Raw genomic sequence first — 143,735 nt, forward strand, 5'->3', positions numbered from 1 at the left:
TAAAATGACTTTTTAAGTGCACCGGCAGTGTTTTTTATCTCACTTGCAGTGATGAGGACCTTATGTGGACATGGAATCTCGAAAAATATCATCCAGTGTACACAAGTTAAAGAGTTGTCGTGTAAAATGTACAGCGTTGTATTGTTAAATCATGATCAACAAAAACATAGTAAACTTTTTTCTAGGAAATAATGTTGATTCGAATATTATTCCAATATAAAAAATATTATTCCATTTAACTGTAATTTTCTTGTGTCGAAGTAAAGCAGGAAATAACTAGGTAGCTTCGTCACCGAAAAGAAGTTCGGTTCGTTACCTGCAATTGTGATTACCTTTTTTATATATTTCGTGGCATTCGAAAGACTGCTGAAGCTGTGATTCTATCGAATGCACTGTGTAAGTGCATTTTGTGGCTGCAATCTGTGCAATTATCTTTCTTCTCGATGATAGTAGCCGCTGCAAATATTTCTAGCAAGCCATAACGAGAAGGTCGATGCAACCAAACAAATCCTCGGTAAGCATAACGGAAGGCGGACACGATTGCAGTTGAACTTTGCTTTCTTCAAGACGATAGCATAAATGTGCTGATACGAAAATATGACAAGAAAAAAGCCAAGTGTATAAAACTGATTTAATTTTGGAAAAGAAAATGGAGGTGGATTGTCAAAAGTTATAAACAGCAATTTTATTGCTTTTAAACTGTCATCTGTTAACTGTACGAAATAACTACACCACAAACACTAATCAGTTCGAGAACAAAGCAAAATCAAACAAGGTTAAGAATACCATCAATTTGTTACTGCCCTTTAGAAAGTTTTGGAAAACATAAAGTACCTTCTGTTCAACCATCTGCGGATCCTCGTCTTCTACTTCATTAGATCCCAATTTATTACGGTTTAACGTCCGAGTAAAGTGATTCTTTGATCTTTCGATTTGGCCACGTCCAAAGCTTAAGTACGTTCGTGGAGGGTGAACCCCCGAAAAACCCCAAATCACTTGCCAAGTCACTGGCTTTTAAATCCACTGCATAAACTTATTCATATTTTCAACGTATTCCACTCCAGCTTTTTGCCATTTGCTGATTTGAAACCTTTCTTGAGAATGATTTTGGAACTGCTCCACCAGTTTGTGGCGAAAGTAGAAGGCACTCTTACACCAGCGTGGTAGTTCTTTTTCTTACTTTTAGGAAAGCGACTTTACCTTCCAGTGAGCGAAGCAAAGCGGGACTCGGCGCTAGGCGACCTAATCGAATTCAGCTCATCACCATCAGCCGGAACAGCGAGTCGTCATCAAAGTGGTTGCCGTTTTCGGGACTCTCGAGCTCGGCTCATCAAAAATGGATCAGTACACCGCGGGACCGGCCAAGATTTCGTCCTCCTCGGGCGCCCTCACCCACACCCCGGATGCATCGCGCAGCAGCGACATGGAGTGCATCGAGGAGAATGTGATCGTAAGTGTGGAAGCAAGCAAGCTTTTCCTCCCCCACCCCCTTCAAGTGTTGCATGTGCATGTTCGGATCGGGCCATTGTCCGGAAAAGCTTTTCCGAGTGACCGTGAAAGCGAGCTGATTCGCTTCTAATGCTCCCTGGAGATCAAAGTCAAAGAAAGTGGAACCGGGTTAGAACATTCCCCAGTTTCGGCCAGGTGTGGTTGTAGAAGTTTCTGCTTTCCCGGCGAAGCAATGCGGAAAGGAATGCAAAGTTTCCTCCTTCGCAGGACAAACGAGCGGGTGCATTCTATCAACTTGCACCCGTTTAGTTTATCTCGGAAGTGCACACAAATAAAGAAAGAAAAATCCACCCTGGCATTTCACCCACTCGAGTGCCATTCTGCGAAACAATTCTAAAACAGCTTTTCGCAGCTGTGCAACTAGCGATAAGAAAAGGAAGCTGGAAGCTACAACCCGACCCGGACGATGAAGCGGATCCCAACGCTGGTGAGCAAATGTCATCAGGAAGATTGGAATAAGCTCTCCTCAGGTTCTCCCCCCCTCATTTCTCCCCTTACGAATAGTGTAAGATTGCACCAACACACTGTCGCCCATCGCATTTGGCATTGTTTGGTAAGGTAAAAGTTTCCTTCAAGCTGCCAAATCGTTTTCACTGCCGACAGGAACGGCTTAACCACCGTATGTTGAATCTTTCCCCGAACAGTTTTCTAATCCTCTCAGCGGCTCCTTCCTTCTTACTGACTGCTTCATCTACCCTTCACTGACTGAAACGCACTAATGAACCGGCAAAATGTTCGCAAACGCACTTTCATTTCCAGTTTGGTACGAAAAAACAAAGCGATGTCCTTCCTCCAGGGATGGACAACCTCGGGATAGCCATATGTGTAGACTTATCGATTAAGTTATTGTTGAGTACTGAGCCATCCGATTTTTATATTTGAAACACCATATTGAAAAAGTCTTCACTTATTTGTTTGATTCAACTGTTGCACAACCCTGGCTTCAGATATGTTGATATCCTTTTCTTCCTCTGTGCTCTAGTGAATGTTACTAGAGGGATTTAAGAGGCGGGAGAGGGGGTTAGTGACACTTTGACACACACTTTGAATTGTTTTTTGTTTTTTTTTTTAGGAAAAGAAACCTCGTATGAGAGAACAAGATATTTGGCCTAGTTTACCCTTTTGTTTGCTTTAAAAAAAAAATATAGTAAACGGAAACTCACACCTGGGAACCCGTTCCGCCGCTTTTCTTAACATGATCCTGCCCACGTTTCGTTTCATGTTTCGTAAAATCATAAGCTTAACACGTGTCAGCTGACTACCTGCAGCTGGCCGCACCAGCACAACGCAACAACATTAGCAAAATTGCTAAACGCTTTTGCATTTCTAATGCACAACCTCCATCAAATCAGCATAAATGCACTCGCAATCTTCCGCCGAAAAATGTCCGCCGAAACATGGTACGGAAAAAACAACACCAGCAAGCGCAAAAAAGCTCGGCTCCGATAACAACATCACCCTATAATCTACACCACCATCGACGCTTCCGACGCTTCACGGTGGTGGAACGTCGCGTGCAGCGGAGCAACTTTGGCGTGGGAAAACTTTAAAGATCAGTCCCGAACCCGAAGCGGGGGCGAAACATTGATTATGGAAGGGCGGAGCATCAGCATTATGCACGATGATGAACTTTCGTGCCTTTGTTTTCTCGTTAGTGAAACTTGTTTGCCCAACCTGGCTTATGCGTGGCTGTTGATGCCCGTTGTGCTCGGTATGGAACGTAGTTTGACTGCATGCAGCTTGCCAAACTGCTAGCTTTTTGTGCTTTCAATCAATCTCGCTTGGGCACGCTTGAAGTGATGCAGGAAGTTGTGATTGTATTTATGCTTCACAATTTGGCCCACCATTGAAGAGGAGTCCTAATTGAAAAGATTTAAAGTGATGGTTAGAACCAACCTTTACTTTCAACTACAACAAAACAATAACAATAAAGATACAAAAAATCGGCTTGTATGTTCATAACAAACCGAATGAATATATTTTAATGAATTGAATAACATTGACATCAAAATAATCAATCATAAACTTAACTAAAATTAAATTCACCGTGAATTTTAATGAAGCAATTTTTGTTTGTTCTTAAGTTGAGGCAATTATAACAGTTGTACAAGATATTTTATTAGTATATTGTTGAGTTCATAGGCGTAAAATTATTTAAAAATGAATTGAATGTTAATGCGCTTGAAGAAAGTAATATTTTTTTAAGAATTGAATAACATTTACATCAAAATAAACAAACCTAAACCTAACTAAAACTAAAGTCATCGTAAGTTTTAGTGAAGCAATGCTTGTTTGTTCTTAAGTCGAGGCAGTTTATATTTCGTGTCTGTATATTGTAAAGTTTATGAGTTTATAAGATTTTTAAGATGGTGAAATGCAGACCAAGAACCTGATTATATCTATAAATAGATACATTTTCTTTGCCTTATATGACATCAATCTCGAATTGAAACTTGTTTTATATAATTTTGAATTTACTTCCTGTAATATTTCTATCGAATAATTAAACCAAGTTATCCATTCAGTGAAGTATCTACCTGAGGAAATTTGAACGATTGCGTCAATATAAACCCAAAGCAGAGCGCTGCATTTCGAATGATCACCGAACTTACTGTAGATCTTTCCTGAAAGCGCTAACGTTTCCCTTCGAGTGTCAAATTTGTTCCGTCAATCGCCAAAAGGAAAACGCATCGGAGTGCAATTTCATTATGCATCTATTTTCGATATCGCAATACCATAGATCATCATCATCATCAACATCATCGCGACGCGCACGGGTACATCAACGTCAACGCGCGAAAAGGGAAATCAGTTTAAGTTTTTTCGATTTTCAACTACGGCGAGCGAAAAGGAAAAAGAAGCCGCACACTTTCCGGCCTCCAAGCGGAACGAAACTAAAAGGGCCATTCGGCAAAGAACGCGATTTTCCGCCGCGTTTCACTCGCTTTGCCAATGCCTGGGCCAGGATTGACGGTTGACACGGGGAGCAAAAAATAAATAAAACGCGAGGGGGTTGAAAAAACAGCCGATACACCCGCGCTTCCCGGTGGAAAATCCAGTTCGTCGTCCATCGATCATTCCGCTTTTCCCATTTGCATGTGCGCCCACCGCACCGGTGTCAGTTCGTGGAGCCCTGGCTGCTGGCATTGATTTATGGGATCGCTCGTCAAATGTTTCTTTTCGGGTTGTTGCTGTGTGTGCATGTGTGTTTTTTACCTTTACTTGCCCGACCCTTCCTTTTTCCTTCACGTCACATCGACCAATAACATCAACAACGCCGGGGGCCAATGCCGCTTGGGAAAAAGGCCTCGTTGAAATCTACCCAATCGCCATCGGTGACGAATTTTTCGATTGCAAACCGAACCACGTTTTTGTTTTCTTCTTCATTTATTCTGTTTCATCCGCTGCAAACCGATAACATGACGGAAAGACCGACCGCCGGCGACATTTCGTCCGTCCGAGGGCATGGCGTCGATGGCATTTTATTGAAGAGCGTACACGCACAGGAACCTGGAACCGAAGGCTGTGGTGATTGCAATTAGGCTAAAATTGAAAGTCAAAATAGTGATCGAAGCTAGTTATAGCGGCAACCTGTCACCTTCAGGGGGAGGGGGTTCGATTTCATTAGTGCACGCATAGGTGAAGTGATTGTTAGTAATGACGTGTAATTGGGAAAACGATTTGTCGTACCACTCAGCCCATCGATACTCATTAAAGCACACACCGTCGAACAAAGCCGTCGGGATGGACTTAAAATATATATGTACATGAAAAACAATCATACATCAAAGGGCTGTAATGTGGCTCAATTACTATTAATTACTGGTCTAGATGTTATAAGAACGAATGGGATAATATTACAGTGGCAATGATTATCCGGTAATAACCTACAATAGGTACGATAATTACGGCTTTTCTATCAATTTTTTTATGAGATATCCAAACAACAAACATTTAAATACATGTGTGGCATTTTAATCACAAACATCCACAGCACTTAACACAACGCCTGCAATTGTTCTTTTCTTCCATTTTATTTAAGAGAAAGTGTGGCAAAAAGCATCAATGGGATAAAATGCACTAGCACTTGTTTGATTGAGCAAGCCACTAAAAACAACATCAAGCAATAGAATATGTTCATTGACGTGTCTATTATATGGTTTGTGAAATTCACACCTTAACAATAAGGTTTACCAGAGAAAACAGGATAAAGCCTTATGCCTGAAATCATATATGATTTCCCTATGATAGTTCAAGGTATAACTATTATTAAAATAAAATATTACATTCAAACAGACATTCGTTAAGTACCTCAATATGTATACGAATACTGAAAAGAATAAACCGTACATTCTGGTTGTGGAGTCAAAAATTAAAACATTCTCATCAGAGGGAAAAAAGCACCGATTTATTTCGGGATTTATTTTTGGTCGTTCAATTTCCGTTATACGGCATTTAGCGAAAAACTATAGTACAGGTCTGACATTTTCACAACTTCATTGTTACTATTTACTAATACTACTAAAACTATTTCGGATGACGCCACTAGAGGCGCCACAGTAGCGCGCTTTCTTTGGTTCAATTTAGTTACGGTCAGACTTTATGTGAATTTCATTGCAATAAAACCAATGTTTATTTTGGGTTGGAAATACATTTAACTTAAATTTTACATAACCTTCCTTAACAATTGTTGATACTCTAAACATAAAAAGCTCTCGATGAATAGCTCTAATTAAATAATTATAAGCGGGTTGCGTTCTACACCAACATTTTGGTTCATTTTGCCCTACAGTTTTAAGAATACTTATTAAAAAAAGCTTTTAAAAACCTTGGTTTTGATAAGAATTTGAAAATTTTCATGTCGTTTTATTATTTTTGGTAACATAAAAAAAGGCTATATAATCATTCTGTGAAGATTAGGATTTTTTATTTTGAATGAATAGCGAGATGAAAAAATTTTCCGCTTAAGGTGAGCATATTGCCTCACATTACCTTACCGCAGTTTGTTAGCTACATTTGCAACACACACACGCACACATTCCAGTGTTTTGAAGCACGTAAACGGTCGTATTAGGTATCGAATGGCTCCAAACAGTCCGCTTGTTTTTCTTGCCTGCTGGAACACATCCTTCCGCCCGGAACTAACTCGAAAGAATGCATTTCCAACATCGGCCACCGAAGGGAATTCCCGTAAGAAGACAGGCAAGAAAGGCATCGTACCGCAGCCACCGGTGGGCTGCACGGTGCAACGAAATTGAATTTGAATATGCATCAGCACAAATTTATTTCGAAGGGAACGTGAGCAACTCCCAACGAAGCCTGCTTGCGCGGGTCGCCTTTGTAACGCAGCGTCTCCTTTGGCAGCCGGTTCCGAAGTTTGATTCCGTACATTTTCGAACCAGACCAGGATTACGGGTTTTTTCTTCATCTTTTTTTCGGGCGGTTTCTTCGGGTACGACCACACTTAGGGACGCCCTCGAGTAGAAAACGTTCACGGAGGCGAAGGAAATAACGGTGATTCGAATGGAACGGGGGAGCGTCTGGACCACCTCTGGTCGACATTTTGTGGCTCCGATTCCCACAAGGAAAGGCGAAAAACAACCTCTGCAATGGTTGTGATGCTGGCGGAGCGTCTCTCTTTCTTGGCACTCGACGAGGCAGTGTGGAAAGTTTCTAAATAAATTATAAGTTCTCGAAATCCTTAAGCGCTTTTGTTTTTCAATTCGACCTTTCCGAGCGCGCGTGCGTGTGTATGTAGTTTGTAGGGAACAAGATTTCCTCCCCACATAACAAAAACGTGGGTGCGGCATTGGAGAGGAAACATTTGTTTTTTACACCCACTCCCGGTTTCCATCCCCTCGATCGGTTTGCAGCCGACAGACATACACGTCGGTGAATGGCGGCGATGATGGAAAAGACAAAAAGCCCACCCACTTGCCGGGTCAGTTTTCGCACGGTCACTCGGGAGGATGGCATGCGTCGGTGCAGTCCCATCACCCCGGGTAAGTTGGTGGAAATTTAAATATAAATTGATTTCTGCTTTTAGTCGATCGAGTGCGTACGTGTGTGTGTGTGGCTGTGTGCGGATAAGAAGCGTCCCTCGGTGGACGGCAAGGTTTTCCCGGCCAAAAAGCTACTCGGCCAAAGTCCTGCGATGACACTTCGCTCCGGTTGTAAAGCTGGTTGTAACAAACGTCCGAACACGCCCCCACATGCATGCGAGCGGGTGGGAGGAAAAACCAGGAAAAGCACTTTCATCGGGGGCAATGGGGAACGGACAATGCGTGCCAATGTTATTCAAATGTGTTGGCACAAGTGTTTCAACACGGCGCTTCGGGAAATGTTAACGGAGTGGGAAAGTGAAAAGAAACCAACCTGAAAGCGTTTTCCCGACTCGTTGCGCAATGGCTTTCCCATAAATGTCGACTGAAGCTGGGCCATTCCAAGCAAAGCTGTCTTCCCAATCAATTGGGCGTTTACTAGGAGTATTTGATGCGGACTCTGTTTTTCCCTCACTTTCATTATTCATTCGAGTTCTAAGCAAACGATTTTAAATCGATACTTCACATCTATGAATTTTCAACATAAATTACCAGACGGGAAATACTCCTTAGAATACATGGTTTTAATTGTAGAATTTTAATTGGTCTAACTATGTTATTTTTTTTGTTTTCCAGATAGATGAAATCACAGAAGCAGAACCGACGTCAGTAACGTTGCGTTTTTGCAAACGAAAGGTGAGTAAAACTAACGTTGTCCTTTTTTCTTGGCTGAAATATCATGCACGACCGCAACGCACATAATTTTACTAAATATTCATTCATCATTCACCATCGCTTATCGGAAAACGTGAGTGGCTGCAACTTTCAAGAGACAAATTTACGTAGCAAGCTTTTCCACCGAAAGCAATCCCTTTCGAGATCTTACAATCTTCTGGTCTGCTTTTTTGGAACTCGAAACTTTTCGTTAAAAAGTTTCACCCATTACTGTTGAGCGAAACAAAAGTAGAAAACAAAAACCAAACGAAGCTCAGCACAGTTTATGATGGATTTTCCTCGAGCGAAAACAAAAGGTAGAGTAGGATAATCCTCCACTTTTCCACTTCTTAATTTGCAGTCATCCATCATAAGTAACTTCCGGAGACACGTGCTTCTTGCACACCAGTCCAGAGCTGGCGTGGTGGTAAAAGTGGGGAAAGCTTAAAAACATCAAAACTGAAGTTATACCACATCACTTTGCACACTTTGGAACGCAGAAGAAAAGGTTGCGACGCGCACTTTCGTGGGAAAACTTTACCCAACACATATGGTTACCATTTTTCCAAAGGCGTCGGTATGTTTGCCCGAACGAAAGGTTCTTGCGGTAGTTTAAGCTATATAGCCAACAACGCGGCAGGCAACTTAATACCCCGATTTTTGATTTAGTCACTTTTATAGTAAAATTTTACAATATTTTTTTTAATTTTTATATTATCTATTTACTTTTTCTGGTAGTTCGATCTTGAACCGTAAAAAATCACTTCACTTTAAAAATAAACTTACTATTAAACCCTTTTCAATAATAAGGATTGAGGAATATCATCATTGTAATCAAACCCACTGCGTTTTTCGCCTTGAAGTGCAACCCAGCGTAGTAAGATCCTTTCATTCTATTTTGTGCTCGTCTATAGTGGAAATGAAATCCCAGCTAAACTGCAGAATACTCGTTGAAGAGCTCTGCTTTTCTTTGCCGTTATCCATGCTCGAGTAGCGTCAGGAAGTGTATCGGTTGTAGTAAGATGCAACTTCGTTGATAAATCATACTTTACGTCAAAACACTGCAGCTCGCTTCTTGGTTAACCTTGTCTACTTTTTGTGTTGCCAGGATACAGTGCAACTTCATGCTAGAGGAAGAAATCATTCTCATTTTATTAACCGTGTTTCGGTTTTCATGATTTGTTGTGAATAATCCGTTACTTCATCAAATGCCCTTTGGTACGTTTATGTGCGCGTGTATTTTTTCTCTTATGAGTTTTTGTTCACATTAAATTTATCTATTATATTTATTTTATTATTATTCTTGAACAGAAGTGTAATGAAATTTTTTCATGGATAGTAGAGTACAGCCATCTTGCATGCATGGAGAAATTACGAGCAGCGTACGATCCTCTTAATATAACTCGATGTTCCTAAACCATCTCATACTATTTTCTTTTGTGCGCGAACAGTTTCTTCGACCATTTGTAATCATCTTAGCGTCCGCGGGACTTCGACCGAGCGCCACTGATCTGGAGTTCCTTGGCCGCTGGGTCGGACATTTACAGAGCATTCTAGTGCTGGTGTTGCTCATCGTCGGTTACGTTCTACAATTTCTATGCGGACTAAGGTAAGCTCATCTTTAGTTTTTGTTTGAATTCATTCTTGTTAATCCAATTTAACTCTCAAATTCAAATAGTGGTCGTTTTGACGACAACATAATTTTCGATTTTAATACCTCGAGATTTTTTCAAAAAACAAATAGATCTTTCTGTTCAGCCAGTTTCGAGAACCTACTTGATCACCTCATTTTGACCGTTTTATTATTTGAAGTAAAAACCTTTTCTATTTTTGAAGATTTTATACAATCTGTAAACGGCTGCCTTTTAGCATATTTGTTGACTATATTTTGGCGTTTTTGGGTTTTTATACACCTCTTCATCATTTCGCTAGCTTTATGTAAATAAAATAAGAACAAATTTAAGTTCTTTCTATGTTTATATTTACAAAATGCATAATATAAATAAGCAATATTTAAGAAATAAAATCATATTTTTGCGATAACAAGTGATGCCCTAAATTGACCTAAAAGATTGAAAATCAGGACAGAAACAAACCTTAGCTTTAGGTGAGAGTATATCAGCTTTTTGTTTTTGAATTCAAATTTTGAATTTTGAAAGAGAAAAACCAAAAAAAATGAAAAATAACAATTTTTGCTCTACACCATGCAACCGGGATGATGAAGAGAGAGAGAAAGAGAGAGAGAGAGAGAGAGAGAGAGAGAGAGAGAGAGAGAGAGAGAGAGAGAGAGAGAAGAAAAAAAATAGTGGTCAAAATGACGCATTACCACAAGATTTCAAAGCAATGTATTCTAGTGTTTATGGTTCGCATCGAATGGAGGTGCCTGGTGTTACGCTGGTTGATATCAAGCACTGGGCGCCTCCATTTCAGGTCAAGCGTATTGTAATGGAGGCGCATGGTGTTACGCTGGTTGATATCAAGCACTGGGCACCTCCATTTCAGATCAAGCGTATTGCACCCGATGAATTCATGCATACCATAAGAAAATTATACAATTGACGGTGACTTCGCTTTTCTTAAATATAATTACCTTATTACACAACTAAAATAGAAAACATCTTACATATCTTAATGTAATGGTTGACGTCCAATAAAGCAAAGTGATAGTAATGAAACAAACTGATAGAAAAAAAACTTCTCCATCGTATTTAATCCATTACAACCTATTGTTTACCGCCACCATTATTGTTTTCATTCACATACTAATGGAAACTGCGTGCATAGTGCTGCTGGGGACAATATATGTACTCGTTCACTTACACTATTGGTAAGTGACAGACACAAAAAAACGAAAAGAAAAAGTAAAAACTCTCCGACATGGGTAGGTTTTGCGTAGGGAAAAGTTTCCATGACACCACTTCTTAGCAGCGCGCCAGAAGAATGAAACACCGTTGGACACACTGAACCCAATCATTGCTGCCACGTGCGCTCATTCACCGTGTGACAATGACGGAAAAGCAGGCACACACTTCCAACTGGTTATCGCACGTACGCCCACACACAGACCAGCCCATCATTGTGGCCACCTTCGATAGAAACAAATAAGTCCCATCATTTCCGCCGGTTCGCTCGTAACGTGCGTTACGTGCGCCCCAAGCCCAAGTCGGCGGAAACCCGGAACGACGGAACGACGGTACATGAACAAAGTTTTTCTCTACAAAGGCACGCCACATTGGGATTGGGAAGAAGAAAAAACCAGACAACACAAAAAAAAAGTCGGTAAATAAAACAGCCACATGCGGTTCTTCAAATGGGATAACAAAAGGTTTCGTGCGCACCGACGGACACAGCAGGACGGGACGGATGGGACGAGGCCCTTTAAAATAGCTATCATTCCTCTCACACCTAGCAACCGTGACCGTCTGCGTAACGAAACTGGTTGGGAAACTGATGGACACACATAGATTTTACTCCACGCTCAGGTTGAGCCAGATTAAGGGAAAAAAAGGAGTAAAAACCCTATCCACCGTTGTGCCTCACTTTCAGCTGCGTTTCCGTGCGTGACCGGTTACGGAAGATTCAAGAAGCGGTACTGGATTTTTCCTTTCCAACAATTACAATCTACTTGGCCACATTTAGCTCCAACAAATTCCCCGCCACAAGGTGATCCTTTACTTTGGACCACGCAAAAGCGACCGAGTGAATGGAGCCCAACCTTGCACTGCACGGTCACGTCAAGCGAAGTGGAAATTTTTCGCGTGGAAACCGCCCCGGTTGTTGCTGGAAAACAATTTAAATTCGTTACAGACGTTGCCCGCTGGCGTAGGAAATGAAGGTGAGAGCATATGTGGCTTTGACGCCATCCCGTACGTAAATTCCGTGCATCCTTTTACCTTATCCTCGCTGAACCATGCAGCCCCGATAACCCTGATAAATCCTGTGAGTGCCCAGATATGGCCGGCCGTGCGCATCTTTTCCCTGCCGTGGGTGGGAAAATTTCTGCCCATTAAAATCCTACTTTATTAAAATAATAAAAGGATTATAAATATTTATGACGGTTACCGGATGATCCTTGAGTGAATAAAGGCACCGAACCCGATCGGCGAACCCAGCGACCACGGTTGCCATTATTTTCCTTCCAACAAAAGTTTGGCCGGGGGTTTTTTAACGAAATTCGTTCCGCGAATTCTGCACCTATGTTAATTCTAAGTACATTTACAAAATACATATTTTTTCTTCAAAAACATCATCCCATACATAAATCAAAAATGGAATAAATTATTCTGTAGGTAGAACCTATTCAATATTATTAATTTACACAAATAACCAAATTGGTTTCCTTATTCACCTATTTGTTATTTTGGATTTGAAATTAAAAAGTACCTTACGCTGGCAAATAAATGGTCGTGGTTCTATATGTCTATATAGCTAATATACACGCTGCTTATTTGGTATAAGAACACCTGGCTTTTCACGATTTTCAATGTTGAAAAAATGCAAAATGACATTATTTATGTTTTTATCAGCTCTATATATAAGTTTTCTACATCAAAGTCACGATTACATCATCAGGGGTTTTAATTATATTAAATGGACTTTCAACGTTTTATTGTATTATTTTCAGTCAGGTTAGCAAATCAGGCAGGTTTTAACCAAAAACTTGTAGAAAGCGAGCTAATTTACCAATATTTGCAATGAAAATCGTGAAAATCAAGGTGATCTTATAACAACTGAACTTTGTACAGTTTTTAATTATAAGCTCAAATTACGAAAACTGATTGAATATCACTATAACTATACTATTTCCATATCCCACAAGAGCAACCGTTACATTATTGGCCTAAACCGACATCCTGAAGGGTCATTTGTTCATCTCCGCAGCGAGATTTCTGCGAGCATTTTTCAATGTACCCACAGCTCAAAAAACAACTATCAGAAGCAGAGCTTAATTTCCAGTAAGCTAAGTTTCCCGCCGAAACCGGGCATTCTAATGTTTGGGGTCGTGTTCTTAGATGATAATCTATAATGGCGCTTTCCGGCACGGTCACCCGCACGATTACCGTCCCGGGCATGCTTACCACCGAGCAACCTAAACTCTCACACACACACACACACACACACACACACACACATGGACGATATGCCCACTGCGTTTGGTCGAAAAGCCAAAACAGTGTTTCAAGTGTTGGGGAGTAGGACACCAGCAATGGAACTGCAAGGGACCGGACCGCTCGAACACCTGCATGCGGTGTGGTGAAGTTGGTCACCGAGCAGGAGGCTGCGACAAGGAGCAGAAATGCGTCCTCTGTCCACCAGATAGGTGCAACCATCGCATGGGGGGACCGGACTGCAAGGCGCGCTGGTAACTGGGAAATCCATGGAGGTGATCCAGCTGAACCTCAACCACTGTGAGCTGGCTCAGCAGGTGCTGTGGCAAACGTTGGTAGAGGCGAATGTGGACGTGGCGCTACTTTCGGAGCCATACCAGGTGCCCGTTGGTGACCAAAGCTGGGTGGTAGACAAGACTGGGAAAGCAGCAATCCTAGCTGGGGGTAAGTACCCCATCCAGAGCGTCATCTGCAGGGATCACGAGGGGTTCGTCATAGCCGTGATAAACTCGATAGTGTGCTGCAGCGTTTACGCTCCCCCCAGTTGGTCCCCCGCAAAATTCGAAGAGTTTCTCAACACGCTGTCGATGGAGCTAGCTGGTAGAGGAGCAGTGGTCGTCGGGGGCGACTTCAATGCTTGGTCGGTGGAATGGGGTAGCAACTCCACAAACCAGCGAGGAACGAGTGTTGCAGAATGCTTCGCGATGCTGGACCTGCAGCTGCTCAACGACGGCGAAACAAGTACCTTTCGGAGAAATGGCAGGACATCTATAGTGGACGTGACCTTCTGCAGTCAACGGCTGGCAACTGGAGCAGATTGGAGAGTGCTAGAGGACGATACCCTCAGTGACCACCAAGCCATTCGCTTCTCGGTGGGACATACTCGTGGTCCATCAGGAAGCGGATATGGGGTCACGGGAGGATGGAGGACGCAGTGCTTCCACTCGGACACGTTCCTGGCGGCTCTAAGCCTCGGGGGCTTTGGCATCGCACCAACCAGTGCCGCTAAACTGGTAGACGTCCTATCGGACGCGTGTGATGCAACAATGCCGAGGAGGAGGCCATCCAGCTCGAAACGTCGGCCGAAGTACTGGTGGAACCAAGCCATCAAGGAGCTAAGGACGGCGTGCACCACGGCCCGCAGGAAGCAGCTGAGAGCCCGCTCCGAAGTGCGTCGGGAGGAGCTGAAGCTGGTGTACCAAGCTGCCAGATCGGCCCTGAAAAGGGAGATCAAAGCCAGCAAAAGGCGATGCTTCCTCGACCTCTGTCGCGAAGCCGAGAGAAATGTGTGGGGCAACGCGTACAGGGTCGTTGTGAACAAGCTGAAGGGCCAGCACCCGCCGGAAAGGTGCCCAACCAGACTTCGTGCCATCATAGAGGAGCTGTTTCCGCAGCACGATCTCACGGCTCGTGTCCTATCGTCGTCATCAGCTGAGGAGCTGTCTGCGGGGGTAGTGCCGGTGACCATCGAGGAGTTGCTGGACGCTGTTAGGCTGCTGAAGCTGGACAAAGCTCCGGGACCGGACGGTATTCCGAATGTGGCGCTGAAAGCTGCGGTGCAGGCGTATCCTGAAGTGTTCAGGGAGTCGTTTCAGCGGCTGCTGGAAACGGGAGAGTTCCCGGCTATATGGAAGAGGCAGAAGTTAGTGCTTCTGCCGAAGCCAGGGAAAGGCATGGGCGGCCCTCCCTCATTCAGACCTCTGGGGCTGCTGGATACAACCGGTAAGCTGCTGGAGAGAATCATATTGAACCGCCTCAGCGTTTGCACGGAGGGTCAAAATGGACTCTCCGACCGGCAGTTCGGCTTCCGCAAGAGGAGATCAACGGTGGACGCAATCCTTGCGGTAGTGGGGAAGGCGAGAGCAGCGTACGAGAAGAAGAGGACGGGAGATCGTTGCTGCGGAATCGTCACCATCGACGTTAAGAACGCTTTTAACAGTGCCAGCTGGGACGCGATCGGCTTAGCTCTGCGGAGGCACAACGTACCCGAGTACCTGTGCAGGATCCTCGCGAGCTACCTCAGCCAGCGTCGCCTAGTCTACGACTCAGAGCGGGGCCAGGAGTCCATGGCCATAACTGCAGGTGTTCCACAGGGCTCCATTCTGGGGCCTACCCTCTGGAACATTATGTATGACGGGCTGCTGGAACTCGACCTCCCTAAAGGCACAGAACTCATCGGCTTCGCCGATGACATCGCCTTGACTGTGCTTGGGGAGAACGCAGCCGAAGTGGAGATCCTTGCGGCCGAGGCCTGTAGTAGGATAGAGTCGTGGATGAGGCAGCACAGGCTCGGGATTGCTCACCACAAAACCGAGTATCTACTGGTGAGCAGCCACAAGCAGAAGCAGTCTTCGTCTATCTGGATGGGTGATTCCCAGATCATCGCTCAGCGGCAGCTGAAATACCTGGGAGTGATGCTGGACGATCGGCTTTCCTTCAAGGCACACGTCGAATATGCCTGTGAGAGGGCAACGCGATCTGCAGCAGCTATCTCGCGCATCATGCTGAACACCGCTGGACCCAGAAGCAGTAAGCGCCGCCTTCTAGCGACGGTGGCTACGTCAGCGTTACGGTACGCGGCACCAGTGTGGGCGGATGCCCTGAGCGCCACAACGTACCAGGAGAGGATTGGAAGGGTGCATAGGCTACTTGCTATACGGGTAACCTGTGCATACCGGACGATATCCTTGGATGCAGTCGCGGTGATTGCAGGGATGGTGCCCACGTGCTTGTTGGTGGAGGAAGACGCTGAGTGCTATCGACGGAAGGCGGCAGGAGGTGGCAGCTCCAGTGCGGTGAGACCAGCGGTTCAGCAGGAGACGATGCGGAAGTGGCAAAGCAGATGGGACAGTTCTGGCAGGGGACGATGGACACACACCCTTATCCCAGACCTCGCGTCGTGGGTAGGGAGAAAACACGGAGAGATTGACTTTTACATCACGCAGTTTCTCTCCGGTCATGGGTGCTTCAAGTCCTACCTGCACCGGTTCAATCATGCCAGCGCCCCGTGGTGTTCCTGGTGCAGCAAGATGGTGGAGGACGCAGAACATGTCCTGTTTGTTTGTCCGCGTTTCCACGTGGAACGCGTCGAGATGGTGCAGAGCTGCAGAGTGGTGCTGACGGCGAGAAACCTCACGCAAGTGATGTGTGCTTCGGAGGAAAACTGGGTGGCAGTTGGAGCTGGTATGCGGGCGATTGCGACGAAGCTGCAGATAAGGTGGAGAGAGGAGCAGAGGCAGGCCCGTGTTGGGCATTGACGACGGATTGGAGCCACTAACCAATCGCTAGCCGTGTGCGGGAGCACAACCCCCCCTGGAAGTAAAGCCTTGCGGCAGTTCCCAGGGGATGTGGTCGAGGAGAGGTTTTAGTGGGTAAAAGCCCCACACTACCCTAGTGTGTGGGGTGTCTTACTGAAGATTTCCTCTTCGCGTAACAAATTAAAAAAAAAAAAAAAAAAAAACACACACACACACACACACACGAGGCCATGTACTCACAAAAGCAGCAACCATTAACGCCGAGCAATTTTGCATTTTTCGCCCACCGACTCCCGCTTTCCCGGTTCCCTCCCTTTTTTCGACAAGGAACGATTGCATGTCTGGCAGGATTGTGAATTACAGAAGCATAAGCCCGGGCGCAAGCAGCTCGGACGTAACACATCCAAAGCAAAGCCGGCACAAGGGTCTGGATTTTGTGATTAATGTGATGGTGCTACTCGCATGCCGACACGACACGACACTGGCGGGGGGAGAGTGCAATTTTTCAGCTGCAACAACCGACCCCGAAAAAACCCGGGAAAAGTTCGTGCTGGGTTTGCTGCGAGGAAACCCGCGCAGGAAAACACACAAACCAAAACCTACCTACCTATTTCCCCTGCGACCCTTGTCCTCCTCGTTCTGCGTGTTTTTTTTCGTCACTGACTCCATTTCCCTGCCAAGCGCATTCTTTGCCCCATTTTCCCACCGACGGTGGTGATCCAATTGGGTGATAGACTGGAAGGAAAACACAGGACTAGCTCAACAACAAAAAAACGCCGACGGAGAATGGTACCCGCATCGGTTTCTCCTACACATCTCCCCTGCCCCGTTTGGATAATGAACCATTTCAACTCAATTTCCTCTAATGACCATGATTACAGTGGCATGGCATAAAATTTCATCATGTCGAGGTACGCCCGAACCGAACCTGGGCGATGTGTTTTCCACCCCACGCCCCGTACCATATGCTACACACGGGATGCAAGACAAAAAGAAAAGCTCGTGGATGGAAATGCACGAACCATTTCCCGATACCTACGTTCCACTTCGCAGCACCCTAGCAGGATTGAACTGCACCCAGGGAAACATTCCCGGTCCCGGTGCACTTCCAACAATGATCTTAACAGAATCGGTTCCCTTTTGCCTGTCGGAAACGCTTCCCTCTTGTCAGCAAGAAGATTTTCTTTCGTCGAAAAGAATCGACGACCCCAAAACCGTCTTGCTGAGCAAGCGGTAACACGCTGGCGCCCTTTTTTTCCACCCGTAAGGGCCAAACATCCATGCGAACCTTTAATCATCCTCACCCCTTTTGAGCATTATCAACATAGACAACGACAACGCGATGGGGTTTGTATGAGAAAGCAATCTGTACCATGATTCGAAATGAACAAAAACAGACGCTGAGAGCGACAAAAAGGGCGAAAGCAGTCGAACCCGAGTAACGTAGAATCGAATGGATTTTAGTTCTTCCTATCCTTATCCTCCTCCTTATTTGACATTACTTCTTGTCTAAACTTGTTCTCTGTTCAAATTATTATTCGTGTAGATTATAAACAAAACTGCTCTTTAATGCTTTCCTCTTTATCTTGAAATACATTGTGACACTTTTTATATTTTTCTTCTAAGATTTTTTCATTTAATATGTTTAATAATCCCATTACAGTGTTATTCATGGCCGTTTTATTGATATTGCAAACCTGTTTGGTTTGAACCACCAGAATAATAAGTGTTTAAAATAGTAACGGGTGAAAATAATTCAAGGAAAAATTGTCATCGTCAGAAGCAAAACACTGTATGTTAAAACAAGTTTGTCACATCACAGTCCACCTTTATTTTGTAGTGGTTTGATCACTCGGATAGAAGAACGTTAAAACTTTTACTTTAAAACTTGTAAGCGTGTTCCAGCTTCATCGATAAAGCTTTTATATTAACCCCTTCACAGTTCAGGCAAGTTAAGAAAATGGCTCAAAAAGTTGGCACACTATTTTTGCGTTTTTCTATAGTTTTTGATCTAGAAACGAAGAAAAAATTATATTTTAGAAAAAATTTTGACAATTTTTTTATTAAATGATGGTCAGTGGTGGTTTTATTTGTTATTGTGATCAGCAATAAATTACCGATAAAAAGCAAAACTTTAGTTCAATTGCATCGATTAGTGTTAAATATATGAATACAAGTTTACAAACAGGTAAGACCGTGTTTTCGAAGCAGGTAAACTCTAAAAACACGACGCGCAACGAAAGTACAAACAAAACGTGCGACGCTTGAACTGTGAAGGGATTAATTTGAACAAAGGCCTGGTAGCTACCCAACCTACAACGTATCTCTACCTAACCTAATTTAAATTACCTATCTGATTCAAGTATTTTCTATTTAATTTGTATAATATTTGAATTGAAATTTATGAATAGTTTATTATCTAGAGCGAAACAACTATCTATCTCGTTTTATTATGTTATCATTCTATCTATCTTGACTGCCTGGTTCAATTTAACTTCCATTCTTAAATTAACGAAACTATCTGATTCATTTCATAAATCTAACACCTTTAATCTATATACCTGATAACCTTGCCATAATTAATGGTAATCATCTTTGATCTTTACATCTATCAAGGTTGCTTTAAATAATTTCAAACATCTTAATTGTTTAATATTTTTTTATCATTCTATAATCAATTCTATTAAGGTCTATTACAATTTGATTCGACTGTATGCGCAATCAACATTTCCAGTTACTTACAAGTAAAAACCCCAAAAACCAACTCAAAAGAGCAAAATTTTGAAAACAAATTTTCCAAGCATAATATGGAAGTACCATTTCGATTCAACGATGGTCGGACGATTTCAAATCCGAAGAAGGGTGGATGCATTTTTCTCGCGTGCTCAAGCACATTCCGCAAGGCACTGGAGATGCAGGGGAAAAAAACAAAACAATCGGAACCCAACGGTAATCCAATGAGAATCTGACAATCATTACACCCAGCTGCCGCGGAGAAGAAAAACGAGAAAAAACAAGAGCGTGTAAAAACTGATTTTGGCTGAGAAATGAGTGAGTAAAGAAAACTGTACGAGTCATCAGGGAGCGAACATTTTCACGTTGCCCAAGAACGAAAAAAAAACATAGAAAAGGAAGGAAAAATGCGATTCAAGAGCTGAAATCAGGACAGAGTTGGCTTGCCGTTGGTAGGACTTCACTCGTAACCCTTTCAGCTGGTTTGTGCTGGTTGGGTGTTTTATTTCTTTCGCCTCGATTCTTTCCGATTTACATCTTCATCAGGGTTTTGCCCCGATTCTCCACCCCACCTCCCGCAGGGGTTTTGGGCTTTGGGACAATCTGTCCACGGTTCGACTTCGCGCTTTTGGGGTTTTCGGTTTTCGTTTCCCTGCCGTCCTTCGGTAACATCATTAACCTTTCCCCTCCCGTGAACGTAACGTGGCCCCATCCCTTTCCCGCCACAACAATCCTTTTACGGTATCCTTGGGATCCCCTGTGGATTGCAGTCAACCCTCTTCCTTCTCCTTCTCCTTGTCCACCGCCCAGAGCGTGGTGCAAATTGGTGCTCGGTCTGCTTAATTTGCTGCAAACATGAAACATCAAAAAGTCGTATCGTAAAAGTCACGGACAGCTTTTTTCAACCCACGCCACGGAACGGGTATCCCTTTACCGTCGTCCGCTGCTTTCCTTCCACCCTGCTCCTCCGTTCGCTTTCCCACGGTGACTAACATTGAAGAGAAAAAAAAGGAGCCGATGAGGACATACGCCGATGGGTTTCTGTGTCATCCCGTTTGGACGTTCCATAGGGACTCATTCTTTCTGCCTTCTTTTTTTTCCACCCTCGTTCCAATATCCTTGTGGTTCAGTTTCGCATCATTTGGATTGGAAAATGTTTAGAAAGTGTACGACAAGAAAAAAAAGAAGAACAAACCACAACGGGTGTGGTTGTCTTTCGTTTTTCCCGTTGAAACGGCTGTTCTTTCATGCCGTTGCAAAACTGCTTCTGGTTATGCGTCCATTTTCACTTGCTTCTGACCTTCGTGGAAAGCGCTTACCGTCTCGGACGTGGACAAACCGCAATCACCGAGCATAACGGTCAGCAAGTCCAATTCATTACGTTAAAGTGTTTATATCGTTGGTTGGCATGTTGTTTCTCGGCGCACAAGAAGCGAGCATTCAAGGGACGCTTCATTTTGCAGCGCAAAAATTACAGCTAGAGTGAAAGAAAAGGTGGCGATTGATGGAGTGTAATACAATTTAGAAAATGATTATTGCAATTAAGTCGCATAAATCTGAAGGGTGAAGTGAACCGTACGCCCTTGTGAACTGTTTTCCAACGCCAGAACGATGAGCTTTACAAATAATAACACAGCTCATTATAAATACTACACAGATTATAATCAAAATATTTTTAAATGAATCATATTGGCTTGTTTACAAACTGACAAATTGTAATTATGTCCTAAGCATACAATAATTAAAGTGTAGTGTAACTGACCATTATTTCATTTCGTAACATTTGACATACGGGTCAACCATGACTATCTGTATTAAAACACAACTATTCATTACCGGTAGCTCCATTTAACACTCATTAATAAACCGTTTCAAGGTGGTCGAACATTTATCATACCATTGGTCATATCATTCGTAAACCAGATGTATCGAAACACGCAATTAAACATATGGTTTCGACGTTTATCGGTCGTAGCTATGATATGTTAAAACCAGCACAAAAAACCAGTTCAATTATTTTAAATCAAATGTAAAAAACTGCTTCAAAATGCTCATTTCAAACTCGTAATTAACCATCAGTTATGGTTTATCATGCGTCAAACATTGACTGTTCGCTGGAATACGGTTGCACAATATTGAACTCTTATTAATTGCTATATAAACGCACCCATTTAATGGGTTTTATTTATTCACTACCAGTTCGCTCGTTGTTATTTGTGGTTCCAGCTCAGGTTTGTGGTGTTTTTAGCGTGTTTTTTTTTTCGTTGCACAATCCGTTTCCGATTTCGTAACTTGGCCTCAACCCAAATACGTTGCTCGCGAGAATTATCCCTAGTTTTGTGTACGCGATTTTTGTGCGATTTTACTTCCTCTCCCCAGTAAAATCTGGCACGTCGTCCGGTTTCAACCACGCTGCAGTTTTTCCTCTACCAATGAACATATAAAACGCGATGATGGAGTAAGAAATTCATCATTGTTACGTGTGTAACGTGGTGGAAAAACTTTAACCCATCATCGCCAGCGTGGCTGTCATCAGCACACTCGGGGCGCCCACCATTCTCGTTTCATTTTACAAACGAATGTCGTTTCGTGCATGGAAAAATGACGCAGGAAAGCAAAAAAAAAAATGAAACAGTTTATGATTTAAAAATATTCATTTCCAAATGTGGAGAGCAAAACATACAAGCCGGCAAACGGAACGATTTAACCGAGTTTCTCGTTTTGGTTATGACAAATGGCACAGAGTGAAAATCTAAACCAATATAAATCCAACGAAACGTTTCTATCTTGATTCTTGGTATTGGATCGTTTGGGATTTCAAACAAATTGTTGAACAAAATGTTTCTAGTTTTCTAACGTATCAATTTTTGTCTACTTTCGTTGAAAAAAAAAAACGGAAGTATGAAAAGGTTTAAATACGAAACTGATACGTCGAAATATTCGTGATGAAACCTGTGTATCGGAGTAATTCTCGGTATCAGTTCGTTTTGGATTTCCAATAATTGTCGAACCAAATATTCTACAAAAAATAAAAATATGTTTTACTGCATCTTTTTTTTAGAAAAATATTAAAAGAGTTAAACATATAACTGATATTTAGAAACATTCGTGGAAAAAAATATGCATATGGGTGAAGCGACTTGTTTGAAATAATTCTTATCGAATTTAATTTCACCAAACCGTCAAATTTATGTTGTTATGTTCATAGTTCAATCTTCACGTTTCTCGTTTTATTTAACTTTTCTATTGACTTATTATATGGCAAATATCGTTTTCATGAGGTACAACAAATTAGTTTGGTCAACCAATGTTATTTTAAGTGAAAAAAGAACAGACTCGCCAGTCACTTCTCCACACGTGTGCTGTTGTTTTATTTTTCCTATCCATCTTCCCGCAGACGTGACCATGGTTTCGTTGAGGCGAATCAATCTACTCCGACAACTTTGTCGCCCGAAGCCGTCCGACCGTTCGGTAATTGGACCGTACCGTCGCGTCGAATGTCGGACTTCGCCGCCGGGCGAACGATCCCATCCTCGGCCGGCGACACTGCGGGTCACTACGGGCTGCTCGCCTCCGGGGAAGCCATCTTCATCTACCTCGTCCCGGCCCTGCTCCACCTGAGCGGATACATTATGGCGGTCTTCATCTACCGGTTCGCCGATAACGAGCAGCTGCAGAGTCTTGTCGAGCGGGTATGTTTCCGGGGCCGTAGCTTCTTTCGTTACTTTCATTTACACCCATCCAGTCACTTGTGCCGGATGCACAGGATTCGTTTTTCTTTGCATCTTTTTTTCTGGGCTCATTAGAGCCCTTTGCACTATATAATCATTTCCGTGAAATATGTCGCAAAACAGGGTAAATCGGTTGTAAGAAGTCTTACCTCAAGTAAAAGATCATATGTTTTCTTCTCCCCGACACCATTTCCCTTGCGGGCCTACTCGGATGGTAAAGTGCGTCAAATTATAGATCGCTGTCAACTCCGATTTATTCCGAACACCGTGTCGGTGGGATTTAGTGAACGTGAAACATTCATCGCGTTTCCCATCACCCATAAATATCCTCCTTTGATCGATGCGCGAACGAGCGAACAAATCAATCTCCCCCATGTTGTCCCATGCTCGACAAACATGCACGAACGTGTGCGGTTTGGAAAGTGGGGGAAAAAAACATTACACCACCGGCGTCACAATAAAGAATGGGGAATAAAACACGTACACCGCAACCACGATGTGCAACAACGACACGATCATTATGCAGGGTGCTTTTTTTCTTCTTCCGAAGTTTACTTTGCGGCTCTGCAATGGTAAACAATTTTCCAAACCCACCAAACGTAAACGTTCGTGAATCTTTGTTTATCCGCCTAACACACCTTTTTCTATCCATCACACCGCTGACATTCGGCTGGAATGAAACGTGTAAATTGGGTAGAAAAGCGCTGCGAACTAACGGAAAAAGAGATAAATTTAGTTACACGCTTGGAATTATGTTTCACACAGAATGATGTCTTTCGCGCAACCGATGATCACATTGTTGAGTGAAATATATTTGTTTGTCAAGGAATGTTTCATTTATCTCCTTAAAGTATTGAAGGATACAAACTGAAAAACGAAGTAACGTATTTACTTTTACAACCTATAACACCACCTTTTACAGTCTAGAACACTGCTTCGAATACTGGGGAATTTGTTTTACCCATAAATTTATAACATAAAGCACAAGAGAGGTTTAAACAATTTATTGATGTAGCTGTAGAATATTTATACGAATACAATTTGTGTATATAACTTATATTAGATTGCGATAAACGGGCTTTAACTGTAGAACTAGCAGTGACAAAAGTAAAAAATATATATGTTTTGAAAATCTAAAAGTATCGCATTAAAAAGTTCGTTTGAATTTGAATTGAAACCATTAAATTTGTTACAAATACAGAAAACATACTCTATAAAGGTAGTGCTGTACAAGCAAAAACTGGTATGTTACATTTTTTAAATCCCCAATTTGATGTTTTAAATCGCTTCTTTTCCTTGCTTTGCGGTTTCCTTCAATGCATCCGGATTAAAACGAGAAGCTTTCTTTTTTTCAAGTTTTTTCATTTTCCTTTGAGTACGCGACAAAATTAATATCAGTTTTAAATTCCACGCCAGCAGCCAGCAGGTTTCAGCGATCCTTTCAAGCCCCGTTGGCATTAATTAACGTTACATGTTCGCCACTTTAAACGGTCTCTTCGTGGAAAAAAAGAAAATGAAACATTTTCCAGCGTACGCTATAACGAACATTCAATATTTAGCATCATTCATCATTTAACCAATTTTCCACCGGTTTCCCGTTTGCTCATCAAGCACTTTGCCGACCCGCAACGGAATCACCCGTTCGTTCGCGGTAATGTTTTACAATTTTCCCACAAACCCATTACCAGATCCGCCGGGAAATCGGCCATCGTGTTTTCGATTTCGGTCGAATAACAAAATACCTTCCCTCTACCTTGCACCAAGGGATAAAAAACAATCAATTCGATTAACGATGACAGCTACATATACTTTCTTCCCATTTTCGCCCGAGGGCCAGTGGGAAATCAATGTCATCGAGGGCGAGTCGGTCATCGATTGTAGGCCGTGATCCCTGATTTCGGTGGTGGAATTAAATTTACATCAAAAAAGGAAAAAACAAACAAACGATCGGATCAGGACCGTGTGATTTTTGTTTCACTCCGTTTTTCTCGGGCTCTCTCCCCGGCAGGTTTTCATCCTGAGTAACAACCCGCGTCGCCTGGTGCTGACACTTTGGCTGTACTTTGGGCTCGGGCTCGGCTGGCTGGCGGCTTCCACCACCTACGTGGCCCTGCTCGGCACAAACGGGGCCAATGCGTATGCCGAGCGGTTCGGCTCGTTCCAATGGACGACGGGAATGGCTAGGTGGACCGGGACGGGTGAGTTGCTGAAAGTGATGCTCATCGTCGCGCTGTTCTTTCACGATCTCGTGCAGATGGTGGTGATCGTGAGCTACGGTCTGATGTGCTACATGCTGCGATGCTACCTGCAGGCGCTGAAGGAGAAGCTGCTCCTACACACAATCGAGCCGCTCAACTGGATGAGGGTAAGTTTATTATTTTATAAAGCGATGGCATTACATATTTAAATTAGATTTCAAATTCATCAAACAACTTTCAAGTAACTGAAAATAGGTAAAAAGTTATAAATCAGCTACGAGATTTACATTTATCTACCGATCCAAACAATGTACAAATCTTAAACACAACGCCATCATGTTACTTAACCTTTGTTATGTTCAATGTAGAAATGTAAATCTGTAACCCATTGCTTTCGTTCGTTTCTCCAAGGCCCCAATCCTCCCACGGTTACAAAAAGTCAAACGACTTGTTGTCCATGCTTTGCAGACTGCACGTTTATTTTCTTTCCATTTTCCCAACAGGTCCTTTTTATCAATTTGAGATGAAATTGCAATCGACAAGTATCGAATGCATGCAATGCCCCTCCCGGACCATAAATACAGTCGTATGGGTTTTGTGAAGCCACCGGGCAGATAAAGAAACCGTTTGGCTCGTAAAACTTCCAGCTCAGGAAAACGATTCGTTCGGGGAACAAGAGAGGAATGGGAATGTAATGGGGTAGATGCACCCGCACTCGGGTTCTTTTATATTTATATTTGTTCGCTCCATCTTACATAAATTGGCAAGATTTATCGCAACATGTTCTACATCATTTAGGTGGATCGGCGAAAAGCTTGTTGTGGCTTGAGTTTTCGATTGGAGAAGATGGCTTTCCACCGGGCCCGGGGAAGATAACGAACATCGATACATTCCAATTAATGGGCGACAAGATGAAACAATACCGTTCCCCGGAGTGTGGAGCGATTTATATTTCTTCGACAAACTTTTTCACAAGCGAAATCAACCTTAATTCATTCTTTGTACGTTAAGGAAGTCCTCGGGAGGTTGTGAAAATGTTTTTTGTTTTGATTTTTGTACTTGGAGCGTAAAACACGAATTATAAAATAATCATTCAACATTTTACTACAATCAATTGGAGTCATTAGCTTAAATAACACACTTTGTCTTACTTAAGAACGAGAATTTCATCTGCTCTGCTTATAAATACACACATTTTCACACTGAAAATCAATTTTCCTAGCGAAGGCGCTCTTCAGAAGATAAGCTTATCGATTGGAGAATAAAACCAATTGACAAAACATAAAGAAAGAGTGCCATCAGCCAACAAACAGCTAGTTCGATATTGAACCGTCCACTAAGTGACGCACGGACGGGACGAAATTGATAAAGGAAATAATGGATGAATAATTTATCAGCATCATTTTGAATTTTGTTTACTCGAGCAATGCAAGAATGTCCGAGAAGACTATTCCAACGGTGTTTTCTCCATCATAAAAGAATCGAACAAAAAACCAAACAAACAAAATCTAGGTCAAAAGACACCGCAGATAAAGTGCAAGACGTGATGAAAGTTCGACAGACAAGGAACTTTTCCGCCGCCACGAGCTGCTGTTCAAGTGTTCATTAGATATTCCCAGCGGACAAAAGAATCTACGCACATAGAGCCGGGGAAATAAAACATCGGAATGGATGAACGGAGTAAAGTGTCCACCGCACATAAATTATGCCTTGATCGAAAATGGATATAAACTTGCTTTGCGCTCCAAACCACGATCCCTTATCGGAACACTAAATTCGATTTTCACACGACAATACGGTTTGCGGGAAATTTAAAAGATGAAATGCCAACATCAAACGACCACAAGCGAGTCGTAACAGTATAACGTAAATAATTGGCACGATCGGAAGAATCGCCAACCCGTTTCCAATTCCAGGAACGAGCTGTTAACTGGCCGATTGCTATATCGGTTTGCTATAAATCAAGGACCTTCTGTTAATCGAAAATCAATTTTCTTTCCTAAGTTCACGTTTGAAAACGAAACATGTACCGTCATATGGGAATCGAATACGATGGAGAACATAAATTAGTAGTTGATTGATGAGAGCAATAAAAGCAAAGTAACCTCCATTACGGCACACGTCAGGCGCCATTTTCCCAGGCGAATTCAAAAGCTACTATGGTTTAGATCGGGGGTCGGCAAAGTTCGATTTTAACCGTAATAACATTTTAGTGCTTCATACAAAAAATACATATATACATTGGATTTGGTCTCGATGTCAGGTTTGTTTTTTCCCAAAACAAAGATTAAAAATGTTGAACAAATCAGTATATTACCATTCAATACCAAGTGACTTTCTCGTATACTTTTTGTTAGACTTGTTCTATCGTATTGGTATATATATAATACCAATAACTCGTTTACTTTGCATCCAAAATAGCTATATTCAAGGAATATAATTTTCAATTCTGCGGGGGGGGTCTGCGACAGCCGAGCGGTAGCGCCGGTTAGAAAATCGGCCCATGAGCGCCGGGGCTCACCACCTCGACGGCGTGGGTTCGAATCCCATCCGAGACCGGACCCTCTCCTGTACGAGAGGACTGACTATCCACGTACAACAGGGAAACAAGTCTCGTAAGCCCTTAACGGGCAGGCATGACCAAGAGGTCGTTACGCCAAGAAGAAGAAGAAGAAGAATTTTCAATTCCATCACAAAACAAAATAAGCCTCGCAATATTGAAAACTTATAAAAGCGCAGTTACTTTAGTTACTACAGCAAGAGCTCCATTAAAACAAAGATATTTTAAAATAATGTGTGTGCAGGATCAATTTCAAGTACAATTTAAGAAAAATGATTAACAGTAAAATAAACCAAAATTCAACGAAAATAAGGATGAAAATATTTAAAAAAGTTTAACGGAAACGTTTCAAATAATTTAGCTTATACCACTTTGAATGTAATTTTACTATTTATAAAGTTGATACTCTATTCAAAAAGGTTTAGTATTAATTTAAAAACATTAAAGCATCTGGCCCTTTTTGGAAAACGTGTGCCGATCCCTGGTTTAGATATCCGCAACGGATAGTACGAAATCTAGAGGAATATGACTTTTCAAAATGAAACCGCACTTTAGACGCAAATGATTAGGAATAAAGTGTCGTTTTAGTGGCCGTAAATAACTTAATGGCATATTAATTCTTGGATTTTTAATGTATGCAACCCCTTTGCAAAAAAAAAAGATCCAGTAAGTAACGTTATTCAGATAAAGTTCGTGATCTTGATTTATACTTTTTTAATTGAATCGTTACGCAACGGGAACCGCATGAAAAATTATTTTCCGATATCATAACAATTAAATAATTTTCCTCCGAAACGAACCCGCACGACTGTTTGTACGACTTCTGCTGACACTCGCACTCCTGAGCCGTCTTCGCGGGCACACTTTTCCGGGCCAACCCATCGGGGCGGCCGGAAAACCGCCAATCCTGCGACCGCAGCGCGCGTATGATTTGTGGTATTGCATCCCCGGGAAGCAATCAACGGCCGGATCGCGATGCCCCGGCGATAATCGGGCATAAATATCCCCCCGACCTGCAGGAATTCAATTAAATGCTTGTTTTCGGAAAAGTATGCCTCTCAACGCCACGCCACGAGGAAACCCGGGTGCCAAAGGGCCCGTGGCCGAGCGGGGTGGGTGGAAATTTATCGAACTTTCCATGTGAAACTTGCTCATTACCGGGCGCGATCCACGGGTGGTAAACGGGGCTCTTTGTGGATTACGAAGTTGGCGCTGGTCGTCGAAATCCGTCGGGCGGTAGGGCAAGTAATTAACGACGGCTTTTGTTACTGTTTTTCCCACCGTCCACAGTGTCCCCTACCTCACCACTCGGCACCATTTTTCACCCCCACGATCCCGGGGTGCATGCATTACTAGCGGGAATAATTTCAAACCGTTGGACGCTGGGGTCGGTTGGGCGGAAAATTCCGAGCCGGGCCGTGGAAAATGCGGACGCACAATTTCGTCCATCCATTTGCGCCATTGCGATGGTGCGTAAACGATCGAAACGAGGGTCGACCGATGCGCTAATTCGCCCATTCAATTATAGATATTTTCCGCATAATCACTATCATAATCTATCGAATAAATAAATCAACAGATCATGTGCTTGCATTTTCTTCCCCTCTTCCCCACCCCTCCGCGGAGGATGGAAATAGCTCCCATCCTTCGCTGATTGCTTATTTGGCCCGTTGGGGAGTGGCTGGAAAATATCTTTCCGGAAGAAATCCGCCCACAACACGTCGACAACAACACCGACGCGACAAATTCATCCCGGGTTCGGTGGAGAAAAGGTGCTCACCACGTTCCGTTTTTCCAGCCGGCGTCCCTGCCCTACCCGACGGGAAATGTGCGGCCCAAGGAATAAATTGATCGCCCACACGAACGCACAAATCGCGGCCGGCCGATGAGGCCAATTTTCGCATTCCACCAGCGAGCCTTCATTCTTCGGTGACCGGCGAGCGTCGGTTCCGAAATCCGGTACAATCATAAATATTCAGGGAGGGTCCCGGGAATCACGGCCACCCCGCGGGCCGGCCACTGGCGTGATGCTGGCATTCGCGAGCAGCTCGTCGCCAGAAAAATCACCCCAAAACATGCTTCCATAATCCCGCAGACCCGTGTCACCTTCGGGTGGCTCCGAAACGGGGAGCCGGGGGGTTGAGATCAGGAAGTGGAACATTTGTTCCCGCACGCATTTTACGGGCCGATTCCGATGATTTATGGTTCGGTAAAGAGATACCCATGCGCTCATTCGAGCTTCGATTCGTACGCTTCGCAAATGGAACATGGCCACCAGTAGTGATCGGTTATGGAAATTGCGAAGATTTTCAATTACACTTTCCCAACACTCGAGGCTTGTAATTTAAGTAGGGATATATTTGGATAACTTGTTTGGAATTCGTTTTACGACAAGTCTGAAATTTAGGGAGAAAAAGAGATCTATTCTGTATACAAAAATCTAAGGTGTCGACAAGACTTAAATCCTATAAACTCTCTTTACTGTATTAATTTCGTGTACCAAACTTATAAAGCTTTAAATACAAAAAAATCGGTCAAGTTTACCCAAGATTATTGGTATCCCGGGGTTGTTTTTTTAAAAGAAAATTGAAGCTTTATTAATATTAAGAAAATATTTAAATGTGTAGAGATTTTCCTTAACAGAATAGCAGCTACTAAGCATTTACTTACATCTCTTGAAGAGATGATTAAAGATTATGTAAAGAACTGGTTGTTGCTTGAAAGCTTGAAACACTTTATATACTAATTTATTGCTACTTATATTAATCTTAACCTATTTTATTTACTTACGAAACTAAGTTACGAATCAATTCATGTATTGATAAGAGACATTTAGCTCTGGTTGATATATTTGTATTGGTCAACTGTATGTTTATTCGTTCCACTCCAGCAAGCTCCAGAACATGATTTGTAGGGGTCCTCCAGTGAAGGTTTAACATTTTTAGTATCTTGTTTGCTCTGATTTGCAATTTGTTTAAGCATTTATGAAAATTAAAATTTTACTCAAATATTTTAGATACGGTTTTAATATACTAGAGTTTTAATTTTCTACGGTCTATTATGAATAGACAGATGTTAAAACATACAAAATTTATCAATTTGCGTAGTTAGTCGTAGGCGTAATGAATGTTAAATGAAGAGATTGACAATTAATTTGCTTACATGTAAGTGATTGAGAAAATTTGGGTTTTCTAAAATGTACTGGATAAGGTTTCTGTACAGTTTAGTTTTGTTTTCATTTCCAAAGGCAAATAGACAAATTTTAACGATTTTTCACTAAAAAACGGAAAACGTTGATAAATTTAATTTGACAGCAAAATGAACAGTAGAATTTCGTTTGAATTCAGAAAAAAATTGACAATGTTATCATTTAAATTGAAACAAAAACATTTGATTATATGTTGCAACTTAAGGCTTTATCGCGGAACAAACTTGTTTGATGTTGTGAGACATTTCCTGTACACCGAACTCTCGCGATTTGAAGTTTTGTCTATTTGGTCCGTTTCCATAACTTAAAAAAAGGTTATAAAATCATTTGTCAGTCAAATCAAGATAAAACTCCTTTTGACACTAATTTCATAGAAAACATTCAAGTATAGGAACTTATTTGAAGAATTGTAGAATCACTGAATTATTGAGTTGAAAAGTAGCAAGACATACCCAGGATTCACCTTAAACCAAATATCTAAAAATATATTTATTTAACACATTTTCCGATCATTATCATTTTTATACAAATATATTTTTAAATAGTATTTTCCTTTGTTTTCATCCACATCCATCATATTAAACATTTCTAACAAGAAACAAATGAAAAGCCAGACGCAAAAAACCTCACTTCTCGCGAGTGCCTTGCAAAGCAGTAGAGTAGAGCAGAGCAGCTTACGTATTTGCAAAGCCGCATAATCCCCAGTCTTTTCCGCACTTCACAGCCCAAACCGTAACCATGGCACCTGCTACCAACCTTCCACACCCGGGGACGCAATCTAAACAGCTCCGGTTGTTACCCACGTTCCGTTGTTTAAACCCACGCAACCAACTCCCGCCCAGATTAGGTCAACTCTTTCCACTGTAATATTTTTTTCTGCCTTTTCCCTTTTCTTCTTCTATGCTTTTATGCTGCGTCATGTGCCCGCCGATGACGGTGAAAAATCGCCCCCTTCCGGTGACTGCTGCGGTTGCGTAACAGGAGATCTGCGAGTTCCGTAAGCTGCTGCACCATCTGAACACGAGAATCTCGCTGCCGGTCGCGAGCCTCACGGTGCTGAACCTGAGCTACACCGTCGCGAGCGTGGCGCACCTGTTCCGCGATATGACGGCCTGCCCGATTAACATATTCACCGCCAGCCTCGCCAACGTCCTGCTCTGGCTGGTCATCGCGCTGATCCCGTTCTTCCAGGTAAGCCGTTCGGCATAGGCTTCACCGACGGTGAACGTCCCAAAGCCGACTTGTAATCCTGCCGGATCATCTAATCACATGGTGCCGTTTGTTGCACGCAAGCACGTCCATCGTCCCCACCACCACACCACCCTTCCCCTCCTTCTTGAGCCCTGCTAGGGGTGGATTTACAAATTGATCCTCCCCGGACCTACCACTCGATAACACCGAGCATATAGGCGAAGTGGTGATATCCTAGGCTATCCGGCTACCCTCGACCAACCATCCTATTATGTGTGCAATTAGTGACCGGTGGGTGCATCAGGGTAAGTCCGATGAAAACCTCCCCCCACCCGGAAGCGGAACCTTCGCCCCGTCCGGGAACGGCGGGGTGATTCATAAAGCTCGACCCGGGGGCAGCTTTATGGACAGCTCGACGCACTGACCGCGAACACAGTCGTTGGGATGTAAGTCGCTGTGTGGGTGAGCCTTCGACCGCACCGAAAATTAAGTCCGTGCGAGTAGACATTAACTCGGAGCGCTGTGCGTAATTATTTAACCGTCCCTTAATGTGCTGCATCGAGGCGTGCTGGTGGCTCAACAGTATCAATTCATCTATTTTAATTAAAACCACTATGTACGATACTCGGATGCGTTTGAATTACTTGCTTTAACATTAATGCTCTCCGGTTTCGGCCGCGGAAAAGCATAAGCACATTTAATAATGTTTTCGAATCTTGTTTGTCTAAAGGTTAATTAAACTTTTAAAGCAACAAATTATGCACGGCACACTAAGTGAGTATTAATAGCAACAAAGTAAATTTTACTAGTAGGGGTACCTGGGGTAATACGCACCTCTTAAGGGAAACTGTTAGTTTCCAATGAACCTTGCTAGTGTATGTCGATTTTATCAACTAATTTAGTTCATCATGGTTCAAACTAGTAACCTGTTGAGGAGTTTATAGGTTTTTTGCTAGAAAAAATATTAATTTTTCAATTTCTGAAAAGCTCAATTTTTGGTAGATATTTATTAGTTAGAGGTAAAACGCAACTTCATATTAACTGTGCTGGGGTGAAATAAACCACAACAAAGGGGTAGTAATCACTAAAACAGTGAGGAAAAATGCATCCTTCCTCAAATAACCAAATTTGGATTTGTGAAAAGTTAAAAAAATTCCTGCAATTTGATCGTAAATAAAAGAAATTTAAGGAAAACATGCTGTTATTAATCAACATATTTTTTATGATAAAAATTCGTTTAAGATTGTTTACAAACGGATGCAGTTTTCTCGACCCACGGGGTGCATTTTGCCCTCGTCTGTAGTTGAATATATTTTTAATTAAAGTACGATTAAATATGCGTACCAGGTTTCTATTTGCAGTTTGCGGCTCTGATCCTAATTAATAGAACTATGCAAGCATGTATAAAAACAACGATTTTAGCTCTACTTTTTTCTTAGCGGACCAGGTCAGCAAAATTTACTCAGAACCAGCGATGTTCTTTTTTTTTGCTTTTATTTCACGTTTCTCTTCAAATAGAGCTATAAAACTCACAGAGTGACCATATTTTAATTCACTCTTGCAGGGACTACTTGACTACTTTTTTCGCGATCAAAACGCATTTTTTATTAGAAATTGGCAAGTGCGTCTTGCCTCAGGGGTGTATATTACCCCCTAATAGTACTTTAAATTCTTTAAATTTTAAAACCATGAAGCAATCTGAGAAGAACAAAATAAGTGATAAAAATAGTATGTCTGCCAGCAAACAATAAAAACATTAAAAGAACAAGCATTTTGATAAGTTGTCCTATTTCCATGAGATTCCAGTAAAATAAATCATAATGTTTTATTTGCAAGTAAGTTTTGGTAAAGTGCCATTTAAAGGTTTGAAAATCTTTCAATTCTTTTTCCTTTACTGCTCCAGGATGTTGGGTGCAATATCATGTTGGATGCTTTCAGATTTATTGATGAATGTATGCTTGTATCTTGTATTAATTTTCAATTGGTTTCAAATCGTATAACCATCCACGGATTTTTTAAATTAATAAACTAGACCTGCAATTGCTACCAGCGATAAGCTGATTTATTTCAGCCTAATTGAAAATCTCCTCCATTCACGGCGGACAAAATGTCCGCTAATCAGCAAAACCTTTTGCAGCGATTGTGAAAGGCTTTCATTTATATATATTTACCAATTCCGACCAGCTTAACGGGCGACTACACACATAATTCGGGGCTCAGTGGCGCAGTCGGTCGTCAACCGGGGCCAGCCTATGATCCGCTTTCAATTTGTGGCTTCGGTGACACACTCCCACAACCAGGCCCTAATCCTTTGCCAGCGAAAGGAAGAAGAAAAATACAAAGCACCCTACGATGTTCCGTTTTCGAAAAAGCCGGTTCTAACCGGTGACACCAACAATGACGTACGCCGGCAAAATGCTGAACCCGTTCGAAAATGCGTCGAATTGAATTTGCATAATGTCGGCCAAAAACACCGTATTAGGCAAAAATGTCGGTGCTAACCGCTTGCACGTGCATTCTTTCGTGGTGGTGGTGATGGTGCGCTCGTCTGAAGGGAAAAACGTTGGCGAGGATTACTACCTGTCAATCGGTGTACCGGGACCTTTTTCCACCCCCGTACCGTTCCCCGTTGCCAATTAACGGACAATTTAATAGGGACACATTATCGCATCCATAATGGGTGGATCCGTTGCTCAGAGTGTGCTCGGCCGTCTGACATGTTCCGGGTGGTCGGATCAGCAGATAATACCGGTGCACGGTTTCGCGCCAGCATCGGCCACGAAAATACCCCCCTCCCCCGCTCCCGTGCTGTCGGTGCTGACTAATTAATAGCTAGTTAAACGAAACCCATTGTTCCAGCGTTCGTGAACACATCCCGACATTGTACCCGAGTGCGCACTCCGGGACCGGGACCGGGTTTTCGCCTGCAACCAGACGTCACCATGCGATGTCCAACGTTTTGCTTTCGCTGCAATGAATTTATATCGCGCGCTGTGTGATAATTAAATTTCGTAGGTTCCTCAAGCCAGTGCGCTCTTGCAGTGCGTGGGCGGGATTTTGTGCGTGGAAAATGGCCGACCACCGTACTGCAGTGTCGGCAGCCAATTTGGGCGCACAATTATGTTTCCGTGTTGCATTGGCTTCGGCAAGCCTCCCCCTTTTGAAAAGTAACGAACGTCCAAACAACCGAGGGACCATTTCATCGTAACCTTGCAAAATAATTGACCGCACGCAGAAGGGTAATTAGTGTGAGTAAGATTGAATTAAAATACCCGAAAACGAAGCACACGACTGTCAGAGTTGGCAATTGCTATGACAACGTATTAAAAACCGATCCGATACCCATACGGGCTATAATAATCTAACAGGCAAAAATTTGGAAAGAACAGAAGAAAAACGCATAATAAAATGTGGTTGAAAGATTGAAATTTAAAATAGTTACATTAATTTTGAATTTTAGAATATTACAAAGTCTTCGAATGGTTAGAGCATAAGTGCTAATGATAAATTGAACAGGTACCGACAATTTTGCAATAAATTGAGCCTTCAAGAGATATGCATAGTGTTACAAACTTTAAACAAAATGTAAATTAAAAAAAAATGTTTTCGCGTATAGAAAATACCATTACTTTTACAATTCTCTCTAAAAATGTTTACATTAGTACTTAGGTTTATCGAAAAAACAACATCAATTTAAATCAATTGATGATTTTTTCGCTATTGACTGCGCTCGTTCTGCTACTTCCATCGTTCTTTTCATTGTTTCAGAATATTTTGAATTTACGAATGTTATAATTGTTTGTAACGATTTCGTTCCGATTTTTGTATTAAACATGGTCAATATTTTTATTAAAAAGAAATCCCACAAGAAAGATAAGTTTCAACAGATATATTTTTTAACATTAGCATAAACAAGCCCACTTTTTGATGCAATAATCGCCGATAAAAAAGCTGGTATTATACACGCATAAACATGGTATTTAAAATTTACTCTTAGTTCAGTAAGAGGTCTATAACAAATTCTAGTATCTTTAAAACAACACATCTGCATTGAATAAATTCAAATTTATTGATAGTTCATTGGCTACCAGAGCAATAAAATGATTTCAACACAATTTCACTCATAACGAAGTGTTTTGTGTCGCGACCTATGTCCATTAGACATGACAGAATACTACCGCCGAAAATTCGGAGTAGTCCAGCTCGACACGCAGCTTAGAAATTAAATTCATAAACGAAAATCAACCCGGTACTGTGGCGCTGTGATCCGCCAAAACGTCCGCCGTCAGAGCGAGCGTCCGGACGTTGTTCGATATTCCACCCACACGCACACACGGCAGGTGGCTTTGGGGCACGATTTTGGGTTCGGACTGACCTCGAACACACGGTCCCGTGCATACAAATCATGGCGAACGCCTTGCACACCGAACGCTACGTGGTCACGCGTAGCACACCGGAAGCGGCCCGGGAAAATCGTCCGCATAAATCCGCCAAAATGGCGCGGGAGGAACGAATGTGGTGAGCCAGAATAACTGGCCGGAACAGTTCACACGTTGCCTGATACGTAAAGGGGTTTTTGCGTAGCTCGGTGCATTTTCGCGCTTCGAATAAAGCTGGTGAGTTGGATGGGACAATGCCTACAATCGATTTTACCGTCTCGTGCAATTTCGGGTGTCGGTGATCAAGTTCCAATCAAATCGTGCCACAGTTGGAGGCAAGGTTGGCTTCGAACTTTAAATTCAAATCAATAACTCTCGCCGGATGCGGTTCATAAGAAGATGAATATTTAATTGCTCACCTCGAAGAATTTCGAAACGTTTTTCCATCTTAAAGGCGAAAATAACGATGCGATGCTTAAGAAGCTCCATGATGAAAACCCCAAACCGAAAAAGTAACCACCTATTTTATTAATTCTCGCTGTAGTGTACATGCTTCGATCAAAATTATGTTTGATATACGTTGATATTACTTAGCCATTGTTAATTTTCACCTTGGCAGAATATGTTAGCGTCTGTCTTCTTACCGTCGAATCTTTTTCGTTGGACTTAAAATGCTCTCAATTCACGTGCCACTTCATAAAAAAAATCATCTCTTAACACTGAACTAAATTTGTATTAATTAAAAAAAAAAAAAGAAACGCATGACATTTCTCGCAGAAAAGTATTAAAATGAGTAGTTTTCAATAGGTCTGTTTGGTTTAGAATTTCGAGGCCATAATTTACAGAACGAAAAGGATTTATTTTATTTTATTTTTTGTGTTTTTTTTATTTAATTCAGATTGATTATATTAATATAATGAAATATCTGATTTACTAAATACGCTGTCAAATTGTATTGTTGATGAATTTGTTTTTTTCAGATTCTCAGCCAGAATTAACAATTACTATCAGATATCTAACGAAGTTATGGATAATAACGGAAAGATGTGTAGAATTAACAAGAATGAAGACTTAAGCTGAATATAAAGGATTGCGAGCTGTTATAAAAAATAAGTCCAATTTCGGCCATATGTAGAGAAGAGCAATCTAAATGTCCGCAGGGCCCCGATTATTCCACTGCTTGGGGCCCTTCTATGAGATAGAAAGTGGTTCGCCAGAAATTAGATGTTGTTGATAAGGTTAAGCTACCAGCTGTATTCACATTGCATTAATTTGTTGCTGTTGATAAGGTTAAGCTACCAGCTCTATTTTTATTGCATTGTTTTAAACGCTTTCTAATAATAATAAACAAGCAGAAATATTCGAACAATATAACATTTGTAAGAAACTTTCTTCAATTAGAAAATTCCCAGACGATGCAAGGAATGCGTCTCATGAAATCTCAACAGAAAACGATCACGCGATTTCAAACGTGTTACATTTTCTGCGTGTCCTGCAAAAAATTCCATCATTGTCTCAACTTTACACTCCAACGCCTCCCTTTCCGGGTTTTTTTTCCGCAGGCCGCCAGCCTCACCGTGACCTGTCGCCAAACGCAATCCTGCGGCCACCTGATCAGCATCCGCCCGTACGTGCACCGGAACACATCATCCGAGGATCTGAACACGGTCCTGCTGTACGCGTCCTCGCTGAAGATGTCGGCCAAACTGTTCCGCATGCCGGTCAGCGCCCACTATCTCTGCTTTCTCGTGCTCGTCTGCTTCATCGGCATCGTGACGTTCGGAATGTGCCTCAACATTTCACTCGGGCGATTTTAGGAGAGCGCGAGAGGTCGGCAGGGTCGCAGGGGGGCACAAACCCGACGAACCGGAAGGAAGCGGTGCGTTTCCGATTGGACGTGAAAGAACGGGTCCAGATCCACTTAGCAGTAAATGGTCGAGATTCCCGGGAAGCGATGTGTGGTTCCGGTTTGCAGGAAGAAGGGAGCCACGTAAAAAAAAACCCAGTTAAACTAAGAAGACAAAAAGAACGTCGAAGGCATCCGGAACGCATCTCGCCATTCCCGTACCGGGAGCACTATTTGCACAATTTTCCCTACACACAACGAACAATGGGCTGGATGGGCGGTGGTATGCTTTGCGTTTCCGGGCATTGCGGGCCAAAGCGGAAGTGAATAATATCGTTACGGTGCCGGCAATCGACGAAAACTGTCTGACAGATGACAATCGGCTCCGGTGGCGTTCGCGCTCGTCGACAGCCGCCGTCCGTAATCCGATCCGGTTCATTGTGAGCAATTCGCATTTAATCATCCCTGGCACACAAAGTGCCCGGGACGGAACCCCGGGGTTGCGGGTTCAACGAGGCAAGCGGGGTAAAAACTTCCAAATGGGCGCAAACAAGCGCAGGGGGAAAAAACTTTCTCCGATTTGCCCAGCCACCGACAATTTCCGGTTCGATTTATGCACGAAAGGGGGAAGATATTTGCATGTTTCCCATGTTTGTTATGCAGTCATAGCCTTAGCTGTTTATCAACGCGCTTTCTTTATGTACCACGGTGTACATATGTTATGCGTCTGTTTGTCTTTTTTTTTTATATATCTGTCTTTTCTTATCGTTTGTTGGAGTTGTAAGATCCCACATCCCCTCTGTGCTCTAGTGTTTCATCTTAATGTTTCCTTGCGGCACCACTTTGCTTCACTCGCACGAAACGATTGTAAATATTTTTCAAACTGTTTGTATGCAAAGAAGAATAAAATCTTACTCAATCAACCAATGTGTCCCTCACTCCCTTCGGCGGGAATTGTATTGTCGCGTTACGACACGGAGCAGCTGCGTTTGTAAAAAGCAACAAATCGGGTGGAAGATTCCGCCAACAATTGCGCTAACATTTCGCCATTCGGAAAAGGGATATAAAACGTCCCATTTCTTTTATTGATGATAATTTATATGTTTTCGGATTGCCTAATCAATCATAAAGGAGTCGAACATTAGCTGCTTGTACGAGTACTTTTTTTATATTTTGCCATTTTTAGCCATTCGCATGTTTTCCTACCGATTATCAACACATGATCCTCTGCTCCATCGAATTAACAGTTTTACCGAGCGAAAAATATGTTTAGTAAGCTTTTCAAAAACATTTCAAATACACTGGATGGATTGTGTTATCTTCCATCTTTTTTTTTTTATTAATAAACCGAGATTGAGTTGACAAGATAACGCAAAATATGAGCTGTTCAAGATAATAATAGATTCCTCTTAAAATAGTTTAGCAAAATCTTGTTCAACATCTGTGACTTCAAAATGGTTCTACCAGTTCCTTCCTTGAAGTTCTTTTTCAACCTAACAATTAACTCATCGTAAGCGTGTCCGTTTCATGATGGCCCGTAGCACTGGTTCAGCACAGGAAACCATTCTGTCGTTTTTTTTCCTTTATATTTTACACAAAACAAAACCATGTTTCGAATATAACATTCTCCCCCAAACCTTCCGCCGATCCGGTGCTGCGATGGTAATGTTACGCGATTCCAATTTAGCATCGTTTGAGCTTGTTTCAGCTCAATTCAACACTACCGTAGCGTTAGTTGCCCACGAGTAAAGCTTCGACGAGCGGAACACGTTTTCCGTAATATCACATTCTAACATTGACCGAATATTTCCCGTCGGACCGTGCCCTCTGAAAGGCACAGGTTGCTGCTGTTGGTTCCGCTGCTGCTGCTGCTGCTTTGGCCATTCGGCCTCGTGGGAAAAGCGGCGTCGTTTAATTTATTCAACCCCAATTCGCACAACCAAGCGGCTCGGACGCGGTGTGTTGTATCGCCAGAACATCGATGACTCGTCCGGGTGGACCGGCAGCCATTTACCGGCCCTCGCGCTCTCCTCGGCCCGACTACGAGTCGAACACCACCCAGCGTTCGTTAATCTGCTCGATTTGCTTCGTCAGGATGGGATTACGGACACGTATTTTGACCTCGAGCTTGCCCCCGACCGTGCGTCTGCCGTCCATCAGCTGCAACAAAATGCGCGAGGCGAACGCGATGAGAATTGCAGTCTCCCTCCCCCCCCCCCCCCAAAGGGCGCTACCGGATGGGCTACTCACCGGAAATGAGTCGTGGATTTCGATCTGCGTCTCCAGCGGCTGCAGCTTGATCGAGACCGTCCCAATCAGCACGTCCGAGCGGAGGAAACCACTGAAACAGGAGGAGAAAAGTCCAGTTGATGCACCGTGACAGCAGCAACAGCAGCTGCATCTGGGCGGAAGGCGCGACGACCATCATTACAAGGCGCAATGGCCAAAAAACATACACACACACACATACGGAAACGTGCGTGGTAAGCGACATGCAAGCACGTGATGGTACGCGGCACAACGCATCGATTGCACACGCAAATATTGTTCAACACAAACGGTTGGCCGATGGAAAGTTAGATGCAAATCACGAGCAATACAAATGGGTGGTGGTGTGGGAGGAAAGAAAGACAAAAAATAAAATTGAACCTTCCCGAACGGTTTCGGAAGCTACAGTGGAGCATCCTAAAAAAAAAAGGACACACCAATCTACTCACTACATGCGTACAAATTACGGGATGCCCAAAAGGGAGAAGGTTGTGAAGGTCTGTGGAAAAATGGTACCAACGAATACTCCCACCGAACATTAACGATTAACAGTGACACAAAAGCGGGGATTCTTGTGGTTTTTTCGTTGCCATGCACTCTGCTACGGAACCATGCATTAACGTACATTGGGGACTGAGGGTGCAAAATGACAATCCAATGATCCCTCACGGAGGTACAACACAGGAAACAGCTTGCGTGCACAACTCCCTTTCCCATGGGGGAGTTTTTTAAGGGGAATGGGGGGAAATGCAACAGGATGTTCAAAGCTTTCTGGGGGATGTTTTCAAATAGTTCAAATAATATTTACCCTTTGGAATAGACTTCGCATTTGAGCGCCTGGCGTTTGAATATTCGCTGGCAGTTACGCTGATTGCGCTGGATCTCCAACGTCTGCTGGTAGTTGTACTCGGGGCTGTGAGTATCTTTAACGAGGTTCGTTCTTCCCTTCAACGGATCTTCCTGTATAGCATGAGGTTAAAAATAGAGTTTTGTAAATCAGATTCAGATTCATGAATCTGAATGATTCCTTGTATTTTAGAGATTCATTAACCTTTAAATGACAGCAAAAAATGAGTAGGGGGACCCCTTTTTTGTCGCATGATCGCACGCCGATGAAAAAATCATGGAGATTTGTGAAAGGTCCACGACAGACTCATGAAGATTCATTATGGTTTTGAAAGATTCATAAACGTTTGAAGATTTGAATTCCAAAAGATTCATGAATTCATCTGAATGAATCTTAGGTGAAAGATTCAAATGAATTAATCTTGTCAAAAGATTCATTAGGCACAACACTAGATAAGACCCTTCCAGTTTGTATCAGAAAACATTTAAAACCATCTACTGATCTGGCTATCCCAGCTAAAGTAGATGCCCAAACTAAACGAAGACTACAGATACCAAAAACACTATGTAGGACAAAGTGTGACAAGATGATATCAGATCACGATAAAAGTCTCTAAAAATTGTTGTTTTGGGGTTATTTTGCCCCATAATCTAAAATGCCGGTTGGAACAAAAGTGCTCCAAAAAATCTTCGTTTTGATAACAATTTGAGAATTTTGAAGTCGTTTTAATATTTTTTGTAAGTAAAAAAGAGAATGTAGTAAAAATCTGAGAAAATTACGAGTGTTTTTCATGAATGGACTGCAAGAAATTAATATTAGGTTGCCTCGACAGCTCCTCGACAGAGAGTTCAAGACTTAACGACATTTTCAACAATATGAACAGCATGTGTCTAAGGTTATGGAATGGGAAAAATGGAACTAGCATCTAGAATTTACCTTTCTAAATGGTGGGAAACCAGAATTTAGTAAAAAATTTTATGAAAAAATATTTATAACGGAACGAAACGAATCCGTGCAAAGTAAGTACAATGAAATGTCGATTATCCGGGACCGGATTAACCGGGGGCCGGATTATCCGTGGGTCAGCTAATCGATAACTGCACAAACGTGTTGAGCAGATGGTTAACAGATGAGTAACAATTTTCGTTACAGCAACTTTGAGACCAAATAAGTTTATTTGACAAATTTTAATATTTTAAAATTAAATAAATTAATTATTACCAAACCAATGTTGTTGAAGAACAGGTTTTTTGTATTGATAATCCTTCTTACAGTCAACTCAAGTCTTGTAAACGTATGTGGGACATACATTTGTATGAAGATCCGATTATCCTGGGTCCGACCGATCCCGATCATCCCGGATAATCGATGTTTTACTGTATTTAATTGTTTTAAAAATTGGTATGTACTAAAGAACTATATGAGGTTTCTATCGGATAATTTTTGAATAGCAATGACACTTACCTGAGGATAAGGAAACTCGAACTTAACGTAAGTATCAACATCCTTTGGATTGGGCACGTTGTAGTTAATTCCACGCACGACTTTAATCTCCACCTCGTTATCGGACAGATCGGTGTTGCACTGCACCACGTTGAACTGCAGCTTTTCGTAGTGGAACTTTGGCAACGGCAAACCCTGCCGGTGCCCAAGCCGCACCAGATCGAGATCCTTCTGCACGTTCAGTGCGAGATTTTCGAACTTGTTCATCCCGGCCACGTCGCCCATCGCCCGATGATGGTCGCGCGTGTTCCGGCAGATAATCAGCTGCTTCGACAACTGCTCCTCGAGGCGAATGCGCGTCTCGCTGTCCAGGTCGTCCCCGACCGGTGCACCACCTTCGACGACGGGCTGATCACAATCCTCCGGCGTTACGATGGTAAAGGAAGCTTCGAGTGCGTTGCGTTTCGCCAGCGGTATCGGCAGCGTGCTCATATCCACCCGCCCACCGGAACGTGCAACCTCGATAAGCTTTTCCAGACCCTTGAATACCCGCAGGCATTCCTTGGCTTCCTCGAGATCGCCCGCTTTCTTCGCTTCGATGGCCGCTTGTTTATACTCTCGATGCCGTTCGGTTAAAAGCGCCAATTGTTTGTCGTACAGAGTGGTCGCAGGTTTCGGTGAGGGCTTGCTCGTACCCGCAACCGATTCCGGCGAGCTCTGGGGAGCAACCGGTGGTTTTGGTGGAACGGAAAGAGCCGGTTTGGAAGGTCCGGCTGCCGGCGTCGAAGGCTTCGGTGGACCATCCACCGGGATTGGTCCGTAACCAGGGGGTGTTGGTAGCTCATCGAATGGGACCGGTTTTCCGGCTTTGTGTAGCTTAATAGCATCCTGATACTGCTTCACAATGCGGCCAATTCTTCGTGCTTTGGAACTGTTGCCTTCTTCCTTTGCCGCCTGCTCGACCGATTTATACTTTTCCAATCGCTGCTCGAGGGCCTCCAGGACCGTCGTGCCGAGGATGAGATTTTCTTCCGCAGCCTCCTCCTCCTCTCCCTCCGCTGGCACTGGAAGGGACGGTTGGGAAGGCACTTCGGCTTCCTGTTGCAGCTTCGATTCCTCCTTTGGTCTACCCCCGGAAGGCACTGTTGGTTGGTTCACTGAAGCCGTCGTCGTTCCGCTATTGAATTCCTTAGGTGGAGGGGGCATACGGCTCAAGTCAACCTCCTCACCATTCTCCAGGGCACGTATGACCACATCGAATTGCTTCAGTACCTTTACATACCCCATCGCTTCTTCGTTATTGCCAGCCTTTTTTGCGTTCAGTGCTGCCTGCTTGTATTGAGCTTTGCGCTCATTTAGGAGCCGCAATTTTGGATCATCTGGAGTGGCAGCTTCCTCCAACACTGGCGCCGGTGTCTGGGGCGGACCAGCATCACGTCTCGGAGGCACGGGTGGTGCAGAATGCGATGGTCCCGGTTCGACCGCCGCAGGTTTTGCGGCCGGTGGAGGTGGCGCTGGGCGAACCGGTGCTGTGTTCGGTTTGGGCTGCTCCTCCGAGGAATCTTTCTGATTGCCGGCAAGCTTAACGCTCACCTCCGGAGGTATTTCACTCTGATCAACCGCTTTACCCGCTTCAGCCATTCGCAACTGGTCTTTTAACGTTTTGAGACCACGGTTAAATCGTCTGGCCTTCCCCGAATCGCCCGCCTTCTTTGCGCCCTCTTCCGCCTGCGTGTACATTGTGATGCGTGATTTGAGCAAAGTGACCAAATCTACACTGGAGGAACTTTTTCTCGGAGGTGCCGCCGGTGGTGCTGCATCTTCCTCGTCGTCTGCGCCATCATCATCCAACGATACTCCCCCGGTGATAGCGGTCAGTTCGCTCATCAAATCCGAATCGTCATCACCATCATCGGAAACATCGTCGTCGCTACCTACGTCCCGCAAGCTAGCCGCAACCATCGCGTCCAGCTCGTGTGGTGCTACAATTCCTTTCGCCTTCGGTTTCGGCTTCGGCCGCCTTGCACCTCCGTGGCCCGCAGTAATGGCAGCCAGTTCCGCTTCCAAGGTATCGTCATCCACATCGCTGCCATCGTCCAGATCGTCACCGAGCCCGCCGATGTCGTCCGAAAGACCGAATATTCCAAACTGCACCAAAACGGAAAACAAAGAAAAAGCCAACGATGACTAATGCACAAGCTGTCGGATAAGCCTACTTACCTCGGAAGGCTCTCGCTTTCGCTCACGCTTTGGTGGCGTTGGTTTGTTGAAACTAAACATTATGAACCGCGATCACAATAGATGCAAGGACACCAGGAAAAGGACTTACTTAAACGGAACAACTAGTAATTTTCACATTAGCATTTTCTGGCAAAGGCAAAGGAATTTCTTTTCTGTTTCTTCGCGACGTACTTTCAATCGCAGAACGGTTGTTTTGCTTCAAATGACAGGTGCGTTAGGACAAAAAGAAAAAAAAAACACAATCGATCTGTCAAACGTACTGCCAGCACCAAGGTTGATAAAAAGAGAGGTCGATGCAAAGCTAGTTTCTTCACCGCCATTGTTTGAACAGTTAGTTTCAAAAGCGTTCCTTGTATTATGCAGGAGATCTCTTTGGCCGCTTCCCAAGAATCTCTTTGGCCGCTAATAGGCGGAGGGCGTCCGACGCGTCCGTGTCCCGCATGAAAAAGGTAACCGAGTCACAGTTTGACAGCACACCAGTGCAGTTGGCAATGCATGATTTTCCAGAAATTAGTTAGCGAGAAGTAGGGTTACCAATAAAGGCGCAGAAAACTGTGACTCACACAGAAAATTAGAATAATCATAATCTCAATTAATTGTAAAGGTCTTTCTCACGTACCACCAATCACTCAACACCTCAACAACTTGTTTAGTTAATAAAGTACAGGCTGGCGAAAACCGAGGCCAGCCTGTTAACTAAATTTTCTGTTTACCCAAACATTTCGAGACATTCATGAAAAATAAAAAATTCAAATCAACTGTCAAACATATTCCCACGTTTTTCGGCACTTACATAGTATGCTTTGACCTCTTTTTGCAACGACCTTAGCCAGCACATGTTGGATTTGTTTACCAATAGCAGCAGCATTAAGTTTCCTTGCTGCAACTAAATTTACATAAAACAGCTACAAGATGTCGGGCAAAATGAATAAAGTTAAGCTTTCTAAAGGTATTTTACAGATGAAATTCATGTCCCGAACGAAGGAGAAAGTTGAAAAAGAAGCCGATGCAGAAAAGGGCCGGTAAGCAAACGAGCAATGTGCACATCCAGCCCGGAAAAAAGGTAAACAACTAAACTCGTTCTTTCCAGAGCACTGTACGCCAGCGAGATTACGGACAAAATGCTACATGAATCTATCAAATACATACTGGAGCCAAGCTACGTCCCTTGTGAGGATCTTATCGACGGTCGAGTCAGCTACGGCGGTATGAATCCAGAAATTGAACGAATAATCGCTATTGAGACTGGTATCGACATTGCAAAACAGCAGCGGGAAGAAGCCGTCAAGGACGCAAAAATGACGACAGACGTGCCGGATGCGGAGATGGCGAAGTTTTACTCTACCGTAGTCAATAGTATGAACAAGAAGTACCAAACCAAGCCGAAGCGACTTCAACATCCGTTACCACTTAACATAAAGCGTTCGAAGTAGGTTCCCAATATAACTGAACTTCCATCCAATTTAGCTATGTTGTTATTTAATATTTTATTATATTACATATCGTTGCTTTAAGTCGAAAACCTTACATAAAACAGTTTAAAATTTATGCTTCTTTAATTTTAACAGCTTGAATAGCGTAGTTTATGTCAGTATTTTGTGTCCAGCACCACCGATTCGACCAAAACTGATAAAACATTCCATGCACTAGGATAGTGTTGCAGTTGTAACTGGTAAGAATTCTCTGTAGATCAAGGGGTGATATAAACTTATCCCAATCGTGTGTGCCTTCTGGCACAAGCTTAAAAATTTGTTCTGCCGCAACAATAGCACCCAACCACGAGGGCGTCGTTTTACTGATGGTGGTGATGAAAAATGATCCTCCCGGCTTGAGGTTGCTTAGACACTGCTCGATGAAAGCAACCTTGTCGTTAACGTGTTCTAATACCTCTGACGACACCACGGCGTCGTATCGTTCGTAATTCTTGGCTGCATGTTGTTCGACCGTTTCTACGTGGTATTGAATAAGGTCTTGCTTCAACGAGCGGTTCTCTTTGGCATGATCTCTAGCCACACCGATCAACTTCTCGCTCGGATCGATGCCAACAACATTCGCCTGGAGTCGGGCAAGCACTTCCGTAAGTATGCCTCCACCGCAGCCTACTTCAAGAATATTCACATTCCTGAGAACGTCCGGTTTTTGAATTCGATCACGTTCCACCACCCCCGTGGCAATCAACCCGTCACGGATGAGCGGGACACGGAGGGCGTTCATGGCGTGCAGTCCCCGAATGGGACCATTCGGATCCCACCATTCGGTTGATTGTTTCGAAAGGTTTTCCACTTCACGCTGGTCTACGTTGCTGTACTGCGTTCGAATTGTGTCGGAGGGAGAAGAAAAACTTCGAGATGTTCTAGAAGAAAAATTGCATCATATTATTTCATCATCAAAAAAACAACGTTTTCTCACCTTCGGAGGAAAGCTGTCTGTCGAAACAGCCGTAGGCAATGCTGAGGTATCATGTTTTTCAGAAACTTGGGCAAACCGCAATCTAAATTATTCCGGTAGGTTGCTGATACCGGTATTTGTTTCCAAACATTTACTTTTCTGGTGAACAATGTAGAACTGACATTACATCAGTTGGCAAACTAGAATAAAGCCCGGTGAAAATACAGTTGACATGTTGTCATCAATACGAAAAACGAAAATTAAATGTAATACGTTTGTTACATCACACTTAAAACTTCATTAAATTATGTTCAGCACTTAATTTTCCTTAAAAAAAAAACTAACAAAAAAATTATTTATAAATAATATTTAAGTGGTGATTCTTCGGAATGCAGTTTGGCAACCATTTGATTTTGACGTTTGCTTGATGCTGTCAAAACAAAGTCCAACAAACACGTGCGAGCGGTTTCAACGAAAAGAATTGTAGATTGTAACAACGTGCTAACTAGTGCTATCGCTGTAAATTCGATCTATTTGTTCGTTTTATTCTTCGTGTCGTAAAATACCACATCAAAATGAAGATCAAACAGTCAAAGAAAAAGCCGGATTTCCAGAACATGTCACTGGACAACTTCCTCGACAACATGGATGTCGATGCTGGCGAGGAGGAACCCGAAACGAAACCTAAAAGCAAACTCAAAGCAAATGGCATAGACAAGGCGAAGAAAAAGATAAAGGCGAAAGGGGAGGGCAGCACCAAGGAACAACTTCAACCGGCAGTGAGCGAATCGAATCCGAAGAAGAAAGCCGCAAAAACCCTTGAACCGGCGACTGAGGAGACACCCGTGTCGAAAAAGAAGAAAAAGATTGGTAAAAGTCAACCACTGCCGGCTGAGGATGAAAGTGTGAAAAAGTCCAAACTTGGAAAGAAGAAACAGAAAGCAAATGGCAAGGTTAAGGATAAAAATGCGTCTTTGGAGGAAGATACGGATGAGGAATACGACGAAGATGCCGCCATGGAGGAGGTAGAACGGGAGCATCAGCTGGCGCTGAGCAAGCTTGAAAAGACCGATCCGGAGTTGTTCGCGTTTTTGAAGAAGAACGATGAGAAGCTGCTGAAATTCGGTGCGATGGATAGCGATATTTCGGATTTCAGCGATTCGGAGGATGAAGCAGATAAGGAGGAAGACGAGGAGGAAGGCGTACACAAGCCGTCCGGTAAACTGGAAGTGGCCAGTGACGAGAGTGACTTCGAGCCCGACGAGGAACAGGGCGTCGAGAAGGATGAAGAAGACGGTGACGATGGCGACGAGGAGGAGGAGGCAGAAGCTGATGGCGGGAAGAAAGGCCCCGCGGAGCACGAACCAGGTACGAAAATAACGTTCAAGATGCTGAGAGCATGGACGAAGGACCTGACCACCCTGCCGGTGAAATACGTGCATCCGATTAGGAACATTTGCTATGCGTTCAGTTCGGCTATCCATACCGTCACGGGAGATCAAGGCACTATTCCGCCGTACCGAGTGGAGGGTTCGGCCATGTTTAATGCCATCGTGCAGACGTGCGTCCTGCACCTCGTACCGGCCGTACGCAGCTACCTTCGGCTGACCGATAAGCGGCAGTTTAAGGACATCAAAAAAGATAAAAAATTCATAAAGGTTCGCGCCTGCCTTAAAAATTATCTGGCCGATCTGACGAATCTGATCGAGAACGTGTCCTCGACGCACATCATGTCGGTGCTGCTGAAGCACTTGCACCAGTTCTCGTGGATCCTCATTCGGTTTCCACTCTGCACAAAACCGATCTTGAAGCGTATGATCGTCATCTGGAGTACATCGGACGAGGAAACGATTCGCGTCCTGGCGTTCCTTGTTATCCTGAAGGTAACGTACGCCCAGAAGCGTTACTTGAGCGTGGTCCTGAAGGCAATGTACTTGGCGTACGTGAAAAACAGCAAGTTTGTCTCGCCAAACACGCTGCCGAACATCAACTTCATGCGTCGTTCGCTGTCGGAGCTGTTCTTGATTGACTTCAACGTGGCGTACCAGCACATGTTTCTGTACATCCGCCAGCTGGCAATCCATCTGCGAAATGCAACGGTTCTGCAGAAAAAAGAAAGCCTCCAGTACATCTACAACTGGCAGTACATCAATTCGCTCAAACTATGGGGCGACATTTTAGGAACGGCCCACGGCAACGGAAACGCTCTCGAGCCTCTGATCTATCCCCTCGTCTCGATCACGATCGGTGTGATCAAGCTGACCCCTTCGGCGCAATATTTCCCACTCCGTTTCCACTGTTGTCGTATCTTGACGCAGCTGAACGCGAAGACGCGCATCTACATCCCGGTGCTTCCGTTCCTGGTGGAGGTGCTGAAATCGAACAGCTTCAACGAGAAACATAAGAAGCTGTCGCTACGACCCGTCAACTTGACCTGTTTGCTGCGTTTCGCGCCGGCCAATATTCAGGAGAACGGTTACAAGGATGCCGTGCTCGATCAGATCTACGAGCTGATCCTGGAGTTTGCTGCCAACGAGTCCGCCTCGGTCGCATACCCCGAGATTGTGCTTCCGATCATCCTACAGCTGCGTCAGTACGCCAAGGCGACCACGGTTTACAAGTACGCACGCAAGATGAAGCAGTTGAGCGACAAGCTGATGGAAAACTACGAGTTTATGGATAAGCGGCGCAGCAAGCTGGACATCCCGCTGGCTGATACCGATCGTATCCGAGGCTGGGAAGAAACGGTACGAGCTTCGGGCACGCCGCTCCGTACATTCTACGCCACCTACGCCAAGGAGGCGGAATCGGCAAAGCGTCGGTTGGCCACCGACTCGGAGAAGATCGGCGACTACAATCTGCCGACGTTGAAGAAGGTGGACCGAAAGCCGAAGGAGAAGCAGGACGGTCCGGTGACGCTGTTCCCTTCGGACGACGAAGACGAGGATGACGAGTCGGTCGGATTCGGAGACAGCGACGAGGCCGAATCGGATGATGGGGATAATGTTGACTCGGAGGCTGAGGATGATGATGCCATGTCCGGCACGGAGGATAGCGACGAGGAGGTGGACGACGCTGAAGTAAAGGTTCCACAAGGCAAGCAGAAGAAGAAGCAACAGACGAATGGCAAACAGTTGAAAAAACAGAAGAATCCGTCGGCACAGGAAGCCGACGATTATCCACTAGAGAACGTAAAAGATACCGATCAGGTGGATATCTTGCAAGATTTGAAGCTTGACGATTGGGACGATTGAGCGTCGAGTTACATATTTAGTTTGTACCATACCATCTATAAAACTTGAATAAATGCCGTGTGAAGAAGCAATTTTTCTTCATTCAATGTAGTTACATTTTCCATTGATTTTAATTCTAAAACTATAAATTGCTGCAAGAAATGGTCGACGATGTTAAATTTAGCTGGATGATATTTCACCATGTTATACAATGTAACCAAAGGGATATCAATTGATAGCATTTTGGATGCGTATGACCCAGCGTAAGGCTTAGTAAACTCCAATTATCATGAAAAACCTTCAGCCCCACGCCGAACGTTCACATCACGATTCAAATTCGTGCTACAGCGGCTCGTTGCGTGCTATCCGTGAGGATTTTTGGGGGCACACTGGCGCGTGCATAATGGACATTACACTGGAACCGACGTGGCTTCATTGCGAAGCCTTTGGCAAAGGCCAAAGTTGGGCAGCTTTAAAAGCTCTCACAAATGTTACCAACGGTATCAGTTGTACGGTGGCAGTTGTTCGGTTGCTGTGTATCAAAAGTGTTTCCAGAGTTCCAAGGACGTGCAGTGAAAATGACGCACCACCACCAGCATTCGTTCAGCGAATCGAGCTGCTATGTATCCTGCATTTTGATTCTTCAGTTCTTTCAAAAAATGATTGTAAAGTGCTGCCAAAAGCTATCGATTGCGTTTCTCAGCGTGATGGAGGGAATTTCGATGAGAAGTACGGCCGAGGAGCAGATTAGAACGTTCGATCAGCAGTCGGCACACTGGTGGGAACCGAATGGACCGATGCTTCTACTGCACAGGCTGAACAAGCTAAGGTAGGAACAGAGTAAAATATCCTCCTGGCGATCGGTAACGATACTCTTATCGTTTTCAGAGTTCCACTGGTCGTCGAGGGGCTCATCAAAGTCGGTAAGCTGGACCGCAAGCAACGGTACACGACAGACGCCCTGAAGGGGCTGTCGATCTTGGACGTTGGCTGCGGCGGTGGCATTTACGCGGAGGCCCTCGCCAAGCTGCAGGCGAATGTAGTCGGCATCGATCCGGCTCATCATCTGATCGACGTGGCGAAGGCGCACGCCGAAAAGCAGCCGGAAATTAAGAATCACTGCCAGTACCGAGCGGAATCGATGGAGCAGCACTGGGAGAGTGCGGTTGGAAAGTACGACGTGGTGGTACTGTCGGAAACTCTCGAGCACGTCGCGGACAAGAGTACGCTGCTGAAGCAGATCGCGGCCGTACTGAAACCGGGCGGGTCCGTGTTCATCAGCACCTGGAACAGGACCACCTTCGCCTGGCTGATGGCGATTGTGCTGCTGGAGAACATTACCAAGCGTCTGCCGAGGGGATCGCACGATTACGACCAGTTTATCGAGCCGGAGGAGACGCAGGGCATCCTCGAGGGCTACAACTGTCGCACGATCGAGTGCCGGCCGTTCTACTTGAAGTTTTGGGAGGACGAGTGGGTTTGGGTGCCGTTCAGAAAGTTTACCTACGCTCTCCATGCGGTCAAGGAATAACGACAGGAAAAAGGACATCAGGCATCGGATTGAACTAGCGGATATGGAAACACGGAATGAGAGGAAACGGGAATTTGACAAATGAATTTCAAACAAAAATAACTGTGGAGAGGCTAAATTAAACTGTATTGATTTTTAATAATATTTAATAAATTTTCTTGTTTACTTGAAAAATCAAAGAATATGGCGTATTCCCGAATGCATAAACGCATCTTTGTAGTACATCAACTCAGTCTTTTTAATCTGTTTTGATTTACAAGTGTTAGATTAAGCGAATTTTTTCTTCTTTCTTTTCTTTTTTTCTTCTTTCTTCTTCTTTTCTTCTTCTTCTTCTTCGTGTGATATCCACTATGTTAGTATATTGCTGCAACAACGCATACGCTGTGAGTCAACGGGCAGTGGTCGCCACACACGACCTTCTTTATTCGGAGTCCAATCCAATACTGACTACCCTCTATCCCTGTCACCCGTAACCCAGGATGCCACATCCTCCCTTTGGCAAAAATAATGCGTTACTTATTCTCAGAATTCTCTCCTCTCTACACACATGTTTAAGTACCGCTTCGGTGGCCTTATATTTCTACCGCTACGCCCTTCACGCCTCGGATTCTCTTTGTATGCCTCTTCCACGTCTTGTGCCTTCGATAAATTCTGCAATCCTGTCCGCCCAAGTGGCTCCATTTCCTTGTGGTGTACTGACTCTGATGACTTACCCTCAGCCTGCCCTTGGTCCTCGTCAAATCGTCGGACGTACCTCTTCAGCATCTTGACGTTACGCTCGTACTCCTTATTACTTGTCATGTCAACAATAGTAGCTCTGCCTCCGTGAAGCTCCTTCACCTTATACAATATATTCTTATACACCGTGTCAGTTTTATCTCTTCTCTGCTGCATCATCAATACCATATCTCCCACCTTGATGTCACTAGCTCGTGCTCGTCGTTTCCTATCTTCCCTCGCATTACGGTCAAATTTTGCAACTTTGTCCCGATCCCTCAACTCCTCGTCTTGAGGACGTGCCGAATCAACATTAATACTGGGGAGCAGATTTCTCACTGCTCTACCAAACATCAATTGTGCCGGAGGAACTTTCGTCACGTGATGCGGCCATGAGTTGTATGCTGCCACATAGTCAGCCAGAGCATCCTTCCAATTCTGCTTGGTCAGCCTAGCTACGGTTACCGCTTTATTAATGCCTTGCATGCTGCGTTCAACAAGACCGTTTTCGGTTGGATTAAGCGGTGTAGTATGCATCAGCTTAACTCCCCAAACCAACTGCAGCCAAGACTGCAATTCCGAGCTGTTAAACGGAGGCCCGTTATCCGCCTTCAAGGTCTTAGGAGCGTGATAGGTGTTGAAAATTCGGCGCAGAGCCCGCTTCACCGCTTCCGTGTCTGTTTTCTCCATGGGCAGCGCCACCAAATATCTTGAGTAGTTGTCCACCAGCACCAATGCCTTCCAACTCAACACCTCCGAACATGAAGCAAAATCCATTGAAATGTATTCCCATGGATTCTTTGGTAACTCCGTCAGCGTAATGGGCAAGGGTGTACTAGTCTTTGTCACCAGCTGGCACTCTGGGCAACTCTTCACAAAACTCTCTACATCGCGATCCATGCCCGGCCACCACAAACCCTGCCTCAAGAAGTTTTTCATCGTAGACATTCCTGGATGGCCACGATGAGCTATCATTAACGCTCGATTGCACAATGCCTTGGGTAGAACAATTTTCTCCTGTTTCAATAGCATTCTCCCTTGGATATACAACTCGTTTTGAAAAGGCTGATACTTTGTGATGCTTTGTGGCCACTTGTCATTCTTGTCGAGCCAGTGCATAACTGTCTGAAGTTCCTCATCTTGGAGTGTTTCGTCTTGCACCTGTACCGTTGTCAACGCTAGCAGCTGCTCGTTGATGTTATTTACGTCCGCCTCAACCAAACACAGTTCATGAGGCTCTTTCTCAATTCCAAACTGGCCATCATCTCGTTTTTCACCCATCCTTGATGCTGCATCAGCAATATTGTCCTTGCCTGCTACATGTTCAAAATCGTAGTTAAAATGCTCCATTCGCAAGAACCATCCCTCCGCTCGAGACATAATTCGTTTGCCTACATCTTTACGCTGACCAGTTTTCATCATAAACATAAGTGCCTCGCTATCGGACCGCAAAGTAAACTTACGCCCTAAGAGATAATATGCGAATCTCTCCATAGCCCAGATGATCGCTAGTGCTTCCCGGTGCAGTTGCGGGTATCGGCATTCCACAGCAGTCAGGCTTTTTGACGCACAAGCTATTATGCGTCGCTCCCCAAAAATCGAATCTTCTTGAGTCAAGACAGCACCGAGCCCCCATGGAGATGCATCCGTATACAGTATCGTTTGGTCTCCCTCTTTGAAAAATCCTCGCTTCACCAGGTCCTGCTCTGCCGAAATTTTTAAGTTCTCAAACGCATTCTGCTGCGGCTCCTTCCATTCGAACTTTGCATCCCGGCTAAGTAGATCTCGCAAAGGCTTGGTCATGTGCGAGAAGTTTTTGATGAACGGACTAATAAAAGTAAGCATACCTAAAAAACTCCGGACTTCGGAAACGTCTTTAGGTCTCTCAAATTGCATAATCTCTGAAATTTTTCCTTGTGTAGGTAGTATTCCCTTTCCATCCAGGCTGAATCCAACGAAATCCACCTTGGTCTGGTTATACGAAGATTTCTCCTCATTCACTGTTAGATTGTGCCTCCTTAATAGGGTTTTTACTTCGCTAACGTTCTTCTGAAGCTCTTGCTTACATGGTGCAAACAACAACACATCATCCAGATATACAATGATGCCCTTGCAATGTATCAGTATCCTTTCCATAATCCGCTGGAATAATTCCGGAGCACACGATAGCCCAAATGGCAGTCTTCTGAAGCGCATCAATCCGTTCGCAGTCATAAAAGTGGTAATATGGCGTACATCTTCATGCAGTTCCACATGAAAATATGCATCTTTCAAGTCCAATTTGGTAAAAATCAAACACCCGTTGCTATGCGGAATATCGGTCCAAATCTTCTCCAAGGATGGCATGGGGTAGGGTTCACGGATTATTGCCTTGTTGACCTCTCGATAATCAATGACAATCCGGAAGTCTTTGGTGCCCTTCGGCACCAATACCATTGGTGAAACAAATGTGATCGTATCACCTTCCTTGTCAGCCCTTTCGATAATCCCTTTTTGCTCCATCTCGGCTAGCCTCTTGTTAATAGCATCTTCGAATGCTTTCGGAACATTGTAGCGGATTATCTGTCTAGGTATTATCGTCTTGTCCAGCTTGAAACGCACTCCTCCTAGAGGCAACTTGGGGAACTCATTATCACTCATTAACCCAGGTGCCGGTACCGAACTGTCTACGGTGTGAATGTATCCGCCTCGTTGGTTTGGGTGGCCTATGTGAATCAAATCCAACTTATGCGACGTTTGGTATCCGAGCAGGGATAACTTCGTTCCTTCTACCACGAAGAATTTCGCCAATACCATGTTCTTTTCAATACCCTCAACTGCTATGTATGCGCTGAACGAACACACCACATCCAATGGCTTCTGATTCGCATACCCTTTTAACACCTCCTCCGGATGCACCGTCAAATCCTGGACAATAGTGTGGCACCTTTGTCTTATTATTTGCCACCCCTGGGTCGTGATGGTATTCACCGTGGCCCCGGAGTCGATCAGGAATGTGAACCTCTCGGAACCAAGCACGCAATGTACCAACCGGGGATCCCCATCGCTATTGCAATTGAACTGCGGAGGCTTAGGAAACCCGGTGATCATCTGGTTGATTTCACCGGCAATCAGCTGATTCACCCTGTTGGCCTCTCGTTTTATTTCTTCCAATCCTGGCTTCTTTCCTGGAGTCTGACAGAAGCTTGCGAAATGGCCGGTTCTTCCGCACGAAAAACATTTCGCTTGAAATGCCTTGCATTGCCCCCAGGTGTGAGCCCGCCCGCATTTCGGGCAATTCGGCCGTCCAGCTTCTCTTTGTAGTCCCCCACTTCGTCCATTATACTGCCTTTCCGCATACGGCCTGTATCGCAAACCCGATTGCTTCACTGACCGAATAGCGTTAACCGGTCTCAACCCTGCATGCTGTTCTTCTGTAGCGTTGCGCGAGCCCGCGTCCATTTCACCCGACTTTACCTCCTCCGCTTCTTTCCGTATGAAGTCCAGGTGCTTCCCATGGCTTATAACTTTTTCCAACTTATTCTCAAACAAATTGGCCATTTCGTATAGTTTGTCCGCAATTGCCGGGATTGATCTGCGCGTCACCGCCTGCAACATTTCTTCTTCGCGTTGTTCCCCACGAAACTCGCACAAACTCGCTTGCGCCTGCAGACGCAGCACCCAGTCCGCGAACGGCTCTGCCACCTTCATTCTCATCTCGCGGAATTTCAACCGCTCCTTCGTAGCGTCGCATAAGTCGCTGAAATATTCATTCAACGCCTTTACCGTATCCCTATAAATGTCCGTGGTCATCGCCAAACTATTCTGCTGCATTTCGATGATGCTCAATAGGTAGCTGCCCGCAAAAATCTTCAATCCAGTTACGCGCGTTTTTGGATCCACTGGCGCTTTGCATTCCACAATCCTCTCGAATTGGTCCCGGAACCTAATCCATTCCGCCTTACGCTTGTTCGTCGGTACTGCTTCGTCGAACGGTTTCAACGGCCAAGACCCCGAAAGCCACTCATCCGACACTTTTCTATTGTCTTTATCCACCGGACACTCCACCACCATCTCCGGCATTTTTGTTTCCTCCATCACGTCACTGACTATCCAGCCTTTGCTCATTTTTCCCTTTACTAATATGTTTTTTTTTTTCTTCACGTAAGAACTGTTTTCGTCTATGCTTGCCAAAGAACGATCACGAACTGCCTACATCTCCGCATGTGCTTCCTCACTACCCACGATACTCACCACCAGCTTGATTTTCATCTTACTCACCACTACCAAAACCGCTGTCCCGTGCACCCGGCCTCATTTTCATGTTTCATCCTGTTTCCTTAATCGAGCATATGGGCTACCTTTTGTCCTACCAGCAGTCAAAAACAAAAAAAAAAAACAAACCAAAACTCAACGGTTTTCTGCACTGGTCATGGGCCGAACCCGACTCAGTGACGTTCGCGATCACCGCACCGCTCTGTTGGTCATGGGCCGAACCCGACTCAACTTTCGTACTCTCTCTCACTGGCCATGGGCCGAACCCGACTCAGTGGTGTCTCCGATATCGCCTCTCTGTTGGTCATGGGCCGAACCCGACTCAACTGTCGTACTCTCTCTCACTGGCCATGGGCCGAACCCGACTCAGTGGTGTCTCCGATTTTGCCTCTCTGTTGGTCATGGGCCGAACCCGACTCAACTGTCGTACTCTCTCTCACTGGCCATGGGCCGAACCCGACTCAGTGGTGTCTCCGATATTACCTCTCTGTTGGTCATGGGCCGAACCCGACTCAACTGTCGCACTCTCTCTCACTGGCCATGGGCCGAACCCGACTCAGTGGTGTCTCCGATATTTCCTCTCTGTTGGTCATGGGCCGAACCCGACTCAACTGTCGCACTCTCGCTCACTGGCCATGGGCCGAACCCGACTCAGTGGTGTCTGCGAAAATGTTATCCAATGCCCCTTTGTTGGTCAAGGGCCGAATCCGACTCAACTTTCTTCTCAAAAACTCACATACGCGTCCTCCTTTCTTCACCACTACCGGTTATCAATTTTCCACTTCGTTATCATGGCAGGATCGCCAATGTGATATCCACTATGTTAGTATATTGCTGCAACAACGCATACGCTGTGAGTCAACGGGCAGTGGTCGCCACACACGACCTTCTTTATTCGGAGTCCAATCCAATACTGACTACCCTCTATCCCTGTCACCCGTAACCCAGGATGCCACACTTCGTTTTTTCGTTTTCATCTTCTTTCTCCATTATTTTAAAAGAATTCTTTTTGAAGAATTTGTTTTCGATATTTGTGTTGTTTGTTCAAGTTCTTTTAGTTGAATAGAAATGATTTGAATTTGTTCTGCCATGCTCATCGCCATTAAATTTATAGATTTTTGACAAATATTTTAAAATTGTTTGCAACCATTTCCTGTCCTTTTATTGCAGAACAAAGAATTTTATGTTTTTTGATAAAAACCATATAAAGTTAAATTAATTTAATAAGATTATATGTATTCGTTAAAAGGAAACAAAAATTTAAATTACAAATTTCACAAAACCTCTAATTTAAACTTGTGGGTGAAAAAGGTGGTCATATACGCGACAAAATATGGTATTTACTTACCCTTCTTTTTTCATTCCATTGCATAGAAAAATATGAATAGTCTTCCAAAAGGATTTAATTTTTGATTTACACTTTATTTCATTAGATTTATTTCGCAACGGCATAGTTATTCGTAATCTCCTGGGACGGCCCCATTATCTAACAAACTAACCTAAAAATGTGCTACATTAGTTACTATACAAAATGGTTGCTCTTTGATTACTTATCACCGTATCCATTTGCCATGAACCGTACAAGTAGAAGCAGCAGCAGTAGTTGAGTATGCATCGTTTGCTGACTTTTGGACTCTTTCATTATGCCACCTTGTACCGTCTACTAGACTGTCAAGAAGTATTCTACTTGATTAAAAGTTAAAGAAATATCTACAACATCAGGGAACCGGTGGCGAAATCAAACAGGCAGCTCCAAGCACGGAACCAGCCTCTTGGCTTGCTCGCCGGTTCGAAGGAGGGGTGGAACGATTATCATACGTGTACTATAGTTAGGGTAGTGACTTGACGGGAGATCTACTTCTCCTCTACGCTTCCTCTTCCTCTTTTTCTCACGCGGCTTCGCAGAGCCGCCAATGGCGTCCTCGAGCGCCATGTGCTCCAATAAATAAATTAACCCTAATTGCACTCATTGGTATAGGAGTTTGCCACTGGAGCGTGCAATATATCTTAGACTCGCAAGTCTGGCGGACCCCGGCGCTGCCGGACGAAGCGAACGATCGCTCCGATCGCTGTGATGTGTTGTGATGAGTTTGATGAGTTTGATGAGCTGGATGTGGGACACAATTCCTCTTCGGACTGAACCGTTAAACCGGCACGCACGATCAGATCGGGATGCTAGTGTGCGTGGGAACAGAGGTTGACTGTGCTTGAACTTAGAATTAATTTGTCTATTACCGCTCAGCTCGGGCTGGTGCCATTTTCGCTTACGGCCATTTAAGATTTAATTTGCGTTCAGTGCAAATTCAATTGAACTACTCTCAATACTATTTGAATGTTCTAGTTTTGCAGGCATAACCAAAGCTAGGGACATGCTGGCTAGGGATTGGTTTGGGTGCGCTTATGCGCCAGCACTCTGCTGTGATTATCGTAACCTTAGGAGCGTCGTCCAGGATGACGTCCAACTGCTGAGCGTGCTGACGAAGGTTGGAACAAGCAGAAGCGCCACACCGTGGAGCTGATTCCAGTGACTGCTGGATGACGACGTGTACACTGATGGGCATTTGTTGGATTTGTAGTAGTCCTCGCAGTACATCTGTGAGACGAGAAGATGGAAGAGATGGTTATAGCATGCCTAACTTAACTAATCCGTGTATGCCAGCCTCGACAGGGTCTTCTTCTGACGTACCTTGATCAAGGTGGATGACATCTTGTCGAGGAACCCCCTCGTAAACATGGCCGTTTCCCGCCCGCAAGTTTTCCGGGCAGCTGCCTCCGAGCAATCCAGATACTCCATGAACGAACAGCACACGGTTCGCACATCATCCTCGTCCGTCCGGCTGGCGGTCCGATGGTTGCGGTGGCGCCGTTCGTGCTGATGACCGGCCTCTCCGTGCAGCTCGTGCTGACCGTGGTGCTGGTGCTGGTGCTCGTGGTGTTGATGCTCGTGCTGGTGCTCCCCTTGACCGGGCTGCGACTGCTGCGTAATGGCCGTCACGGTGTGATGGTACCGACGCCCGCACACCTCGTAGTCCGGACGGACCAGCTGCAGGCAGGGTGCGTGCGACAGGAACTCGGTCTGGTACTCGCCCTCCCGGCACAGGTCGCGCACGAACTGGTGCGTTCCGTTGTACAGCTTGTTGAAGCGGTTCCGTTGCTCCAGGGTCATGCAGCGTCGCGTGTAACTCCTTATACACTGCAAGCCGTTGTTCAGATCACTGGAAGGGTAAAAGAAACATAAAGAAATCGGTAAATCAAAAGTGTTTTCACATCCAATGTGTACGAAAACGTTCATAAATCAAACCAAAACCGGATTAAACTCATTATATTTTAATCCACCCGTTTACGGTGGAACGTGACCAGAGCTTCGTTTGTTGTTGATTATCCATATTTGGCTATAACAAGCGAAGGGTAGCCTTGGTAGATAAATTTGGAAGAAATTTTCAACCACGATAAATGCTTAACGAACGTGATGAACGCCCAATTTAACACTAGAATACATTGCTTTGAAATCATACCCAAATGGTTTTTAGCGATCATTTTGACCCCTATTTTTAAAACGCTATGACTTCCCTATTTTTGAATATTTTTCAACTGTTACATTTTAGTATATTTTTTGACTATCTTTTAGCGTTTTTAATTTTATGATGTAGTACTTCATCATTCGTGTATAGCAAAAAAGATCGACTCCAATTTATGGTGTTAATAAAAGCTGGAAAAATACTATTTCCACCGTTTTTGCTTTACACTGAGCTAGGGGAATGATGAAGAAATGCATCGAAAAACCAAAAACGACGAAAGATAGTCAACAAATATACTAAAAAGTAACAGTTTACAGATTTGAAAAGTACTACAATTATAACGTTTTAAAAACAGGGTTCAAAAAGACCCCTAAAAAGCATTCTAGCCAAGAATGGTCAAGTTGGTTCTCGGAGCTGGACCAACAGAAAAATCTGAAATTTTTGTTCTAGATGTAGCTTTGGATTTTAAGAAAAGCCTTATTTTTTGTAAAAATATTCTGCCGTCTTCGAGATATTAAAATCGAAAATTGCGTTGGGGTCAAAATGATCCCTATTTGGATTCTAGTGTTAATTATCCATATTTGGATAAAACAAGCGAAGGGTAGCCTTGCATAAAATTTTATTTGGAAGTAATGTTCAACCACGACAAACACGCCAATTCCAATGTACGCCAAATTTAAAATATGAAAGTCATAATCGGAGCTAACGTTATGAAAACGATAACCGTTTCTAGCGAAACCATTGCGTATCAGAAGGTTGTTTTGCACTTGAAATCGTCGCTTTTCATAGTGACGCTTACAAGCTGACGCTTACAGCTACCTTGTTGCGGACGTGTTAAACAAACCTACGAACACTGATACAGTTGAAAGACTTAAGTAAAGCCCCGTTCACGGATGACAGCCCTACGTGGGCAGCGGTAAAACCGTAGCTGGCATTAAAAACGAGTTTGCCGGACTGACCATCGCTGCAGTTTCGTTTTATTTCCATACATTTACTTCCCACCAACGGTTTTTGTGTGGCAGAGGCGGCTCTTTTGCGTTAATTGCACTTAGCAACCGGCCAGCTTAAATCCCCTAACCCTCTCCCTCCTCCCTTCCACCAAATGGGAGTGTGGGATGATTTATCGTCAGGACGAAGCGAGCGTTACAAATGCGGAGAAATTCAAATACTACCGACCAAAAAAAAAAAAAGAAAATACACACGAAATCAACACTACAGTCGACAAACGGAGCAAAAACTTACGGGCATATCTTTTCCAGGTCCTCCTTCTTGGTGGCGATGGACAGATCCGTCGACGATTGTATCACCTGGAACGGGCGGGCGCACTTGGCCAGCTCCTCCTGGCCGCAGTTTTCCGCTCTTATTCGGGCGAGATTCACTGCAGCATAAAAGTCCCGTGCGGCGGTCGTGGTCGTTTTGCGGTGATTTGTCGGCACGGGGGAGCGAGAAAGGAGAGAAGAAAATGGAAAGCGAAGCAAATTAGAAATTGAAAGAAGTAGAACGAACCAATTAAAATGCACGTCAAAAAATAACACTGTAAGTATAAATTCATCGAAAGAATTTTCTATCCGCCCCACCTCCCCCGATCGCCACTTGATCTTCCCCGAAGGCGGACCCATCGACGCCGGAACCCATTAAAATGGCCCCAGGGCGAACCAGTGGCGTTCCGGCGGTGGCAAAGTTTTTCAAATTAAAAATGCATCCAGAAGGGTTTATCGGCAGAAGTGTCGACGAGTGGAGCGAACGCTGGACAATGTGGAAGAGAAAACATGGCAACAAACTATGGCATTCGGTGCGGCGTCACGACTCAATTCTTGACCACGGTTTGATTCATTACTCAGCCCAACACCCTCGCGCCTTGGAGGCGAGTTTCCGCCCCGACAGGCCAAAGAATGGACATCGAAAGTTTTTCTCTGCGGAAAGAAATTTTCCTCGACGTTTGGTTGCAAATTTGCACCATTAAACGATCCCGCGGGGATGAGGTGGGAAAATGTAGATAGCAAAGAAAAGCTATCTTCTTTTTCTACCACCGTTTGTAGCCTCGAGCGTTTGCAGAAGGCGTCGGAATTCTGCGGACTTATTGACGGTTCGGCGTTCGTTCCGAGTTGGTTGGGTATTTCTACGTGTAATCAATTTTTTCGCCTCCCCACCACAGGTTCGTTTTAATTTGTCGCGAAGGAGATAAAAAAACACCCCTGAGAACAAGCTGTCCCCGGGAGAAAAAGTTCAAACTCTGTCATTATCGCGGATCCGATCCCGTTCCGTTCCGGGGAACAATTTCTTTTGATTGCTCAAAGGTTTGCAGAAAGAGAAGACAAGTATTTTCCTCGTTTTTTATTCTTTCTCTAGTTATTCCAAGTGCATCCAGAGCTATCGATGCCGGAGATGCAAACTATTGGCGGAAGTGTTTCTTGTCGCAGATTTGAAAGGATGAAAAATCGTATGAAAAACATGGTCACCGTCAACAGATTTTCTGCATATTTTGTTCGGTATGATGATTTTTCAATTCGGAAAGGTTCTTCAAATGATCATGAAAATAAGTGTTGCAAAAAAGAATCTTCTAACGAGTTGTGGATCTTAAAATTGTGCCGGAAACAAGAATCATACTTAATTTTATTTTTAATAACATAAAAGTTGTTTGATAAAAGATAACAAGTTAATATAATTCTTATAAAATAAAGAACTGTAGTTAACAATTTTAACAGAAACGAGGCAGCGCAAAATCGGATGATGAATAAAAACAAAAACTGAAAATTTAAAATTTAATGTGCATTTATTAGTTTAACTTTGATTTGCATTTTAATTATTTGATGTATATTGATTACTTTAATTGATATTTGGGGAAACGTATAGTGCATTTATTTGATTGTAACATATAATTTATAATGATAAACCAATTATTTTCGTATTAAATTATTTTTTTCAGATGAAATAATTAATGCGATAAAAAATCAGTACTAAATTAAACAAAACTTATGTAATCTGTTGAAAACGGGTAAACTTCAAATGGAGACGCCCAGTACTTTATGCAATAACTTTGCTTTTTTCGTTATAAAATAGGTCGCAGCTAGATAAATTTGTTAAAAAATGGTTATACAACATTAAAAGTTTATGTTTCACGAATCGCATCATCATAATAATTCTTAATCTGTCGCGATCAGTTCCCTTCAATTATCTTCCCATCTTCGCTCGAGATCGCCACGATCTGCTCGGAATACGGTAGATTGGCGAACATTCTCGTGAATTACGTGGTTAACCACAAACGGTCCAGCAAAGCACGCTGTTCGTACCTCTTTTTCCTCTCCCGAACAATGGCGCAACAAATGCAAATGACGCCCGACACCTTTTCCGGCTCGTGGGCGGACGGTTTCCACGGAATCGTTTGGCAGATAATGCGAGCTGCATAAAGATTTCCCGGTCGGTTGAAGGAAGCACAGAGTGAAAAAAAAACAAAGAAAACGTCGTTATTTTTCACTCTCGCCACCACGGTGGCCCTTTTTCTTTTTGAGTGTAATTTAACCCACCAACACCACGGGTTTTCCACGAAGGAAAACTCTCGGCGTGTTTGAAGGGAGCACATTTTCCCACCGTTGAAGGTAAAATGTTCTTTCCAGTTTCCACCGCGCGAATCGCGGCTGATTGCGCGGCCGGCACACAAACGTACACACACACACACATAAACCGTTTGTCGGAGCGCCGGAGTATGAAGTAAATTATTTTTCCACCGTTCAACTGGACTGCGTCATTCCCATTTTCACTCTCTAGCTGTTTTTTTTTTGTTTTGTCCTTTTGTATTTCATCCCATCACCAGCTGACCCCGGCTGGAATCAAGATCCCGGCCGCGGGTATACATCGCCGCTACGTCCGGCTTAAGCACGCGGCCATCATTTATTTAAATTTTTGCAACAATGCCCCGAATGCAAGCCGACCCGGGCGAGCCATTTTCATCACTCCGATCGTCCCGAAAGTTTTCCACGCGCGTGTCCAACCTAGGGTTTGGTTGATGGTGCACGTGTGTGACTTGTTTTTCTTTCCATCCTTTCCAATCCCCACCGACCCAGCCCTTCAACCCGGTAGGCCCGGTGTGCCGATGCCATTCTCACCCTTGCTGGGGAAAAGCGGCTGGCCACGCTGGTCATCCACCGGGAAAGCCGTTGGAAAACGGGGCTTTCGGCGAGCGCGCTGCAGCCATTATTAATGAATATTCAGCACGAAACGGTCGTGGCGGATGCAGCCCACGGGAAGTTGTCCGCCCGAAATGTCGGACCTTGACGTAGTTCCGGGACGGGATGAGGGCGGGGCAAAGGGGCGGCCGGAGCAGCTTCTTGCCAACAACAAACGGCACGATCGTGGTTGCTCCGGTCGGTGCCGGTGATCTGCTGCAATTATGGGCCAGTTCTTGTTTCACCACTTGCAGGTGCATCCTTCCCTTCCACATAACTCCCAACCCCCAACACCCGTCGTTTGGTTTGAGCGGTGAAGTAAAATTAAAATGATGCGGAAATTTAATATGCAATATGGAACCGGGGGATGGCGCAAAAGAATGGCACGAAATGTGGCCCCGGTGTGCCACTGGTTTCTTCCTCACGCTCGAGTGATACCGTTTTTTTGTTGTTCTCGCTTGCCACCGGTCGGTGGAATCATGTTTCAACGACTACGAACGTTTATCATCACCCTCGGTTCTGCAGGTGCAGAACTTTGTCTCACGAACGGCAACACCTTTGCGTTCGCTGCCCCCCAGGCCCCGGCTGGAAGTAAGGGATGCCTTTCAATTATGGCTTTGATGGTTGATGGCTTCGAACGAAATTATGGCATCGCTTACGAGCAGATTAATGATATCAATGGCTGCGGTGTGGATTTTAATTACTGACCGTCGGTCGCCTCAGTAGCGTATTTGCGTGGAATACGTGTTGTCTATATAAAAACATAATGTGAGCGAGGACGACAAATTTTCATTGAACCTCTATTGATAATACTTGGAATTTTCTCAATGATCACCATGAGCCACAGTTTTAATATGTTTCGTGGAAAAATGAGTTAGAAGTGTGGCCTTCTATTTTCAATCCACCGTTTTAAATAGATTTAAAATAAATTTAATCCTATTCAATCATACTGTACGTTTTCCCTTTGTTCCAAAACAAAGAGTTAAATACCATCATTATCTATTATTTACTGCATTGCAACATTGTTACTCTATACACTGTTTTATTGTGTGTTTCAAAATTCAATGTTACGGTTCTCTGGTACTTTGAGCATGAATGATACGATCAGTTGTACTGTGCAAAACAGATTCCGTCGTTGTTCTGAAAATGTGTATTTCAAAGGCACGGTACATGGTCTAATTTTAAATTCTCAAAACATTTACAAAACAGATGAACGCGTGTGCTGATAGTAACGCCGAGAATAAATATTGAAATAACCAACATTTGCAAAATCAATAAGTAGAAAATGCACCTTGTCGCTGATAATGTGCAACAGGTTGATAACCTAGTCCTGATCCAAAAACCTGGTTTTGGAACAAACAATTTGAAAAATCATGCTTAGTAATCAAAAACCAATCCATCAGCCGCGCAACATCAAACATAGCTCAGGCGCGTTAGCTTTGCCCACTGTTTACATTTCCTCCTGCGGTCCGGTACAGTTTTCCACCGGACAATCTAATCATTGGTATCACTTCCATCCCCTCCTTCCTTCTAGTTGTGGCCAAATGTGGGAAAACATAGCCACAGTACACAAATAATGCTCTGGGATTAAGGGGGCACGAGTAGAAAACTGAAATTAAAAAAAAAAATGCATGCAACCGACAGCATAAATCCCGAACATTGCGGGGTCATTAGTGTCGAGATCATCACCATCATTATAATCATTGCAATCGAAGGTGTGGTGGTCCTGGAGGTGAACATAATGTTCCATAGCAATGCACAGTGGCTCAATTATTCAGGACAAAGTTAGTTTTTCAATTACAAAAAACATCAAAGCTTTTCCAAATGTTTGGTATCATATTCTTCATACTTGTTACTGTTATCATTGTCAAGTGAAAAAGTATATTCATGTTACGTAGTACTTTATGAAGCATATAACTATAAAATTTGTGAGCGTAAAATTTGTCGTTATCATTATTAATTTATCTACTTTGCTGAATTTACTTCGATTAAAATATAATAAAAGCTATTTTTTTATTTTAAAATACTGTATCAATTCAAATGACAAATGACCAAGGTTAAATTAAGGGGGTCGTTATACAAAGATAGCATCTTTTTTGATTGTAGCTTTATGGATTATAAACTTTTTTGACAATTTTGTGTATGGCAGATTTGTTGACAACTGACTGATTTTTTTTATTGATTTTTGGTTTTCGTCTTCAAAATCGCGCAATTTAAGCAACATTTCAAGTCAACAAAGAAAATTTCATTTAAATATATATAGTTTCAAGTTCAAAGTTCAAAGTTCAAGTGAATCCAGTTACAATTCACGCCCTAATGAATGGAAATCAAACGGCAAAAAAGCATTTTGGATCACCTCCAAGCTGATTAACGATCATAGAGTTAAAATAGGAATAAAACTGTAGAAACTGGTGAAAATTAGAAAAACATTTGTTTTTTTCATAAATATTGAACAAGTTTTTTGGAGGGTCGTTGTACACAGAAAAAAAACTATGTTTGCCTCATGCACGGCCTAATAGTTTTCAAAGATAGCTAAGAAAACTCCTTGATTGCTTAAGAATCGTTTTCAGGAAATTTTTAACCAAAATTCAATCCTCTTCAGAGCCACCGTGCAGCTTGTCGGAGGTGGATTGCAAACAAAATGGTCCGTTGGAGTATGGTAAAGGTATGGGAGGGTATCACTTCAGTTCATTGGATTTAGCATAAAATATATCACACCGTTTTGGGGGAGAACGCCGAATCAATCGTCCGAGCCAGGAGTTTTGGTTGTCACGGATAGTTCACAAGCTGTGAATTCGTCCATCTTTCTTTACTCGTCTCACCCTCCCACTGTGACAACATGGCCTGAAAGTTCACTTTAAACAGGATCTACATATTTACCATATTCAACACAGCCCCTCCCCCACCACTCTTCCAATTCCCTTCCCCTCGAATGCACTTTCCACACTAATGCACGAATGATGAGCGATTGCAACGATTCAGGCGCGACGCCATTGAATCGCAAATCACGTCGCCATCGTCAAGGGACAATTACAACTAACCATTCGAGCGAACCCACCTTGGATCTGACACTGGTACACCCTACCCCGTCAACTCCCCCTCTCCCTCTTCGAACGCTTGGAGGTGGATGTTAAATATGTTTCCACGTCCCTCACCTCAATCGGATCCGATTGACCACAAAGTTCAAGCGTACGGCTCGCTGCACATCGCCACAGTTTGGCCAGCAGTTGGCGCGGCCAGCTGGAAGGATGGACAAATATTTGTCCACTTGTCCCTCTCCCAACGGAGGAGGAGGAGGAGGTGGAGGAGGAAAGTCGGAAAAGTAAGTCCAGCCGGTTGCAACCGGTTGCTTGCGCTTCCACCGTGCGTTTTTGTTGTGCCGGACGGACGGGGGGAGGGAGAATTTAAATCAATTGCATCACACCGCACACAAATCGTGCACTTTCGTGGTGGCACAATGAAATCCCCGTGTCCGATCGCATCATTGTGGAGTGCAGCTGGTCGGAAGAACCTCTCCTCCGACTCGATCCAAACGGTAGAGCGCCACTTGTTCGATCGTTTCGTGCGGCGCAGTTCATCACCATGGAGTCGCTTTCGCCGCCTTTCGAGAATGGGGAAAATCAGAACGAGTCGCACCGAAGTCAGCCGGAATCATAAAGACAAACACCTACCGGACGGAAGGTGAACCGCAAAGGTTTTCCGCCCGAGTTCGTGGTTTGCAATCGAACAGCAAAACAAACAGACGGTTGAATGTTGAATAAATTTTACTGCGAACGTAAGAAAGTGCTGAACGCTTCGGTGAAGGTGTCCTGGTGGGATTTTGCACTGACACCCAGTGTTCGTGCTGGAAATGGGAGACAATCGGACAGTTTGCGTCACGTCGCCAGCAGATACCACCTCCTTGGAAAGCCCCCCTGATCATTGTCCTTGACATAAGAAATACGAGCCGCAAATGAATGTGGGCTGCGAGGGAAAAAAAACATTCCAAGGTTCCATGGAAAGCGCTAGCACTGCGCCAATTTGAATTTTCTCGCGGCGTTGGCCGTCGAGATTGGAACGATAAAGTTTTCCCGGGGAGTTTTCTAGCTCGTACCACTTGTTTACAACCCGATGTAACAAGGAAACACGTCGCAATTTGCTGCGCTCACTGCAGTTTGACCGTGACATTGTTTAAGTCAAACCTAAAACCACAAACGAGGTACTGCAATATTTAATTTAAACATTGTGGACGTTAGACGTTTATGTTTTAAACAATTCTTTCCTTTCCAAACAGAACGGTATCATTTTCTGCCAATCAGTAATAGACGCTTTTCCCAATTCAATCACTCTCCCCATCGATCACGCGCGTGAATCCCTAATTAAAACTAGCGCGAGATGTAATCCTGAAAACGAGACCTTAAACCGTCCGTAAAAGGCTTTAAAAACGAGCGAATAAAGCTCAGACAACACAATCTAATTAGGCTACTATCCGTGACTGCAAAATTTATGATACGGCGGGGGAATTTTTCACACCTTTTTTTTTGCATTCTTCTGCCGCTTGCACCGGTTTTCTCCAATCAAGCCGTCCACCGGAGCGTGCGAAGTGCACAAGGCAGGATGGGGGAAAAAAACCAACCATTTAACGGAGCTGTTTTCACCCGTTTTTTGGTCGTTTTTTTCTTTCTTTATTATGGGTGTTGATCGTTGCCCGTTGGCTTCCGGTGGCCACAAGGATCTCAGAATCTCTCGGCGTAATCCCTTTCCTCCGGGAGGATGACGGTGGAGTCGTTGCGCCCGGGAATGGACTCGGCCAGTATCTACATTGAGGCGATCAAGTTAGCCGGGGTGAGTTGCAAAAAAAAGGAAGAAGGGCTAAAACTGAGCCACCGAAAGGACGATGCGCCCACAAAGTAGAACCACACACACACAGAGCGTGCCGAGACCGGACAGGAGCCAGTTAGGATCGTTTTAATTCCGACATTCCACCTTGTGTGTGTGTGTGTGTTTTTTTTACTGTGCATCATCCTTCCTCACTTAATTCTCACGGCTTTGCGAGAAAAGGGAAGCCTTTTTTCGCTCAAGTTCTTGCTAGGCTAGCCGTTTTTTACTCCACCCCTTTCGTTCGGCTGCTTGCATGCTGCTCATTTTCGTTCGAAAACGTGTTACCCGAGGTTCCCGGGGAGGGGGGGTGAAGGCAAAAAAAAACCTCGAACTAGGAAAACTTTCGGCTCGGGTTCTTTCCGTTCGGAGCCCTTCCGCTCCGGACGTACCTATCCTGGGCGCTACCTGCTCGAGCCCGAAACCGGGTGCATGTTAATCGTTTTCGCCTTGGCGTAAACCATTTCCGTTCTGGTGATTATGTTTGGGGTTTTTATTTTCACATAGTTTTTTTTTTCTTCACTTTACCCGTTTCAGCTTGTTTTGGAAATGGGTAAAAACAGCCAGTTAATGGCAGACAGTTATTTTTGAGGGAAGAGGCTTCATTCATTATCTATGCATCGAATAAGGCTTGGCATTTCAATTTGTACAAAATAGAATTTATAATATTGTGCATGTTTAGTATGGTGTTTGTTTTCAAAAATTAAAATACTTCAAATATCTACTACAATTTTTTTTAAACTCACCATTTGAAAAAATTAATAAACTTAATACCAAACAACCTAAATGGGAAGGCACATAAAAGACCATTTAAAAAACGGGCTCTAAGCTCAATTTTTAGAAAAGGATTTCCCAGGGTAAAATGTTTAAAAATGGAAAAAATAAAAAATGGGTTAGAACAGAAACGGCCACTTCCTGCCTGTCCTGTCAGCCGGACTACGGTGAAATCTCAACCTCAACTGCCGCAGTAAGCCCGGTCCCGGAAGCACATGTGGCTCTCGGGAGTTTCCGACGGGAGGCCGGATGTAAATGTCGACACACCGCCGGAGAACCCGGCGTTCGCCTGCTAAACCGGCTTTCGCAACCGGGGCGAGCTCTCGTGGATTATCCTTTTCGTCGTAGTCCTCCCGAAACATGCCAAGGACTTGGCGAATTTGCCCCGAGCGCTCACACACACGCACACACGCAAGCATGCATCTACCTTTCCTGCAGCTGCAGGTGCAGGATGTAAACTTAATGCATAAATTATTAATTTGCCACATCATGCGAACCGGGTGGTTAGAGATTCCCCTTCGCGAGCACGTTTCGGTTCTCTAACGCCTCGGAGTGGTCGGTTTGGTGGAGGTTTTAGGGTGTACGGCTCAAAATTGGAACGAATTGCTGCCTGCGTTGGTCTCTTCACGATGCGGAGGTAAAGGGCTGGATTTTATTTTATGTTAAATCGTTTAAATGTCCTTCAAGCCAGTGTGTGTGTGACCAACAGTTGAACAAGAGTCCCGGGACTACGGGGTGCTAAGCGTTTAGCCAGGTTTGCCTTGCAGATAAAAATCGTCGCTAGAGCATTCCGAATCGAGAGATAATTTTTCATTTTGTTTGCAGTGCAATTCGTTAACGAGGAAATTTCCTGGATAATTTTTAATCCTTACTGGTAAATGTTGCTGCATCGTGCTTTATTTTCCTAACATTTTTGTAAACACAATAATCCTATTAATCCGATTTTGCAAATGTACAAACATTTAAATGTTGGCTTTAATGACGCATTTGTTTGCTAATTAAAACTTTCCAGTAAACTTCTGCCCACTAAACAGTTTTGAGAAAATTTTCTAAATTAATTTTTAATTAGGTTGCTTACGTTGGTCTGGAATCATAAGCTTGGAAATGGCCATTTTCCTTTGACTACTGTACACTTATTTCAAAATAATAGATTAATTAGGCCGTATTTTGCGGAAAGTCAAAAATTATTTCTACTCATCATTACCGTTCGGGGAAAAACAATTATCAATCAGTCCATTCGTGGCAAGCTTTCCGAGAATTCCGCTTCCGGTGGTTGCAGGTGGCAGAAATTCCACGCTTCATACCTTAGACAATGGAGGCGCCCGGTATTCCACTACGTTTTAAGCTAATACCACTCGTTTACGCCAACACTGCCAACATTGGAGGACTCGGGGCTTCGTTCGGTGCTTTAAAGCGTGCATTCCGCATTTTCTGCATGAGCAAAACGCGCCACACCGCACCAGAACGTGCCGGACAGGCCGCATCTAAGAGATTAAGTGCGGAGGGAGGGCAACATTCCACGCGACACGCGAGCAGTTGAAGCATGCGATTAATTTGTAGTAATTTCAATCTAATCGTCATTAGCAACGCCAAGCACAAACACGCCACGTTGGACGGACGCCGCTTTGGGAACCATTCTCGTCTGGTCAGCCATGTTGTAATGTTTTGGGACTCCTCCCTACTGTCTTCAGCTCCTTCAGCAACTCATCCATGTACGTTGACACCTGGTCCGTTTGAGATCTCTGAGACGTGGGAGAAAATTATCTACAAAACGTGCCGAAGATTGTTAAACTCCAGCGCTATTCAAATGGTTTTCTAATCCATTTCCGGTTTCTGTCGAGCTCATAGGAAGGCAAAAGTGACGGCAAAGGGAAGCCCAGGCCATCATCTTCATTCTAAAGATCGATGGCATTTGAAGTGCCATCCGGAGCTTCCCCAAGGTACATCATCAAGACAATGGAACGCCCGAATGCCATAAATTATAGGCATTATACTAGAAGAACCACTCGACGAGTGACTCTTGAACGCATCGACACGAAAGTAAAGGCACAGAATGCAACCCTGTGTGGCCGTTGAGTCCATCGTTCAGTAAGAAATAAGCTGCGTTTACATTTGCGTAGCCCATGCCTTCATTTTATGGTTCTTTGCAGTGTAACACGTTGTAGAGGGAAAATGTAAAAGAGTTCCATACAAAAAAGGAGCAAAAAACTATACGCACAAAGAATGGTTTCATATCGAATGGCAGCCGCCCGTAGTGCGGAAACAATTCTGGTGTGAAAGTTATATTTCATTGTTTGAAAATCATCGTTTGTAGAAAGGAACGTTATTGCATTGCCTTCCATTGGCCCTTTTTTATGCAGTCTCGTATGGAGTTATATGACTTCTTCCTTTGCTTTCCTACAAGCATTCATTCAACTTTTCTTCTGGCGAATGGGCAAGAATATTTAATTTATTTACCAAACAATACCACAGGTTCAGGATGAAAAAAATATTATTTAACAATCCTTGTTAGTGAAAACTTATGAAACTTCAAAACCCTTTTACATGTTTATGCCAAAAATAATGCCTAAAACGGATACAATGTAGAAACAACATACGATACATACGAGCTAAGAAAACAAAGTTTAAAAAATAGACTTTGCTTGACACGTGTCTCTATGTTGTGTCCTTGTTGGTTCGTGATGGTAGAGATGCCGGAGTGAAATAGACTACGACAGAGCGTTAATGATTGATTGCAACAACAGCATATTGATTTTCCCTACCTATTCCGGACGATTCCCTCGTTAAAATGCATTGTTGGCCTCGCAATCACAATCCTCATGTCAACAAAATAATAGAAATACTGTACATAACGTTTAGACACTTCAATTGATCCCAGTTAGGAATTGAAAAAAAGTGTGCTTCGTAGACCTATTCACGTGACGTAAGGAAAAAAACAGCACGAGTCGCATTAGAGACAAAATAAACAAACACTCGTTTTTCAAACTTTGTTCCCACCAGCGGCGGCGTATTTCCGTCGAAGATGAAAGTTCCGGTTTCGGAGACGAAGGAAAACAAAAAAGGAAAAACAACACCGACAATTCTCAAGGTACACTCAACCTTCCGTGCGGTAGGACATCCCTCTCCCAGACAGGCTGGCCCAGCCCCGCTGTCAAAACAGTGTCACCGCAAATCATCGCCGGCGAGCGTCATCGCGAGTGCGAAACCAGTTCGCTGCAAATTGAATCCTGTTTATAAATAGTTTGCACCGACTACTCGCCGGCTACGGTTCTACTTCTCTGTTCGTCCGTGCACACCGGTCCAACGATCGCTGTTCTTTCAGTCGCTGGCTGACTTTACCTCGCCGAAAATGAAATTAAACCGGCGCTAATTATATCAACCGCTCCGCTATCGAGCAATACCGGTCCGTTATCATTCGCCAACCCGTGGCGTGGGAATTAAAACAAAAAGGGTATCGGTTTCGTGTGGCAGTTTCGATAAGCCACTAATTCCCGGCGAGCGCCGTCCCATCCCGTGATTACATTAAGTGGATTAACTGAAACGCCTTCGTCGGATTAAGTGGCAGGCGCCCCTTTATCGCTGGTGGGCAAAATATTCCGGAACGAAAACCGGTTAAGCGATGGACATCCTTGAAGAAACGCTCGATGATAAGGATTTCCGCGGATGACAAGCGAATTGTTCCGATAGGGTGAAATGAGGTAAAATAGAGTCGTGCAACATCGCGTTGTTCGGAATTCGTTGCGTTACGGCGTCGAGAAGAAACATCGTTGCCATGGTTTCTGCGATCGGTGTGCTGTGTTGCTCGTGCAAATCGCGATCGGCGTGACTTGGAGATCGGTGCACTCGCACCGAAACGGGTTTGGGGGAAAAAAAATCTACACACACACACAGCCTCAAAGCAGCCCCCGGTCCATCCGCAATCCGCGAGGTCCGAAGCCGGTATCGATAGATATAAAAGCGGCCGACCGCGAACCAGCGCGGCGTGCACACTTAATTAAAAAACCACCTTGCCCCGGTTTGTCCCTTCCCCACTCTATCACCATAGTTGATATGACGCGTGAGAAGAAGAAAACAACAACAAAAAAATGGGCGCCCTCGAAAGTGGTGTGCGTTTGAAAGCGCAATGTGGCGTAATATCGTACGATACCGCAGCGGACCAATCGGAGCCCTGCTTGGGGGGCTTGGCATGCTCCAACACACTGGTGCAACGCCACGGTGCACACATATTTATAACACGTCATCCACGTGGAAGAAGGTCGCGCTCGCGCGCCTCGCGCTTTTCACACACATGCACACACACATACATCCGCGTCCGTAGCCACCTGCCAAAATGATCGTAACCGGATCGAACCGGTCTTTAAAAGGGAGTAATTGTCTTGTTTTGCTTTCCGCCGAACTGTTCTTGTTTTCCTGTTTTCGTGCTCTTTTTATTAACATTTTTTTTGGAAAACACCCTTGACACGGGGGAAGAAAACACCGAAATAAAAGTAATGCCACACGATCGAAGGGCGAAGGTACTCGTTTTGGAGCTTCGTTTTTGTTTTGAGTACTTTCGTTCGTAACAAGCTGGAAAATACCAACTGTGGTGGGCAGTCGATAATTGACGTAAATACCACTGCCTCTAGCCACTTCCCGTTCAAGAGTGTGTGTGTGTGTGAGTGGGCTATAAATACCTTCCAATGTGCTCAATGTGCCCAATGTGTGCTCTGGAAACACCTCCCCGCCTGAGCAGAATGGAATGTGGAGCAATGGGCGGGAAATTTTGACAGTCCGGGGTCAATGTCAAAAAGATGACCCCATTTATCGTTGCGATAGCGTTGGAGACATTTTTCGTTTTATCAACAAGCTCTGTCTTGACCTACGAAGTTTGCAGTTTCCATTGGTTCGGGCTTAGGACCACTCCTCGATCATTGCCCAGTAGTACGCGAGATACGCTGAATTAATTCAATTACTGTCAATTGGACTGATTGAAGAAGTGGAATATCTCAGGCATCGGGACTTGCGGTCAACGCTCTGCGGGAGGCAGGGCAGGCTCGAAGTGGTTGGTGCAAAATTGAAAAAGGGGCTACACCAAATGGTGGAGGCTCGCACCGAACCGGTCAAAGGCCCTGAGCGCACCTTAGCGTAACGCTGATGATACAAACACAGCGTCGATTTATTAAAAATAGCACTTCTTAGCTTTGATCCTTAAATCAAAGAGCAGTAAACTTCAAGACAGATTCAAAAGTGGGACGATTTTGAATGGAGCTCCAATATTTGACACATTACCAGCTCTGTGCTGTATTCGCCACCTTCCTGCCGGTTCAGATGCGTAAAAGATTTCTTCCGCAATCGCACGATCAATTAGGACCAGCTTTGCGCCTTGTCTCACACACTGGACTCAGCTTCTCTGCTCGTCATCGTGCAGCGTCAACAACGCAATTGAAGCTGTTCAATTGGCCAAACCCCGGACCTCGATTGACGTCAGTCTGTACGGACCCAAACTGTTCTACCTGATTCTGGAGTGGGATTTTCCGCTTTTTTCCTGTTGAACGATTGTCGAAGATGCCAGCTGGGCAAAAAAGCTACTTCGCAGGCTCTCTTCAGCGATCACTTAAAGATGAGGAAATTTGATTTCGGGCAAAAAACAACGCCCAGCACACAGTTCTCGCTTTCAAAATATTGATGACTCTACGCAAATCTCTGCCCGGTTCACGGAATGTTTATGCATGTGCTGTTGACGCCGCACATCATGCGACGCCGGTTATTTTAAGTCGCAGGCGCACCAAGATCTACGGCGATGCTGTGTCCGAGACGAAAGCCAAGAAAATGTGGTTTATGAAAAAAAGGAAGGCCAGTAGGAAGTGGTTTCGTTCAAACCCGAAATCGCAATGTGTTTCGGTTCGTTTTTCATCTTTTTGTGCTGATTTGTTTATCACTGTTCGCTGGTCTGTGAAGAAATGGTTTTGTTTATCGGATCAGATGTTGGGGACCGTCGACTTGTTGTTTTTCTTAACAATGTTAATTTTGCTGCTTACTTATTTTTAGATGGCAATTTTAATCTTAGATCCCGATAAAACGGCTCACGATGGAGTACTTCACGTGGCGTTAATTGCAGGGAGAAAAAATTATTCATAATCAAAACAGATAGTTTGCTGAGTATGTGGTAGATCTAGGACCCAAAGGTGCAACGGTGTTGTGTAACGGGGCTATCCGACACGAGGCCAAGGCTAAAAACAACTCCCTCAGAAGGGTTGACCCACTCCGTTGACATGACAATCGATCGTCGTTGATCGAACGTTGGGTGATTAAATTGATCCGCAACTAGGAGTTACGTGCAGGCAGATTGATTGTTTGAAATGTTTGCTTCGGGCGGTACTCCGAACGTAGGCATGAATGAAGGAGTAGAGTTCGCATGGAACCAACAAGGCCGCGCTTTATCAGATTGAACGTGTTGAGAGACTGCGACAGGTGGCCTTCTACGTGATGTGCGAGTAATCTTCTCCCAAACAGGATTAGTTAACTTTCAAGTTCTTTTGTTTCGGTCTTCTTCGGTATGTCAGTTGTTGTCAGTGCGCGAATTCCATGAAGTGCTCCTTTTTATAAACTTGTACCATAAAAGTTGGCCTTGATCGATTAAAGTGTAGTTCATTGACTTATAGTTGAAGACAAAGGCTGAGAATGAAGCGATCTTCCTGCATTGTGATCCCGATGCTGCGGAACGAGTTTTGTAGAGCCATTGACCAAGAACTAGTTCTTTTTTTTATCTCATCAACATTGTTCGGGGACTATCTTATCATTGTGCACATTTAAGTATTCCAGCTAATGCTATCTCTTACTGTTGCTCGAACCCTCCGATATGACTCCACTAGGTTAGTCAAAAAGTTTTGAAAGCGGAAATGAAAATACAGCTTTTTTTGGAGGTTAGCTCTTTTATTGCTCAGCATAGTCTCCCAGACGATTAAGACACTTGGTCCGGGTGCAAACCGGGTCTTTTTACTCGCCTCGGACTCGAAGAGCCTGGTTCAAACCTCTTGTTCCTTAGCGTCTTGTTTTGATCCAGGATCGTGCTGGTACATCCAAATTTCTTTAACAGTGATGAATTGGCGTAAACAATCGCTTTTGATCTTTTGAAATTGATCCAAATATTGCTCAGAAACCCGCATACGAACATGTTTTTGTTCGTGCTCACAGTTTTCTGAACCCCAAAACCTTAGCCAAAATATGCCAAGTTGGTCCATGTGAGATACTTATGGTGTCAGATATCACATCCATAGTCGTTCGATGATCTTCCAAAACCATATCCTGTAATTTTTCAAAACTTTTGGACGTCCTGAGCGTGACTCGTCTTCAACGCTTGTACGACCACGCTTAAGCTCCAAAACCCATCGAAGAATGGTTGGAAATGAAGGAGAAGACTCCTTTAGTACTTGTATTACCTTTTCATGGATCTCAGTCCCCGATAAACCTTCTAAAACAAAGAATTCATTCATAGCCTGATATTCAGATTGTCCAGAGAGCTCGAACAGGTCTACTTCATAACGCTTGATGAGTTGACGGGTCGTAATTACATTTGGATCAAGTTCATATAAAAGATGAAATATTGAAATGGAATAGAAATTTTGGATTTTCTACAACACCAAGGTTGTCGCTTTCAAAACTTATTGACTAACCTACTAGCTCTTTCAACATTGACATTTACCCAGTTGTCAATTCTAAACAAATTCTCCAGCTCGCCACTGTTTAGTCGGTTCGAAGCGGTCTAATATCTTGGATCAACGAACGTTCGAGACGTTCTGCGTGTGAGTGTGGCTGCGTGTCGTGACCGACCTTGGCCCATGCTTTCACACCAGGGGCGCTTCTTCCGGTCTAACGCCACACACGTGTAGCGGATGCAGCTATCAGTAAAAGAACGTGTGCATCCGATCGTACGATATAACGTACGCAAGAATGTAACGCTATCATCCAACCGTAACGAATTCTTTGACGTAAGCACCTTTGGCAAGCAAATTAAGCCTTTAGCATTTTTTAAGAGCAAACCGGGGGTTAAAACATGCTTGGTATAAGGAGTACCGTTGAAAAATGGTTATTAGTTCTGCAGAGCCGAAGATATTTTTGCAAAGTTTATGTGTTCGATGTACAAAACTAAGCTTCTCCAATTATTATTAAATTGTATTTTAGCATTTTTTGCATTTCTTGAATAAATATTATCAAACATTGTTGTCAATTTATCTTGTGCTGCACTTCGATTAAAATCATAGTTGTTTGTCAGAATTACCATTTGGATATTTTAACACTTTCAACCCCTTTCGCCCCACCCCACTCTACTTCTGTACCTGTTCACACCCTTGTGAGCCGCAACAATCGCTAAAGCATAGAGCCATAACAACTCAAACGGCTTTGATGGTATTAGTATCGGCGGTTCGCTTGTTTACCAAGTTCGGCATAGCGATTTCCGTGGGCTAGCCAGCTCGAGCCCCCTCCAGCCTCTCGCCTACCACCCGGCCTCAGTCTGCACCGGAATCCGACGGGTGAGCGGTTGGCCAACCTTCCCACATATGTGGCCCACACGGACAACCATCGCGAAACTCGGCGGTGCAAAACGTGGCAAAACAAACTTCGGGTCTGCGGATACCGCGGTACGCAAAAACGGCATTGCAACTTGACAACCTGAAACCGCAACACCAACGTTTACATTCACCAGATGGGTCTGCAATCCGGAGCTGCAGGGAGTGGAGCGAGTGTGTTGCGGAGCGTGTCAGATAGCTGGCGCAAAGCGAAAGTTGCCACCCGAACAAAAAAACTAAAAGAAGGAGAAACATGTATGCTTTGTGCGCGCAGCATAACCTGAAAGCAAACCGAGCAGCGTCGCTCTGGTCGGTTAGACTACAACTGAACCTCTGGAGTTGGATAGCCTTTCCCGTCTCGGGCCGATCGCTCGCAAAGTGCCGTTGGTTGGAGGAGCGAAAAACGGTCCTTTCGTGTTCGCTTTGGGGCGTATGCGCAGACAGCATAATTGGTTGAGGTTTGAATCACGGAGTCGGAGCCCGTCAAGGTCTGCGAAGGTGTGTAGTACCACGTCATCGGCGAGAATCCAAGCCAAGCCCAAGCTGTTCAAACACAAACGATCGGTTTGGCGTAATCTACCCCGTGTTCGTGACGTCACGGAGCGTCTGTATCGTACGATGTGGTGCGATTGGCTGACAAAACCGGCAGTGACATTCACCGGCATTCCTTCGTTTTTCCCCTCTTCTGTCTAACTTTATAACCTCTTTTTCACATATCTTTTTTCCTTCTAGTGTGATCCCACCACGCGCGCGCGCCATCGGTCGGGCCGTTGTTAATTAATTCCCCTCAAAGTGTTGTGGTGGATCGCACGATGGTCGTCCTCCGCTTTTATAATGAATGTCGATTAACTCGGCTAATTCGTATACTCTTTTGTCCCTTGTATCTGTTTTGGATGCCGGCCAGACGATCGTCACAGCCCGCTGGCTAAGTCAGATTAGTATGAGGACGCGCGCCCGACTTAACCTAACTTTTTGCCCACCTTGGCGAGAAGCCAGCTATGAAAAAGTTGGCACATTTTTAAGCAATTCTTTTTCGCATATGGTTTCCCAGTGGATGTGAATATTTTTATATTTCATTTTGTTTCAAAATCTATCTTTCCACAACAAATTCGGGTCGAGAGGTGGTGTTGTCTATGCTTATTTTAAAATATTTCTGATCTGGTCTTTTTTTTTTATTCATGCGAAAATATGATTCATTCATAATCCACAACGGTGTGGAAGGGAAACCCAACAGCCACAACAAATTTTATTTTGTGAAAGGGATTGTAAAACATTGGATCGTAAATTCATAAATATTGTGCTTCATTTGATTGAATTTCCAACTAATTCCTTCAGTTGATGTGCGAGTCATCATCAGCAGACGCGTCAGATGACCGGGCTAAGTGCTGCCGTACGGAATAACCGGCTCCTTATCAGCCCTCAGCTACCTTCAATTTCCCACCATTACACACTAGAAGCGCTAAAAGTACGGCCCATATTAGCCCGACATTGGAGTATGATGGATGGGAAGGCTTTGCAGGCTCGATTGAATCACCTCGTGCGGGGAATGATGGGTTTGTGCGTGCGGTGATGACACACCATGATTAAACAGTGGATCGTACGATCCTCCAGCGACGACTTGCCATTGGCTAACACTGACAAACTGAGCGGAAAGGTTTTATGAGTAGCATTAAGCTTTATCGTCGGGCTTACCAGTTTCAGAATGAACTGATTCATAAACAATCGTATTCATTTGTTTTCCAAAAAAACTCCATAAACATTCCAAAATTTTCATATCTATGATATTTGGGGAAAACAAATATTAAAACAATCCTGAATTTGTGTTATTAATGCTTGTTTTTTCAATACTAGATTTTGTGATAATTTTACGAACCATTAAAAAAATGAAAGAACGAACCATTCAAAAAGAAATGACACAACATTTTGCCCACTTATCACTTCCTCCATGCGTGGATTAACTACAATTGGCTTGATAAAAAATGCGAGTTCAGAAAACACTTAATACATTCCTCAAATAACCATTTTTTTTTTTTTTGCAAAGTCTGCTCTCCACCGTTAGCCTTCAACCGTCCTACCTGTCAGCGAACAGCTTTGAACCGGATTCCGGCGAGATTTGACACATTTATCACATCTCTCGCGATCGCCAGTTGGCAAACAGTGTGCCCATATGATAATGTGTATTGCGCAGTGTTCGCAGAAGGCTGCTGCTACCCTCAATCTACGTTTCGTAAGATAACGCCCAAAATGTTTAAATTTTTGTATCGTACACTTTGAATGTAGGTTCTATCAATTCTCTACTTGTTTTAAACTTACAATGACTTATTTCTCACATGGGTGAAAATACTTACCGGTTATAAATACTGTCACGAGTATACTGAGACGATGGTAAAATTTACTAAAGTCCGTCAAAACAGGTAACATATTTGTTTGATGTAGTAGTGATCACTTGCTGAACGTTTTGGGTGAAGAGCACAAAACACCTTGTTTCAGTTGATGTTATTTTGAAAATCACGATTCAAATATTGTTTTGAGCCTCGTATTTGAATTTGCTATCACTTTTACGGATACAATACAACTGATCCAACTTGCATTGACGATGAACCACCAGTTTCACAAAAAGATTTCTAATCGATCAGTGTTTTCCTCCCACAATAGACAATCGGCCCTCGCATAAGACCGCCGAGGTTTGGGGGCGCGTCGGGTTTCCACTTTTCCGTTCGGTTTTCTAGTATGGCTTCCGTAAGTTGACGGTTTTCACTTCGCCCTCGCTCCGGATTGTTGCCTCAATGTAGCAGAAAATCAAACAGAGGCGTCTACGAAAGGACTTCCCTGGCGTCAGTTTACAGTTCTTCTTGTTGGAAATTCCGTTAAAAAAAGACCTATTTCAAAAATCTTGTTTCATCCCTTGACAGTGGGCTGTACATGCGAACCAACGTGCTTCGTAGGGGCTTTCGCGCTCTTCTAACAACCGTTCGCGTCGAGCGCCAATGGGTAACTGACTGAAGTCTGTTCGCCGACGGAAATGAAAATAGCACATGCTTGGGATTTCTTTTTTCACCACGCGCGATATCACTTGTTTGTATCATCGGTGTAGTGTAACGTGGGTAAAAGTTTCCTACGTGTAGGTATTGTGAACCAAATGGGAGTTTTTTAGAGCTATTGCAGCTAGGTTCATTTGATTTTATATCAATCCACTGCATAGTTCTGAAACCAATTAATTATTCGATGCTTCATCGATGTTTTATATATTTTAAGTTTCCTGCATTCTTAATATGTACTGATTTGAAGATGTTGTTTTTAACCATTTTCATTTCATTTTTATTTAGTTTGCAAGTGTTTTTGAAGCATTGCAAGTATTTTTATTGAATTAATGATGCGTTAGCCCCAACATACCCTAAAATACAAAATGGAGCCATTCACTGCGCAACATCACCGTGCAACATTCGGTGTAGCGCGTTACAGAAAAATGAAATCATAAAGATTTAAAGTAGAACTAGAGGATTATGGTTTTGATTTGATGAAATTTAAAAAAAAAATTGGAATTTAATTTAAAAATATATAGCTCTTATTTTTACCTGTTCAAAACTACGTTGAAATCGACCAAGGAAGTGTATAACGAACAATAAAAATGGCACTGTACTTTACACCTGTAATAGCCTTTCACACAAAACTTTCTGCAATTTGTTTAGGAATTTGCTTCCGAATCCATTCTTAAAGGTTTATTCTCGAAACAGCGGACAGTTACTTCGCTTTTCTCTAAATGTGACAGACATTAGAGGCGGTGGTATTTGTTACAATCCATTTAATACTTTCGTCTCCATCATCATCAACTGCATCGGCGTCGTCCCGTAGCCGGCAATGAAAGCCCTCCGCATCTTTCCCTCACTATTTGAGGACTAGCTGACAATTAGATGGAACCATAATCGCCGTTTTAGTGAATATTCCCACTGGCGAGGCCGCCTAGAGTCCGCCTGAAAGTGTCCTCAAAGTGTAGCACACCACATTAAGGGTCGCCTAGAGGAAACCATTTTGGGGGTGGTGGAAAATTTTCTGCTCAATGGAGTGTGCGCTCGGGTGTGCGGGGAAGATACCGTTGTTCGAACGCCCTACTCTTGCGTATCCTTGCGAAGGCTTTTTCGACGGCGGCAACTGCAGTGTCATCCATAAAAGTGTAGGCCCTCGGCGTGAGTATATAAATATGCAAGGATTATGCTTCTGAATGACACTTTGACGTGCGTCGGCCTGGTGCTCGGAAAGCAGGAACGAGGAGTGCCTGGGCTGTGTTTATAGTGCTCGACTGAGCAGCTTTCTATTGGGAGTGTGGGTTGAAATAATTGCACTACCAAAACCTACTATGGTCCCTCTTCGTGGTCTTCTCAATGTCATCCTCCGGAGCAACGTGTTATTTCGCCAGATAGCCAATGTCACGTCGGTCAATAAGTAAGCTGACGCACATTTATCCTTGGAAAACCTTAAAACCAAGCCGTTCAGCCTAGAGGTTCGCTGTCGTGAAGCAAGAATGAGGGACCGTCGGTGTCAGGCTGGAAAAGTTTCGTCACAAAGATTTAGGATGCCATTGGTAACGTAACGCTTCTGGGTAGGATTATTTCCCCAGCGTCGGAAGGTCGGACACTGTCGAAAGATTTATCGGTACATTGGGTGAGGTAAATTGATTCATTCTTTCAAACCATGTCTACAGTGACATGGAGTACCATTATAAATGCAATAGTAATAGGAATTTGGGTTTATAATATGTGCTGGGTTATCAAAATGCGAAGAACGATGAAAAATACAAACAAATACTAGTTAAGGAATCTTATTATATTTTCATCTACTTTTTTTTCTAGGTCCTTCAAGCTTAATTTTACGCCTCCTTAAACGTAAAATATCGCATTGCAGCGAGATGTGGATTAAACAAATTGTGATTCATTATTTTGAATAATTTTACCCCGAAACATCGCCCCCCTTGGGGCGTTTCGCTAACGGGAACGACAAGAATCAATCATTAAGAAACCGACATGAAAACAGCTACAGGTAAACGAAGGCGATGGCAATGTCAATATCGTTCCCATTGTTATCTTTCGCTTTTCTTTTCCCCATTAAATTATATTTCTTCAGACGATAAATGGACTCTTCTTATTTAAAACCCAATCCTTGTTCTTGAAGAGAACTTGTGAATACAAAATGAATCGATTTTTGTGGGTTTTCTTAAAAATAGATGTTATATTTAGTTTGTTTTGGTAATAAAGAAGATGTCATACAACCGTTTTTAAATTTTGTAAATAATTATGAGAATCTACTAGGACTGCAAACGAACGTATATTTAATTTTTAAAGAGAGCGTCCGCCTAGAGTTGGATAATTTTTAAAGCTCCAAAGTATATGCAACCAACAGAGCATCTGGTGCTTTTTCAGAAAGTCGGTACAATTGAGGAGAGCTTTTGGTAGCTTTCAGTGAGCCTTCGTGCAGTTCTTCGCCGGCCATTTCAAAATATAATTCAATCCAAGCAAGTTTTTGGTCCTAAGTACAACTCTCAGAGGGACCAAAGAATTTGCACCGTCGAACAATCTTGCCCCTCATTCCCCCACCGCATGACAAATGGCTCCAAGCACTCCCCCCCCCCCCCCCCCCCCCGGGGGGCGGTAATTACTTCATGGAAAATTAAGCAACAAATCCATCCCGCGGCCACCGACCAGAGGAGCCCAACCGGTGGATTGAAAAGGAATCGAAGATCAATGCTACTGTTTCTTGCAGTGCACCCACTCACCGGAAGGTTGCACTGAAGTTGTCGAAAGGCAATGTAGATTACGGGCCGATCTTGGAACTGCGCTAGTGCTGAACCACCTCTCGAGAAACATAAAATTTCTTTTAATTAAAAACTTTTACCTTTCTCCCCCGCCGGTCTTCCCCAACGAGTACTTGCGAAGACGGGCCACAGCTGTCCTTGTGCGCGAGGTGGCATCGAGTTCGCGCTTGGCCGGAAGATTTATAAACGCCATCTTTTTTCCGTTAGCTCTCCGTGCGCCCCAACGTTCAATACCGTTCGTTCTTTCGAGCGGTCGCAGCAATCGGGGATTTTTTGACGTTACAACTTCGTATCCTTAATGATAGTGACGGCGAGAAGAAAGCGGGTCCCTCGCTCCACTTCCAATCGAGTTCAAACGAATCCACTGTATTTTATTTTCCCTCGACAACTCAGTAGCGGCCGGAATGGGTAGAGCGAAAAATTACGCGACCGATCGAGGGAAAGTTTTTCAATGATTCTTTTGTACGGTCATCGACTTTTGATTTTCGAAAAAAACATCCAGGACATCGACGGCTCTAACCTTTCTGCGTGTTTCACATTCATGTATCTGCTTGGTTGCCTTTTCTGAGGGAATTCCGAATTTTGAAAACCCTCTTGTATTTTAAGGAGTATTCATTTACGCAAGACTTAAAAAAAATGTTTAAATTTAAATGTTCTCTCTATCAAGATTTAACAAGAGATTTGACTTTTAAAGCGATGAGGTTGTAGCTGTTCCTACAACAGAAGAAAACAAATCATACACAAACAACATTTTTAACGATATTTTTCCAATATAGAATCTTCGGTTATAGAGTCAAAAATATGCGAAGCGGTTTCTCAAACAGAAACATTTTTATTTGGTTCAGTGGAACTGTTCCTTTAGGTAGTAATTTCAAATAATCATTATCAATTGTCCCGTGATCCATAGCTCAATTCGTCTTACATCAATCAAACAGTATTGCCATTTAATATCCACATCGAACTTGTGCTAAAAAAATCAACTTCATCTGTAGGTTAAATAATTTTCCCAGTGGTCCTCAAATTGATGGTTCATTTCGATTAAACTTCACCAATTTTGTACACTTTGCCAGTACAAAAAGTAAAATTCGATAGCCAAAAACCGACCTGGCAGACGAAACGGAGCCAAAGGAAAACTTTCTCCCAACGGCCAGACAGTCCAAATTGATTACCATAAATTTGCCCACGCGCCAACGTGAACCGATGCCGGGCGGACGATGGGAAATCGCTGTCTCCGATGACTTTATCACCTCATCGACCATTGTTTATGGTTGTAATCTTTGCTCACGCTGTACTTTACAGGTTTTCGATGGTTTCAGTTGAGATTCAGTAAAAAAAAGAAATGCAACCAAACGTTGGAGGAAGAAACAGAGTCTGTGGAAATCTTTTTCAAAAGTTTTACAGTGAAATGGTGGAATAAAAGTAATGCATCTTTCGCTGGGTTTTCCCCACGCGTTTAGGGAGAACTATTCCGAATTCGTTCGTGTACCGCCAATATTTAACGATAATTGTAGATCGGTATCGATGTGCTTTTTCACTTCTTTTTTATGGGACATTGTTTAACAAACTGTAAGTTCAAAATCGCTTCATATTTATTGGTTTATTTCTCTTTCGCATTTCTTTTTCCTATTTTTGAGCGTTGACCTTACGAATCTTGCTTTTAGTCGTTGAGCATCTATTATGCCCTATGTGAATGCCATAAGATTCGGTCGATTTACTTTCATTCATTATCCACTTCGAACGGACATGCTTTCTCGTATTTCTATCCTTGAAACTGACTTTGCACCCAATGGAGGCGCCCGGTTACGTGTAGAAAATGGGTTGCTTTCGAAAAACGTTCAACGATAGGTCGGGTAGCTTATCTTGTTTGATGATCCAAAATGGACATGAGTTAAAAACGGTGTATCTAGGTTGTGATAGTGTCGCCCATAAGGTGTCCTAAGGCCGTTCAAGATCATTATTCTGTAGGCAACGATCCAACAATCGCAAACAACCTGCCATACGTAAAAAGTTTACGTTTACATAAAAGTAGGGCTTTTTTCGTTTTTCTTTTTTATCAAACCCATGCAGTCACTGCATGCTGATGCAGGCCGATGTGGATCACCGAGCGTTCCTAATGCTTATGCTCATTAGAACCTCTCGACACGAAAAGGACAACGCCATGACGCCAGCGCCGTTAAACTGGATCTGCCTTGAAGCACCCAAAGCGATTCGACTACCGTCGGCCGAGAAGTGGAGCTTTAATTTGGATATCTAAATTTTTCCACCTCGCTGACGCATTTCCACGAGCAGCTGGAGGCGTCGACAGGGCGTCCGCTGTGTGTTTGCCCGGATCGTGGTGCGCTGCGAGCCGAAATGCGTCCCACGTTTCCCGGGAAATGTGAAAGCGAAGTTCATTCCGGTGTGATGAATGCCGATAGCTCGCATGCAGGTTGCATCCTTTTAATGGTGTAACTGTAGTGATTTTCGTTTTTGCTGCCAGTCCGGAAGGTACGACGGAAGAAATGAAAGTGTTAGAGCGTTGCAAAGAAACGAAAAAAAAATGAATGCATCTGGAGTCCTTTGCGTTTGGTTTATTTCGAAGCAAGTAACAGTGATGGAAAAAAAAGATTTTAACTTTGCTTCTTGCATTTCTAGCAATACCAATTTAATTTAAAATTCTCATCATCCAATACAAATCATAGTAGTTTTAAAGACATTTTTTTCAATTAGCTGATTATCACAGAGCAGACTTGACACATGATTAATTGTAAATTTTATTACCATCACATAATAACAAAGGGATAAAACCAGAGGCAGATCTTGGGGTAACCTAAGCAGGTGTTTTGGGCCCCGAGCTTTCGAAGACCTCATTCTTTTGGCCCATTTGTTTTTCTAAATTTTTATATGGGAATCATTTTTATTATTTTGCAATACAGTTGTTTGTTTTATAAAAAAATGATAACGTTCTGAGTTAGCTTTTGAATGAAAGTAAATCAAGATTAGGAAAATAGTATTGATCCAATTTATCTGAATTGTGTTCTGATTTAGAACAGGTGCCGGGGTTTTTGGGGTTTAATATGAGATTGACGCACTAATGTAAATTAAAGAGATCAGTGTAACGATTTGATTAAAAAAGATGAAAATTCTCCGAAAACTTCAAGGATAATGGACAAGGGGTAGCAAAAGTATTGTACTGCACATTTCCAAGCATAGTTATTTTACTTAACATTATTAGTGCTTTTTCTTGTTGAAACATTTCACGATTGTAAATAAAACAAATATTGTTAAATTTAAAAAATATCCAATGAAAAAGTAAAAAAATAATTACCTGTCAATTATTAAGCAAATAGCATAGAAAGTGATATTCGTGGAAAATGATTCCCTAGAAAAGTTATTAATGGATTCGTATGAAATAAGGCTTTGCAAATCAGGCTTTTGGCAATGAAAATGTTTCAATAAAATAACATTAAGGAAAATTTTACTTTAAATTAAAATCGGTACCTTATTAAAGATATTAAACCACATATCTTCAAATTGTAATTTAACAAATTTTTAAATATAGAATTAAATGGTAAATGTATTGCATGTTTATGAGATTCAACTTCAACTTCAACTTATAGCTGCAACCTTGAACGCTTGAAAAAAAATTTAGTAAACATCATTATCCTTAGATGCTTTGATTGTAATTTTTAAGTCTTTAATTAATATTTTTATGTTCTTCTTTTTGCAACATTCATTCAGTTTTCTACGAATAAAACAAATTTGATTCGATAGTTCCTCAATTAGAAAATGAAGAAATGAAGAAATTTCATTTCATTTATTGCATCTCACTAGCATAACATTTTTATAAAAAAGGTTGAGAACTTCCACGGAATTGCCCTTCGAAAATTCGTCCCTGCTTTTGGTTATATCAAAACTTTTTTCTCACTGCAATTTTTCCAGAATAACAGAAATCAATTATTTTGAACATCACTTAGCAAAATGAGTTCTGCTATGTATACTAGCTCAGTATTACATACCAAACTGGTTCGTTTTGAAATAAACCAATGGTTAGGAAGAATGTTGGCAGGTGAAATGGGCATTCTAAAGCGAGTCATTATTGAACATGTTTCTGAAAAAAAATCCTTTCACAAAGGACTAGTGGACGACTTGACTTACATCCTTTCTAAAGAACTGGTCAATCGTTTAGGAGACGGTTCAAGCTGCGAGGAAAGGGGAAGTGGCGAAGGGAGCTAAGTAATGCTTCCGAGAGGACCGAAATCTAAGCTAACTTATTTGCTTAAAACAGCCTCCCTGCCCGAGACCGGACGATGTGGTCGATTGCTATTCTGGGCATCCATCGAACGAACGCATTGTGGTCCGATCTGCCTAACGAAGCCCAACGCCCTGGGACAAGGTCAGGCCGGGGCATCGGTTGGTCAGCTCCAGCCGGGCTGGGTCGGGTAAAATATGGATTAGATTTTCCCGCCAGACGCCGACGCGCCCCGGCTGCGGACGCTTCGAACGAGGGGCGGCTGGTTTCGCACGCGCTTTACAAATGCCGAATGCATGCCAACGCATGCACACCGTCTGCATGGCCGGAACATGCCTCCACCACCCTTGCCACGCACGCGGGCTGCATCCGAAGAAGGGTCGGCCCTTCAATTGGACCATGAAAGGCAGCCACCCGAAGCGAAACCGCACCAAGGTAAACACCCCCGAACCTCCGGGCCGTTGTTCTACCGCTGCTGACTTCATCAAGTGGCACTGACTTCATTTACGTACCGCTTTCTGCCGCCGGTGAGGATGTGTTTGCCGACGAGAGCGTGTATGCATTGCGCCGGACGTGATGCAGCCGTGTGCGGGGTTGAGCTGCAGCAACCGATGCAGGTCGGAGCATTCGACTATTCACATTTACGTTGAAGTACGGTTTTTCCTTTTCTCCTCTTTTCAGCAAATTTCATCTCCAAGTGACGACGAGTTTTGGGAAGTGCTGACGAATTCTTTTCGTCAGAGTAAAACAAAAAAACAATACAGCAATCTCAGCACAACAAAAATGCATTGAAATGCAGTGAGCTATTTCAAACAACAATGTTTCCGGCTACTTTACAATTAAGTGATACGTGTAAGGAAACCGTAAGTAAATAAAAAGATACAACATTTTACGGTAATACTTCGTAGAACCGAGATCAGTTTTCATTCCATGTTTGCTGCTGTGTTTGTTTTCATGTGTATCTAGTTATTTATTCTTGTTAACGTTACTTGTTTTAATAAGCTAAAGAAACTTTTAGGATTTGATTTAATATGAAAATAAAATACTTTTCTATTGAAGTTTTGTTTATATATCAATTATAATATCACAAAACGATGATGATGAAAAAAAAATTGATACTCGAAAGTGCCGCATTGTTCGTTTGTGACAATTTTGAAAATTCTTTTTCTCTTACATCGATGCCAAAAGCGCTCTGAACGAAGGAATGAAATCGCTTCAATTCGGACTTCATCAAGAACACCTGCAGTACGACAGATGAATAGGGAATGTGTACTTGATGGTCAAGTGCTCTTGATCTTCGCCTCAACTGCAATTTGGTCGGTCAAACAAAATTTCCTACAAGATCGTCACAACAGTATAAGATGCGAACTTTGAGAACAGAATAACATATTTCAAATAAAGATTTTACAATTATGTGTAAAAAGAGTGTGTTTGGAAACATGTAGTTGTTCACTTAATTTACTGAATTAAATTTTGTGGCATTGTTATTACCCAAAGCGTATGAGCACTATTTTAACGGTAAGTAAAGATAATCGCAAGTAATTTTATAAAATTTTTTGTTATAAAATTTGTGTGATAAAGTACATGGTATCAACTCACAACTACTTTCATTCTAATCTACAAAGAGTGTTGAAAAATCCCATAAGATCTATCTCTGGAATTAATTTCTTTTTCTCCAAATTGGAAACGGTTTCAGGTGTGGGAGTTATTTTATTGAACGTGAAATGTTTATGTACAAAAAAGGTCTTATGATTGCCCAGAGTTGCATTCGTATTTCCACCATATCATGAGCCGTCGGAAATCGTATATGTCGATGAGACTGTGGTCCAACGGCAACTGCAAGGAGCAGGACAATACTTTCACGAAGCTACCGAAGAACTAAACGAAATCGTTTATAATACTTTTCGGAAGCATGCGCTGTGTATTCGGGAAGGATTTCGGCTCGAGTCGTTCGTAACGCGTCCGAAAGAAGGTAACGGCAACCTGTTGCACTAACACCGCACGGTAATTGTACCATTTGCACCCGGTTCTATCTCAGTTCCATCGATTGTTTGACGTTGGAGGAAAGTGGAAGGTTGCAGATACCATGCAGAAGTCAGCGCAACACTGCGTCATGTCACAAGGAAGCTTCGTTTCCTGATGGCTATATTTGTATGTCTACTTTGTTTTGCCAAATACTACTAAAACCGATAAGATAATTTCGGTTATATTTTATCACGTTATTGAAACGCTTATTTCATACTTCTAAGTTAAAGTTAAGATAAACGATCGTGTTTCACGACCCCTGATAGAACAGAAACCCCTAATACCGTTTTCTGTTATTTATACGCTTCCCCAATTCTGCATAGTGTCCATTAAAATATAAGTGTATTTAACTTATACACTAAAATAAGATGCACCAGTCTGTCTGCTCCTTTACTTTGCTTATTATTATGTTTTTGTACTTTAGATTACTTATTTATCGTTTTTACACAATAGCACCAATTCCAACAATGAATAACTCTATAAATTCTTGGTTCCATAAAAAACCTAATTTGTCAGAAGTGGGATTCGAACCCACGCCTTCAGAGAAGACTACGACCTGAACGTAGCGCCTTAGACCGCTCGGCCATCCTGACTTGTGATTACAGGTGCGCATCAAATGATCCCGTACATAAGCAAGTAACCGCATGGCTGTTCTGTTTTGTGGTAACTTCTTGTTCTTGGTGGAATGCCGTGCTGGTTACAAGCGAGTATTTGGTTCGCTGTTTGACACATACAATGCTCGGCAGTACGTTTATTTTTAAACATCCACCACTGCTATGTTTAACTTTTTTTTGGAAGACATTTTTCCCGAGACCCAACTTCGAAAACTTGATGAGCCGTGCAGTAGTTGGTTGAAATAACAATTTTCAAAAATAGAACGATCATAGCACTGCTTCATAGCAGCACTGTCTCGCTTCTAAAATCCGAATATAAATAGCAGCGCGTCGTGCCGCCATGTTCAACGGACTAAGAGATCTATGACACTAAGCAACATCAGCATCATCCATAACCTCCTTCCAGCACTAGCGCTTCTTTATCTCAAGACTGGTAGATAACGACGTAGATTGAAAAAAGTAAAGAACACATCCCTTCAACAAACTGTTCCACGCGGAAGCCTATCGTAAAATGTCCGATGGATGCGTCTTACCGTTGCACTTTACCATTCCATTCCGCGTGTGAAGCGTTGCGAAAAGTATCAGCGCATTTTACGCATATCCACTCGCTGAAAAGCCAACAGATTTATGACTCCCCCTCCTACATCCTCTCACCACCCTGGAGGATCGTAAGGCAAGCGAACGGGTCGATCTTCTTCATGAGGATGCCTTCCTTTCCTTTCTCTCCTAATCAACCGCGACCGCGGAGAGGAAGGTTGGAATCTTTTACGACCGGACGCGAACGCAAAACCCCGCGAAAGTGGCTTAGGAAAAAGGAAAGAAGCGTCCACCTCCACGACCAGAACCGGTTTCGTTCCGTTGGAGTGGAAAAATTCGAGACCCGTTCGCACCGATCGTCTGTGGGGGAGTTGGGCGGTCGTTTTCCCATCAGCTTGCGACGACCTGGATGCTGGTTCTTCCTCCGGTTTTCCAGGTTCGAGCTTCTTCCTCATCCAACTGGAGAGCCTGTTCCCATCCACCCACACCCACACCCACATACCCGGGTTTGCGGACGGCACTGGGGAGTACGGAGCGGGCGGACTTGATAAGTAAATAATTTTTATCCATTTTCCGCGCATTTGCGCCCGCCCTTTCACTTGGCGCAGTACGTTCTGCTCACCTCGTTGACCCATCGTTCGTTGTTGGGTGCAGCTTCATTCGATTATCGCCGTCCGGGGTTCGGTTTGTGCAGCTCCTTGTCTCGATTTCACTCTCTCTTTCTCCTTTCTCCTTCCGATGGTAGGCCGAAACAGTATGGGACCTGAACCCTTTACAACAGGTCCACGGACAACAGTTTCCCGGTCCTCCCGTTTGGTGAGTAGAAGAAAGCCCTTCCCAACAGTCCTCTTGCAGAACTGAACTCTTGTAAGGAGTGTAAGAAAAATAAACATGATTAGAAATTAGAAAAAAAGAAAAACGTGAACGAGAGAGAGGGAGAGAGACCAAGAGAGCATCGAATAAAAATCCACCCAAGACGCAGCTTCTCGCGTTGCAGTTTCGGTGGCGCGTGAAAGGACGCGAAAGCGATGGTCATCATTAGCATTAAAACGGCACTTTTTTCGGAACGGCTGCGAGGGAGCGAATTCCCATTCGAATCCATCAACAGCAACTGCATCTTCAGGTTGCGTTTCGAGGCGGGCGATCCCCATCAACAACCGCCCCGCCACGCGGTGGAACCGGTTCGCGTGGTTTTCCGCCACATCTCGGTCCGAACTCGCCTCTTCCTCGGGATCAGCTTTGCCTGTTTTGCTTGTTTTTCCTATCCAGCTTCAAGTGAAAGAACCGTCTGCCACGCCAACAAACGCGGTCCGCGACACCGAAGGGTCAATGTCGACGAGACCCCTTGTTGAACCCCGTGTTGTCGAAGGGGGTTGTCCATTCCGCTTTTCTGCCTTCGACCGCTCAGCTGTTTGCGCGCCGATCGTTAATCATGCCGCTCGGACGGCGATCTTTTGGGGGTGATTGTGGCTGCAGCCTTTGATCGCACTAGGTTACCAGACGAATGTTACGGTTCACTGTTCCGCGCTTTGGGTCGATGCTTTGAGGTACCAAGATTGTTGAAGTGTGTACATGTTGGGTTGTGGTTTGTTATTCTAAGCTAACAAATCAATGTTTTGCATGGATGGTAACTTGTCTCGCTCCGTTAGTTTAATTTGTTCTGTTTATTAGTAACGCCATTAGATTGTACAAGTAGTAGTAGAAACAGGAATCATTTATTATTCAAAAATTTACATGCTTCGCTTTCAATAACTAAAATTAATTTCATACTGGTGGCCTCGCAGTTGGAACCTTAACACATTATTTCGGGAGTTACTTGTACGGTGGTATTATGGAAATTCAATTTTGAATGACGGAAATATAACCATTGGAAATACATTCTAAAAGCCCTTAATTGTACTTAATTTCAAGATATCGTTTTATTGTCAGCCATCTGCTATTTCCTGTAAAGTTACAGACTCTTGAATATATAGCCTGTTTGTCGAGGACTCTAATTCTAATGTAACACATCATTTAAATTACGAGGAAAAGACACTTCAGAGATGGATTTGATACGTTGGTGGTTCAAGAACTCAAAGCGATAACCTATAACCAATAAATATAAACGCTTCGAGATATTGTACAGTATAAAATATTTTGCGAATATACGTTTCACAGCACAATGCCTCAAATTGGCGAAGAAGAGGGTAAACTCTATGCTTTGTCAGCTTTTTGATGGAAATGTCCATGACATCAACAAACGTATTATTCCATACGAATTTAATTATAGTATTTCGAACTTTGCACACACCGGAATATATTATATACATTTTCATTAAAATAGAAGCAAAAATAGGAAATGGTAAAGTACAGTTTTTATCGTTCAAGATATTATTAAAGAATTCAGAATGTTATCAGTTTGACGTGAAACAAGAAACCGATGACTCAGAAATCTTAACGAGCAAAACCCCAAAGTACTGCAGTCAACGATCGAGACGACTCGCATACGTCTACTTACCAAACTTATCGTAGAAAACACAAAATTAACTGTTTTTTTACACATTTTTTTCTTTATTTTTAAACGATACTCACCCATTTGTTACACGGGCACTATGATTTTTTTTTATGTGAAAGCTATCTTCTAGGAGGTGGAATATGAAATTTTAGTTAAATATAACATTCAACGTTTTATTCCAAGTCCAGCTATCACTTGTTCACTTGTCGTCCAAATCACTTGTCGAACCATTTAAATCGGTATTTTTCAACTTCATATCAATCTTAGGAAGCTTTGAAATATTTATGGCTAAGAAATGTGGATCAATTAAATCCTTCAGTTTCCTCGTGTTTGTCCATCAAAGTGAGCTCTGGATTTCGTGCTGGTTGATTTGTACATCATGGCGATATTTTTGTTTTGTGTGTGACTGTATTTTACATGAATTTGTGTTTTGTATGTGTTTTGAAGCACTTGAAGAATCGTGTATTGGAGAAAACAGTTCTAAGGAAATTCGCCATCACTTCTGTTGGAAGTGCATTGTTTTTCTTTTTTTTTTGTTAAATTATACGAAGACCATTGCTAGTTACCCGGTGTCGAATTTTTTTTTTTACTTGACTCTATTGAACGTGTTTCATAAGGTTCGGGCCCGGTACCGCGCGAAAATTTTAAATTGCTTCAAAACACAATTTCAACATGAAAAGTTTTTTGTTAATCCAAGTATCTTTACTCTTTCATAAATCAAGCTGGTTACTATAGCAATCAATGCTATGTAACTGTCGGTACTTCTTGTCAAAAGTAAATACGCTTCGATATTTTTGTTCATGCTTCATATTTGTGGAACAAACTGAAAATACTTAACATTCGTGGCAAGTTAGTGACTTCAAACCGAGAACCAAGCGCACCAGGACCGATCATGGAGACGCTAATTCAGAGACAGCCAGTCTTATTTTTCCGTGTATGTTGCTGATACAACCAGCTTATGGGCAATTGAAATGTGGAGAACGTGCGATTGAATCCCCAAAGAAAAATCAAGACGACGGAGCATGATTGAATGGAGCGAATTTCAATTTAAAGTTATGTAAGTTTGGCACTTTATAACAATATTTCTGCTTTTTAGATATGATCTACATAACGCTTTACGACGGAAATTTTGTCAGTTCTTTCGCACACAACAGAGCATTAAACCTTTTCTTTTGAGTGGCTGTCCTTGATCGACGCTTTTGAATACCAATGCCCATCTTGTCTAAGATGTTTGGCCGCGTACTGTATGGCCAGTTGAAAGGACCTTTTTATCGCTTCGTTCTTAGTGACACTTTACAGTCCTACAGCAAGGATAAGTGACAGCTTACTAAAAACATCCATATTTGCCGAGTTTAGTGGACACGAAATATAAAAAAATATTCAACTATCAAAATTTGTTCACTCCGCGATATAGCTGGAAGAACGAACCAATAATCAAACGTAGTTGATTTACCGTTTTGGCAACGGAGTCAATTTGAATGATAGAAGTGTTGGACTTGTTCTGAATACACAAAAAAAGCTACTCTTTTAGATGCTTTCAAAAGAAAACTGCTCGCGTTTTATGTTTTAGCATGAAAAACCGTTGAAATGTTTGAATGGAATGGATTCTCTTTATATCGTGTTTGATTCAAGGTATGCATAACAGCACTTTCCATTTAAAAAGAATTTCCTATTTTAGTAAAAATTGTAACAATGTTTTAGAGGGAAATCTAGGTAGATCTGTATGCGTACATTTTTCACAAATTTTCTATTGTAATGCTCCTTCTTCACCACATGATAATGTTTTACTTATAGTGAGGAAAATCTCTACTGAAAGCCACCCGCTTCCATTAGAGGAATCTATCGTTCAACCTTGTCTCTTTTCTGAAGTACAAAACACTTGGGTGGGATGAAACCGTTCCTAAGACCCACAAGATGCATTCGATTCTGCTTGCTTGAAGGATCTTGAGAGAGTGCTCTCGATCGCGCTAAAGAAAATCCGCGAAGATGCTTCGTCGATTTCGCGGCTGCGCGATCGAAGGTCTCCCCGAGAAGCTCGCGAAGGTTTCGTGTCTGTGGTTTGAGAGAACACATCTTGGTGACCAACAAGTGTTGAAGCTTCCGCTTGTGTGCTCTCTACAAACGCGGGAGTTCGTGTTGACTCGGCTGACTTTCCGCGAGAAATCGAGCGCATAAACAACCCGCCATTCTCTTTCTTCCCTTACGCGGAGATCGCGTCGGTTTATTTTGAAAAAAAGGGAACCGCGTGGATGCTGGATGTAACACTCTCGCGCATAGTTTTCCTTTCCTTTTCTCTCTTTTTCTCTCCTTCGGCTTAAGCTCCGCTCAGCTGTTGGCCGTTAGATCGAGCGATAGATGTGAAGCGTTTGCTCCGAGTTTTCCACCTTGATCGCGTTCGTGGTCCACGATCTCCCCCTTGCCAGTCCTCCGCCATCGACCCCCCCCTCCAGGGGGGCAACAAGGAACCGCGCGGCTGCCCACGATCACCCACGAACGGCACGATCGACCGACTGACTGACTTCTTGGGGCGCGCACACACGCTTCGAAGGTTCGTCGCTTGCTCGCTCGGTTTGGTCGCTCGCACGCTCGCGGCAGCTCCTCGAGCTCACGCCAAGCACCGTTGGTTTTGGCCCGTGTTGGGGCCGTCGTCGCGAACCGTCGCCGCCGCCGTCCGCGCGGGGTTGTTTTATTTGCTGCCTTTTCATTTTCAGTATTGAGCTGTCCCGCGCGACGGCAGGACGTGTTTCGCGTGAAGCTTGTTTGCAGCAGCGGCTCGGCGTTTCCGTTTCTTTTGCCTGTGCGCCCTTCGTTTTCCGTGCGTTTTATTTTTCGGTGTTTTGTTTTGGTTCCGATTTTTGCTCCACATCCAGATCCTGCCGTTCGTTCTGATTCTTGACCTTCGCTCACGGAGCTGGCAGTACAGCATTGAAAAACAAACCTATGCGTTTCGTGTGTTGATTGTGAAGCGTTTTTTTCCCTCCTCTCCACCACATTAATTTTCTCACGTGCAGCGTACTTTGAAGTGGGAGATAAATATTGCGATCGATAAGTCACGTGCGCGACCTTTGGTGTCTTATTGTTTCGTGGTGGAAAAATCGATCGACACGTTTCCCACGAGGACGAAGCAAACGGCTGGTGGTAGGAGGTGGTGAAGGGCGGTACGGTTGATGATCCGCAACGGTACCTCACGTTCCCGTGAACACCTTCGTGGATTGTGTGGCGAGTGGAGTCATCGAACGGAAGGGTTCCTTCCTACCCGAGCGTTGAAGTTACCCGACCGAGTGTGTTCTGTTTGACAAAACGCGATCCCAATGGCAATGGGTGTTGGTGATCCACCCCGCTTCGGAATACCAAAACATCCCCCACGTTCAAGGCCTCTAATTACTGCCTAACGTCGCAAATCGTCTCCTCTCGCAAATGAGTGTCCTTCGGTGCAATTAGAAACCTTTCGATTCTTGTAAGAAAGAGAGAGAGAGGGTGAGTGAGAAAACAGAAACAAAAAATTCATTGTGAAGCGGAGATAAACCGTCGCGAAACGACGCGTGTGTAACTGCCTCGGAAATCGGTGAAGGATGCAAATGCCCAAAACTCCCGCCGTAAGTGCATGCAATTGGTGCAATTAAAGTGTGTGTGAGTGTGTGCAAACGGAACGTAGGCAGCCCGAACCCCACCTTACTCGGCGGGCAAGCCCTTTTCGGAAGCCCTAGAGGTCGTCCCCCCGGCGAGATTACTGTTATTATCGCATGAATTAGGATCAATTTGTGACCCATTCCTGCACGAACTGCCGGGCGTGAGTTCTCGGGAAGTGTTCCGGAGGTCTTGTTTGATGGCCAGTATAGGAGTCGGTGGCTGGTGAAGAGTGTTGCACACGAACCCGGTCGGTATGATCCTGTCCAAGACGCGGGTGAACGTAGCACTGCGAATTCAAGCTGGCGCTAGCTAACATCCGCCAGCGTTCAGCATTCACCGTTCCAAGCTCTCTAGAAACAAACTTCAATGCCTCACGAAAACAACATGCCGGACTGAGCCGTAGTTCAAGCAATTGCTGCTGCAAGTTGTAACCGACGTTCCACCGAAAAGCTCGAACCGACAAAGCAAAGGAATATTAACCAAACAAAACAAAATCCCCCCCCGCCCCATTTCCTGCGAATCGTCTCGAACAAAACTACTCCGGGGCAAACAACCAGTTGGAGTGATTTCGACGAGAACTCCTTCGCCTGTAGGAGCCCCGCATTCAACAGCTCCAGCAATGTAAATAAAGCACTCACTATCGATTAAGGCCAGTATTAGTGTTTTAAGGAAAATCGTTAGTGTGTTTGTGAGCGTGTGTGTGTGTTTACGAGTAAATATATAGGCTGGTGTGTCGGTGTGTTTTTAAGAGTGGAAAAACGAGCCATTGGAATGTGGCAGAAGTATGCTAATTTCGGTTGGTAAAGGGGGTTTTCCGCTAATGTGATCGTACAAGTTGTGTGCCCGGAGAAGAAGCGACGAAGTTGGCAGCATCATTGCGCTAAACAACAAACGGAGAACAAGAATCGACACTCACACGCACAAAAAAGAGAAGAAAAAAAGCGCATCCCTTTGGTTCCGGTTTTGCATGAGAAAAGCCAAACAAAACAGAAAAAGAACGAGGGAAAACAGAACGTAAAGAAAATACCCGGCCCGGTGTTGAAGCCGTTCGGAGCAAAAGGCCCTCGGAGTTAAGTAGGCAAACCTAATAGGATAGCAGCGAAACGATCAAACACACAGTGCGCGCGCCCGGTTAGAGTGTGTGCGGACTTGGACGGTGGCATTCGCGCGTCGTTTTAAGGCCCGGGGAACCTGTTTGAAAGGTACTGCACCAATTGTAACCGCGAACCAGTTGTCCAACGTCCAGCGAACAACGAAAAGCCGCCGCTCCGCACCGGTGTTTGCACCGACCTCTAGGGCACCGTCGGCTGTCGCGGGCGGGAGTTGAGAGCGGGTTGGGTTTAGAATAATAATACTACGACACAACGAAAAAAAAAGCCAAGACAAACCTCCCCGTTCACGCAAGTACCGGTTTTTCCCCTCCGTCGGGGCGTTAGGATCGTGAAAAACGCCGGCCTTTCCTGAGGAACACCCGCCGCGGTAGAAGTCGTCCAGCAATATAGGGCCTGGGCTGCCTCGTAGTACACCCAATGTAGAGGCAAGTTCTTGGGCAGCCAAATTGCCGCCACGGTGGTGACATACTTGTCGTCGGAGGCAAGCGTCCGTAGCGCCGTTCGGTTTCCACAAATTAAGGCGCGCGATTACGTTCCAGCGCGACGAGTTCCGCTAGTTCTGAGGCTCCGCCTGAATCGCTTTGGAGGCGCGGCGGCTCCCCTCGGGCCAACAGCAAAGACCAATTAAAAGGGCATTAATGAAAACAACTGTGTCTCAGGCGGTGGACAAGGCAACAGACTCGCCGCAGACCTTCCGCAGGAGCCGTGCCGGTGTGTGCGACCGGGCTCTCGGGTTCCCGAGTTACGCCCCAGCGGAGTAGTGCCCGGAGGTACCTACATCGACACCACACGGCACATACCTGCCCATCTAGAATCCCACACAGCGAGCAGAGACCTGCAGACGGAAGTCAAAACAAGTGCCAGCTGCAACTCGGCGAAGGTCTCCCCAACGCCCGACGACGTTGTCCTTCGGTGCTAGGTGCATATCCGAGATATAGATTGTGTTTGTGTTTGTGTACGTGTGTGTCGCGGCGTAAGTGGGCTCGCGTGTTTGTGTCCGAGTCACATAAGCCAGCCTTGTGCACGTGTGGTGATCGCTGGTGATCGCGAAACGATACGAAATCCGGCCGCGATCCAATTCCTCAAGCAACCTCTACGAGAGGGCCGGGCTTTTTGACAGGTCGGTCGGGTGGCGGCCCCGACGGTAAGGTGTTGTGGAACGGGTGTGCAACAGTGTCGTGCAACTTCTGGAACCTCCTCCGGGTTTCCTCTAAGATATTGTTATCGGTGTTCGTGTGCTGATTGAAGCCTTCTGCGTCGGGGGGCTGATGTACGTTGAAGTGATTGTCTTAGGCTATTACTAGCTGGGAGTTGTGGCACCTCTAGTGTGGTGTTTGCCGTGGAGTTCACTCTGACACCTTGTTGAGCTCTTGTTTATCGATTAGGATACACTACTCGGTAACTCCAAGACCCTCGTCAACAACTCCGGAGGGAGTCACTCTCGATGCACGTCTCCCGTCCTAGTGACTCGGCATCGGTGTGTCCGAGAGCTTCATCATCAACGACCTCATCTTCACCTTCCGCGACGTGCGAATTGCAGACCATCAACGCTTTGTTCGTTCACTTCACACAAGGATTATCATTTTGATACGGCGTACTGGAATTTTAATGGTTTACATGGTAAGTACTCGTCCCAAGTCCTATTCTAGAGCGAGAACAACAGCACTAGTGCCACAGACTTCAGACACAGCTGAGTCCTGTACATTTCAAGCCAGCAGTCCTTAGCAATCGGAGCTGCGGTCAAGGTTTTCGTGCGCCACCCGACACGGTGAAAGGATACCGGGATCTGTCGGGGCCTGCGTTCTACACTCGTCTGTAAGTCCGGTGCGCAAGGCTTCCTACCGACCGCTGAGGACACTCGGGGCAGAATGTGAATAAAAATCACTGAAAGGGTTCGCCTTCAGTCCATCCAACCTGCCTCGCGCGGTACGCTTTGCGATTACGGAACGATTACGAACATTTGAGCACCTGCCTCCACATCTCACCCCAGGCTCCATTAGTATGCGGCATTGGGTGCGGGGCGCCTCCGACCGCCAACTCCGTACCGTCGGCCACACACACTCACGTGACAATAAAATACGACTGTCATTATTAGGTAGCGTTTATCGTCGATGAAATAAAACGGCGAACCCGATCCGTAATTGACAATTGCCACTCTCATTAGTCGGGCGGACTTTTGTCGCTAGAACTAGGCCTTATTCGGCGGTCCGAAGGGAGCCCGTTCGCTGGCCCCGGGCCTTGAAACGGAACGGACGGATTGGCAAGCTCTTGAGCGGGACACAACAGACACACACACACACGGTTGATCTTGAAATATATGCATATCAATAATTGAAATGAAACGAACGTGTCACTGCCATTATGATGGTTGATAAAGGCACGAGAGTCTGAAGTCCCTTCAGACAGGTTGGGTTGATTTTGAGCCGCGATTTGTTCTTTAGCTAAGATTTTGTCCGCGTGTCGAGGTTGCTTGAGGCGGTGTGTTTCCCTTTCGCCTTTCGATTGCCGGGTCATATGAAGTGTGTGTGTGTGTGTGATTGTCTGGAGCGTAATGCAGTTGAAGTCGCCATCGAATGGCAAATTATTGATGCGATATTTCATTCTTATGGTTTTGTCCGCAGTTTAATTTGAGCTAAAAGTCTTAAATTTATTTTATGTTGTTAAATATTCAAAAACGAATAGTAAAATGAGTTTCTTATGAACTGGTTCCTTTGGGTAGCTTTTTTCAAATGTTTTAAAGAAATGCCTTAACTTCCCGTACCTCAAGGAAGATCGACGGAAGATTAAACGTTGTCCGATGCTCACATGAGCTCCAGGTACGTCTGTGAACGCCCGTAAAAAAGCGAAAGGTGTGCCGCGATGGGTTTCCGCCCGAACGCTGGGCGGCATCTCGAAACGTTTTGCCAACTCCTCCGAGAGCCGCCGACCCGACACAAACCGTCAGTTCGCAAAACCAAACCCGAACCAAACCCAACTCGTTCAAACGGAACCCATCCCAGATGGATCGCTCGGTGAGTTGGTGGTCCCCGAAAAAACCTAGAAGCACAGCTTAGAAGGCGGAAGGAAAAAAAAGGGAAGGTTGAGGGGGGAACCAGAAAAACAAAAATGTTAAAAATCAGCCAATCCCAGCCGTGAATGGGAAAGGAAACCGGTAGGGGACGCCGTCGCCGCCGTGAAGGACCGTCGTTGGCGTAACGCGAACGACACGTTTTCGCATTAATTACATTAGAAGATGAATGTCGTGATTAGATTTTTTTCTTCATCCTGAATTTCCTACTCCGATGTGGTCGGTTAAATAGGTGGAACCCCGGCCAAAAAAACTTTCTCGCCTGCTCGTGAGCGCCACCGACACCCCTTTAAGTGTGTGACTCTAGTTTACGAAAGGCATTTTAGGCGGGACGGCTGACGGCTTAAGGTTCAAAAGTTTGGCCATTTGCTTAATGTTAGCGAGAAGGCGTGTATAAAATCACGAACTATGAAAGAAAAGCAAAGATATGAAGCAAAACTAGCGAGTTTGAATAAATACAACATTAAACATGCAGTCAGACTAGCTTTTGTGCTTCGAATTTGCATGTATATTTATTGCTGTGTAATACTGATACATTGATATGATAAAAACATTCGTATTACATTAGTAAAATACGATATTGAGGACATTAAAAGGGTTTTGAGACAGAGTCTAGACTTGATCTGGATGTTTACAAATAGGAAATAAAATGATGTCACGCACAATGAATAATTTGCATTGATTTAACTTCTTGCTTAAGGTGTAATCTACTGTCTTGGATTCGGTTCACATTTCTCAAAAGGGTTCTGGTTGCTACAACAAATTTAAACCCAGATACCATATACAATGCTTTGTTTCATACTCCAGTGTTTTGGAGTAATATAAAATAGAATATTTTTCATTACTTTCATTTTTCAATCTTGGCTTGAGTTCAACTATAGTTTTCATTTGGTTTTTATATGATACATTATCCACATTCATTGTGGTTGTCATACAAACATCATGAGTGCTTTGAAACCTGAACTCTTAATGCATATCCGTAAATTCATAGTTTGGGATTACTGTTTGTTTTTTTTTTTTTTGAAAATTATTCTCGTGTTTTGAACTACGTATTTCAGAGATCTCTGAAAAATCATTTTTTGACAGTTGTACACTACTCCGATCTAAGTACTCGTTTAGCTTGTTACATTAAACAAACTTTCAAATAGATAATCGAGATAAACTTTCAAATAAATTTAACCAAGAGATGTATCGAAAGTCTATTTCTCTTAACATTTCTTGTTTGCTCGTTTTTTCTTTTCAATATTTTTTGGGTTTTCTTTGAATTTTATAAACATTTTTAAGCGGACCGGTGCACGGAGCTAATATTTGGTAGTTTGATGTGATAGTGATTTTAAGCATCTTCTCTTTGACTAGTCTTCTTCTTCTTCTTCTTGGCGTAACGACCTCTTGGTCATGCCTGCCCGTTAAGGGCTTACGAGACTTGTTTCCCTGTTGTACATGGATAGTCAGTCCTCTCGTACAGGGAAGGGTCCGGTCTCGGTTGGGATTCGAACCCACGCCGTCGAGGTAGCTAGACTTTGACTATTAATCGCTTTGATTAAGACCTAGAAAATAACATAAGAATAATTTAACAGTAGAACTGAATATCATACTAACAAAATACTATCTTCTTTGTGTTAAATAGGCCATTACGTTGGTTTACCTTGTTATGGTTTACCTTGATCCTCATTCATGTTATTTACCCAATGTTTCTATTAATTTTTTAATTGATTATTCACTTGTAAACATTCTGTAAATTAAAAACTCACGATGTTCGCATTTGATTCCACATTCAATACTAAGCAATCCACAATTTCGTACAATGTGGCGAGGAGGGCGGTATGATTGTATTATCTACAAAAAAAAAATTGACACGCACACTTAAGCACACTAAAATTCTGGAAGGTTAAGAAAAACGTAGTGTTTAAATTCTGTTCACAAAAAACTAACAGAGGCAAACACTTTTAAAATCAAGGGCACAGTCACCCGAAGTTTTCTTCTTCGCCTCTTGTCCATGGTTACTAGAAGTGTGTTTTTTTTTATCATCTCATGCACTCGAGGAAAAAAAGGCTGAAAAAGTCATTACCCACCGACCGAGTGAGTGCGCCTGATGGACAGCCGTTTCTCCTCCCACTCCCGAGGCCGGCGGAGGCTGCTGCCGCTTCTGCTTCCTTGGTCATTTTCTTGAAAATTATTTCCCTCCTAAGTGTCCATTAAAAATGACCTTTGCCTGCGTGGTAGCGCATGCTGATGGTCATCCTCGGACTCACCGACCGTGGGGCGGAGTGGAACGGACCATTCGTCGTTGTCGTCGTCGTCGTGGTCACCGTCGGTGGAGGAGGAGGCTGCATCGAAATCGCGCCACGATCTTTTGGGAGGATCGGCGGCAGATCGGTGGTCGAAAGAAGAAGAAAAACATTTACTACAACGAAATGAAAACGCTTCTTACGCACCAAGAAGGGAACGGAAGGTTGTTTGGCCCGGTGGGGCTCGAGTGAAACCTGTGCGTAGTAGGCGAGTAGAAGGCGAGGAGGGAAAAACATCATCATTATCATTACCTAGGAAACGCCAAAGGTTTTCGCTCGATAGACGTGCAAATCGTGATTGTCTTCGACAAAAAGACGGTGAACAATCTTGTCAGCACCTGTATAGATGTTTTTACACCATTGTGAAATTTATTAATGCTTCACAAACGATGTTGTTTTCCAAACTCATCATCAATTCCGAAAACAATAAAAAAACAGGATAAATTGATCTATTTTTCGTAACATTAAAAGTAGAATCGAATAAGCAGAGTATATAACAACTTTTATTGTTTTGAGTAATCTTTTGATTGGCTTTTCTCTCGTAGATTGAATTTCAATCTTTTACATTCCAATGTTGTATTTATATCAAACAGAAATAAACTGTTAGCAGAAGACGTTTAGAAAGGTCAATGCTTTTGTTTTCACTGCGTTCTGATATGTTTCTCTCCTTCATCGCTTCCCCACATAGCTAAACATCGACAGGTGGACATTATTCATCATGCATCTCATCTATACGGAGCATTCGGTAGCGTGATGGGATTAAAACTACTATGCCTTGAAATGAAGAAGCAAGGTAGAAGTGAGTTATCTCCCTGTCTTACAACCTGAGCTGCACGATGCACTTTTTTTTGCCCGCTCCCACCGCCATTCATCCGCGATTTAGTTATTCACGAAACTTGTATATCCGTGCGTGCACGTTAGTCCCAATGAATATTCATGGGCTCGACTTATCGCCCATGCGCTGCTCGAATCGACGGCAGGAAAGATTGTATTATCTTTTGACTTTTTGTTTCCTTATTTAATTCACGATCCTGTCGAAGATGCCACTTCTTGTTGGCTTCGTCATTGGTTTGGCACACATTTGCAAATTTTCGAACAGAAACGCCATTTAGTACAGCTTCTGCTGTGGATACGGGGTTTTTGTGCGGTCTCTCCTTTTCTGTTTTGTGCAAACGATTTGTTTTTGCATTTTTCTCAGTTTTTCTCATCTGCCGAAAGTCGATTTCTCTATCGTAGCGCTCATCGGGCTAGATTTACGACTCATATGGAGATGGGACTAATTGTGCTAAAATATTTGGCAGAACTGAAAAAATAGTTGTGTGATAAATATAGCTTATAAAAGAGCTGTTAACATTAGACAATATTGATATCGGGTACATCGAAAGGGCTTGATTAAATAAAATGGAAAAAAGACACAAAACAAGTTATTAATTTGTGTTAAACATGTTAAAAATATACAAACAATTATAATAATTATATAGAAATAATAAAAATTTACTTTAGATAAAAATTAGTTATAATTTGCATGCAGAAAATAAATATCATGTTCTTCTTATTTTGACAACTTGGTCTTTATTGCACTGTGCTATCTTTTATACTGTTGTAAGTTGATTATTTTCCTATTGGAAGTGGATGCTCTTGGCACGATTAAATGACAAATTAATGTTTAAAATTAAAAAGATCGAAACAACGAATGCAAAACGAAAAGGCGAAAAAAAAAATAATCAAGTCTATATCAGGCCCATCTTCGGCAGCTCATGGCATCTTCTTCTGCACAACCTTCGCCGGTCGAAACCGTCCAATATGTTGGCAGCCCATAAAATTCACCCCACATCTCTCGATCACCTACAATGAAGCATTCAAGGCTATGAAAAAGAAAAGGAACGAAACTACGAGGAAAACTTTTTTAAACAGAAGTTAAAAAACAATCAGTTGACCACAGCCCCAAGATGTCACATTGGGTGAAAATTGTGAGAAAAAAATGAATGATCGAGTAGTAAAAAAAAAGTGCCGTCGACGACGCCGATGGTACGATGCGCAGGAGAAGCCAAAAGTTATTAATCGATATCATGGAAAAAAATCGGTTGTTTAGCTCCCGAGCGGGTCACACTAAAAGTGTTATGGGGCTACCGATGGATTGCTGTTTGTGGGATAAAAAAAAGCGGAATTTCTTCTTTTTCTTATCTAAAAGATCCACACAGTGTCATGAGTGTGAGGAGAGCCGTTAGCTGACCGTCCCTCTCGGACTTTTGAAGTGTAAGATGCGTGTGATATTTTCCATCACTCTGGCTGGTGGCGTCGATTGATCAACACGCAAGTGGAGGAGCGGACAGAATAACAAGTCACAAAATAACTTCCTTCCCCACTCGGGCTTCGAGTGTCATCTTCGGCTAGTGGCGGTGCGGGTCCCGAAAAACTCATTAACCCGCAGCCTTGACAGAGGCGAGGAAAGCAGCGTGCAGCGGTCAGTATACCTGCCCACACCCTGCCAGGGTGTGCGTAAGAAAATCTTCTCCGATCGATCTGACCGTGATCGAGCAGAGGAAAAGCAGCGGCAACTGCAGGAGGGAGGCAGCAGTTCAGAGGGCAGCCTACGTTCGTCGAACGTTGGGTCCATCATAAGGGTAACATTTTCCCAGGCAGCTGAGGGCATAGCACCGAAGCCGGTGGGAGGGAAAAAGACGCCACAACGGAAAGCTTAACTCGTTTTTAATAAGCTAAAGATTTATGTAACCTAATGTAATTTTGGGTCCACCCTGGGCTGGCTTCTTGGTCGGCTCGTTCGTGCCTAGGGTCGTGTCGCCCTCGAGAGCGACGCGACCGTCTATTGATTGATTAACGACACGCGGGCGAAGAAAGGCACGGTGATGCTGGCAGGGAGAAGACCGGCAAGGGGAAAAGGAGGAGAAGAAGAAGCTAAACGACAAAACGGCATCGGAAAGATCGCGGGGCGTGGGATCCAAGAAGTTGCAGTTCGCACCACCGATCGCGACGGCATCATCATCATCATCATCGTCATCGTCTTGATCATCGGCGTCATCGTGATCGGTGCTGAGAAGAAGGTTCACGACACCGCCCGAGTGCATGACTCGACCTATGCGATGTCTAGGAAGGCGCTCGGGGCGATCCGTTTTTGGGTTGAGACCCTGGGCGGGGCAGGGCGTGTTTTGCGCCTCCCCCGTCTCCCACACGCCCGACCCTCCCACCGTTCGCCCGGCATCATCACGAAGATGATCTTCTTTTGCTGCACGCCAAACACGACACGAATTATTTGAACTTCTCCCGCGCTCCCAAGCAGAAGGTAAAGTCAAACCCGAAAGTTTGACGGCGCAACCAGCAAAAGAAGAAAAAAAAATAACCCGCTAGATCTTCCACGCCCCCGACCATCGCAGGCGCGGGTACGGGCCTGTCGAGAGATTCATATCTTAACGAACTAACACCGGTCGCCTTCGGGAGACATCGGTTGATTTCTCGCTGAACTGTGGCTCGCTGCATCCGCAAACACTACTGGCGGGATCGGAGTGACATTTGATAGGCAAATGTGTGCGATCGAGCCTCAACCTTAACGGGCTGTGGGGAAAGGGGCAAACAACCCGAACGAACCCTCTCGGCAGCCCGAACACTGACAGCGGATTGTATTCCTCCAAACACTCGCTTAGTTAAACATTCGATTCGGCCTGTTTTTTTCGTACCGAAAACCGATACACAGTTGTGATCGGATAAACGGCTCAATTAACCTTCCACAACAAATTTGGAATCGATGTTGCGAAATGAAATTGGATATCACATTTTGTATATGTTTATTCGAGAAACATCGATTACCTTCTTCTCTGTTGAGTAAAAACGGTTGGATTTGGAATATATTTGTTTGTTTGTTTGATTGTTCAATTTGTACTATCGTTTTTCATACATCAAATTATTTTTGAGACCTTAGCGAGTGTTTTTTTAAAAGTTTTTAAGCTCCTTTTTCTTTTTAACTCATTTACAAGATTGCATACACTTTCTGATGAATTGTACTTTATCCCAATATCTACACATATCTAATACACGTATCTAATTATCAACAAAAACTTAAGTTTTCTTATCTATCGTCGTAACAAACCCAGAACGAGCCAACGCAATCTCTTAAGTTCCAACCTTACACCTGATCCTTGGTTTGGATTAGCCCAATTAGAAAACGGTCGTTCCATTCGGCCCGCTTAACGCTCATTACGTGTGGCGAGTAATGAGGCCCCATAATGGGGATCGTAAAATGCTTTTTCCTTCGGCCCCAAGTTGCCACCGAGCGCTGTCGATCAGATTTCAGTCGGAAGTCGGACGAAGTGTAGGTGCGAGTACTTTGAGATTATTTGCTCTATTATTGTTTATGGGCGGTTGGGTTATCTGTAAACACTTTTTTTTATTATTTCCACTCACGTTTGAGTCGCTTAAGAGTTGTGTTAATGAAAAAGCCGTTTAACTGATTCTGGTTATGGGTTCTGGTAAGTGGGCTTTCTACCATGGTCGACTTCATAAAATTGAGATTCTTATGTCTTGATTTTCGAGGTACTGTCGGGTTTGTTTTAACACGCGAATTGATTGCATTAGTATAAATTACCGTTTGGTGCTTGTCCGAATTGCTTTTTAATGAGAGTTTATAGCGAATGGGTGTATAATGATGCATCGTACCATTTTCCACATTCTTGATTGTATGGTATTTTCAAAACAAAAATAAAACTTTAAAACATACGTTTCCAAACAGCCCATAAAACGCTTTACCGAAGTAGAACTAACGATCGTTGATAAACTTAGATTAATTGGTTTATTATGGTAAACCGAATCCAAGCCGACAGCTAACAAACTCCTTCGAATTAGCAGTGTGTCATTTGAGACATTGTGACAAAAAACCCGCAAGACTAACGTCGTTTAATAAAATCAACAATTTAAGAAAACAAATACCCCGCTTAAGGCAAACTCCACAGGAAGTCACGGTTCGTTGAAGACACCGCATGTGTTTGAGATAATTTTATTCGATCACAAACCAAGCGTAAAGGCAAGTTGTTGGAAAAATGGAGCAAAAAACGCAGTCGCCTCCAACGCGAAACACGGTACGACACGATGGGTGTAGCCGGGGCGTGTGAAAGTAAAAGTGTTTCGTTCTTCTTTGAAATTTGAAGCATGAACCGCATGACGTCGGTTGGCTTGCGTGCGGGACCGGTGCATTTTGGAGGTAGGAGAGGTGGTAGAACACACCCTGATTTGTTGTATCCGTGCAAAGGCGCAGGGTGCAAGCGGTCGGGGTCCCGGGATGTGCTAGGTACTGGCATGCCGTCGAGGTTGGCACGGTGGCTCCTACGCGTGGTCTGTGTGAATAATTCATTAAAGTAAGTCATTAAATTTAAATCCTCTGCTAAGAACGGCTCCGGCAAGGAGAGGAAGGAAAGAAAAACGAGTCAACTAGTGAATCTAGCGAGAGCCATTACGACACTTTAACCAGCGCCATGAGTGGTGGAGTTGGATGTGGGGGGATTTAATTTCTGCTGCTCCGCTACTTAGGCGTAAGACGCATTGCAATGTAAGATGTTTTTCGTGTGAATGTGTGGTTTTTTTTATTCCTACAATACATTGCAAGGTTTTCGGATCAATTCCCAAGAACTACCTTTTGTTGCTTGAAGGGGTCTCTTAAGCCAATCTGTCACTTACCTTACATCTGCAATCTCTTACTTGAATTCCCTTCTTTTATTACACACTCCTTCTCGATTCATGGTTCAGGGTTAGCTGGACATTGGAAAGGAACGGTATAATAATTTTATTATTTAATGGCAGAAGAAACGAGGCGAGAACCTAACGCACGATGAATGCTACGCATGGCCACATACTCGTCACACGGACACACACACGCACACATTCCTGCGGGACAGAACGCACGCATCGCGTTTCCAGATAATGGCGAAAGGGGAGATAATGAAAAACTCCCTGAAACCGAATGGCATCTCAAAACGACGTTGCTAACACTTTTATGACAGCTGATGACAGCTATTATGACAGGTTCATCATAAAGATATCAATAATAATTATGCGGAGTCGTAAAACCGTCACCATGGCGACGGTTGAGAGCGCCTGATAGTGACGGCTGATTGTTCGTTACTACGCGTCGTTGCCAGCGACGAAAACGAGATCAGCGACCTGGCAGGTGCTGCTGCAGGTCGAGCGTTTTGACACTTTGGTAGAATTGGCGGAGGTTCAGAGGTTGTTCGGTGGATCGGACAAGATCTGCACTAGGTCTTGACGCCTCGGGCTGCCGGTGGCGGATGCTGTGTTGCCAACTCGTTTTCGTTTCCCTTCATATCGGCACTGATTCCAAACGGTAGGCTCCGGCGATCCGAGCAAGCGCGAGCAGCGCACGCATTCCATTAGTTCGCCGAACCCGAGACCTCTATCGGACGCCATTGTGGGAGCACTACGGGCTTGCAGAGACGTGTGTGCGGGACGACGCGATAAAAGGTGACACACGCTCGAAGCGGGTCGAGCTCGAGAGAAATCAACAGTAGCACAGGGGGCGCTCGCTAGCCCACGCGAACAGAGAACCCGGGGCTCGTACGTGCCGCAAACCCGCGTGCTAAACTTTCATCTCTGATAACACCGCCATCAACGCGCGGCGTTAGACCTGCTCTACACGCGCCGCCATCCGTTCGTGGTCCCATTCCGGACGGCACCTCCCGCGGTGCGCCATATTAACAACCGATTAAGTTATAGCCAATTTAGAGCAATAGCACCGGAGTCTGACAAGTGCCTCCGCGATTACCTGCGTCGGTGCCGGGCCTCGCCTCGCCGTGTTTGTGAAAACGCTCAACTGCTAGGAATCCCAAAAACGGAGGATGGCGACAGTTATATGATAAGTGATCGCCGACGCCGCCGCCGCCCGGTGCTACCAGCAATTTGCCGACCGATCCGTGGTGCAATTTGGAACGATCTCCGACCACTCCAGCTTTGGAGAGTCGACGGTGAGGCCCCGTCGACAGTGGAACTCTGAAGACGTCCAAAAAACTCGGACTTCATACTTCCACGCCTGGTCCCTGGCTCGCTAATCAAACGAAAGCGATCGCCCTGCAATCACTCCACGAAGACCATGCACCTGAGTACCCAGGCAGGAGTGTCCGAGAACTTCCCCCCAGCGGCGCAAAGTGGTGTTACGCCTTGCGCGGCCTGCGTCGATCGATTTTAATCGCGCCCGCAAAGTGTAGGAATTAAAAACACACTGCTGATTAATGTAATTTGATTTTATTTAATTAATAATAGTTTCATCAGGGCTATCATCTCATCTCGGGGCTCTCCCTGCGCACCCATTTTGCACTCGTTTGCGCGCACACATTAGAGCTGATTGCGCCCTAGACTGCCGGGTCGGGTGAGGCACTTCGCGCAGATCCGTTATCTCTTCTTCAGGCCTTCAGGTCTGGGCTCTTTCGTAAGGAAGGCTGGCCAATCGACTCGCAGAAGGGATACTGTTCCAGATGCTACGAGCTCTAAGCTCCACCAACTCCCGACGGTGGTCAGATTTCCTTAGAGATGGCGTGCAGCTATGGGGTGGACTGAAGGGGAAAAAAAAAAGCGCTTAAATAATGGAAACCGCAAAACCGGCGGTGGATACTTCTCTACAAGGAGCAACACCGGGCAAACACATAATCGGGAAGGCGATAGGCGCTCGTGTCCCCGGTGGTCAGTTCGGTTCGGTTTCCATCGTTTTCTTTTTTTTCCCATTCCGTCCACCACGCTTCTAACTTTGCCGGGCGGTTGTTTGGTTCGTTGGGCTTTGGTCGGCGTTATTAAATCCCATAAGTGATTGATTTGGCTTTTATGGTTTCACCGGGCGTGCGCACGCCGCCGCCGCCACCGCCCAGATGGTAGGAGCGCACGAGCGCACTTGGGATGCTGGACGGAAAGCAAAAAAAAAAAAAAAACACACAGAAACAAAATGAACACAGAAACACAACACCAACATATTTCTTTTCGCCGAATTGGAGAAACCGGCCAGTAGCGTGTTTGGTCTCGGGTCTAATGCGGGACCACGCTGCAAGAGCGCGACGGTCTAGGAAGTGTTTTTCCTCTCCCCAGCCGCCCTGCAATGGCTAATCGTCTTGGTTTTTGTAAATCTTTGCTTTGTGCGGTTTTCACGGCTTTCAGTGAAGCAAGTATTGTTTGGTTTAAATTTATTGCACGTTGGTTTTACAGATGCATTTAGAAATAAATCTTACTTCGTCAAGGTAATTGCTTGGAAAAGAAATACAAACGAAGCTTGTACTTCATTTAAACGAATAAAATGGACAGCTTTATTATTTTCTGAAGTCTAAAGTCTTGCCAACTGGAGAATGCTTCCGCGTTTGCTAAAATATATTGTTCAAGCTCTTTTTTCACTTCTATTTTCACAATGAATTAATATTAACGAGTTGAATTTCAAATGTAATGAATTTTTATCTTAACTACTAAACTTAAAAAGCCCTACTTATGCTCTGGAGATCATTTAGAAACAACATACTACGCAAACTCTGTTTTCATCTACTCTATCTTTAGTAAGAATTTTATGCAACGATTTGAATTATAATATAATTATTTTTAAGCTCGTCTAAACTCCAAAGGACAATGCTCCATTTATGTCCTGAACATCATTTTGAAACAAAATACTTTGTAAAATCTATTGTTTTGCTAGTCTATATATTCCCTGATGATCAAATATACTGAATTTTCCACTCTTTTTAACTTAAAATTGAACTTTGCTCTACTTATGTTCTAAACATCATTTAGAACAAAATGCTATACAAATTATTTTTGATCTATTTTAATTTTCATAAAAAAATTTAACGCGTTGGGTAAAACTGAATTCAAAACATACTTATTTTGCTCTTTTAAAATTAAAATTAAACAATACTGTGTTACTATTGTAATATGTCTGATGTCAGTTCTCTTCCTCGAATCTCTTTAAATTTTAAAAGCGCCTTCCGTAGTCGATTCTCAAACAAATTAGCTATTGCTTCAAATTTATTAATTTTACAAAAAAAAGGGTTGGTACCTTGATTTCTACGTTATCTTTGTTCGATGTAATATATCTTTGAACTCTAATGCACTGGAAATGTACTCTCTTCTTCTTGGTGTAACGACCGTTTTGGTCATGTCTGCCCCTTTTAGGGCTTACTTGACTATTTCCCCTTGTGCACGTGAGTAGTTAGTCCTCTTGAAATGAACTCTCGTGCATCCCAAAAAATCATAAAACGGCTTCTTAATCTTCCGAACGAAATTGCAGCTCGTTTGCATGCACTGGTACACTGGTTTTGCGAAAGAAAAATGACTGCAGCAGCATTTTCTCACCCTTCCGGCGAGTGGACACCATTTCCAGCTGCCCTTTGACGTCCCGGGCGTAATGTGACCGCCTCAGTCCACCCCACAGCTGCAGTCGAACGAAAGTGAGAGGAAAACTGGTGCACACCGCTTCGGTTTCAACCCGGTTGGCGAGAGGACAGTTGTGTTTCTTTTTTTCGCTTCATTCCTTTTACCACCGACAAGTCTTGCTGCCCTTCGCGCAATCTCTGCAGCAAACGCCGAGCGCCATCGAGCACGTGCTGGGTGAGTCATTAGCAGGCGGCAGAGTGGGACAAGCCAGCCGGCCTGATCCCTCGGGCGATGCAACCGAGCAGTCGCGACTCCCCGGTAGCCGCGGGAACAAATTCTCCAAGCACGACGCACACGACCGCTTAAGCCACGTTACGCGGTGAAAACGCTCGCCGCATTTTCCGCCACCACAATGGTCACATTTTACGTGCGGATGTTGTTAGTTTTGTGTGGTGAGGTTTCTGGTCGAAAGGAGTTCGCCCTCTGACCGCCACTCGGGGACACTCCGGTGGCGATCGTTCATAAAATGCAACTCATGAATTATTATGCTCCGCCTAAGGGGCTGCACCGCCCGAACCCGGTAGTCCGCCGAGGGGGATGGGCGGGGGATGGGAATTAAATCTTACCATCATGACTTTTCTTCGTGCCTCGGTCCCGGTTCGGGGCGTACGTGACGCGACATGATACACAAATTTTGCAAAATGACCACGAGCGAGTAGGCGAAAAAGGCTATCCGGAGCACAAATAAAACGCGAAAAATGGGAAACAAGAAACGGTACGCCCGGATTGAGTCGCCCGAAAGTGATACGGTTTCTTTACAAAACGTAAATCGACGCTTCTTAGCGTTTCTTTTTTTTCCCGATGGAGGTTGTCTCTCATAAGATTAAGCAGAAATGAGGTTATGCAAATTCGTTTATCCATGGTTAGAAGGAGGAAAACTACCGCAAAAAGGAATAATATCTTTTTATGTCGAATTTCTTGTGCATTTTAAATGTCAACTATAAATAAAGTGAGGCGTGTTTGTTATTGGTTTAATTTTTACTGATGACTATCTTTGTTTCAGTTTCATCCGCAAGATGCAAGAAACAATAATAACAGATCGTTCTATAAAACAAATGATCTTGTGATAATTTTCGTCCCCGTATCCGGTAAATGGCTTAATTTAAATTGTTATCCCATCCGCATCCACATTTGTCTTCATGTCCGGACTCCTCTCAAGCTGCACAATATTCAGGAGAAAGGACTTTATATGCCCACCGTTTTCCAAGATGTTTTATTGGGTTTAATTTTTGGCGCTATTTTTAACCTTCAATTCGTCTCGCTCCATATGTCTGCCCCATTTTCTGGGACTTTCCCGCTTCCCGGCGAGACATTGGACACACTTTGGACGGCGTCGGTACTTTCTTACGATTTCGCACAATAAAACACGCCTTCGAAGGCATCTGGACGGACCATCTCTTGCCGGCAACGAGCATGCATTAACGAACGCCCTGGCTGGTCGTGCCGAAGGGCTTTCGTTCTTTGCACAATGCGCTTTCCCACCGCGATTATCATGCGGGAAAGTAATCCTTCGTATCAGTCGCGGTCATGCACATTGGATTGGGAGCTTGCCAAAAAAATAAAGTTGCAACAATAAAACATAAACGTACGCACTGCGTGATTGCCGTTTAGATAGAAAGGTAAATGAGTCAGTAAAAGTGAAATGATACGTCGGCGGTAAATGTCACGCTTTCGGGAACAGAAGCTACAAGGATAAATTTGCAAACGAAACTGTTGTGGAACAAAAATATCATTTTCGAAAGGAAAACAGATGAAACATGTGTTAATTGATTTTTATCAAGAATGTTTGTAAACAGAACATATTCAATAACATTATTAATCTATGCTATGATCAACACTGGCAAAACGAATCGAAACTTCAGAAAAGAGAATGTTCTAGTCCTCGCAAGGCGTACAGCTAGAGATATCCTTCCCGCGTACGGTCAGCAGGTCTTCAAACGGCGAAGGTGCCTCACCTATAGCGCAGCTTCCAAAATAGGAAGCGATCGTCGCGCCGCACACACCTTCGGCACTGGATTACACTTCAATTAGTTTGCATAATCCTTTGGGCATTTTTGTGGCGCGCTTCGACAGCTTGTCGCGGATTAGGCGCCAATCTGTGACCCGATTCTGCCCGAATCATGGCGCCGCCATCCATCACCCGGGGGCGCTCCGGGGCCGGATCGGAGTTGCTGCGCGATCGCCACCCCGGACGGAAAAGCACAATTAAAAAAAAAATGTGCGCGCAGCATAAATAAAAGATTTATGCTAGCTCCCCCAACAATGCCCGATGGTAGAACGTTCTGCCCGGGTGGGGGAGGTGGTAGAACGGGGAAACAAACAACACGGAATCACTATTTCACACCTCATACGAAATGAGAATGTGCTGAAATGAATGATTCAACAAGTTCTGGCCCTCGGACAACCGGACTCGCGTTGGGTCGCGGAAACGGTAGAGTGAAACCGAACGGATTTGCGGGGTGGATGGGGCGGTTCGGCCGGCGGTAGGCGGAAGGTCTCAAATAACACTCTCCCGCTCTCCGGCCAACCCCTCGGCCACGGCAGCGGACCGAGTTCGATCTCGAAAGCGATCTACAACCTCTTTCCATCGATCAAATATTGTCGACTACCGTCACTGGCGGCCGCTCCTGCACGCGCCCTCGGAACTCCCAGCTCGTACGGGGCCTCGCGGGGTTCGGACGTGAAAGGTTAATCGCGTATTGCACGCGATCTTATCTCCCGCCTTGCTCCGAGCGGGCCTGAAGAGCGCCCTGCTGCGTACTGTCAACCAGAACACTTTCGATGACGGTTCTGATCTAGTTCTGTCCGCCGACGGACTGGTCCGACTACTTTCGGACTGTGGCTGGGTGACAGTGAAGGAGGGCGGGGAGGGGCACGAGATGGCGGGGACCGGTTTCGAAGGCTGCCCTTTTTTGTGCCTTTTGCGCGGGCACCATCCATCTTGCTCGCGGTGGAAAATGCGGTGCCCATGGAGATCGGACAGATCTTTAGATGTAACAACGCAGCATAAAATATCCATAAAGTTTGATGGACTGTAGTTCTAATAATTAGCACGCCGGTGGTGCATATTACCGAGCTTGTTGGCTCGGGAAGTCGTTCAAACAAATGGCTGTTTCATAATAACACTAATAAACTAGCGGCATAAGAATAGCTTCATCAGCGATGCATATTGACACAAAGAGATATGAAAACAAATTAGTGTTTTCAGCTAAACAACTAAATTTTGATGCTTTTGATTTACAACCTCTCATTTGCGTCTTAGATTTCCTTATTGCTTATTTATGTTCTAGTCTGAACGCCCGAACGGTTTTTTTTCAAAATAAGTTGTTGGACTAAAGTCAATACCAAAACTTTGAAATTGCTGTCTAGTCTTCACGGATATGAAGAACACTTGATGAAAACACTGAAAGTAAAAAAAGAGAAGAATCTTTCAAGTACCAAGTAAACACGTTGGTTGCCATGTCACCCAAAACTGGTTGACAGCAGTATCTAGTACTAAAATGTTTTTGACCCATAAATACATGAAAATGCAACATAAAAACTATGTTAAAAATAAGGTTGGAAGCTATGTCTTTACTTGGCCTTCGAAAACCATCGGCTTAACAAATGTTATAAACAAATTTTATCTAAAAAGAATGTGCTTAAAAATTGTGCTAAAATCGCTTGGATTTGTAAACAAATTTTGATAAATAAAATACAAACTAAGTTATTGAGGTAAAACTAATACGTGGACAGACACTAGAGTTGCTATCTAGTCTTGGTAGACGTGAGCAAAAACTGATGGAAACACTGAAAATGAAATAGAGAAGAACATTTTAAATAAATACTTAATTAAATAAATGAAAAAATGATTATTTGTAGATCCAAAAACTTAACATTACAATTTAAGTTGTTGTGAAGAAGTTGTAATATTAAGCGTCAATAAAAAGGCATAAAGCCTTCATAAAGTTGAAGAACTCACTGCTATCGTGATAAAACTAAAATAATATTACCATCGTTGGCCATAAACATTATTATACTGGAAAAATAAAGCGATTACCATCAACCCTGACACTACAATAAATAGAGAAGACAATAAACTATTTGATTATTCGCTTCACACTAATATCTCTAACAAATTTGTATCCTTTTTAACCCTCATGCCTTAATAAGTGCTTTAAAAATGGCTTTATTAACCATATTTCGCAGCTGTACAATGCGTTCGTGAACTCATTTAGCCATGCACACCTAAAACGAACCATTACGGCCAAGGTTTACGGATGGGGTAGACCCTTCGCACAGAACCATCTAAAACGCTCGAGCGCTAGAGATCAATCGCCGATCGGTTCAGGGCGCCTCGGCAATGGGTGCTTCCTCTGACGGCACTGCTGATTTGCGTGTCAAACGTATTCATCTCCGTAAGTTCGACGGGGAGAACAACCCCTTCTCGTCCGAGGGTCTCCTAGAGCATGGGGTTGTGTTTGCCCCACCCCGAACGCGATCAACTATCTGCGCGAAGACGGGTAAAGGTGACTAACGCTCGAAATGGTACCGTCAGATCCGGTACCGGACGCTCCGGCGCGTCGAGGCGTTCGCCGTTTTGAGGGTCGACTTCACCTCGCACCTAGAGGAGGTGTGTTCCGAAGGGTGGCCTGCTGGCAGCGACTGGCAGAAGGTGCAGCCTTTCCAGCGCCAGGCCAGGGAGAGGAAGTGTTTTCTGTGCGCCACAAAACGCGCCTTAAGAACGCCCTCCCGCTCCGCTCCGATCCTTCGCGCACAAGCCATCCTTTTGATTGATCGCCGTTTTTCTCCCATTAGCGATGAATATCAATATTGGCTCGGGAATCGGGAAATGGCCAATGGCGGTATGATTTATGGCAGCGCGGCCGTCCACGGTCTTGCCTATTTTCGTGCAGCGGCAGTACTTCGAGAATAAACGGGTAATGTTGGGCGTGTTAGCGAGATCTCAGCCTTAAACGAGCTCCAAACCGGCCGTAACGTTACATTTGCAAAGTGGGTTTCTCGTTTACCAAGCAGGAATATTGTAGAAGGAAGTCGTCGTTCGATTCATTATACGCCACTCTACAAACCGCCGGTGCATGGAACAGCGCCTCTTAAGGACATGGACAACGGTGGGTTCTGTACAGCACAAGGATAGTAAGATCAACCGATCTCCTTCAAATCACCGTCGTGCCTACAATGTTACTTTCCACCACCTTGAACGTGAGCTCGATTGATACACTTTCACGAAACCGAGGTAGATCCCGCGAGACCCAAACCGGAGGACGGAGGTGACTCCAACAGGTGTCCGGAGTGAGTACCGTTCCACCGTACGGTCGTGATTTCTCCAACTCGCAAGTTCTAGAGTCTTACAAAGTTGCTGCTGGTAAAATATGGCGCCGAGCTCGCGGTGGCGGTGTGTTTAATGGTAATTTTGCGCTCGGCTTAAACAATAAATTTTCCAACCAGAGCACCGTGGAAGGGGAAAACCGTCCACACCTTCGGCGGAGGGTAGGCCGAGAGCTGGGCCAGGACTCGCCTGAGCACCCGGGAACGCCGGCGATTGATTGTTATGACCGTAAGCTCCGGTGTAGTAGCGCCTACATGCAGCGACTACCAGAATATCTGCACCGAGTGGACGTCGACGGTGTTTCGAAGGGGAGCTGTACGGAGCGCGGACTTCGAATCGAATCCAGCGGAGGTCGTGGAGCGTTGTAAAAGTAAGCCCGGTTACAGTCTCGGCCCCGGATTGGACTGTCCCGGTGACTCGCCTAGAAGTCGGCGGTGCACTTATTGAAAGTGTTTTTTGTGTCGACGCCGGACAAAGGTAGCGACTTTGGGAGCCATTGTAGAACGGTGCAGCAGCGTTACGTCCATTCACCGACACTCCGGGGTCGGGTCTGGAACCGGTAAGGGTTCTTGGTGACTTTGCCGAGTGTTGCGCGCACACACACACACACACCCGCAGCCGACAGTCTAGGGCAGGGGTCGGCAAAGTTCGGTTCGTAAGAAAATAGTGGTGTACTCAATTCTTGTCTGATATACCGAACGAGGTATTCAATAGCAGGAGACTTTCGAATCTCACTTTATTAGACTTTTTCGATCACATCATTACTATTCATTGAGCTAGAAAGTCTCTGCTTGGTAAATCTCGTCCAGAATTTTGCGGCAAAATAACATGTTTATATTTCATCAACAATTTGAGGAATACAATTTTCAACACTATAAAGGAGAAATAGATGATAGCATCCTTCATTCATCGAAAGCATTCATTTGTCTTCATTTTAGTTGACTGGAAGTTTCCGAAGCATATACAAACCACAACAAATCAATGTTAACTGTCATCCGACAATGATGAGCCGGTAAACAAACTATGCAGAATTGTAAATGAGCTATGATTCTGATTCTGAAAGATAGATTTATCCTAAATTTAGAGCTACGATCTCTAAAATGAATAATAATACTCATTGGAAAGCAGGTGAGTGTAATTACATCGAATAACCAGACTCGGTTTATATCGTTTAATGACCATTTTCAATAGTTTTATACCGTTGACTACTTAGAAACTGTCAGTTGAAGATGTCAAACAAATTTCATTGCTATGAAATTAATTTCTAGCCTGGCTACGTTAAGGGAAATTCTCGTTGCGCAACTGAAATTGTTTGTTTATTTTGCGTCTAGACATGCTAGGTTCGGTTTCACATTAGTGAAATGAGCCACAGCTCAAAGTTGCTGTTAAGTGAAAGTAGCAATCGTTTGACACCCCTTGTACAAAACCAAACTCGCTTGCTTTTGATCACAATATTCCTAACATTTATTTAGAAGCTGAACTTTTTTGAAGAATACGAATATGAAGAGATTAATTGAAAGTACAACGAACTAACAGTTTGCGAAAAAGTACCAAATTTGACAAAAACAAGGATCAAAATGGATTATTTACAACGATTGGTTCAGAAAATTTACGGTACATTTAACAGGGGTTTAATACCACTTTCAAAACATTAAACCATCGTTAAACCATTGGTTTCGAGTTCTGTTCCATCATCCGACCCCTTCCAGGATACTTGCGCCGACCACTGCTCTAGAGTGTGTCCCTCTTGACCGTGAACTTCCCAGCCGCCAAGAGCCGAGTAGAGAGTGGTTGCTGCGGCTACTTCTTAAAACTAGAGCAGTTCCACCGGCAGGCCTTAGCCAGTTGCCAGTATGCTAATTGAAATAAAAAAAAGCCTTCACTGGGGACGGCGCGCACTGCACTGCTGGCTGGAAGGCTGCACTTATCATTCGGCCGGCCGCCACCTCGAGTGGGTCCAGCTCTGATGGTCGAAGGTAAGCCCACCGCGGACCCACTGACAGCCGGACAAAAGGCTCGTGTGTACTCTTGGAATCGAGAGCGAGAGATCTCGCCACGAGTTTGCTTTCTATCGTCGGGTTCTTGCTTGGATTTGGCGCTCGCCACACGAAACGGGGCGAAGTTCTACGTCCTAAGGCCCTAGGCTAGCCGGTCGTTGGTCGGGTTTTTGAAAATGAAGAAAAAAAAAACGTGCGCACTTTGAAGTCAATTACTCTCAGCTGTCAATAAGGCGGGCGTGCGCGCGGGCCGAGGTCGATGGAGTCGGCGCGGAAGCCGGACAGAGACAACCCCTTTCACCGGCCGTAAGCCTGGCCCTCCCTCAAGAGGTTGCGCCTCTTAAGGTGGACCGAGGGCGCGGTCGCTTGGTGAATGCGCCGGTTTCAACTGGTTACCGCTCCCTGCTCCGTCGGTGGAAGCAGCCTCCGAGCGTACACCAGGCTAAACCGATTGCCACGCTTGACCCGGACACGGACACTGCGGTGGACGCGGTACAGGTGATCGCGATTCCGGGGCCTTGTGATTAGAACACACAATTACTGGACAGAGAAGGATAGCCGAACGCCGAACGTCGAAGGGTTGGTTCACACGCCCTACATAAGGGCCCCTAGCCAACGGGGCGGATGAAGTCACCGACGCTGGACGGTATGTCCTCCATAGGCGGAAGGTCCCAGACCACGGAAGGCCCTCCGCGAGCCCCAGCAGGTCGAGCTCTGGGCTGGGTTATCGAACGATCGAATCTGGCGTGCACTAATGGAGGAGGGAGCTGGGACCTCTAAAGTACTTACCGATTTCAAGCGCCATTAGCACCTACCGGGTGGGTCGTGTAATTTACGTCCAAGATAACGTATCCGCTCGATCTAGCGTCTTTTGGGGAGGTGTTGCTGTGTAGTTTTTCCCTCGTCGACGTTATTAATCTTAAATGGTCATATTTAAACCAGCAATCGACGAAAACACATTTTAGAGGCAATACAACAGCAGATCGAAGATCAAGGGGGAGAGGGTAAGAGGTGAGTGGGTTTTAGAGCAACCAACCGGACTTTCATCCGGACTGCAATGCTGTTTGGTAGAGTAGAGACTAGGATCTAAAATATAAAACGCCTATTTTTTATTTGATTTAGATTCGGGCAATGTTTTGTTTCACTATGTTCAATATTCAAGTTTACTTTGGATTTTTTAAGGCTCTCTGTACTAGGCACATCGCTGTTATTAAAAGGTTTTTGAGGTATGTAAGAAGTAGAAGTATTAGAAGCAGTGTGGTGTATTACTGAATTACATTATTTTCTTACATTTGCGGATAATGATTTTATCGAATGACGGGTTCAACACCTAGGTGTTTGCGAATTGGTTTATCGCTCATTGTTGAGCCTTCGTAACTTTAGGAAAAGTTGTTTTTGTGAATTGATATTGCGTTAAAAATTAAGAATAAATTACTTGCAAAGAGCAGGGTTACTGCGCTATGGAGGAGCTCTTGGAAGAGCCAGAATACATTTCTTTTTGATTCCTTAAGCTTCTTCGGGAGTAAAACTCAGCAGTTTGACCAAATAGGTGATGCAACATTCAAAATAATATGTTCTAAAAACTATCTAAATATACGGATTTAAGGTACCTGAACAAGAAATTTCAAAAAAAAAAAATACAAAAAGAGGAATATTGGAAATTCTTTCAACACAGTTGAGTAAATGTTATGGGAATTCATTTTGTACAAAACTAAGATAATTACTGATTAGCCAAGTAAAGTGAAACCGATCTAATGATCGATAGTAATTGAATGAAGAATAACACGATCTTACTCAATGTAGATACAATTTTATAAAACCAAACAGTTCTCAACATAATTAGTAAGGAAAATCGACATTAATATGACCATATTGAATCGAAATATTGTTAAGGAGTAGAAGCAGAAAAAAACGTGAACTCAAGAGACAGTGAAATTGAAGATAAAAAGAGGTGGAACAAGCGATTTTGTGATTAATCTTGACCAGACCTTAAAGGAACAAAATACAATCCAAATTGAAAAACAGGAAGTTTATAAAACAACGATAGTAAGTGGAGATCATGACATACTGGGTTAGCTTTTTGTTAACCATGGTGAACCTTTGTTTGCATAATCAATTACGTACTTTTCGAAACTCATAAGTACACGCAAACAGTTCACTAAATTATATTTATAATGCTCTTCGTGCACATTGTGTAAGTTCCATTACAATGTCATATCTCCCATGAAGGGATAATGTATTTGAGAAAATAAATTAGAGACATCTCCTTTGGTGCTCCCCGTGCCGAAGGAAACGCATGCCCATGCGCCAAAGTGACCACATTCTCTTTGCCGTGGGCATCGCTGCTCAATCAATGTCCGGTTCGGGTCCCACCACCGACCATAACCTCCCTCCCCTTCGGGCACAGGTGCGATGAGCCAACGGTTTACGGTTCATTACGGCCCGTTTAAACATTCAATCGAACGGCTGATCATCGATCATCATCAGCCGGAGCCACCGCTCGGACGCGTCCGCAAGTCACCGGCGACGGAGTAACGGGTTTGATGGCGGGCGTTGAAAAAACCAGTCGAGGTGCCTTCGAATCTCCAACCGGGCTGGCCGGGTCTGGTCAAGTGCACGCCGAATCGATTCGGCGCTTTTTTTTCGGGCGGGAGAGTCTGGAAAACCGCGGTAGCTAATCGTCAACCCACTTCCCATTACGAGCGCTCGGCCGTTTGGCCGAGTGTTGATGCGATTTCGGTGTGTTGTTTCCCTTCCTACAGGGAATGCGGGGGGAGGGAAGAGGATTTCAATCGACAAAATCTGAAGAAACACGACGACGGCGACGACGACGATGACGGGAAAATGGCGCGGCGAGTTAATTAGTTTTGGCACGCAAATTTACTGTTCCATTGACGCGCTAAAGACGCGTTTTATACGCGCGTTTGTTGCTTGGCAGCTTTGCTCCAGGGTTTCAGGTGTTATTATTTTTACTTCGTATACTTTTCCTCCCTCCCTCCCCTGCACGTCATCTCCCTTTGCCCAACCAGTTACTCAGCGATTTATGCTCGAGCACTGGCCACACTCTGGCTACTGTGGGAATTTTCCTCCTCTCGAAACGGTCTCCTTTCCACCTCAACTCGCTGGCTTTGATCGAGCATTTTGGGAACGGGGCAGTCAAACAAACTCGAACGGTTCGGAGGAAAATAAAAGATCGGTCGAGAGGGTCGGTGTAAAGGAAAAAAGAATCAAAACCTCCACACCGTCCCCCGAAAACCCACCCAAGTCCAGCGTCATGCTAATGATCATTTTGTACTCGACCTCTTCGATCGCTTTTCTTTTCTTTTCTTTTTCGGGGGATGCTGGGAGGGAAACCTATGGGTCGATGCAATGCCCCGGGATCGTGCCGGGCGGGTTCACACGGGGGGTAAAGTGTGTGGTGTTTTTTTTTACTTACTTCTGTCGTTTCCCGTGTGTCTTTTCCAACGTTCCGCATGATCGGACCAGGGCGTCTCGGACTCTCGTTGCGGCTCGAATGCGATCGATTCGGTAAAGCCCGTAAATAAGATGTAATCGTATTTTTGACTGTTGCAAATCAATTCGCCGCTTCGTTTTCGTGGGGCGGGCTTAGGAGCGAGAGTGCGAGGGTTTGGTGTAAGGGGAAAAAAAAGGTGGAAACCCTTTGGATGGTAAAGGTAAGGCGCGGGAAAAGAAAAGCCCATGTTTAGGTGAAACGAAGCGTTTCGAGCGGATTAGGTTTATTTCGGACTGAAACAAGGAGACAGAAATGAATCAAGTGTTTTTGAATAAATTACCATTAGCTTGACGCCCGGAGCTAGAGTATTATTTCATGAGTTGATATTTATTAAACCAACTTCTTTACCATTTTTAAATTAATGTCAACTTGTTTGACGCCCAGCTATGCTCGGTGAAGAAAGGGTTGAGAGAAGAATTATGGTTTTAACTTGAGAGTTATGTTTTAATTTAATAGTTACAATAACGGCATATTTAAAATGGATGGTATTTCATCGATTTCCCTGCGTTGTATAAACCTTGGAGTACAACTTTGGTAGATACACTTTGACATATTTTTACATTAGTAGGTGGAATCGCATACGGATTTCTTTATTTGACTATAGTTTAATTTGCTGTTTAGCGTTCATTCTCGATGAATTTAATGCATTTGTCAATCGTTTTCGTCAAAATAAATAGTCGTTATAAGCAGTACAAACGGTCGTTACTCTCTCAGGTTAATTTCCAGTTCCTAGGTCTATGAAAATGGCAAACCTTTATTTTAAACCATGGTTAAAATTAAACAAATCCGTATGCGATTCCACTTAGTGTTGTACTTAATGAATCTTTTGACGATATTCATTCATATGAATCAAGATTCAGATGAATTCAGAAATCTTTGCTGATTCGAATCTTCAAAGCTCAGTGAATCTTTAGAAACCTTAGTGAATCTTCATGAATCTTTCATGGATCTGTCATGAATCTCAACGATTCTTTCATTGGCGTGGACCATGGGACCAAAAAAAATAAAAAAGAGGGTCCTCTACCCATTTTGGTCAATAACATTTCATCGGTTCATGCTCTAAAACGCAGAGAATCTTTCTGAATCATTAATCTGAGTCTGATTTACACAACTCTAGTTTACAAGCTTGTTTTATTTGCCTTAGTAAAACTGAGTTTCAATTGTATAATTTAGATAATTTTATTCAAAAACTAGGGATCAAAAAAAATCTTCAGCAACATTTTCAGTTCTTAAACTTAATGTGTGGAAAGTTTTAGAATCATCGGTTCAGTATTGGTTATCTTTTTAGTGTACACAAAACTCTATAAAAAAAAACAAAAACATTAAATATACAATATATTCCACAATGCATATTTTCGTGAAAAGGCAAGAATTCTGAAAACTATTTAAATGTGAAAAACTACTATCTTACTTGTGTAAAAGAAAATCAAATTAAACTCGTATTTGATAGATGTAAAACTTCATCAACATCAACGAAAAGTACACGCTGGTTTCCCTCTTTTCGAAAGGTACATTCATAGACAAGCATCGTTCACCGATAAACACACGAGATACCTGACTCGCAAATCGGCTTTGCACCAGTTTTATTGCAACCCCCATCGGCCACGACTCCACCGTCGTAGATCATGTTTTACGATCGACAACCGAAAGCGAGGGATAACCGAGCCGACGCGGAGAAGATGCGGAGTTTGTTATTTAAATTGTAAATTGATTTGTACTCGCTCTCGCAACCCTCACCTTCTAGTATCCTTCCATCTTCCGGCGCCCGGCTAGGCGATCTAGAAGCGGATGGAACGGCTCGGAACGGCAAATCGGTTTCGAACGCCGATGGTTTTGTGCTGCGTCGGCGGCCGGAGTTGACCGGTTTTAATTAGCTGCACGTTGCTCGCAGTCGCGTTCGATTTATTATTCTTTCTCGCATGCCTTCTGTCACTCCGCCCCGCACGCTCGAGGCAGCCTGCGGGGGAGGGGGGACGATCGTGGAACTAGTTTTGCAAATTTTGTTAAACTACCATTTCGACATGCCGGCCGGGACATGATAAGAAGCGCCTCCACTTCGTCGCCGGGTGAACGTTTGCCGCAGAGCTGGCGCCAGACCGGACCTCGCTCGGAAGGTGGGAAGATTGTGAAAGAGCTTTGTCGAAATTAAAGGAGAGAAGAAAATAAAAAAAGAAAAACCGAAATGAGACGCCCGCTTGGGAGATGATCGCGACGCAAACGATGCTCGAGATGCGGATAACGACGGGTGTATTTTTTTCAAATTTATCACTCCTTGTCTTCGGCTGCTTCTGATGTCGCTGCGGAGTATCTGGCCCGGGGTTTGATATGTCCTTTCTCTGCTGGATGGATGCGTCGTGACCTTTCTTTCACTTTTTTTGGGGTTTTTTGTTGAACATGATGAGTTAAGAGATGTGATGGTACGCTCAGTTGAGTTGTGTTGTTAAGCTAATTTGATACTTTTCAAGGTTGTTAGGCACAAGAATTCTTTCGAAAATTTGCAGCGCAAACAAACTGTACGATCGCAAAAATAATGTTGATTCAATTTGTTTAGTTTAATGTTTTTAAATAAGTCCCCACCGACTTTTGTTTGTTTATTGTATTAAATTGTTGCAATTATTTTCCTTAAAATATTTTTAGTTATAAATACTCTCATGTGATTTTTTACTAAAATTTATTTTCAATTAAACGTGCTGTAAAAATGTCTTGTCAATTGCATTGTTAGTCTCAGGAAGCATTCTCACCGAGCGGAAGATAACGGGTTCGTACCTTTCCGCCTCAACCAAGACACCCGATATCGTCACCCGATATCGGTACGAACCTTATGGGAAGCGATAAATTAAGGTGATCTGGCGATTCTCCGGCGCGTCCTGTTAATATACTCGACGATTGCTGTCGTCTCAGTTTTGGCTAAAATAATCGCCCGCCGTTAATTAGCGGGGGAGTCCACGTAACGGGGCGTTAATCTGTGATCGTACGCAACCGGCGAACGATATTTCATACCCTCGATTTAAACGATGGTCGCTCGGCTCGCTGGGTGGGCATCATCACGGAAACAACGGTTGAGATTTTAAAATGCTTTCGAATTTTTTCGGCCATTGCGCCCCGTGTGGTCCTAGCGACGGTTTCGTGGGCTTCCAAACCAAAAACAAAACTAAAATATGTAAAAACACATATGCACACACAGCCAATTGCACTTAAGCCCCCATTTTCCCCAACTACGCACCGAGCGGGGGACGACGCGCTAGTGAAAGTTTTTTTCAAAAACTTTTTCCTTTCCTTCCGAAGGCGAAGAAAGTCGCCAAGAAGCCTTTCGCATCTTCAGAACGCTTAACCATTCACCACGGTTCATCCGATTTATTCCCTCCGTGTCTCCTGTTTTCATCTTCACTTTCACACACAAGGATGACGGTGGGATGGTCGGATAGGTTTGTCTTAAGCGGTTTGCGCGCTGGAAGCTAAATGGAGCTCGGGGCACGCCGTCGAGCAATGGGCGGTGAAAGGGATGCTTGGTGGCAAAGGTGAAGAAGAAATGTGAGCAAACGGTGGGTTTAGCTTACCAAACATTCACGTTTGCTCCCAGCAGTTGGCTTCGACACAACCCGAGCATATGCAAACACATGTAGTATGTTGCTTTTCGCTTCGTTCGCACACGAAGCTCTTTTGCGCTTAATGACACTCAATGAGTTTCGGGATAAAGCGGCACCGAAACGGGCGTATAAATCACCTCACTAAACGGTCGCGATTACTCCTTTATGTCGTGGATGAGTTTTTGGGAAATGGAACCTTAAAACGTTCGAAAATACATTACTCCGAAGGGACAAATGGAAACGTTTTTTTTTTATTTTATTTACTCAACAACGAAGCAAGATTATGTGGGAATTTTCCATGAGCAATTTTTATTTTTTTGCAATTAAATAATCTAAAGATTCAGTTCGCTGGAACTCTGCAATTATCCTCTGAAAGTCTATAAACAACTTGAATTTTTTTTATATTTGCTTTACTACAAATTCAAAAGAGTATAATTTACAGCATTTGTTTATTGTTTTACCATACATTTTAGTTTGTTTTCCAATACAAGAGTTTGATTTGAACTTTTAACTTGTGCGTTCTTTTTATGTTTTCAATTATCGAAAATCTCCTTTTAAATATCATCTGATATCGTAATTACAAAAATACTTTATTTATTTAATCCTAGAACTCTATTAACATATTTCTCACACTCCAAAGGATTGATACAGAAGGAAAAACTGGATCAGATGAACAAATCTGAAATTTATTACTACTATCTCATGTTATATATGTTTATCATAATACGCAATCTGTTATACACATGATACAATTTCCATCATTATATCATTACATAACCTCCAATTAGGAGAAACATTACTTTGACAATTTATTTCAGATTCTTTTCCAGAAGATATTTGGATCAATTTTATCCAAAGCTCTCATCAGTGTTCTCAAACATTCCGAAATGGATATCTCTATTTTCTTCTGCTGAAACTTGGCGTGGAATTTAAATTTGCCATGCATTATGTTCAGCTTCGTCCGGCATTATTCAATGATTGATCGATCATTGTGACAAAATAATTATTATAATTATCTCCGGTCCGGCGTTGGAGCACACTCCACATGTCATTTGAATATTGATCGGTTACGCTTGCGTTGCAGACACACACACACATGCTGAAACACGATCGGTAGTTTCGGTCAGCTAGCAATAAAAATGTTTGTCCTCACCTGTCGTCCTGCCGCAAAACGCGGCAGAAATCGAGATAATGCCCGAACCGAAACCTTTCCGTCTTACCAAAGGCGGTAATTGGAAATCGGACCAACAACTTCATCGGGTTTTTCCCGGCCGCAGTCGTTCATCAATCTTCACCCCGCTGCGCTCTGCCTTTGTTGGGCTGTCTTCCCTTTTGGTGGAGTTTTCTTTCTGCTCAGTTTTTGTCTCGAAGCTCCGAAGCTCGATTTGATTTCACGATCAATCGGTAAATAAAGCCTCCGGATAGCATAAACCCGATGACGATGGGGTCTCCTCGGCACTACCGTTTGCATTTGGTTTTGAGGAGAACGGGGGAAAACGGTGGTAGGACTGTATCCAATTATGCGCCCGAGAGCTGATAATCGAAGATCAAACCGAAGTCGAAGGACATCCCGAAAAAAAAACACACACAACGACTCCTATCTAATTGGGATCGTAAACAGAAATCTCCGTGACGTCGAAGGTAACGGCGGGCGAAAGGATCGACATCAAGGGGGGAAAGACAACCAACACGGAGGGAAAACCTAATGCAATGGATTCCCGGCCAATCAGCGCATCTGAAGGTATCTCAAACACGGCGAGTAAAAAGGTAAAAGTCTTCCGCACTGGAACGCAATCGGTCGGGGTCGAGTTTGATTGAGTGTCGGGTTATAATCGTAACTCATAAAAATATATGCTTCAGCCACGCCGTTGTGTGCGCGCAAAACAAAACGCCACACATGAAATGCACCGGGTGTAACGCTCTCATAATCTCCGCTGCCGGTAATCGATTATCGAAAACGAATTGACAACTGCACTGATTGCCATTGTGCCTTTCCAACCCGCCGGACGGTCCATTTATGGAAAGTGGGTGTTTTTTTTTGCTGCTTGTGTTGACTCCTTCGGCATTAACATTTTACGCTTCATCAAGGGTTGATTTGGTTTTTGCTCACTCCCTGCTAAATTTGCGTATATCCAGCTGACACGAGATGGCGAGAGAATTTCGGTGGCTCCCCGCCTTTCGCCTGGCGTGTAATGGTTCACGCGGATCAAGAGGATGGCTGGCGGCTGTATTTCAATTATAATTTAGCCCGGATCGTCGGGCCCGGTCAAGCATTAAAACCATCCCGAAAAGGATCGTTGTTAAAAAAAAACGACAGACGCAGCAGAAACTGTCCTTTCGAGGCAATCATCGTCAGCTCACCTGCCTCGCGAGGGCTGGATTAAGGAAACGATGGCAGGTGGAAAGGCGTTGAAAATCCCCCGCGGTGCGCTCGCCATCGGAATCGATCGCCAGCTCGCAATCGATGAGTGATTAAGGAGGAGGAAGAAACCCAGTGCGGGGAGCGGTGTCGCTCAGGGTCGAGGAGCCACTATTGATAGGTTATTAATGAAGCCTAACGATATCGGATCGAGCTACGCAGATCGAGGACAAAGTCCTAATGTTTTGTTTTGTGTAGTAAATTTGCCAACAATCCACTTTATTCTCACGTCAAGTCAAATCGTTCGTTTCGTTAGAATGAAAACTTTACGATCTATATGTTATCACTACAATACTTTGCTATGGAATCTCAACAGGCTATAATTTGATCAGTTTTCAAGATTATTTTAATCAAGAAAAGGCTACTTTTTAGTATATTTATTGGCTACTTATTGGGGTTTTTATTTGTTTATGCACTTTTTCATCATTCCGCTGGCTCGGTGTAAAGCAAAAGTTAATATACACTACCTATGAAAAACGATTTCACATTTTTAAGATGCAATATCATGTCACAAGTTAGTTTTCGATAGTTTTCCGTTCTGTGCTTTGTTCCATTTCTCCATACGTAAGCGTTCTGATTTGTTATAAGGTATGCATTATTATGGAAATTGTTGTTATTTTATGTCTACGAAGCCAATTTATAGAGTCATTTGTTATCACAAAAATACGATTTTATTTTTAAAATGTTACTGAATGTTTTACCTTTTTTGTGCACATTTGTGATTTGAATAACACATTTTGAAAAAAACTAGGGCTAGAAAAACTTAATTACGATCATTCTTCCACTGAGCTAGTGGAATGATGGAGAGATGCCTCCAAAATCCTAAAACGCTAAAAAGTTACCGTTTAGAGTTCTGAAAAATCTTCAAAAAAAGAGAATTTACAGCATTTGTTTAAAGTTGTGTTTTAAATGTAACTGTAATTTAAGGATTTTGAGAAAACCTTTAAATTTTTCAAAAAATATTCAGCCATTTCCGAGGTATAAAAATCGAGAACTTCGTTGCGGTCGCTGATTTGATTATAGTGTTAAATTTTCTTTAATTTTGTACTCTTTTGAAAAAATTTATTGAGAAAGCCTACGAAATTATTGCAAAACAAAACGCTTTCCTAAATAAAGTTTCATGTAAAGCGAACTTCATAAGCATGTGAGGCAGCACCTTGGTTCAGACTTTGTCAGCCCATGATCTACTGAGAAGCGTTTTTTTTTTTACTTTCTAGTGAACTCAACATGCTTCGTGTGCAGGATTGTCCCTTCAAGAAAATGAAGCAAATTTCATGTTCACTTCTTTACGTCCCTTACGGACGCACTTTTCGTCCGCACCGATACAACGTGCCAATTTGCACAGAATTTCCTCTTATTTGTGGTTTACCCTAGTGTCCCCCGGCAATGATTTACCGTTCGAGGTCCTACGCGAGCGCATTGAGGGCAACTTAAGTAACTGCAACTACCGCCGGACTGCAGGATTGTATCGCCACTCAGCATAACCCCCAAAGCCCCGAAGCTCTGACCACGGGACGCATTCAAAGTCCGACAGTCTTCGTAGACGAGCCCGGCCCGACGTTATTTATGACTGCGAGGCCAGCGGCGACCGGCACGGTGTCGGTGTCGCGGCGCGCAACAATTAGTGGAGCGATGGGGGGGAGGGGTGAACAGAAAAACAACACACAAAAAAATAGAGGAGAAACGATCAACCGTAGGAAAAACGATCCCGCCGGTCCGAGTGTCCGAGCCGGAGAACGGTTCTGCGACCTCATCTGGCGCAAAAGCCCCTTCCGGGCGTGAGTGCGACTCCCAACGTGGGGCCCAATTAATCATCTGCGTACAACATATCGCACCGGCGACAGCGATACAACGCTAATTACGTTACAATTAGCCCCTGCGTGGACGCGGTTCCTATTGGTTTCAGTTCACGCGTGGCCGCGGGTCAAAAACTAACCGAGGGAAAAGCCCCAACGAGAAAAAAGGGGGAACAAAACCGTGCTACCTTTGCGACCCTCGGAACGCTAAGGTCCTTCCCCGAAGGGTTTGAGCTGTCCGGGACGGTTCAAGATATTACGGTTGCACCCCGACCGGTGCCCTTTTCGCCCCCAGTCAATCGATCATTGCTTTCAAAGTTTTACACGCGACATTGAATATGGAAAAAACCAAATTTTTCTCAAATAAACGTAAACAAGAACAAATTTATAAGCTTTAGAATAAAACGAAATTCGTTCTATTTATACGAAGAGGGTGAATAGTTATATGAAGAGAATAAAATTTAAACTTAGGAAAAACATTGACAAATAAGGAAAAAAGAAAAGAAAATAACGCGCAAAATTACAACTTTTTAAAACAAACAAAAAACCAAAAAGAAAAATAAAATAACTGACATCAAAATCAATCTCCACAAGTCTCATTGAAATGGAAAAACTAAAATTTACTCAAATAAACGTAAACAAGAACAAATTTATAAGCTAAAAACTAGAACGAAATTCGTTCTATTTATACGAAGAGAATGAATAGTTATATGAAGAGAATATAAAATTTAAACTAAGAAAAAACATTAACAAATAAGGAAAAAAGAAAATAAAATAACGCCCAAAACTACAACTATTTAAAACAAATAGAAAACCAAAACGAAAAATAAAATAAGTGACAATAAAATCAATTCCCACAAGCATCCCATTTTGAAGTTTCTCATCGACTTTATTAGTCACAATTTCTAGTCCCATTACGGCACACACCTGTAACATAAATCAACATTCCTGCGTGCAAATAATGCGCCGCCCGATCAGTATAGAAAATTGAGTCACCGAAGATCGATCAGAATCCTCGTGCGTTAACGTCCATCCCGGATCGGTTGATTGATCGATGGAAGGGTGGAAAAACTTGCCCTAATAAACTTGACTCTTCGGACGCCGCGTAAAAACATGCACACTACCACAATAAACGAACCAAACGGATCATCAGAGAAAAATGGAGGAGGAAACAGTAATGAAAACTAACTGTCAAATGAGAGGAATGGAAACTGCAAGGAAAAACACCACGCCGCAACATTGCGCGACATCGATTGAGCGATGGCGGTAATAAATAAAAGCAGAAATTGTAAATACACGATGTGATCGTTAGGCTGTTTTTCACTTTTCCTTGCGGTTTCACCTCCGCACGGGGAAATGCAGTGCGCTCCAGGGCATGCCGGAGTGGTTCAATCGGGTGATTATAATTTTTATCCCTTTTCTTCTTCCCACCAGCGGACATTTTCCAATTGATTTCCGCCCATACTGCCATAACATAGATAGTTTTCATTTTTTATTGTGCGTGGAGTTGTTTGAAGATTATTTTCTAGCGCTCGTCATATCGTGCAACCTGCACTCCTATCACCATCAATCTCTGGTGCAATCCAGGCCCCTCAAATCAAAGCATATTTATGTCTCCGCTTTTCCGGCAGCGCCTGTCCAAGAGAGGCTCGCTTTTTATTTTCCCGCGTACCTCTTCCTGCAAGGAAAAACAAATCAACCGGAGCGCTATCTGTTTTTAACCCTGCCTTCGCCCGCCCGTCACAATCAACATCGATCAAACGCCTTGTGACGGCGCGTAACGGAGGCGGATTTTTTCCACTTCATTTTCCTTCCACCAACGGGGGAAAAAAAACAGACCCCAGCTGGGGCACCTCCCGCTTCCGGAAAGGCGCCACCGACGTGTCACCGGGCGGTTCGCACGGACCAATTGTACAGAAATTAATTCGCTCGCTCGTCGAACGGCTTTGCGGGTGGAAAAATCGCTGCACACCCGAGGCCGAGAGGTGTGTGGGGCGCCGGGGGTGGGATTGAGATCGATTTTAGCGATGTTTGATTTATGCTTCCTTCAATTGAAAATTAATCAGAATTTACGAGCCCGTGAACGGACACATTTTTCTTCTCGCGCGTTCGCCCCACCGACTTCGTGCTTTTCTCACGCAGCCCAAGCGCCCTTGGTCCTTCGGGCTTCGCGCAAGCTTTTCCACCACTTGGTGCCGGTGTGTGTGTTTCTGTTTTTGTATTCACGTTTCCCAATCGTACACTGCGCAACGCACAGAAGCGCCAACAACAAGGGCGCGCAAGGGGGGAGGGCGACAGAAACCACAGAAACGCTACGCTAAGCCTATGCGGAGGCTTTTTCTTTGCCCTGTTCGCCTTTTGCGCAGCTTCGCGCTTGTTTCGAAGCTTGTTTTAAGCAAGATTGATATCGTCTCGGCGGGCTCCGATGTGTTTGCTTATTGATTTATTCCTCTGCCCCGGCCTGCAGCCGGCCAGATGCCTTTTTTGTTTTGCATTTTGTCCGACGTGGGAAGCTGGCGGGATCGTGGATCGTGAAGGACGGGCGGCCGGGGGCCTCCGCCGCCATCGGATTAAGGATTAATTAGGATTATGGAAGTGTAAATCGGTGTGTGCCGTGCGTTTCCTTTTGCCAAAGCTAATGAATTCATGTTAATTTGATTCGGCCGTTTGGTGGCGGGCTGGCTTATTTATTCGTCATTTCTCATCCCGCAATACTTGATCTTGATAACAAGCTTCCTGACTGAATTCTTCGGGCACTCATTCTTCCCAGCGCGTCGCAAACCTTGAAGATGTTTTATGTGCCGCACAGCGAACAACTGTTTTATCGTTGCTTAATTGCACAAGGACTTACATAAAACTTCTTCCCACAAGGACACATGCCTTAAACAGGCATCAAATGGGTTGTTCGCAAGATTGTGTCGTTTGGAGATTATTCTGCGGCGATGGTTCATTGGAAGCAAGTGTTGGAAAAAGTACCCATAGCGAATTGTTATTCCTTTTTTTTTCACGCATTCCAGCATTTACTGTTCACACTTCGCTCCGCTAACCGCCACATTTGTCGATGGTTGTAGCGAAGAAGGCGAAACAAAAAATCGAAAAACCCACCTCAAACATGCAGCATAACCGTGAGAGTTTCTCTCCCAGCCGCGGCAAACCAGGAAGCGCGGGGCCGATTTTATCATATCGCATTAATTCGCGGACGGCGCGTCGTAAAACGGGCGAAATATGATGTATCTCGGTCGTTGCGGATAATTTTATCATTTTTTGTGCGTGTTTTGCTTTGGTTTAATGTTGTTCCTTTGCAACAGCCTGGGCTGCATACAAGCGGTTGGTTGGTTTTTACGTCCAAGAAAGGGGAAAAGAACGGCGGTAAGGAGAGGAGGACTATTAAAATCACATTAACAATTGAACAAAAACTGTGCGTCCTGCGGAAAGGACTACGACATAAGCGAGGCGGCTGAGTTTGCTTAAATATTCTCGTAATGGTGTCCGCCATTAACGCGGGTTTTTGGCGCGAAAGAACGGTCTCATTTTGCTCGGACCGCGGGAAATAAAACCCCCACTCAGACGAAAAATGCTACACGATAAAAGCGGGATCCAAAAAACCAACAAATTAAGGATTGCTTTGGTTTATCCCATCAAACTAAACAAATTAACAGATTTTTGGACGCTATTATTGGAATAAATACTGATCAATTATTTGACAAAATGCATTTATAACGAAAGACATCAACTAGAAAGCAAGCAACGAACTTGTCTATACGCCAAAATTTAATAAATATTGATCAACTATTTGACAAAAGGCATTTTTACAAAATACTTCAACTAGAAATCAAGCAACGAACTTGTCTAAACAGCAAAATTAATTACATATTGATAACAAGATAGCAAGCAACGAACTTGTTTATCCGGCAAAACTGAATAAATATTGATCAATTATTTGACAAAATGCACTTTAAATACAAGACTTCAACTAGAAAGTAAGCAACGAACTTGTCTGAAAGGCAAAGTAAAGTTAATATTGTTAAATTATTTTACAAAAGACATTTGTAACAAAATACTTCAACTAGAAAGCAATTAACGAACTTGTCTATACGGCATAGTCAAATAAATATTGATAAATTATTTGACTTAAGGCATTTATAGCAACAGACTTCAACAAGAAAGCAAGCAACGAACTTGTCGATACGGCAAAATTGAATAAATATCGATCAATTATTTGACAAAAGCCATTTTTACAAAAGACTTCAACTAGAAAGCAAGATTTCAACTAGAAAACAAGCAACGAACTTGACTACACGGCGAAGTTGAATAAATATTGATAAATTAATTGACAAAATGCATGTATAACAAAAGACAACTAAAATCAAGCAACGAACTTGCCTGTGAAGCAAACATTATCCCTTTGGCCTTTTTTCCTGTAGTAATTCCTGTTGTTCGTGCCTGTAAAACTCCATGTAGGTCTGCTTCATCACCTCCGGACGACAATCTCAGCCTCTGTCGCGCCTGGGGCGATCCTAACTGAAACACCACACGGCCGCACGAGCTCCGACGCTTCTGCTGCGGGATACGCTAATCGGTATTGGATTTTGCTGGTACTTACACCGCCTGCCTTTTGTTATTTTTGTTGCCGGTGTCCGCGAAAAGTAGCCACCAGGGCCGGAGTTGGCTCGGTCAACTCAAGAGGGATGTGATTTACTGTCCTCCAGCGTGGCGCGCGTCGGTGGTCCCTTGCTTTGGCTGGTGGTTTCCCCCCACCCCGTCTGGTGTACGGGGAGGCTAATAAAAGCAAAGTTGCAACTGAACTGAGGACAAGCACTATTATTTGCAATCACGGTGTGTGCCATGTTGTTCGCTTCGCCGGTGGCCACCGTTGGGCACCTCGAAGATGCGACTCGAGTGGAGAAGTGAAGTGGTCCAAAAAAAGAGAAAAAAGAAAAACGATCCGACCAAGATGGTCAAGTAAGGCCCCTCTTAGTGCATACCGTACGCGTCCGGAGAAGAGATCAACCCCGGAGCGGTTGGTTGGTTTTTATTTGCTTTTCTCCACCGCCAGCGCAAGGCCCGCGTCCCGGGACTGTTTGTGTTTTGTTTTATTCACTTCTCTCCGGCGGCGGATTCCGGATTCGATCGGTATTTATTTTATTATTGTCACCGGGCGATTGACGGCAGCCTAACGTGGCCCTAATGAATTGAAAGTACCACACTCGCTTGTAGCCCCGCAGCCAGAACGGTTCGCGCGGCTCTGTGCCCATTTCCTCGTGGCTCGATGCAGTTGGCGGAAAGTTGGCCGGGAAAATGTGCCCTAAGCGGAGGCAGCCAGTTTCTGCATTTCAAATCAATAAAAGTCTCTCACCGAGAGTACCGGTCCGTGTGTGCGCGCGCTCGTTATCCGCGAAAAAACTGTAGCAAGGATGGGGGGCAAAATTTGAATTAACCAATATTCAAATTACTCCCGTCACCGACCGACCGGGACTTGAAGATTCGTTTCGGAGTTCACTCGAATTCCTTTTCCTCCGCGGTGGGTCGCTGGGAATTTTCTCCCTGCGCGAGTGATTCGTTTACTATTTGGATGCTTTTCTAGAATGGCGAAATACCGGTGGGCACGCTCCCGTCCACCCCAATCCCACGTTTGCGCGTTCCGTCGCCACAAATGGGGTACTCGGGTGGAATTCTGCCCGACTCGCACTCGTCGCGTCGGACGAGTTAACGGTTAACCGCGCTTTTAATTCACTCCAATCGGAGACAAGGCGGGAGGGATGGGCCGGCGATGGGTTGGATGGATTCGTAAAACCATTTCCAGACGCGGACTTTTAGAGTCAATTTGTTGTTGACTTATTTCCATACGCTCCGCCGACTCTCGCGGCCGAACATCGTGGCGTACGGGGCGACGACGGCGGTGATGATGATGATGATGGCAATGACGACGGTGCTGCCCTCGGGCCTTGATAAATGTGGTGCTAACATGAACACCTTTCCCGATATGGTCACTTTTCGCCGGTGGTCCCCTCCCGAGGGGTCGGGAGTGTTTGCAGAGATGCAAAAATGGACACCGCCGGAGCGAAGGGGTCACCTTATGCGCGACTCGTTGACCGCAGCGCTGGAATGCGGGGACGAATGGGCGGCCGCACTGCGGGAGCCGAGTGTTATTGATATGCTGATGATTTTATTAGTAATGATAAACAAGGGCAAAAATGGGAAATACTTTGCGAACCAACAAATCACACCATCTTTGCATCTTTGAGAAGAAAGGAAAACCTCATTTGCAAACATTATTGGATAATTTTTAAAATATGACCAAATTAATTGGGTAGTTAGAATCATTGCAATGGAATTTTTTATTTTATTTGAGATTATAATATATTTTTAATAAAGATAACGTTTGCATTAAAAAATAGACAAATTTCAACGACTTTTCATGTAAAAACGATCACGTGGATCACGTGACCAAAAGTTTCGGTAAAGGACCGTGAGGCCGCTTTACTGGCGGTCAGAGTGTTTTTAAAAGTACTTAAAAGATGTGTCTTTTCGATACCGCTTCTCCTTTTTCAAACAAATTATTTTCTGTAGTAAACGATTCGCTACCGCACGGAACCTGTTAGCATTGGATTTTCATGCCGAAATTAACCTCCACTTCGCTTGATTTACCGAAACGTGAAACCATTAGCACTTAAACAAACAATTTTGACTTTATGATTATGAGGAGGGTTATCTTACCGAAAAAGTAAGGAATTAGACTCCTAGTTCAGGATTTTCCCAGTCCAGGAAATATTGTTAGTTGGTTTCAAGAAAACATCGAGGAGATATATTCTGACGGAATGATCAAATGTTACATAAATGTGCTTAGTGTTTCATTGTAGAAATCAATGTAAGAACAGTTGATTCAAACCAAAAATTAATCTTCGTGTCTGCAACGTTGCAGTTGCTATTGTTACATACATAAATTTGTATTTATGAGATTTTTATTAATCATATTCATTCTATAATAATTGCAATCGCTTTGCATAGTCTCCAAAAGGACACGATAAAACTTCTTCTTTGTGACTTTGTTCTCGTCGATCAAAAAAGATCGGACACCCTTAGCCAAGTACCGTTGATCCGTCCATTCAATCAAACAGCTTTTCTGTACTGCCAGCGAATAAAAACGATCCCATCCCGGGAACAAAAAACAACCCCCGGGCCATAAAACATATTACCGGTATAATTTATGTCCCTGTGGAGAAAATATATGTCCTCCCGGTGCGAACACACGCGCATACCCTTCCTCCCCGCGTGGATTTTCACGCAAATATTTATCGATTTTTCAGGCTTCCACGGCCGAAATAAAATGCGCGTAAAGGGGGTAACACAACGATGGGACGCTGATACTCTGACTCGTTCTTGCGCAGCGTACCCGTGGCCGTGCAGCGTTCGATCGATCGATGGCTATCGTCCGCTTTGCGGAACGTATGCAAAACGCGATAGCTCGTTGCTGTCTCACGCTAGACAAAAATCGATCGCAAGGTGAGAGGATGGTCGAGGCTTGTACGCAAACACGCACGTTCGTCGCTTGCCAGTGCGTTGAAGTCTAGTGTTGCCGTTTGCATTACGCGCTAGAAATGCTGCTTTGCATGAAGCGGGACGCGCTGATTTGAGCGAATAAATTGCACAGATTCGTTCCCTCAGAATCGGAGATGCCTTTCCCTTCGGCCTAGAACAGTGCCGCGGATTCTCTAGAGATTTCCGGGATTTTACATACGCATAGCAAACGGCGGGATGAGCTCGCTTCGTGTGGGTAAAGGGAACGCATCTGATACCACAGGGGAGATTATGCGTTTCTTCTCGTCGCCACCAAAACAGACAGTGGTGTCTCGAAGCCCAGGGAGAGGCAGCGCACTAAAATGGTCAGGATACCAAATTGGTTATTCCGAGCGCTAGTGTTTTTATTCCTCCAATTGCGAAAAATGCCGTGAATATCATTACATCCGAGCGCTCGTCGCATGCATCGATCATGACTGGATTTGGGGCTCCGGGACTAATATGTTTGTGATTTGCAAATTGCTTAGCCATCGGCGGTGAGGTTTGCGTTGCGCCCTGCCTCTTCCTCCCCCCTTGGACCGGGCCTTACCACGATCCCTTAAACGCGCAACACAAGGGGGGGGATGCTGCCGTTGGGAAAAAGTGGTCATCGCTCGCGTATGGTAATGGGCACAAGCCGGTGCCGCACTTGGGTAGACCACGCTTGCCCAACCCCTCCCTCTCCCTCTTTTTGCTGCATGCCCACGAGAACAAGTATTTCAAGCGCTTTCAGCAACGGTTTAAAAGGACGAAGAAGGGAGAGAGAGAGAAAAAAATCGCGTGAAAGAAACGGATAACCAACCGGGAATAAAACAACCGTTCTTCTTTATGGCAGCCGAACGCGCGCAATCGTAATGCGCAGGTTGTGTGCGAGCAATTAACTAATGTCTTGCGACGAATGATCGACATGTTCGTTAGCGATACCGGCTTGCCGCTTGGCAAAAACCACCCCAAAACAATGTTGAAAATGTGACCGGCCGTATATTCGTGGCGGCGTACGTTTTTCGTTGTGTTTTTCTACTTGCTTGTCTTTTGCGAATAATTTTCACTTTTAAAGCATGTTTTTGTAGCGCGTTAGATAACCTCAAGCGCAATAATAGTGGGTTGAGTTATTTGCATGTGATGCGGAACATAGTTTATGGATGAAGCCTTAAAATTTCCTTAACCATTGACTAAATTTTGAAATGTTAATTTACGAACGTATAAGAAAGGAATTCCAATTTGTCAAGTTTAATGATAATTTAAAGTAGTTCATTCTTGTCACTCATTTCTGCAACAACTTTCAAAACTTTGTTTTAGGTCGCTTGAAGTAAAAAAAAAACTAAAAAAATAAAGCTTAAGAAAAAATAACTTCAAATTTAATACTTTAAAAAAATATGCGGTATTTTTATAAAGAATACGATTCACTTCTAAGCAAATTAACACTAGAACTACCGCGATTTGCGCCCTTGAAACTTTACCACAATTTATGTTCAATATTAAAAATACATTTTTATGTTTAAATGCATAAAACTAAAGATTCCATTGGATGACTGAAAGTCATGTATTAACATTTGGTAGAATTGTTAAACCTTAAGAAATAAATATGATTGAAAAAGAACCTGAGAACCTGACCAGTCAAAATGATTGTTCCGGTAGTTCTATTAATAGGTAGTTCTGTTAATGTCATTAGCCATTTGATACTTTAAAACTTGAAAATTAGAAAAAAAAACTGTTTATATGGTTCTTTAGAAATTTTGATGGATGCTTTCATCTGTTATTTGCCTATTTTATTCGGGTACCAGAAGCAATAAATTAACCATTGAAATATTTGGTTTGGCGTTTTTAGTTCACCACAAGTAGTTATTTTGGAACTATGCTACAGCCATAAACAGTCCCCCAGCATACTTAAAATAAATGTATCCACCAAGATTGTAACACATTCCGAAAATACAAAACCTCCTTTGTGACGAATTGTTGACTTTCTCAGCCAAAACATTTATTTACCAATCCTTCAGCCAGCGCTACATAAATGCTACATCATATTTACCAGCACGTCAACCTGCCGAAACGAAATTAAAATCATTAACCCATCCATTTGCAAGCGAGCACCTACAATTATGCTTCATCTGCTACCGCCGACCGCACCGAGCGTTGGTTTAAAAACAATAATCAATCATATCTTGGCGGTGGAGATTCGTATCTCAAAATAACGGTTGCTTCTTTCGCCTTCGCTTCCCGGCGCAAAGCGACAATGGCGCAACGTCACCGCTGTATCAATCGATTTGTTTCGCACCTTTCGACACCACGACCTTTCATTTCCGGCTCGCGGGCTCCGTGGCCGCTCGCCGGATGTAATCATCGTGTGACATGGGGATTACAGCGGCGCGACACCTTTCGCGCGGGATAAAGATCTGCTGGGCCGGCGCACTCCCAACTTCGCACCCAACTCCCGTGCTACTTAATTTATTTTTAATCATTACCGACCTGGTCGAGCCGGTCGGTGGTGGACAGTTGAACATTGTAATTACGTCGTTAGACCACCGACCGCGCGATGCGACTGTCATTGTTGCTAGCCACGCGAAAGTGTCTGTGGGTCGGTGAGGATCGATTTTTCACTTTTCAATTTCCGCACACCATCAGCGGGATGTTAGTCCTCTCTTTCTACGAATGTTGTTTCTTTATCCAGATTTGGGGTTTTCTCTTCCGGTATCCAAAACCATACCGAGTTCCCACGGGCAAGGTTATGCGTGATCTCTCTTAATGAGTTCGTGAGTCAACCTACGAACAAGTGATACGAAAACATTCATTACACGTGCCATTTACATTTTGCTGATGTAACAAAAGCAGTATTCGCTGCTGGTTTTACGTTTTTCGTTTCATAAACAAAAGAGAGTGAAAATATAGATGTCAAAATTAACGTTAGATTGAACAGATCTAATAAAACAGATGCTTAGTTTCCAAGTCTTAGATAATATGGAAAAGTTGGTTTCAAATATTTCAAAATTGTTTTATCTTCTTGAATTACTTTCAGCCATTATCATGTTTCTGGTTACATTCACTTTCTGATCCAATTTT

General features: G+C 43.8%; 9 protein-coding genes and 1 non-coding gene across 10 annotated transcripts in view; 5 read left to right on the top strand and 5 right to left on the bottom strand.

Moving 5' to 3' along the window:
- The first annotated feature begins 390 nt into the window (after window positions 1-390).
- LOC131285455 (uncharacterized) lies at window positions 391-38,446 on the top strand. Its single transcript, XM_058314311.1, has 8 exons — window positions 391-514; window positions 1,187-1,450; window positions 8,187-8,246; window positions 9,716-9,873; window positions 22,760-23,054; window positions 25,102-25,458; window positions 32,041-32,250; window positions 38,192-38,446. Exons 2-8 carry the CDS (start codon window positions 1,337-1,339, stop codon window positions 38,444-38,446), a joined length of 1,449 nt encoding a protein of 482 aa, XP_058170294.1. The 5' UTR covers window positions 391-514; window positions 1,187-1,336.
- A 1,199-nt stretch (window positions 38,447-39,645) lies between these two features.
- On the bottom strand, window positions 39,646-45,446 carry LOC131289982 (coiled-coil and C2 domain-containing protein 1-like). Its single transcript, XM_058319355.1, has 5 exons — window positions 45,254-45,446; window positions 43,055-45,181; window positions 41,552-41,703; window positions 40,726-40,876; window positions 39,646-40,635 (listed from the first exon to the last, which is right to left on the bottom strand). The coding sequence occupies exons 1-5, from the start codon at window positions 45,311-45,313 to the stop codon at window positions 40,516-40,518; spliced, it is 2,610 nt and encodes an 869-aa protein (XP_058175338.1). The 5' UTR covers window positions 45,314-45,446; the 3' UTR covers window positions 39,646-40,515.
- Window positions 45,447-46,133: 687 nt separating this feature from the next.
- LOC131286611 (M-phase phosphoprotein 6) lies at window positions 46,134-46,808 on the top strand. Its single transcript, XM_058315590.1, has 2 exons — window positions 46,134-46,296; window positions 46,365-46,808. The coding sequence occupies exons 1-2, from the start codon at window positions 46,187-46,189 to the stop codon at window positions 46,705-46,707; spliced, it is 453 nt and encodes a 150-aa protein (XP_058171573.1). The 5' UTR covers window positions 46,134-46,186; the 3' UTR covers window positions 46,708-46,808.
- Window positions 46,737-47,817, bottom strand: LOC131286610 (ubiquinone biosynthesis O-methyltransferase-like). Its single transcript, XM_058315589.1, has 2 exons — window positions 47,684-47,817; window positions 46,737-47,627 (listed from the first exon to the last, which is right to left on the bottom strand). Exons 1-2 carry the CDS (start codon window positions 47,734-47,736, stop codon window positions 46,820-46,822), a joined length of 861 nt encoding a protein of 286 aa, XP_058171572.1. The 5' UTR covers window positions 47,737-47,817; the 3' UTR covers window positions 46,737-46,819.
- A 283-nt stretch (window positions 47,818-48,100) lies between these two features.
- On the top strand, window positions 48,101-51,006 carry LOC131289748 (nucleolar complex protein 2 homolog). The gene is made up of 2 exons (XM_058319057.1): window positions 48,101-48,489; window positions 48,643-51,006. Exons 1-2 carry the CDS (start codon window positions 48,238-48,240, stop codon window positions 50,914-50,916), a joined length of 2,526 nt encoding a protein of 841 aa, XP_058175040.1. The 5' UTR covers window positions 48,101-48,237; the 3' UTR covers window positions 50,917-51,006.
- Window positions 51,007-51,473: 467 nt separating this feature from the next.
- On the top strand, window positions 51,474-52,426 carry LOC131285456 (ubiquinone biosynthesis O-methyltransferase-like). The gene is made up of 2 exons (XM_058314312.1): window positions 51,474-51,724; window positions 51,784-52,426. Exons 1-2 carry the CDS (start codon window positions 51,474-51,476, stop codon window positions 52,424-52,426), a joined length of 894 nt encoding a protein of 297 aa, XP_058170295.1.
- Window positions 52,427-52,443: 17 nt separating this feature from the next.
- LOC131285457 (uncharacterized protein K02A2.6-like) lies at window positions 52,444-56,956 on the bottom strand. The gene is made up of 2 exons (XM_058314313.1): window positions 53,140-56,956; window positions 52,444-52,460 (listed from the first exon to the last, which is right to left on the bottom strand). The coding sequence occupies exons 1-2, from the start codon at window positions 56,954-56,956 to the stop codon at window positions 52,444-52,446; spliced, it is 3,834 nt and encodes a 1,277-aa protein (XP_058170296.1).
- Window positions 56,957-59,819: 2,863 nt separating this feature from the next.
- LOC131288631 (uncharacterized) lies at window positions 59,820-81,676 on the bottom strand. Its single transcript, XM_058317782.1, has 4 exons — window positions 81,604-81,676; window positions 62,158-62,293; window positions 60,084-60,612; window positions 59,820-59,990 (listed from the first exon to the last, which is right to left on the bottom strand). The coding sequence occupies exons 1-4, from the start codon at window positions 81,674-81,676 to the stop codon at window positions 59,820-59,822; spliced, it is 909 nt and encodes a 302-aa protein (XP_058173765.1).
- A 10,151-nt stretch (window positions 81,677-91,827) lies between these two features.
- Trnal-cag (transfer RNA leucine (anticodon CAG)) lies at window positions 91,828-91,910 on the bottom strand. Its single transcript has one exon. It is a non-coding gene; the product is annotated as a tRNA-Leu (tRNA).
- A 47,248-nt stretch (window positions 91,911-139,158) lies between these two features.
- The window catches only part of LOC131285458 (Krueppel-like factor luna), a 102,530-nt gene continuing 97,953 nt past the window's right edge, over window positions 139,159-143,735 (top strand). The window contains exon 1 of the mRNA XM_058314314.1: window positions 139,159-139,293. Within this exon, the coding sequence (XP_058170297.1) occupies window positions 139,159-139,293 (135 nt within the window). The remainder of the gene's footprint in view (window positions 139,294-143,735) is intronic.

The sequence above is a fragment of the Anopheles ziemanni genome, chromosome 3 (assembly GCF_943734765.1).
Source record: "Anopheles ziemanni chromosome 3, idAnoZiCoDA_A2_x.2, whole genome shotgun sequence".
In the NCBI taxonomy this organism is placed as follows: Eukaryota; Metazoa; Arthropoda; class Insecta; order Diptera; family Culicidae; genus Anopheles; species Anopheles ziemanni.

Excerpts from the sequence above, each read along its gene's own strand:
- LOC131286610 (XM_058315589.1), bottom strand. The coding sequence starts at position 47,736 with ATGATACCTCAGCATTGCCTACGGCTGTTTCGACAGACAGCTTTCCTC. Across the intron at positions 47,628-47,683 it reads CAGACAGCTTTCCTCCGAAG|AACATCTCGAAGTTTTTCTT; the intron begins GTGAGAAAACGT and ends TTTTTCTTCTAG.
- LOC131288631 (XM_058317782.1), bottom strand. The coding sequence starts at position 81,676 with ATGTTACCTGTTTTGACGGACTTTAGTAAATTTTACCATCGTCTCAGT. Across the intron at positions 62,294-81,603 it reads CGTGACAGTATTTATAACCG|TGAATCTCGCCCGAATAAGA; the intron begins GTAAGTATTTTC and ends TTTATGCTGCAG. Across the intron at positions 60,613-62,157 it reads GACCTGGAAAAGATATGCCC|TGATCTGAACAACGGCTTGC; the intron begins GTAAGTTTTTGC and ends TTACCCTTCCAG.
- LOC131285455 (XM_058314311.1), top strand. The coding sequence starts at position 1,337 with ATGGATCAGTACACCGCGGGACCGGCCAAGATTTCGTCCTCCTCGGGC. Across the intron at positions 9,874-22,759 it reads CAATTTCTATGCGGACTAAG|ACGTGACCATGGTTTCGTTG; the intron begins GTAAGCTCATCT and ends ATCTTCCCGCAG. Across the intron at positions 25,459-32,040 it reads AGCCGCTCAACTGGATGAGG|GAGATCTGCGAGTTCCGTAA; the intron begins GTAAGTTTATTA and ends GTTGCGTAACAG.
- LOC131285456 (XM_058314312.1), top strand. The coding sequence starts at position 51,474 with ATGACGCACCACCACCAGCATTCGTTCAGCGAATCGAGCTGCTATGTA. Across the intron at positions 51,725-51,783 it reads CACAGGCTGAACAAGCTAAG|AGTTCCACTGGTCGTCGAGG; the intron begins GTAGGAACAGAG and ends TATCGTTTTCAG.
- LOC131289748 (XM_058319057.1), top strand. The coding sequence starts at position 48,238 with ATGAAGATCAAACAGTCAAAGAAAAAGCCGGATTTCCAGAACATGTCA. Across the intron at positions 48,490-48,642 it reads CCGCAAAAACCCTTGAACCG|GAAGATACGGATGAGGAATA; the intron begins GCGACTGAGGAG and ends GCGTCTTTGGAG.
- LOC131285457 (XM_058314313.1), bottom strand. The coding sequence starts at position 56,956 with ATGCAGCAGAATAGTTTGGCGATGACCACGGACATTTATAGGGATACG.
- LOC131289982 (XM_058319355.1), bottom strand. The coding sequence starts at position 45,313 with ATGTTTAGTTTCAACAAACCAACGCCACCAAAGCGTGAGCGAAAGCGA. Across the intron at positions 45,182-45,253 it reads GAAAGCGAGAGCCTTCCGAG|TTTGGAATATTCGGTCTTTC; the intron begins GTAAGTAGGCTT and ends GTTTTGGTGCAG. Across the intron at positions 40,636-40,725 it reads AAATCCACGACTCATTTCCG|CTGATGGACGGCAGACGCAC; the intron begins GTGAGTAGCCCA and ends ATTTTGTTGCAG.
- LOC131286611 (XM_058315590.1), top strand. The coding sequence starts at position 46,187 with ATGTCGGGCAAAATGAATAAAGTTAAGCTTTCTAAAGGTATTTTACAG. Across the intron at positions 46,297-46,364 it reads GCCGATGCAGAAAAGGGCCG|AGCACTGTACGCCAGCGAGA; the intron begins GTAAGCAAACGA and ends CGTTCTTTCCAG.